The sequence below is a fragment of the Manacus candei genome, unplaced genomic scaffold (assembly GCF_025592945.1).
Source record: "Manacus candei isolate 608988 ecotype Guabito, Panama unplaced genomic scaffold, ASM2559294v1 h1tg000019l, whole genome shotgun sequence".
Lineage (NCBI taxonomy): Eukaryota > Metazoa > Chordata > Aves > Passeriformes > Pipridae > Manacus > Manacus candei.
Genome location: NW_026138067.1, coordinates 7,765,650 through 7,883,186, shown reverse-complemented (window position 1 = coordinate 7,883,186; position 117,537 = coordinate 7,765,650). Strand labels below are relative to the sequence as shown.

Below are 117,537 nucleotides of genomic sequence, written 5' to 3'. Positions count from 1 at the left end.
GGAAATGTGCCAGTACCCAACACTGCAACTCACTCATATTTAATAAAAGCTATGACATGGCCGTGCAGCTGTGCCAGAAATGAAGTCAGGCACCAGAAATTGCTAGGAGTGTATTCTCCAAGGTTGGTATGATATGGGTCAAGATCTCCACTAGTACAAACCATCCACACAAGAACAATAGTTGTAAATGTCCAAAATAAATTGCTCCCAACAATGTCAGTATGATTGTGGCCAGGACCTGGTGCAGGACTGGCCAGGGCTGAGTTCTTATGAAGGTCTGGAAGAAATCTTGGTTTGATGGATCCTCTGGAGATGGAGTAGTATCCTGCTTCTATTGTGAACATCTGAGTCATACCCTGGGCACAAACATGAATGGAAGGGATCCTGGAGGAATCATCTTCATTTAAAGGTAGTTTGCATTTTGCATTTTTCGGGAGCAAATAGTAATGTAAGAATGATATATGACCAGGGAGAGTGAGAAAAATACCAGTGCTATGGAAAAGTCTGCTCTAAGTCTTGCCAACAGAGTTTCATGTTTCTACTCTATTTCTGCTATTACCACTGGTAAGAAAGATGATTTGCTGCTTTCCCTACCCATAAGTTTAGGATTAGCTCTTCAAAACTTCTCCCCTCTTTCCATATTCCTTTTTAATAATGGCTGATTTTATCGTTGTGAGCTCTGGGTTTCCTTTCCTTTGGCAGCAGCTGGATGCCTAGCTGCTGGCTGGGCAAGAGCTCCTGCTCTGTGTCCCCTCCATGGACAATGCCATTTACCTTTCTACAGACCTCTTCCAAGCTGGCAGTGGACTGTTTGGATAAAAAGTAAGCAGAATAGTTTTCTGACAAAACTATGTTATTGTCCTATCAGCCTAGCCTTAGACACTTTCTGTGTACACTGCTTTGTGCTCTGGGTAAATCACATCCAGGAACAGAGAGAATTCAAATTCAAGAATTCAAATGTATGCACAGGCATGGCAGACATTTCTTATTACAAAAAGAAGTACATGGAAAAACTTATCTGGCTGGACTGTTTTTATGTGCTGTTCTCTGCCTTTCTTTTTGATCCCCTTCATGCAGATGATTATAATTGAATCCTCAAACATCTGACAAAAAAAATCCATGATGTTACATGTAAATTAAAACCTGGGATAGCAAGGCACTATTCACACAATCTTTCAGAGAATGGCAGCCTCCTTGGCTGACCCAGCAAGGAGTCAGTTGGCTGCATCAGTGTATCAAATGACATCAGAGAAGCAGATACCAATGCAAAGCATCTTAGTCTGGGTTTCCTTTAGTTTGGATGAGAAGACACCACAGTCTGAAGGCTGCCTGAGGTGTGTCAGAGTGCCTGAGTGAGGCTCAGCAAACTGCTAGTGCTGGTTCACTTTTTTACCTCTCTCTCATCCTTGGCATGTGAAGGGCATTTTTTAAAAGTCATGAAACTTTAGGTAGCTGTAAGCCAGAGACCTCTGCTTCCATCACAAAGACCCAAAAGCTGACCCATGTTTGTTCCACAGAGCTACTCAGGAAACTGCTAGAGGAGTTGGGTTACAGTTGCCTCCGAATGATGTCCTGATCAAAGGTATTCGGGAGGCAGCACAGTGTCCCTGCCACTCTCCAAAGAGCTGCCGTGAGGGAGGTACTGCTTTCACCACTGAAGGGTTTGAGAAATGTGGACACCACATGCCCTTACCTACAGCCATTCTGTCAAAGAACAGATTCAAGTCCACTGTCTTCTTTTAAAAGAAGCCTGGGAAGTACGTCTCTCTTCTGTTCAGTAATTTACAGGCTGAGGCACTCAGCTGGGGGTGAGAGATGGGTATGCAGACCTGTCCTCAGCCTCAGTGTACATTTGCATCCACATGTCCTGCTCCCCAGGTGCTGGTACCCATGTGTTTCTCTAACTGGAAACCAGCAAGAGGTGCATTGCTTCTTTCACTCATAGCAACTTCATGGATATTGTTTGCAGACAGAGTGTGTCATGGGCTGATTCCTCCAAAGGCAAAGTATAGGTCTGGGCTCTCAGCCCACCATTCCAGGGTGATTCTGTAGCTTGACACACATAACATTTTATGCAGTAGCTGACGAACATATACATACATCATTTGAGGGATGCCATGCATAGATCTTTCCTAGACTGTGGGCTCCTTTCTCCTGCTTCTCCCTAGTCTAACAAATCCTGATTTCCTGGGACGGTTTAGATCACCTCCTCCCCATCCTGCCTTCCCCTTCTAATTACTTAGGATACATTCAGAGATGTAGGTTTTTGTATCATGAAGTAAACAAGGGGAAATAGTTGTGTAGTGTGAGAGTACTGTCTCTGGTCACCACAACGTTTTGCAAGGAGACCATTCCTGGAGATTTTCTCAGGATGTGTCTGATAAACCACACTGGCAAGGCTGGGGGCACAGACAGAAAATAGTGATACACATTTCGTGCTTGTTTTGCATTAAAAGTTTGAGAATGCACCTGTCAGAGAGGGTCTCAGCCTCCCATGTTTGCTGCTTTGAGGTACAAACAAAACTGTTCCTCCAGGATCCTTGAAATCAAGCTAAATTGTGCCACAGAGTTCAATGCTTTCAGCTGAGGAGCAAACCAAGAAAGGGTTTTTTTTATTGTTGTTATTTCCCTTTTGGATTTAGGTGCAGCAATTCAGGTGAAGTTTAGTTGCAGACATTCAAATACGTTCTACTATCCTTAAAATTCTTCAGGGATTTAGCTCCTAGTTTCTATCGTGTATATACATAAGGGATAAGATATAAGGTATCTTATGTTTTCCTAATATTTAAAAAAAATCTTAACTTTTGAAGGTGACTCTTTGCTAAGGGGGCAGCAGTAGCACAAGATGAATTCTCTTTTAAAAATCTCTTGCCTGAAACTGTCCCAGCCACATCCCTCTGCAACCCTCATGAAGGGCAGATGAAATGTGGATTTTGATACCGCAACAACTGCTTAGTGTGCAAGATGCTGTTCCCCAGAAGTACTAAACAGTGGGGAGTGGACTTGTGCCCAGCAATATTATTAGTTGTGTTCACCAAGCCAGCTATCAGTCAGAAATATTCAGCTGCCAGCTGTGGGCCAAACCAGCACTGGGGTGAAGGAAGGTTTGGGAGTGTCATGAGGGCATTGCAGATAATCAGTAGCTGTTTTTAGACAGAGCCATGTGATTTGTAATATTCCCTTTGTTAATTGTCATACTGACTAAAAAAAATCCAAGCTTAGTATTTTCCCCAAGGAGAGAAGCTGAAATAATGAAAATCATCACTGAGGTCCAACCAACCCAAAAATATAACTTTAAGTGATGATAAAAACTTCAGTGTTGGGTTCAGGGAAAGGAAAGTGAAATATCTGCATTTGGCATGGCCTCACATATTCTTCTGCTTTAAAGGACTCACTGGAGAGGAAAAAAAGGTCCATAAGAAAGTAGAAATTAAATCTTCTAGATTATCATATGTATTATTCTGCCAGTGCATGACTGAGTCCTTTCATACTTATTTAAGCTCTTCAGTCCCTAAGGAGCATGATTTATGGGCTTTCTGCTGATCATCAGAAGATAGGCATGGTTAAAGACTACAACTACTTACGTACTGTGGTTCATGCTTTTGGCTCCAGCCGTCCACTTCTCAGCCCCTTGGGTACTGTTGAAATGGCAGACATCTCAGTTTCTCTGCCCTATTTTCTAATTTAATTTTACTCTGAAGAATGATGATCTTAAATTTGCACTTTTTTTCCCCTTATGGTTTAGCTGTATTTTACTACAAGGACAGAAATGAGTCAAATTTTTGTTCCAGAAGAAAGTTGTGATACACCTTTCCAAAATTTGCAGTTAAGTAAAAACTGGCATTCAGCTCCCATCATGAATGGCAGGATATAGAGCCCAAACAAAACAATATTCTACTGTGGTTTATGCACTTTTTAAAAATTAAAAGCTCTATTTTGTGGCTGTCAAGTTCTGAAAATACGTCCTCAGTTACAACTGTGCAATTCCTCTGACAAAACTGAATGTAATCTCTTGTTGCCCTTTCACTGAAAACCTTCATTTCTGTGCTTAGATATTTGTCACAAGAAAATGTCAGGGGCTGGAATTCTCAGTGCAGTGAGACCATGCACACCTTTCTTATTACTGTCACTATCTACTGCTTCTTTGGTCTAGGATCACTTACTAATCTAGGCTCTTCTCTGAGCTGGGCTACAGGAGGTGACAGTGTTTCAGAGAGAATGCTCATGAGTTCTCTCTTAGTTTGTTTTCCTGAACTTTGGTTGTTAGATACATAAGACAAGGGGTAATCAATGATGTGACAGTGGAAAAGTATAATATTCTGCAGATTATAAAAGTGTCTTGAACATATGTTTTTATATTAATGGAGACAATTTTACTTCTGAAACTTAGTGTAGATTAACTACACAAATTATCAGGATTTTATCTAAGAAGTCTTAACTGTCCAAAATTCTTTTTAAACTCCCTTCTTTATTATCATTTGGCAGAGATACTTCTTGTATATTCCAACAAATATTGCAATCACTTTATTGCTAAATAGATATGCTGGAGAAAACATACACTTAACATCACAACATTTAACACTTAGCCTTTATTAGCATTAAGTAGTAAAGGTCTCTAAATTGTACTTGGAAGACATCTCCAAAGCCAGTTACTAAATTAGAAAGTTCTTAAGATGATATGTTGAATACAACATATGTCTGTGCCGAACAATGCTTCTGTTACAAGAAAACAGTCTGCAAATTCTGACATTTCAATTAAAAAGTTTCCATCATATCACTTTCCTCTTAGTAAAGGATCACTTTGAGACCCACTTTCAGTGCTTGTGGTGGTAACAGTTCTGTGTTTACAGGTATCCGATCATGTCTTCTCCCCTTTCCTTCTGCAACCAACAGTGCAGAAAAACAAAGTAGATGTTCCAAAGTGATAGGGTTAAATCTCAAGGACGTCATTTTTAAAAAATATCTTAAATATTTTCTCTGTTCAATTTATATGTGATAAAGAAACAGAGAAAGAGCAAAGTAGAAATAAGAGGTAAACATACATTTAAAACAGACTACATCAGCAATATATATTAATATATTTATTTTATAAATATTTAATTCCATATATAAATATGTATCTATAAACAAACATATAAATATACATATTCAAGTATCAAAGAGAGCTTATAAGAAGATGGTATGAACAGAGAAAAGCCTAGGGACAATGGTCACAGCTTGCAATGAGGAAAGTTTTCTTTGGATATATGGAAAAAATTTTCATCCTGAGGGTGGACAAGCACTGGAAGAGGTCCCTCAGACAGCCAGTGAAATCTTCCATCTTGAACATTTTCAAACCTCATCTGGACAATACTCTCAGCAACCTGACCTAACTTTGAAGTTGGCTGTGCTTTGAGCAAGAGGTTAGACAGATGATCTTCCAGGTCCCTTCCGAACTCAGTTATTCTATGATCTTGTGTGGGTGGGTTTGTATATGTACGAGAGATAAAACAGTGATTGCACAAAGCTTAGGGCACATGATCTAAAATCTTTGTAAAAAAACTATGCAAAAACCAGTTCACATTTCATCTTTGCATTCCACAGGTCCTTGTGAAGCCATTTTGCCGAGGCCATAATAGAGCACATTTAAACTCATACATACGTGTTGCAAACCTCTACTCTACAGTTAGAGTGCCATGAAAACTGTTGCAAAACAGAAAGCCTGAACTGGCTTGGCATACATTAATTTTTTAGTAATTTTCTGATCTACATGCTGGCAAATTAAAATCGCCATTCTCCAAAATAAGTGGATTATCTGCAGCTGCCAAGCTGGAATTTGAACTCTCACCTTCAGAATGTGATGTCCACGCATGAGCACACTGGCTCTTGCACACTCCAAGAGAAATATGGTGTCCACAGCTTGCAGGCAGGAGCTTGTTGTCTTGTGCCAGTCCAAACTGGGAAAGGAGAATACACATGATTTAGAGAATACTTTTCTTATTACTTTTAACTGTGTTTCTTTCTTTTTTTTTTTTTTTACCAGAATGAACTGAAAATTAAACTCAAGAGCTACAGAAGTTATTTTAGATGTTACCCCTTCTTTCCGTTTGCTTCTCTGAGCCCTAATGAAAAGATACAGCTTTAATGAATTGATGAATTTGTTCTTCAGGCAAAATGCTCATGGATACTGATGGAAGCGTTGCATGAGCAAAGTCTGCACAAGGAGATAAAAAACTGAGGAGTTTGTGTTTCAGAGAGGGAGAAAAGTCAGAAGGAAGATAATTTTTTTTATCTCCTCAGGGTTTGAAGGGAAGCTACACGAGTGTCTAGAGGTGCACAGGGAAGTCTTCTCACCCTGTTTTGGGAGCTCATGGGTTTTATAGGATTGCCAGATCATGAAGGTTGGTGGGGAGCTTGGGAGGTCCTGAGTACAACCCCTTGCTAAAAGCAAGCAGAATCAGCAGAGGCCAGACCAGGTTGTTCAAGGCCTTGTCAAGAAGGTGGGTTCACAACTTCTCTGGACAAACTTCTTCCAGTGCTCATTCATCCTCAGAGGGAAAAGTATTTTCTACTGTACCCAGTGTGAACCTCTTCTGTTTCAGTACCTGACCACTGTCTCCTGTTCTGCTGTCCAGCACTTCCATAAGGATCCTGGCATTTCCTGCTCAGTAGGGAAGGAACAGTTTACTCTCCTCAAAATCCCCTCTTCCTTAGAATGAACAAGCCCAGCTCCTTTTGCCTTCCCTCACAGGGCTAGTGCTCCAGCCCCCAAATATTGTGGTTCTCCAAGGTCTTGATCTCATTTTGGGAGACCCCAAACTGGGCACAATATTCCATTATTGTTTTTACTATTTTAGATGACATTTGGAAGTACTAATGAATTAAGTATATTCTAAGAATTTAAAGAACGTAGAAACTGACTTAGAAATAAAGAGTTGAAAGCTGGGTTGTATATAAAATAAATTTCTTTCTGAAGTTTAGATGTTTCAGGATCACTCATTTCTTTCACTGAAAATAAAGATATGTCTCTTCTACTACAGTGCAAGGCTGCAAGATTTTCATATTATTGCTGAGACTCTGGTCTGATCATGACTTTAGTGTAGCAATGAGTTAGCCTATAGCCCAGCTATAGGAATATGGAGAAATTTCTTTTAAGATAAAGCTTGGTATTGTTCATTTTGAGGTCTCTCTCTACAATGTGATGAAGTTAGGATACTTATAAGATCACATCCCATGGAGCCCAATAAAGAATGAAAGATTCAATTACGATTACTTTATATTGCAAAAGCAGCAGTGCTTTGGCTTTAATACAGTTGAAATGTAGAAGGTAAGATCTTTTACAGCACAGTGAAACCTCTGTGGAGCAAAACACATAAAACTGAATTTTCTATGAACTGAAATTTAGTTTATAAAATAATGTGATTTCTGAAGTGTGTAATGAACCATCTCAGCGCTGTTCAAATGCATCAATACCACTGCTGAGAGTTTTGAATAATCTGTGTAAAATATACCTGTTCCTAGCTATCCCCATGACTAAAGCTGTTGCCCAGATTCTCATCACCTGGTATTTCAATCGTTGCCACATCTTCTTATTGGGCCTGGACTAAAGCATTCTTTCTATGACTATGTTAATTGAACATACTATTGTTCAGATAATTTTCCCAGTTCCTCACTTTGACAAAGCCCCTCTTAGACTGAGTGCAGTGCTCGTTAGTGCCACAGTACACACAGGTGCCATACGTACCAGTCAGTTGCTCTCTGTAGATTTAAGTTGAACTGTAGACACAAAGGTCTACCACATGCTACAGAACCCATCCCAGTACTTTTCCTTCCTCTGCTTTTTAGTCTCTTGGTACCCCCGACTTTTTTCCCTCTGACTGTAAACATGTTCTGGGCTCTACAGACTCTGATTTGGCTTCTAAGACACTGACATCACTCTTCACAAAATCTTTAATAATTTTTTCTTAATCACATCTCAAAGTTACCTTAATTCTTATTGATTTATTGACCACCATAAATAGCTAGCTGTGTGCTTGAGTTCTTCTTCTCCATTAGCTCTGTGGTTTTTCTTGTTTTCCTCTGCCTTTGTTTGCTGTTAACATTCCTTCAGAAGCTCACCAAAGGGGATACTCTGGTGATCCTCAGCCACCTTCCAGCTCTCTGGCAGGGACTGACTAGTCTCTTCAATATATCTCTTCTTTTCTCCTTCTATCCTCTGTCTTTGTGTAGTCTTCTCTGAAAACACTAATTCAGGTATTATTTCTGTATTGGTAACTAATCACTATCTGAGACTTACCTGCAGATTTGACAACTAAACTATAACTAGTCTATATCTAGAAAGAAGATTCTTTCCATGCAGCCTGCTTCAAAACATGAATTTTCCATCCATCATAGTCTCAAAACTATGATCCAGATTCTTATTGCCAAATATCTTGCTTTTTGCAACATTGTATTCTGTGAATTTAAATCCAGTTTAGCCTGCTATCTATCTCTCATTGTGTTCTTGGCCATTAATTTTGATTGTAATGCTTTTTGCCTTGCATACTTCCACTGATTCCTCCTCAAAATAGGAAGCATAAGCTGTTTGTCTTCTCTTTGAAAGCATTTTTTGCCTATCGTACCTGATTCATTACTAAGAGTTTACCTCCAATCATCATTTGATCCAGGATGCAGGCCTCCATCATTTAAATTCTGGATCGTTCATACAAGTGCTTTCATACTGTCTCCTTAGCAGCCCAGCATGCTTACAAGTAGCTCTCGGTAAATACTTAAGAAAAGAGTAATTACTCATAATCCTTTAAAGTCATCATAGCTGTGTTTCCTACCTGCTCCAGGTCAGCTGCCTGGCTGTTACAGTCCAGTGGTGTCTCACTGCCTGCACGTGTTCCCGTTCACTGTCTCTTGATGTAAATCACATCAAGCAGCTATGTCCTGTACTTACATGGTATGATAGAATGCTAGCCCATGGCAAGTGCTGCCAGGTATTGTGTGGGCTGCTCGTGGGTGGTCTAGCACACTTGGATGTTGAACCTCAACCAGCACTGACTGCAGGCTTCCTCTGCAGAGCTGGCTCCAATCAGGGCTGTGGCCTACCCCACTGCATACAGGAAAAACTCAGTTCTCAGGCTTACTCCTGCTTGCAAAGTCCAGCAATTTCATTGGAGATACTTTCCTGATATTTACTTTCCAGGTCTGGGAGACCTTCAAAGGGGCCCAGGCTGGAGAAGAGTACAGGCTGTGCTTCCTTAAGAAACAGGGAGATGTCTGAGACCTGTTTCCCCTGAAACCCAGTACTACACTTTGAGAGACCTCAGTCATCTTCAGTGTCAGCAGGACACCTTTCAGAAAGTCCATTTATAATTTTATACATTTCAGACACATCTAGAAATGGAGTTGTGTTAGTGGGGTAGTCCTGATATCACTGTTTGCAAAAAGGACTCCCAGCCTCACCTCCAGATAACTGTTGTAGAGTCAAAATCCCATAACTATGAGTTTGTAGACCTGAAACAGTAAGGAGATCAGTTCTTGGAGTCCTCATAAAGGTGCAGTTAACATTATTTTTGATTTCCCCTTCTTGTAGTCTGATCTCTTTCTCCCTTTTATCACAGCTTGGGAGGATCTCTAGAATGTTGGTACACTTCCTGTTTCTGCATCAGAAAATTGTAAGCATGTACTCTAAAGATGCTGCTAGTGCAAAAAAAGTCTCAGCCTCAGCCCTCTGGGCCACACAACCTGCCACATGAACTTAGAGTGGATATGGGGACTACATATCTTGGAGAACTCCAGTTGCTGGTAAACATCCTTCACTGAAATAAATTATGGCCTCTGTTGCAACAAGTTTTATCAGAAAGTTTCACTGTGTAAGTAGATTGGGGAAAATAAAGTCCACAACCCACATATATACATGTCTTACTTTTGGCACTCTTTCCCTTATCATCCACTCCAAATCCACTTGGATACCGCTGACACTGAGCTAGAGTGACCTTAACTGACCCAGTTCTTAGTTCTGTATTAATTAGTTGACAGGTCACATCTCTGTAATTTTTAGATTATGACAACACTGAAAGGTACAGGTGCTCTGCATAGCACAGTGGGATCTCATACACGGTAAACCCATAATGAAAATTATAATAAATAAAGATTTTTCATCAGAAAATACTCTTATATCATAAAATCATAGAATGGTTTGGGTTGGAAGGGACCTTAAACTTCATCTAGTTCCAAACTCCATGCCATGGGCAGGGATACCTCCCACTAGACCAGGTTGCTCAAAATGCCATCCAACCTGGCCTTGAACACTTTCAGGGAAGTGGAAGCTTACCTGGCAGTTTATCTGGGCAATTTGTGCCAGTGACCCACCACCCTCTGAGTAAGCAATTTCTTCTTAATATCTAGTCTAGAAATACTCTCAGTTTGAAGCCATTCCCCCTTGTTCTGTCACTAGAGGCTCTCGTAAAAAGTCTCTCTCCATCTTCCTTACAGGCTCCCTTCAGGTACTGGACGACTGCAGTTGGGTCCCTTCCAAAGCCTTCTCTTCTCCAGGCTGAAAAAACCTAATTCTCTCAGCCTTTCTTCATAGGAGAAGATCTCTTCTTTATCCCTCCAATAATCTTGGTGGCCCTCCTCTGGACTCACTCCAACAAGTCAATGTCCTTCCTATTCTAGGGAACCCAGAGCTGGACACAGCACTCCAGGTGGGGTCTCACCAGAGCAGAGCAGAGGGGCAGAATCAATTCCCTCAGCCTGCTGGCCACGCTGCTTTTGATGCAACCCAGCATACAATTCACTTTCTGGGCTATGAGCGCACATTGCCAGCTCATGTCCAGCCTCCCATCTACCAGCACCCTCAAGTCCTTCTTGTCAGGGCTGCTCTTGTTCTGTTCATCCCCAGCCTGAACTGATACTGGGGGTTGCCCTGACCCAGGTGCAGGACTTTTCACTTGGTGTTGTTGAACCCCATGGGCTCGCTTCTCAAGCTTGTCCAGGCCCCTCTGGATGGCATCCCATCCTTCAGGTGTGTCACCTGCACCACTCAGCTTGGTGTAATCTGCAAATTTTCTGAGGGTGCACTCAATCCCTAATCCAATGTGACTTTAAATAATCTTTACATTTGACACTAATGATTAATCTAGTGTATTACTACTCCTGTAGAGTAGATAAGCATAAAGAAGGGCAGCCCAGGGGCTACAGAAATATTGGAGAGTTTGGGAAACTCAGGATCCAGTTCTGACATTGTCTCATACAACACTTTTGATTTCAGGCAAGTTATTTACTCTCTTTGTAACTCAGTCTTCAGTCTGGAAACTGGTGATATTGATGCTTCTGTGCTCCAGAGGAGTATTATACTGATAAATACAGTCAAAAGTTCTGAGATCTCAGGATGGTATGGGAAGCACCATACAGTCAGACTTCATTTATCTGTGGTTAGATTGTTCAGGCCGTGGATGAAGAGCCAGCTTGAGTCTAATATGATATATTAGCTCAGGCACAGCGCCACATGAATGCAGTTATGCTCTTTCTAGGGCCAGCTCTGCTGTGGAAAGACTACATCTGCTTTTGTGAGAACCTAGCTGGCTCCATCCCGAGGCAGCTCAGGTATTTCACCACCAGAATTATTGGGGGCGGGGGCTGGGGTTGGGGGGAGGGAGGGAGGGAAGAGCAGAAACACCCAGCAGAACCCTAGCCTGAATCCAGCTGGGTTTATGAGACCTGGCTTTGCGCCAGCTGTGCGAGACCCACGCTGTCTCCCAGCTTTTGCACCTGCTCCACAGTGTCCAGGGTCCTGTGGGGCTCATTAGGGCAGGCACAACGGGTTCAGCACCGCAAGCAAGCAGTCACGGTCTGTCGATACCTGCAATGCTGGGGAACAGGCTGTGAGTGAGGAGCAGAGAAATAAAATGGCACTGCGGGGTCAGCGTAGCGGATGCTATGAGGAATTAACAGACCCTCCTGCATCAAAGATAAATTTACCTGGAACCTCTTGTCTTCTCCCTTGTATCAGCCTCCCTTATCTGTACCATTGGGGTTCCCATTTTACTAGCTCTACAATACCTTTGCCAAGCAGAGAGGTGGCTAGAAACCATTACAAATCACTGACTGAAGTCCTCACACTTCTAAGCCATCTTGCCAGGACAATGAAAGTGGTGTTTCCAAAGACACTTTGGAACGTGTGAGATCAGATTTTAGGAAGCCAGAAGGAAAGGCGGGGAAAATAAATGAGTAAAGGTCTTGAAACTGGGGGTGAAAGAAATAATTATCAAACACTGAGGGAAGAAAAGCAAAGAAATGGAAAAGAATGGAAAAGGAAAAAAAAAAAAAAAAGAAAGGAGAGAAGTGAGGAGGAGTAGGTTTCCTAAAACTGTAAGCAAGGCAAAGGAAGGACGAGGAGGCTTTGCGGGGAGAGGGAGAAGCCCGCCGAGGAAGCGCCTTCAGGCAAAAGCACCAGCGGCTCCCGGGCCGGGTTGGCGTTCGGGCCCGGCGGGGGAGGGGGCGCGGGCCGGGGCGGGCGGCGCTTGTGCCGGGCGGCGGGAGGGCCGGGGCGGCGGCACCACCCCCGGACCGCGGCCCCGCGCATCCCCGCGGAGCCCGCACGGCCCCGCCGCATAAAAGGAGCGGGCGGGGGCCCGCCGCCGACACCGCCCGCATGTGCCCGGCAGCCCCCGCCGATCCCGCGCCCCGGCCGGCCCGCGTGGGGCTGCCCCGCCGCGCGGGGCCGCGCTCCGGACCCGGCGGCGGGACGGGGTGGCCGCGGGGCCGCGCCGCGGGAGGTACGGGGGGGTTGGGGGCGGCTTCGCCCCGCTGTGCCCGCGACCTGAGCGCGTGTGGGCGGGGAGCCCCGCGCCGGGATAAATAGCGCTGTCCCCGGGCTGACAGCCCGTCCCGGGGCGCGCGGGTCAGGGGCGGCAGCGCTCGCCCGCCGGTCGGGGACACACTTGGGGCTGTCGGTGACTCCGCTCTGCGGCCCCGCTCCTGCCCCGACCTGGGCTGCGTTTTTTTTCTCTGTTTGTTTGTTTCTGGGGAGAGCCCGAGCAGCCAGGAGAGCCCGGGGCCAAGCCTTTCCCCCCTCTCTTTCCCTGCAGCACAGCGGAGATGCTGGAAGCGGCGGTGAGTTCACAGCGCCCGAGAAGGGCGGCAAGAGGCGTATAAACTCCTGCGGTCCCCTCCGGCAGCCGCTGCCCCACGACCCTCCGCCGGCCCCTCCTCGCCCCGCACGCCGCCGGCCTCGCCGCCCCTCGCCGCCGCCGGAGGAGGCTGCCCACCCCAGCGGCCCAGGATGCAGTTTCGCCTCTTCTCCTTTGCCTTGATCATCCTGAACTGCATGGATTACGGCCACTGCCAGCCCGGCCGCTGGAGACGCAGCAAGAGAGGTGAGTGGCGCCGCCGGCTCGCCCGGGACTTCGGCCGGGGCAGCGGCGGGAGCGCCTGTGGGGAGACGGGCACTGCCGGGGGGCTGCGCTCCCGTCGCTGCTGTCTCTCCCTGCCCGGGAAGGGCCGCTCCCCGGCAGGTGAGAGTCGCCCCGGCCCCGCGGGCCCCAGGCCGGCACGTGGGGCAGCAGCGGGGGCGAGCCGGGGGGCGCGGGGCCGAGCCGGCGTGGCGACCCCTCGGCGGGGCTGCTCGCCGCCCTCCCACTGGGGAGGTCGGGCCGGCAGCGGGAGGAGCGGTGTGAGCTCCGATGGGAAAGCACCGGCCCGAGCGAGGGGCTGCCGGGGATCGGGATGTGGAGCGGTGGGCGCACTCCCCGCGGGGCCGGGGTCTCGCTGGGAGCTCCCGCCGCGGGAGGGGCCGCAGGAGCAGGGAACGTCGCTGATGCCGCCGTCGCTCCTCGTCCAGCAGCTCCCAGCGGCCGGGGGCTCGCTGTTTGCCCGCACAGTTCAGACTCGAGTGTCCATGGGACGGACTTGGAGGCTGCTTTCCGTGGACCATCCTTAGAGCGACCGCGTTTCCGAGGCAGAAAGGCGGCTTGTCCCCTTTTATCCTCCGGTACCGCCGTGCCGCTGGCGCGGGGCTCGGCCGGCCGAGCGAACCGCACCTTCCCCAGCGCCCAGGGGACTTCTGTGCCGCCAACTTTGCTGGAAACGTCCCGATCCCTCTAAGGAAAAGAGATAAACGGTGCGTTGGGCTTGATCTGTTTCCTTAAAGCGCTGGTGTCGAGGTGCCGGAGCTCCGCAGCCGGAGCGGTGCAGTGTGCCAGTACAGCTCCCGTGTGGACGGAGACGTTACTGCAGCGCTTCCCGGCTGGCAGCCTGGCCGTGGCTTCGTTTGGGTTTTCTTCTGGTGGGTCGGTGGGGAGGTTCACCTTATTATAAAATGGTTTTATTATCCACATATTCTGAATTATTTTGCTATTCCTTTTCCTGTTGTTTTCTCAGCGATGCCTCCTCTTCCCATTTCTAAAGTTAGCTGAAAATCAGGTGGCTCAAGCTGCTGAGAAATCCGTATTTCTGAAAGAACTGCACTTTTAGTGGTATTATTTGGAAGGGGAGGAACTTAAGATCTCCAGTGTTAAACTGGTACAAATAATAATAAAACTGTGAGAAGAAAATAGTTTGTACTTTCATGCATATATTACTTTCAGAGTAGGTACAAATAAAATTGTAAAGCAATTTAGTTTTGATGGTTTTTCAACAGATGGTTTCCAGAATTTAATTTCTGTGTGTGTGGCTAAAACGATAGTAGTCTTTTAAAGTGACCAGACTATCTGTGCTAACAAAGGGTATACTGTGTCTTTAATTAAATGTGGAACTACTTAGAGTGCTGGCTAGACAGTGGAGTGTGATAGTGGCATTTCTGCTTTACAACAGAGCTTAAGGACTGCATTGTGGGAGTACTGAAATGAATAGACATCTAACTCGAGTTGTGTGAATTGTCCTTCTACAAAAACTTAAGCTGGTTTTAATTGATCTCATGTTCACTGATTGATCTTAGACCAATTGTTGTGCTTGTTGAACAGTTGGCTTTTCCAAAGGAGATTGATTTAAATTAGTTTTTAGTTTAATTATTGGATAAATACCATCAGTATTGACAGTTGACTTACTGGCACTGTTTTGTGTGATCACCTAAGGGTTTTGTTTTGAGCTTTGAAGAATGCAGTCTTTTTCAGTTAGTAAGTCTAAAAAAGTAAGCATAGCCAGTTCTAAGCACTGAAAACAAAATCTAAGAATGTATTCAAATTATAATAGACATTTGCCATGACACATGCAGTCTGAAGTAATGCTTTCATACAGGACCCAAAATTCCAATAATTTCACAATTTTTCCATATCCCATCTGCAAATAATCAGGCAGTCACTGTGGGGTACTGGCAGTTAAAATTTCTCTGGCATACTCTTTTGTCTGTTACATGATCTCAGATGCTCCATAATATCGTTTTCTTAATGAAATACAATTTTTGGCATAGATTAAGTCTCCTGTGTGGTAGGAATCAATTGCATTCAGTCTGGAATTATAGGCAAATATCATGTGTAGCTGATTTTTTTTTTAAAGCAGCTAAATGTACAATAAACTTTAAGTATATACGCCTGTATTGACATTTGTGTTGATTTGTAGCTGGTGTAGAATACTCTAATAAAGAAGAGTTTAGTAAATTTGAGGGATGTTCCCAGAATTCTTCATTCCCATTCTGCTTGCAACCCTTTCTGAAACCAGGGCTTGCAACATTGCACTAGAAGTGGAATGAAAAATTAAGGTTTACAATGTGGTTCATACTAACTTGTGTTAGTCAATGTCATTTCATTAAAATTTTTTGGATAAATGTGTAATAATTAACAGGTTCTCCTTATTCCACTGCTGCTCTCAGTTACTTTTGCAGCTCATTAGAATTTTGCTTTGCCTAGTTGCTCAGAGCAGAACCTTACATTCCTTAAAACACCCCAGCAAATTCTCCCTCTGGAAGTTTCTGCCCTGAGCAGGTAATTATGGCCTTTTTGCCTTTCTTGAAGAAGATTTTTTAAAACCTGTTTAAGGGTTACCTATCTTAAAGGTCAGTGGTGTAATCTCACAGCTGGCTTAGCCTAATCTTTCCCTTTCTTGTTGAATTGTATAATTTGATTTTTTGTTTCTCTTGGATACCTACTTGCTTGGTCATTACAAGGAAAATTCATCTCTTCAGATTTCTCTTTAGCAGTTGGTATAAGATGGGCAACTTCATGTCTTAGCATTTCACTGAATATCACAGGGTGCATGAAAAACTAGTGTTTTTTCCCTTGTCTGAGACATAATAAAAAGAACTTCTCCAAAGAGAACCACAAGTCAAGATTGGGGTACATAGAAATGAAGACTGCCAGGCTGGCTTCCTGCAGGAAGTGATGGTATTCCGCAAAAGCATTGACAGAAGAAAATATAGGGATTCTTGTAAACAGCCATCAAAAAATAGATGCTAACAAAATTCCCCAAGGAAAAAAAAGTCAGTGTAACAGCAGTGCCTGTATTGATGGGAAGACTCAAGATTAATACAGAGAGGCTCTCTCGAGTTGGTGAGACCAATGTTGGAATAATGAGAGATGTGAATGGGACACATTCATACTGGGAAACTGGAAGTTGCCTGTATCCAAGAACTCAAAGAAAACTTGTGGCTGTCAAATACTTGTCATTCTGTTTAGTTCATATTCATGGGGTGTCATAAGGGCTAAGGTGAATACTCATCTCCTAGATGCTCACGCTGTATTAGAGGTACGTAAAGGTGTAATGTTTGTGGCAATGAGTGACTAGTAGTGATAGTGGTGGTGGCAAAATACCCACAGGTAGAAATAGGAGACCCTGGGGAAGGAAATGTCATGAGTGTTTCTCAGATCTCAATATAGCTTTGCATACAGTGTTTATAGGAGAATATACATATATGGAGGGGCACAGTCACTGGGATCAAAATTATATCAATTAAATCTTTATCATCTTGATGTAAGATGGGAATCTTGACCACAAACCTGTTATTAATGTAGGAAGCTGTTACATGGATTTTCAACTAAAAGAAAAATCTATTTGGATATTGGTGATTGTGATTTAGCTTCCCTAACAGGGTACTTACCTGAGATGGGAATAATCTTGGAGCCTGTCTCAGCTGGACTGTGTGGTCAGGCTTTGGGAAAGATAGATGATTTGAGCATTAGGGAAAAAGAACCTGTGTTGGAAATGCTTGACTGAAATAAACATCACATCTACTTTTACAAGGGCTGTACTTGCTCCTAAAGAGTAATTTATCTCAAAAAAAAAAAAAAAAAAAAAGGAAAAAGTCATACTACAAAGAATATCTTTTAGTTGTCCAACGGTATCCAAATATTTTAGCAATTCAGTCCTCTTCTCTTTGAACTTTAAACATGTCTTACATTTGGAGGACAGTTAACTTTTTGTCTGTGGGTTAAGGCTTAGAATCTTATGTGGAAGATGTACTTTGAAATGTTTTTCCTCAGATGTTACATTAATTGCTTGTAACAGAACTTGTAAAAGAACCGAGACATGTTAGTACTTCAAGGGGTAATTTTCAAGGTTCTTGTGATCAGTAGAAAAGCTTTGCGGGGTAGCTTCTGTTCTTCCCTCAGACTCTAACTTAAGATAGTTAATAATTAAACATTCTTTATACATACTTCATTACTACAGCAGTAAGAATATCCTAATACTGTAATCACTGAAAAGTCAAAACTTTTAAACTTTTGGCTACTTCTACCTTATTTGGTGCGTATGAGGAAGTTTCTTAAACTGCCAGAAGTCAGAATTTCTGTGTGAGTGACTGAATACTGGACTAGCTAATGATGGAGCATTACTGAGGATAAGCAGTGTTCAAGTGAATTGTGAAGATTTGCAGAAGAGATGCTCCAAACACCAAGAGCAGGATTCACCATTGAAACAGACACCTAAATTTGGGTGTTTGATACAACTTCACAAACTAGGTTTGTAGTGCTGCTTATGATATTTAAGCTATGCTTCTGGGCTTGGTATGTATATGATCTTCTTGAGCAACCAGAGGCCAGGCAGGATACCCTGGAGCAAGTCATATGCATCTGACACCTTTAAGTGTCTCAAGGCCCGTTATTTGGAAACTGGAAATGGGGAGCATGTGCTGGCACAGTGTTGTGTGTGTGCTTTCCCTTGCCTGTATCCATCCCTTTAGCTTCCATTATAGGTCACTTGGGGTTAGGATGCTGGCGTAGATGAGTGCCTGGTCACACCTTGAAGTCTATGCTTACATGCTTTTGTGTTAAAACCTGGGGTAAGATTTACCTGTGGTGAGGCACATATATCAAGCACACATATTTGTGTACTTGATAAACTTGACTTAATTTTACATTTTCCCATTTTTGAGGAAGGAGGGGGTGTATATTTTCCAAGGCTTGGCTGAAAATGTCACTAAAGTAGCTCAAAATGCATGACAGATACCAAAAGTGAGTTTCTATACTAACATAGGCACACTACGGTGATAACAGCAATAATGCAGTTTCTCAGTTCAATGTGTTCATTTACAATATCATCATCCTGGCTAGTCTTTGTGAACGAAGATTTGAGAAGGATTCTGTCCACACTTACTACAAACGCACTGATGGCTAAAAAGGCCAATGTGAGATAGACAAGTCTGGTTGCAAAAGGCACAGCAGAATGTTTCCTTAGGCGGTATTGGCAAGACACGGTTCTTTCTGCGTTGTCTTTTCTTCTCAAGAATGAGTCTGTGTTTGTTCTCAAAAGGAGCAGCAGTGTTATGTGTGGTGTGTCTCCATGTCTCCCTATTGGAGGCCAGAGTAGACCAAATTTACAATATACAGGCCAGAATAATTACTATGATAAAGTATGTTAGCATGGTGTTGTTTATGTAATCTGCCTCTAATGAAAAATATGAAATTATTTAAAAACTAGAAAGTGGAAGAGGTGTTTGCTATCAAAATTCAAGGCATAAAGAAATAAACAATGGTCATTCTGTAGGCTGTTTCTTTGTTGGGTTTTTTCTTTCTCTTGCTCTTTCTACCAAGAGTCTGACTATCCCATGAAGGTCTGCATTTCATTTCTGATCATCTAGCTATTTTTAATACCAAAAACTTTAGCTAACTATAGATTAGAGGGACTGTCTAGTCAAACCTGCAGACTACCACAGGCAGAAAACATTTCCCAGTGCACTGTACACCAAACTTGAAAGCTTATAGCTGACCATAACATCCTTTCCAAAAACGTATAATTGATTATAAACTGAGGGATGGGATTTGTGTGACTGCATGTAACTATGTGGAACATGAGTGTCTTCTTTTCTGATTGATGTAGTACTAGTTGGTACAGTTCATTGAGCTGTTGGTACAATTTAACTTAGCCAGCAGTAGGTGCCTGCCTTTGGTCAGATAAAGCATGCCCTAAATTCAATAAATGTAAAAAAGATGACTTGATTACCTCTACGTATAGATAAAGTGTAGTTCAGATGTGTGCATCTTCACTGTTAGCCACTGAACTAAGCTGAAATCAGCCCCAAATGAGAAGGGATCCACCACATTCAATCTCCTCACCTTTATTAAAGTCTGTTGGTGCCGCTCCTGACTTTGACAGGTACAGTCCCTGAAAGTTCTGTTTTCTCCTATATTAGGCATTTATTTAGCTGCAGATATTTTTTAATAAATTAAATTCCTCAGACATGCCCTTTCTGTTCACCTCAAAGTTTTGTTCAGGCACAGTTGGAGAACCTTCTGTATTTTTCTAGGCTACAAGTATTTTCTAATCCTTTTCTTAGTGAAAAGCATGACTTCATATGTTTTGGCTGTTGATAATGCACAAATGTAACAGCTTGATCCTTTCATCATGGGCTGCATTAGACACTGAAATTAGTCTTTGTAGTACTTGTTCAGCAAATGTAATGCTTTGGTAAGCATCACTGTGGTGCTGCAAAGTAATTTTGTGTATGAAGAGTAAATCTGTCACTTTTTGGGAAGCAGTGTTGGGTTTAAGCCTGTTCCCAAGTAATCAGTATAGAGCATGGAACAGGCTTTGTATGACTTTATAATACTTGGAGTCTGACTAATACATCTTAGGATGTGAAGCGTCAATTGGATCTTGCTTGTGAGCACCATAAGGCAGATACAGAGCTATTTCTCCTGTCTACATGTTGGCTTTATCTAGACAGCTCCATACATAAAGGCCACTTACTGTTATGCTTGCTGAACTTTGTGGGAGGTAAAGTCACTTGTAAGCCTGACTTGAAGCTCTGTCACTTTATTGTCTCTACACCCGGCTGTTGAGCTCTCACAGGGTTTACCGTGACATGAACCATCCTGTCCATTTTCACTAATACTTTTTCAAAACTCTGAGGAGAAATGAGTTTGAAAGGGATCAGGGTGGTGGTCTCTCCAGTGTATGCCCCCAAGAGGCAGACAGTGGTGCAGCACAGTGTCAAACACAGAGGCATGAGTGAAAGAATGAGTTTGACAACATTCTAATTAACGTCATCTTTTTAGTGCAGTTTCTGCAGTGGAGATTGGGAGCGGGAAGAAGGAATTACAAGAGATTGGTATTTATACATAATACTACTTAAAAATTCTTAATTGATGTGAAATCCGTGTTCTGAGCATGGAATGGAGATGAAAACTGTAACTCTCATGAAATGATGGAATATCATGATACTTTCCTCTCCAGTTCTTCCTCTGAGACTACAAGGATTTGAGACCTTAATTGTATGTCTTTACTTTGGGATTGCTGTATCTTAGTACCTTGATTTCAAACAGCTACACACATCTCTGACCTTTGTCTGTCAAACTGTGGTCCATGGAGCAGCTGCTAGCACTTTCTGGATATGTACAGATCACATTGCCTCATCCTTGTGTTTGTACCTAAATATTCTTGAATGAAACATTCCGATGAATTTATATAGCTCTGCTTTATTCTTACGCTATTTTGATGCAATTGCTTGTTACTTAAATAAAATTTGTGGCTTGAAATTTCTTTTTAAGTGACATGCAAAAGATCGGCAGCTAAATTTTCTGACATTTCCTCTTGTTTATGGACTTGAATGTGCAAGCTGTGAAATGCATAGATATAGATAAGGATATAGAAAAAGGAGTAAAACTGTAGTGTGGGGAAGAGCTTAATTTTGCAAGGGAAAGGGAAGAAGCAACTAGTATTTTAGATACCTGAATTATGTGATCAGTGGGAGTTTTTAAGATACCATCTGTTAAGATCTGATGAGAAGTGCAAAAAACCTTCATGCTCTTTGTTTCAGTAATTAGTTATGTATTTCTTTTTGAAACACCAGTTTCTGTAGAGCCAGGTACTTGATGCATCTGTAAGACTGCCCTTTCATGAGGGAATGCTGTCTGCTTTCACTCCTTTTGTGTTGTTTCTATGGGATATTTGTATGACTCTAACTAGGGAATTGTAAGCCATTGCAGGTAACACATAAAGTATTTAGAAGAGACATGCAGTTCTGCAACTGTGTTTCAAAAAATACCCCCACTTTCAATGGAATTATGCAATGTTATTTGAAGAGGATAATAGCAAATCTCACGTATGGTTAACAGATCCAAAATAATATGAAAGTACTTCTACTCTGATTTTCTGTTTTTAAAAATAATTTTTGCTCTCAAGGATTTAAATCTAAAAATAATCAAGAGCATATGGTTTAGGGATGGAGTCTCAAATTTACCTTGCAGAACCTTTTGTCTATATTTTTTTTTGAGAATTGTCAAGATTTTCTCCATCTTGATGAAAAACAGACCCAAACATAGATGTAATGAGATGGAGAAAGGGATCTGAAAGATAAGTAATGTTTGTGATGTTGGCTTTTAGGTTGGTGTAGTTTTTTTTAATCATTGCACAGTTGCATGAACACTAATTCCCAAGTAGACCATGTGCAGCAATGAAGACAGTGTTTGTGCCTTTTTATATCTGGGAAGAAACTTTTACACTGCAAAGGACAAGTGTATTTGTGTTAAGAGAATTGCAGTGGTGCGATAAAATATAAACTTCCTGGTCCAGACACATTATTTTCTTTTTTGAGTTGAAATGCTGGCTGAAATACCTCGCACACAAATATATACTCTGCAATAATGTATGGTCTTCTCAGCCGTATGGTTGCCACCTTTGGAATACCAAAAAACCCCAGACTAGCCACATCAGACAAATGGCTGTTGTGCACGCACAGATTAATCCACACATGTATAGCAGTGCTGACAACACCCATCAAGTCCATACTAAAACTTCTTGAGCAAGATGGAAACAACTGAAATAGCAATTATGCTTAGTAGTGTTATGATAGGTGTTACTGATTCGCTCTTACTTCTTTCTGGAATTACTCAAAAACTTTGATAGATAAAATATGGTTTTATTATAAACCTACCAACTTACACAGTGATTCCACTGGCAAGCAAGTGGCTATGACACTTTTGAATGGGAATTGAAGCTTCATCATTTTTTGCTTTATCTACATTGAGATGGTACGTAAGGGTCCCAGCTAAGGTGAGGCCTTGTAGTGCTGGCCCTGCTTGGAGGACAACCTCTGAACTAAGGTCACCAGAGCAGAAATCAGAAATCTGTCCTGGATTTCCTTCCAATAGCAGAAATGTTCTTTGGCCTTTCATGACAGCTAGTTCAGACCTGGTTTACATCTCATTTTACACAGTGCATGCTAATAATGTGATGGTCATGGATTCACTTTTCACTCAGCAAGAGTAACTGTAACTTGATACAATCACTGAGATGCACTCAAGGTGTGTTTGGTTGTGTTCACAGCACAACAACACAGCAGCTACCTGGTTTTAGTTCGCTTAAAGCATTTGCCAATTACTGCAAAATACTTCCAAAGAGCCTGTGATCTGAGATACTTCACTCTTGGAAGAAACATAAACCCAAAGAGCATTTCAATTCGCTTATTTATTTGTCCTCATCAGGTTACATGTTTTACTTCCATCAGCAATATTCTCAGGAGGTGGTCTTACCTGGTTTCCTGTCCTCTCCAAAATGATTGGTCTCCTATCCCCTACTTTGAGTTGTCACTTGTAAGGAAAGCTGATTTACTGAGGGACATCCAAGGGAAGGCACCTTTTGCAGTGGGGTAGTCGTGTGCCTTTGCTGTTGTGATCTGCTCCTGTGGCAATAGCTGATGATAAGACAGTTTTTTAACTTAGGCTCCTTGCCTGTGCCATACAAAATATACCTGGCCTGCATGTATCTGTCTTGATCTTTTTTTTAAGTTGCTCAGCAAATACTGATTTTACATGAGTAAATTGCCTGTTTGGTTCTATCTGACATGGTTCAGTGTTGGGAATTCTCCATCCCTGGTAAGAAGGTACCTTCAGGATGTCAGAGGGATTGCTTCCATTGTTAGTAAAACTAAAGTTTTCCACATGTAAAACTTTTGGTTAATACACGTATAAATCAATGACAATTGTAATAGGAAATAAATCCCTCTTTTATGTAAATGCTAAGCAGCTTTCCAGTGTGAAATGTTAATATTATAGCATGGATGTTAATAATGAAATCATCTAATTGAACTGGTGCTTTTAGACAGGTGCTCTGGCTTCCAACTCTATTTCTTATAGCACTATTGCAGTATGCTAGAATGCAGCATCTTTGCTGATGCTGAGAGGACAGTGGGGTCATGGTTACTCTTTTTAAATATAATGAAACAGCAGAATTACAAGTGCTTATCATAACTCTTTTATTCAGTCTCAGAGTTTCCTGAATTTGATCTGCTGCCCTGGGTCTTCTAAGTTTTTTGGGAATTGAGTTTTAGGAAATGTTTTTATCTGTAATTGTGAAGTAAAATGAGAAGAATACCCATCTTTTTTTTTTTTGTAGTGTTTAAAGTAACTGATTTTTTTTTTTTTGCTATAAAGCTTACTTTGATTCAAGTTTACTCTGTTTTGTTTGTGTTTGGTTTTTTATATAAATTTTTGTAGAAACCGAAAACTATGAACTGCTTCAATGCAATATGTGTGGTGTGAAACTGAGAAGCAAATCTGCAAAACTTATATTTAAGTGAACAGAACCTGTAGGCCACCTACTGCTATGCAGTGTGTATCTCTAGTGCTGTACAGATGTGGAATAGTAAAAATATAGACTTGTCTTAGACTTCTTTTGAAGGATTCGGGTGAGCAAAACTGACACAGGAAGGCAAGAAAGAGGAGGTATAGAATAACCTTGTTATTAATGGTTTCAGGCAGAGTTGGGTATCCAGTCTCCAGTTCTGATTGTCAGACTTGTCTGTGTTCACTGGATTATGTAGCCACTCTGTGGTGAGGGCATGTGCTTGCACAAAAAAAGTATTTCCTCCATTTCAGATTAAAGTTCAGCCTCATCTGTATCTCTTTGAGCAAGAAAGGCAACAATTTCTCATTTATCTGCCTGTATTCATGCTGCACATGCTCCATCTGTCTCTTGCATGGTCTCAGCAACCCAATAGAGAGACTTCTGTGTTGTGTCAAAGGGAGTCTAGTTTTGATCAGCTTTGGGTACAAGAAGAGAAGGATATTGTCTGTTCTTCTGCTAAAAGTGTCTTGTTATTTGCATCTTGTGCCAGCAGTATTCTGGCCAATACCCCCCGTGCCTTTAGGAATGGTTAGGATAAGTGACTGAATCACGTGCAGTCGCAATCACCCTAACTTTGTTGGAGTACTAAAATCAACCCAGAGAAGCTTCCTCGCATTCAGTAGTGACACAGGACTTTCCAGCTCTGTCACTTTCCCTTAATAGGACTCCCATTCTAGCAGAAATCATGAAATAGTATCTGCTTTACCTCTTCCCTTTTCCTTATATTCTTGGGTCCACGCAAAAAATGCTGATGACGCACAGCAGAAATTAAAGGTAAGAGTTGAAATCAAAGGAATGATGAACAGCTAAGTTTGGGTGATCTGAGCCATTTAAAGTTGTCATAAAAATGAGGTTCTATATCATGCTAATTTTGCATCATATGAGTGCCTTGCTTCGCCATTTTTCTTCTCTCAGGTATGTACAAATACCAGAGAGTGCACTGTGAATGTAATGATTAAGATACTAGACCTAACTCTGATCTCACTCATTTTGCTGTAAATCTGGGCGTATTGCCAATCTGTCTCAGCTATAGTGGATACTCCTGAAGTGTTTGCTCTGGGATATTGTTGTCTCGTGCAATATTTCTGTCAGATGCTACAGAAAGACCGAAAGGCATTTCTCTTTTTTAAGAGCTGTAGTTCACTTTGCTAATGCTGTATTTAAGAACTCTTTCATTACTTTTAATTCTTTCATCAGACTCCTGATAAAAATCTTGCTGTTTCCAACTTTTATTTCAGTTATTGTAACATTAGCAGTAGCATCAATATGTAGGGATTTTTTCAGCTTTTGGGAAAGGATTGAAATGGGACTCTATTAAACCTGAATCTGAAGACAGACTTGGTATCATATTGTTTTCTCTTAATAGCTTTCCAAGCAGCCGCTAAGTGAAACTACTGCATATTGAGCCTGATGTAACATGAGGCTCATTGGGTAAAACAACATTAGTCTGTGCTACTTAAATACACTCTGGAAGGCTTAAGGAGGAGAGGAAGGAAAATATTTGAAGAGATCAGCTGGATGTGGTTGAATACATGTAATGTCACCTGAGAAGGATTAGAATTTGCCAAAGCTTGACCTGAACGAAGACCTCCATTTAAGGCTTGTGTTCCTACCAGATCAGCTACAGTCATTTTTCTGTGCACAGTTTTCTACCAGCAGTCGTACAGTGAAAGAGTCTAGTGATTTACTTGGCTTCTGTGTCTCAGCTGTAATAAAGTTAAAAAAAAAAATCCCAGTTTAACATTCCTTCTTATTAGCTGCAGCTGGCTTTTTCTAATTACTAAAGTCAATATTTTTGTCGTTTACATTCTGTTGCTTTTATCCTTTCTGGGCGCTCAGTGTATGCACACTAGCTGATGAACAGCTACACGTGTAGCTCATATCCATAGATGTGGACAGCTTAAAAACACACATGTGCTGACAGTTCAAATTTCAGGAGAAGACCCAGTGGAGTGGTTAGTAGCAATGGTACTTCATCCACCATGGTATTAGTTTTTTGATGATGTGGGGTTAGCAAACCCAGTGGCCTTATTCTTAATAACTTGACTTACCTGTGTCTTTGAAAATCATTTGTTCTTCTGTTTTGCGATAGTGTTTTGGAGTGCTCAGGATGCTTTCCCATGCACCTCTCTGAAGTGATGGATATCTCTTATAGGTGTCAAAACGGAGTCCTGGGGTTACAAAATAAAGTGAAAGAGAATGACAACTGGGGATGTTAGTATCTTTGAAAAAACAAGTCTCAAGTGATTTTCTTTTTTTACTCAATCCTGCTGTGTAATTGAGATAGGGATTGAAGAAAATGAAATGTCTAATTGTGCCAACATCACACAGCTAGATAGATGTTCACCACAGCAGGCCACTATAGCCACTCCTGCTAAATCTGAGGTTTGACCATTGAATGGTAAAGTAGGTAATACTTTATATAATAATAATATAAATTTTCTTATTAACATTATAGGTTTTTTTCAGGGGAACTACTTCATCTCATGCTTCTAGGTTCAGACTTGAGTATTGCAGACTAGGAATACTCTTAACATGGAAATGAAAGAGGTTTCTGATTCCTTTCTGTGAAGTATTATTGGCTGCTGCTGGAGTGAGCAGTGCTTTTGCTCAGTATATCAGTTTCCATGTATCATTGCAAAGTTTCTTTTTCTACAGAAAATGGTAATTGAGTCTAGATTTTTGTGAGGTTCAGCATAGCATGTGCCATTCTGGGCTTGATCTTTCTTACAAATACCTCAAGTCACAGTTAAGTCTGGCAGATATGTAATGAGAAAAAGCACACAATGAAATGCAGTGCTGTGGAGGAATAGCATGTCTCTCCAGAGACTTATATTGAAATGATTTAATGTCAGAACTACTTAGAGTTATCTTTCTCTTGCATTTACATCTCATACCACTAAGTTATGAAGTTGTGACTAAGCTTTAACCATTTTGTTTAGCCACAAACATAGTTGACTTGTGTTTCATCAGTGCTTGTTATCGTGTTTATTTGTTTCTTGATTTTGTCATTCATTCATAATTTGTTACAGAAACACTATCTCCTCTCTCCTTGTAGTAACCATGTAGAGATCCCTGTGATATTCTGATGTGTGGAGTAATTTCTCTTTTGTTTATGCATATTTAGCTAAGAAGAAGTCTGATTAGTTGAATGCTCTTGATAGTATTCAAGTATATCCTAGAGCTTTGCATTTGCTGTTTGATGTTCCATTTTACAGCTTTACTTAAATGCTCTGCAGGGATTGTGGTTTAGTGGTGAGAGCATGAAATTTGAATCCAAGGTGCCTGGTTCTCTTACCAACAGAGCTGGTCAGTATGTTTAAAACCAGATTCTTCTACCCCACCACCCCATAACAGATTTCTGCATGTGTTTCTACAAAGATTTTTTTACTCTCTCTGTTTTTTTAAAATAAATGTTGAGCAGCTTAAGCAGGCACTGCAAGTCTGTCTTTTCTTTCTGTGCCTGAGTTCCTCTGATTTAGAGAGAGGGTAGTGTTTTATCACAGTGCAGTTTAAATTATATCAGATTTGTATAGCTAAGAGGTCCTAGAGTGCTAATCTCTAGGCATGTAAATGGTTATTATGAAGGATAATAAGCAAATAAATAAGTTTCCTACTTCCAAGTTTATTGACTGAGCACACACTAGCATGTAGAGCATGGCATTCGTGGCATGATCTGAGCTTCAGAAAGTGCTGGCTCTGTGATTGAAGCCTTCTGTGTTCTCGTGTCTGTCAGAGATGAGGCAGCAAAACCTATATGACTCTGCATCGCTGCTCAGCAGGGTGCAGAAATTACTGCCTTTTTTTCATTACTAGATATGTGTCTGAAAGTATTTAAATGGAGTTTTATCCTGACATTTTATTAACTTTCAGATACAAAGGGTGGAGGTCTTCATATGCAGGTAGGTATTTGCAGTAGGCTGACTTAATTGTTGTAAGAACAATTTATATACTCATAAAAAAAAACAAATTATGTTTTATTTCATTCCAAAATGAGGTAATTATATTATCAGATTTTGAAAATGAGGAGGCTTGAGACACCTCAGAGCTGTGAAATTAAAATGTTTCAAAGAGGCCCACAGTTAGTTACTAAGCTGAACACATTAAATTTAACTTATCTGAAAATGGAAACATAGCTTCAAAACTTTCAGGCATTCTCAAAATTAAAAAATGTATATTTCTTCTATTAAGAATGTAAAAAAAGTATATAGCATGTTTGTCTTTACCTCCTCAGTGCTTCCACTATCTTTCCTTTAATTCTACAGTCTTGCATTCACATTGCAAACATAATCTATGTAATGTGAGCCAAGTGGCTTTTAGTTTTTTAGAAACATATGACCTGTTTTTAGGACTGTATTTTCATTTCCACAGTATTAACAAAAAAAAAAAATCAATAGTCTCTTGACAAATACTGATTTTAATTTCTGCCTGAAATGTACTGAATGTGAAGCACCCAGAGTGCACAGGTAAATTTAATATATTTTTTATTTTTTTGTCTTCTTTATAAGGGAATTCTCATTTGAATTTAAAAAAGCCCTGTAGTCATTAAGTATCTTTCTTTCAGGATGAGACCCAGCCTGCTCTGACTTAGGTGGACATGAAATAGAGAAGCTAGTACATTTAATTTCATTTTTAATGGTATTCCTGCAAGATGTGGAGATAAAACTCTATGTATCTGGACGGAAAATATGCTCCATCTGTTCTAGTTCAAGATTTCTAAGTCTGGTCCATCATGTTTGTTTGAAGTCTCAGACTGATGTTTAGGGTTGACAACAGGGGAATGACAGATTTGGTGGATGTTTTGAATGTGGCGAGTACATGCAGGATGTAAAGTAGTGATGTTGGATTGAATTAAAGTGATGTCCTGCAGCTAAATGTAGGTTTGTGTAGTGTGGAAACAGTCAGTTTGGGTTGTCTTTTTCATATGGCTTTCTGTAACTCAGATACATTAATATTTTCAGAGCTCTAATTTTTCAATCCAGTGTTTTTCCACTATGTTTGAAGACACCTATTCTGCTCTTCTGTCTTCCCCATTTCTAGTTAAATTGTTTTGCTCCTCCTCCTCTCAGTCATGTGCAGCTGTAACAGTGTATTTAGCATTTATTCTTCCTTCACTGTTTTTCCAAGTGTCTATAGGCTCTTTTGTCTTACCTGAAAATCCAGGATTTTCTCTGAGCTTATTGCTGAAACTTCCATATTTATTTGAAGTACCACCTTCTTGGCCCCCCACCTCCAAAAAAGCTGTCCTTATTGAAAATGGTTTCATTGGTTCATTTTTGTTTTGGAAGATAACTTTGTAGGAAATTTTGAAGTATTTTAAAATTTATTAATTTGAGTTTTTTAAAGAGTTCTATGAATTATGTTTTTTGCAATGATTATGTTCAGCCCACATCCTGTATCCACCTTTCTTTTTCTGGAAAATGGGACTACACATTTTTTAGCAGCACTACAATGGTGAAGACTCTACACATCTTAGAAATAAATTCAGTTGTGTTATCTAGTGTTGTGGTTTTGCTTGCATTCTGCCTTAAGTTTCTTTGTTTGGATGTTTATAACTTGGAAGATCTGTTCCTTAGATTTACATATTTTCTTCTTTTAGTGCCTTTATCCAAGATGTTCTTTGGAAGATTTCTTGCTAAACAGCGACATGGTGATCAAAATCTCATGCCTGGACTTTAGAGCAGCGTGTTTCTATTTGCTTAAACTGCTCTGTAAGTTTCTTGGGGCAAAGATATAGGGAGAATTCTGGTCCTATGAAATGAATGGCTCATCTTCTGCTGACTTGAGTGGAATTAGAGTATCACCATTGGTTTACAAGTGCCAGGTGAAATGCTGTAATGATTGGACATGTTTGAGAAGAATCTTTGCTTATCCAGTGCTTTTCCTGGGTTCTGGTAGGACTGTTTTCCTTTTCTTATTTGCCCAGTAGTTTTCATGTCTTAGGTAGATTATTAAAGAAGCCTAAGGTACCTTAGATGTAGCTGAAGTGAGCTGGAAAATAGGCGGTTTCCAGTACAGAGCCAAGCTTGTTACTAATGCTCAATAAAAATAAGAGAATGGGATTTCCTTCAAGTTTCTGAATTTTATTTACTCAGCTTAGTCTTAGCATGTAAAATCTTATGGGCATGAATGAGATTAAGTAACACATGCTCTAGTTAGCATTGTTTCAGATTTGGCAATAAACAAACTTCGCTCTTTCCAGCCTCTCAGTAGATAAATGCTTCATATTTTATTAGAACAATTTGGCTTCTGACATGAACTGTAAGCCCATTAATCCTGTAATATAGTGATTAAAATTGGAAAAATACAGGATGTAAATATGTTCTTCATTATGCACTTTAATGCCAACCAGATATATAGTGTGCAGTCTAGAACATGATAGTTGGAGTATACTGAGCAACTAGCAAATTGTTGATGAGGCTCATCTGCTATTGGTTTATGTTGGGGTTGAGAGCAAAAAAACCTTAAATTTCAACTGTTTGACATTTTATGTTGATGCCTGTCAAATCTTGCTGGACATAGATTAAATAGGTAGGGCCAATACCTTCATTAACTTAGCTCAGTATTCTTCATTGAATCAAGAAACAAGACTTAAAAAATATGTGAAGATTCCTTCAGTAAGTCATACAGAGGAAAAAGACTCCTCAATTATCAGAGTGGCTACATTTTTACATTGGGAATAATAATAATAAAAAGTAGTTCTAGTCAATGAAGCAGTGACTCCAAGCTCTTCTATTTGACCATATTCTTTTAATTTGGGACTGGTTTTCCTTCTCAAATTTAATCTGAGAGTTGCATAGATCACTTAAGTTGGGAAAGAATAAATTCCTATTGATACCGTAGCATCTGCTACAAGAATCTTGGAAGTGATTATAATGGTCTCAGTTGCCAATAAATTAGTTGCTCAGTATGGAAAGTGGACCTCCAAATACTGGTCTCCAAATTTGAATGTGGTCTGGGAGTAGCCTGTGTATCTCATCTGTGCAGAGCATGCACAGGGAAAGGAAGCTTGAAGGCCTTTTGAATACAGTTTTAATTTTCCCATACAGTATTTTCTTCTTGGATGGTCAACATGCTAGACTTCTGCATGAAATTTGTGAAGGGTAAAATATTGATCAAGGGTCCTTATAATGTCAGAATCTAAAATCATTCACCTTGGAAAAGACCTCTAATATTAGTGAGTCAAGTTGTTAACCCGGCACTTCCATGTCCACCACTAAACCATGTCCTTAAGTGCCACACCCGCATGTCTTTTTAGTACCTACAGGAATGGTGACTCAGAATTTCCCTGGGCAGCCAGTACCAATGCTTCCCTACTCTGGCTACAAGAAATAGGCAAGTTATCATCAATATTAGCCATTCTTCCATTTCTGCACTTGCCTGGATTTCCCTGGGTAAGCCATTGTCCAGCAGCTTCCCAGCCTCCTGACTGCAGCCCATCTGGCATGGCCTCACCACTGACGGCTTGGAACCATGGCCAACATGGAACAATACTCAACCTTTTCACTTGGTGCCAAGGACAGCTTAGACCCCTTTTCAGATCCTCTTTACCAGATTAAATCAAGTCAAGCTCCCAGACGGAGCACAGAGTGGGGGGGCTGGACTCACACCTCACAGCTCCTCTGTAATACTTTCAGGAGACATTCACCTCTCCAGAAATCCCTCTTTATTAAGCTGGACCTGCCACAGGACACAAAATGTTCCTCAGGACCTGCTCACTTTCCACTGGTGCCTTCACCCAGCCCGAGGCGAGGACAGGGCCCTGTCCTGGCCCCACAGGGCCCTGGCCCTACATCACGCGCCAGGATGGGCCCTCCAGCTGCCGGGGGCACAGGAGTGGGACCCGGCAGGATTCAGCTCAGCCATTGCCTCCACAGTGATGCGGCAGAAGCCTTAAGCTCCTTGGCGAGGCCCCGTTTGTGTCCCTCTGCCAGGCGCCCCAGGACCAGACCACCCGCTCACACAACTGCTCACAGCAACCATTTGTGATGTTTCAAAAGTTTTTGAAGTCCATAAATGGAACTGTTGTCCCAAAATGGGTTCTTTCAGCTGGTGTACATCAGACCCACTGTGTGCTGCGGAGTTTTATATTGAGAGTCATCATGTTTTTTTATGAAGTTTCCCTTTCTGCTCCATGGAGTTTGTCGTGAAGATATTAGAAGTGTTGACTTCTAAGCTAGACAAACTTCTAGTACATTTGCATAAGTGAGAGTCCCTTTATGAATGGAGACATTGTTTTGAGATTACCTAATTAATGATTAATTACTGATTTAATAATGCAACAAATTTTGGGTGTTGCATTAGTGTGCTGACATATTATTTCCTTCCTCTTACAAGACAACATAGCAGAAATTTCAGATCTTCACTAAGGGCTTTTGTAAAAATAAGTCAAGTTCCATGGCACTTGCAATTGAGCAGTAAGAGATGCAGTGAAAGAGAACCTGTAGCCTTGCTTTGTCCCTTACTTAAGGCTCAGACCTTTCCTTTATGACTGAGATCACTATGCTTCCACAGCCCAGAGATGCTAATTTGGAAAAAGAGTGAAGGAATCAGTGGAGTTGGTGGAGAAAGCCAAGAAATTGTTTTCTATTGGTGGTTGAGGATAGGTAGAGAAATAGGAAGAAACCCCCACCTTTTTCATGAAAAGCAGACAACTATCATAGAAAGCATTATTTAGTGAAAAGAAAAATTAATTGCCAAACAAGATGTCAGTCTAGCAGCTTACAATCAGCCTTAGAAAACATAGAAAGTTCATTGGTATGGGATTTTGGGGTGCAGTTTTTATTAGATCTGACAAAGTGCGCTGTGATCTCTTTGGAACGAGACTTCATGGAAATATATTTACAGCCTGCACACAGATTCAGAAAACATTCCTGTATTTGAAGTGGTTTAGCAAAATTCATTTATCCATTAAATCGAGAATTGTGTTTAGGCTGCAGGACCTGATGGTCCACATAATGTGCACTGGGCTCCTAGCAGTCATATGTAAACTGTCTAATTGCTCTCAGCTGTGTTATAACAAATAATTGGAAACTGAATATCCACCAGCAGCAGTACCTGTAGCTGTAACAGTAGTAGACATTCCTCTTACAGTTCCTTAAAAATAAGGATGAGATCCCTCAGAAAAAGTTGTTTGGTTTTCTTTATATTCTTCTTCTGCTACTTTTAAAAGCTGCTCTTGCAGCATGACTTGCCTGCCTGTTGTCCATGTTGCATTGTTTTCTTTGAACAAAAGCCAGTCATTTTTTTGGCAAGTATTCTGCCATTTGAACTACTGTCACTGGGGAAAAATATGCTTCTGTGTTGATACAGTGATGATTTTAACAGCTCGCTGATACAGTGGAGGACACTCCAGAAGCATTCCTGGATACAGAGGTCCTTGCTTTGAACTGTGCATTGTGAATCCCAAGATGTTGTATGCTGGGCAACTCTGTCTTGTCCACTGGGTTGACTTTCATATTGGTTAAAAGACCGGTAAATATCTGCAGTGGCATTTGATATTACTTCTTGCTCCCTTTATGTGTGTGGGATGCAAAGGCAATGAAAAGAAGTGCACCCTATGTTCTGTAGTATTGTTTCTGGTTTTGTAACATTACCTGATCTATTGGACTTTTCCAGATATTGAACTGAGGAACCCAAATCTGCTCAAATGTATTACAAGGCCTGTGAGAGTACCCTGGGTAGGGTTATGGCATTAGTTAATAGAGCTGTGCAGTCCTTGCAAAAGCATAAAGGACATATTTATGTGAAAAATTTGGAATAGCTGAAGCAAAGTTGTAATAAGACCTCTTGAAAACCATCATTATGTACACTTCCATTTAACTCAAGTATGAAATGAGAAATCTGGTTTTTTTTCCTTAATGGCTGTGTCTGAGCAGATGTAACTATTTTCATGTTCTGCAGTTAGCCCAATAATTAGCTGATGATTGCTTAGCAAAGAGGCCAACAAATCAAGAATGTAAAGAGTACATTGACTCATCTGAGAATATTTGCTGTGTATTATATGTGATTGTTAATTTTTGGTTATATGATTGCTGTATGAAGTATTCAATGTTTTATAACTAGAGAAAGGAGATAAAGTGTTGAGAGCTAGTTTTCAAAGGAAAGTGTTTTCTTGGGTTCATGTGGAGAGGATTTTTCATATTCAGAATAAGCCAATGAGGCAAAACAGGAGGGGAGAAAGCTGCAATAGTGTCACTGTAAAGTTGCAGGTGTTAGTATCTGCTTGATTAAGCATTTAACTGGGAACCTTACATTACCTAAGTCTAGCCTCAGCTGTGTTTGTAGTATTTAAAAGGTGTTGACATGTATTAATCTTCTGGGATACTTATTTGCTGTTTGTTATTTGGGTAGGATGCATTGCAAGAACATGGTCCCTTGCCTCTTTTATCATAGCCCTTATCTTGAAGTGAGATATAATGCAAGGGATTTTGTAGGTTTCTGATGAACTTCACTGAATTCAGGAACCACATGTAAGATTAAGGCCTAACTAATTTGATCAGAAAGTCCTAAAGAGCATAAATAATGAAAAAAAGGTGGGAAAAGATGACGTTGGTGTAGGAGAGCAGAATGTGGCACCAAGTTGAAGGAATAGCAAAGGGAGTTTTTATTATGGAAGGGAAATCAGCTGAGTTGATTGGTTTCATGTGTAGGATTCTTTTTTAAAATATTTAGTTATAGAATTAAATGGAAATTCCTTACTTGGGAATATTGTGGTAGAGCATGGTTACGCATGTGCGACAGAGGATAACAATGTATACATTAAAAAAAAAAGACAAACTATTCAAAATATCAGGAGATTCACAGGAGAATCTCTCTTCATTGGCTTTAACAGCAGCTAAATTATGTGTCCCTGACTTAATTAGTGTCAAAGTTATTTGAATCTTGTCATATTAATCTTTTATTTGCTACAGTTAACTGAAATACAGTTCTCAACAGTGTTTAAGTTTTAGGTGCTGATGAAAAGGTTTGTGCATCTTATAAATTGCATGCACTGTGTAGAACTCTTGTTAATTGGTGGTGGAAGTTACAATCCATATTTTAAATAAGTAGCATAATACTGCCATTCAGAATTACACCACAAAAAAGAAAGGGGTTTAATGGACTCCATATGTCTGCTTTTAGAAGTGTTTAAGTAAAACTTTGTTATACCACATAATGGTAAACCATCAGTGCTATAATGTCCTTGGGGTCTTTTAAGAAGCTTCTTTATAGACACTTGTCTGACAAAGATTAATTCATTAATGAATTCAAGCTAACGGTAATATAGTTTATATTGTTACAAGGAGCAGACATCAGTGTTGGTTGCATTGTCCCTTTAAATTCCTGAAAACTGAAACACAATATCCTTGCTCTTGAGGAAAAACTAATTTTGAACAAGCAGCAGCTTTTCAAGTACGTCACTTGCATTTCAAAACAATTGTTTCAATGCATACTTTAGTTTATGCTCTTTCAGAATAAAAACTAAAAGAGTAGTTGTATGTAGCAAAACGTGAATATAGAATGCAGTCTTCCTGTGCCAGTGACAATTTTTTATACAGAAATGTTAATAACTAGTTCTTAAAAGTTGCTTCATGTCTAAACATTTCAATGAAACAACTCTATTTATAACTTTTAAGTTATAAATAGCTTAGGTACTAATGGCTAGCTAGCCTAGGGCCACATTATTTAAGTGGTCCGATTGCCTTCATCTCCTTCCCCCCATTGTTCCTCGCTCCTAAAGTAGTGCTTACACTTGGGAGTGTTTCCAAACACAGTGGCTGTACATGTGTGCTGCCTGGCTTAGCCGATGACTTCGTACTGAAACTCAGATCACTGGGTTCTGTATCAAAAGTCCCATGGGGAGCATATTAAAAACTGTAGTAATGCCTCCTTCACTTCCACCCCTGAGGCACAGGCTGGTGAGGAATGTGCATGCCCACATCATGTCAGGATGTGCTGCTTCCCAGTTCTCACCTAGCTGGGTCCTCTGCTCTGTGGATCAAAACTGCCCAGTGGCACCAACACATCTTCAAGAGTGGGGACAGAAACTATTGATGGAACCTGAAGTGTGAATTCGGGACTTTTTTGTAAGTGTACCCTAATGAGACAAGCATATTTTGGTACAAAACAAAGGCCATGGCTCTATTAAAAAGGCATAGACAGAAATGTAATCTAGTTTTAAATTATATGTCTTGAAATGACTTGTGCTTTTCAGGAATGTGCATGTAAATGTGTGTGTTTATAAGTCTGTGAGCACATACAGGGGGATTACTGCATACTGTTAAAGTTCTTACAATGTTCTATCTAGGTGTCAAAATGAAAAATTTTATAGAAAAAAGCATATAAAAATTGTCTTTCCAAGACTTTTTAAAAAAAATAATAAATTTCAACCTTTTTATTACTTTCATACAAAATTTCTTTCATATTAAATCATTACTTCCATGAACTATTTAGCTTTTTTAAAAAAAGTAGACTGACTTTGAAAGGAGCTGTTTTTACTACATGCAGGTGACCCCCTCAAAGTCATATTCAGAGCATTTTGTTCTTCTGTTCAGAGGAACCAACCCATATTCAGATGCATCTCCCACCTTCATGTGTCAAGTGGGTGACGCACTTCATCTCAGGGTTGTTACATGTGTATAAGCACCGTGGGCTGACCTTGGTTGGATGTCAGATGCCTGCCCAACCACTCTCTTGCTCCTCCTCCTCAAAAAAGCAGTATTGGGGAAATAACATGAAAAAGCTCACAGGATGCGATCAAGACAGGGAGATCACTTACCAAACTAAATGTTCTTTGCTATATGGGAGTAACAGCAGTGGGGATCCATTTTTAACTCCTGGAGAGGCAGAAAAGTTGTGTGGACCATCTTTTTGGGTGATACCACAGTGTTGCCTTGTGATAATGAAGTAAAACATATTGGAATTGATGATATTTATATAAAGCAAGGGAGATAAAGCATGAAAAATGAGAAGTTCTTCATGGTCTGTAAAGAATTTCATGCATTTCAGGACTGTTACACAAACTGACTGCAAACTTAGACACTGCTTCATCTATTTTTTCCTTTACGGATTTTTTTTTTTTAAGAACAAAGAAATTCTATTGTTTGCTCTTTTACTTATCATAGGAATCCAGGATCTAGGTATTTGGGATCCCATCCTCTCACATCTTAAGTGCTGGTAATACCACCTCTTGGAGGTTCTGCATTTCACCAGAAAACCAGATTGCTGCTGGAAGGGAATGATACAGCTGTCAGAAGAGGAAAGGAGAGCTCTTATCTCATTGAAGTTTATTTATAAATCATAATTTCTCCTTTCAAAAAGGGCTGATTATTAATTAATTTAGTTACTCGTCAGCTCTTTTCATCAAGAGGTAGTTACTGTAGCAACAAACATACATTGGTTATTTCCGATGTTAGGATTTAATATATGCTTGCAGTTACCTTCTGCACATATGTAATACATTCTAGCTTTTTATAAGGCTGTTGGTTACAAATGGCTTTGAAATAACTACCATGCCTTCCAGCTATAAAATCCCATAATAATTATTTATTATATCACCATCATTTTTATTATGCTAAAAGGGATTCTTCCACACCCCCTCCCAAAGCAGAATAATGTTGTAGAAGGGATTTCTTTTGCCTGCATTAATTCAGGATTGTTCAGCACTGCAATTCAGCTATATCATCTTTGTTTTAGGGGAAACTGAATGAAGTGAGACAGCTGCTTCATGAAACTTCAGTAATTGGATTCATGTTTAAATAACTTGGGCAAAAAAAGCCTTTAGCTTCCTAGCCTAATTCTTTTTATTATCTGCATGTAATCTGAGTAGGTTCTAACTAGAAGTTCTCTAACAATTAGGCTAGCTGGCTTTATAGCTATAATTTAGACATAGTTATACATACCTCTGACAATTCCCACTTCCTGTTACATATTCAGAACATAAAAGACAAGGATGTTGAGATGGTAATTTGTTTCTGAAAATGATTTCTGAATCTTTTAACCCCTCTTCCCCTAAATTTTAAAAGTATTTCTGGAGCTTAGGGCCATTTATTTGTGATTTGTTTTGTTTTGTTCTCTTTTATATTTAAGACTTCAGAAAGAGTCTGATTTTAACTTAATTTTAGTGTGGTATATGCTGTTATAACATCCAACTGCTTAAGCATATTTTAGACTTTAAAATACACTCATTTAAAGTGCTTTGATTCCAGAGCATCTGATTTAGATACTTGTGCATTCACTTCTTAAATAAAGTGAAAGCATATTGTGTCATATAAGATTATTTTTTTCTTCATTATCTGATCCCTACGCATTTGAACTTGGGCTTCTGTGACAAAGACACAGTTGTTTGTCTGCTGATTGAATTTAACAAGAAGCTGGTGTTCTCTAAGTACAAGTGCCTCATTTCCTATAACGTAACAGTGCAGTAATGCTAAAGGCACATACGTACAAAAAAAATTAAACCCCAGAAAAATCCCCTTAAATCTCAAAGCTGGAAATTCAACCACTGGAAGGTAATTGTACTGAAATTTAAGCCAAAAGTAATTTTCTTACATGGTTAAGGAGTTTTAAATGTGATTAATAAACTGCCATAAAAGGGATCTTTAGAGGCAACTTCACGGAGATGATATGAACTCATGTGCATTGAGTGATCATAGTTCCCAGCACAAAGATATTTTCAAACCTCTTGAGACACAATAGGCAAAATAATCCTTATTTTACTGCAGCTTTTCAATTCTTTTTGTTAGATATTTATGTAAATGAGTTATTTTTGGAGCTGCTGCCCAAAGAACAGGTACTACTGGCAAGCATCTCTCCACCTACTCCAGAAGCGTAGCACCCTTGCATTACAGCAAACAAAGTACAACATTGTCATAGATCAATGTTTAGAGAGGACCCATTTCACTTAGTTGTAACCATCTGAAGGTTAGATTCAGTCTGACCTAGCCATCAGTCTGTAAAACAAAATGGGCAGCTCAGCAGGAATGTTCAGCCCACTTATGTTTTAGGTTCTTCTTTAGATGGTGGAACATGATGAGCATCTCCAAGGGTAATTTATCTTATCCCAAAGAGCTAATGTAAGAGTGAATCCATAAGGTTTCAGATGGTGAAGTTAGGTGAGGTGAATTCCATCCCTAGCTCACTAAATATTGTAGCTTGTTACTAGGGCATACTTGCTTATGACTTGAGAGTGATGCAGAATCTCTGTGCTGGAAATTAAATCACATTACAAACTTTATTAAAGCAGAACATTTGTTTTATTGCAGTCGAGCAAAACAACATTTTGAATTGTGAATTTGTGAAAGCAAATACCCTTGTCAAGCCACAGAATTCCCACAGGTGTGCTCTGATCTGGGAAGTTCTGATAGAGTCTGAAGACTGAAATTTCAGTAATTTTTTTTGTTTGTTTTTGGAAGTATTCCATTATGATAACAGAAGGGATTATGGTAGAAAAACGCTTTTGAGATGAAACTTAAACATGTATTTTACATTGTACACCCTGCACAGGTTCTTTGCTGTTCTTCATTCCTACATTTTCTAAACCTTGACTTCACAAAAGCAGAAGGATTTCTGATTGGAAGTAATATATATCCTGCAAACCTTCAAGTGGAAAAAGCTAACAGAGTTTCTGTGGGTGACATACTTTTTCTCATAACTGTCAATACTCATCAAATAAAGAAATCTGTTTGTCTCCAATTCTGTTAAAACAACTTAAAGTTTTAAAATTATTCAGCAGTAGTGTTTGTGGAGCCATGGTACGTTGAATTTCAGGATTGCCTAGAGAGATGTTAGGATGTTCTGCCAAGCTTCTGATCCTGGTATGTTGACTTGCACAGCAATATTAACCTCTCCATAGTATTCTGTATGTGTAAATAGGTTATTGTTTTTCACTAGTTCCTGTCTGGCCCTCCATAGTTACCACCCTGCGCTTTTTGTTTTTGGTAGGTGGGTGGGGCAGTGATTTGGCTCTTAAATGTTTTGCTTTTGGCACTGATGCTTGACTGGCTTCTGTCCTCTGTTTAATTCCTATTTTTTTATTTACATTGTAGTTACTGTTCTTTATCTCTAATACTTATATTGTGGTGATGTTTTTGGTTTAGAGTTTCCACAGTGTGCTATAGTTTGTTCTTTGTACAGTCCCATATGTTCACTTACTGACTTGGATAGCAAAGAGGAAAAAGAAAAAAATAAAAAGGAAAGAGTATATGTATTTTTTTACAGCATTTGTAGTCAACACAAAATACACTATGGAAAACACAGTTGTTTCAACAGATTCTCAAAGCTGAGACCTGGATAAAGTTTATAGTTTCAATAGGGCTCGAGGGAACACATATTTTTCTGCCAACTCTAAAAAGACTTGAAAATGTGTTGAAATCTTAAAGGTATTGTATTTGTTTTGTCTACGTAGGCAAGTGCTTCTGTGTGGCCCCTGTATTTCTTGATGTCCTCTACAGCTGATCTTGTAGGTGGGTTTTATGTCTCTAGTGCTGATCAAAGGGAGTTTGTAAAGTGCTTTTAAAGAAGTGCTTAAGAGTTGGTCTGACTCATGTTTCATGGGTTTGAAGGATTCATTGAAAATATGTTCAGTAAAATAATTTTTATTTCTATCACAAATTTGAACTCAGTTTCTTGAGTGTTAGCCTTTTTTTACTCCCTCCTCACTACAAAAAAATAGACTTTCCCAATGGTATTTATGTCTTAAATAAGTGGAAAACTGGGAATTCTCCTTTTATGCTCTGATTCCTTATAACCGAATGTGTAATTTTTCTCATAGTAAAGTTCCTGGTCACATGCAGGTGAAAATATTTGACTTGTATGCTTCTATACATTAAGGTAAGATTTTTAGAGTGGCATGTCTTGCAACTGCTTACACCTCATTAGATTAATTATTTCTTCTTCTAACACCTATTATTACTGTTAGAAACTTTTACTAACTGTTACTCAGTGCTACTTGGGAAGGGTTAGGGTATTCAACTGTGCCACTTCAGTTGTCAAGGAGGGAACAGGTCCCTGATGTTTAATGTCAAATGAAAGAATCTTTGGGACATGGCTTGATTGATTGACTGATTTATTGTCCTAAGCATATATATTGTCTAACTCCCCCATCACTTTCATTTTGAAAGTTACTTTTCATACCCATATTTCCAAACAAATTCAAATTTGTACAGACATACCTGATTTTAATAATCGAATCAAGGCTGGTTTCAAGACTGTTGCAAGTAAGGAGTAGAACATTGGTGGAATTACATTGGTGGAACTGTTTTCATAAAATTGGTTGGCAAGGTAGATGAAGCTGGTATTGAATTCCTCTCACTACAAGTGGAACTGAGGGCAATTCAGCCTTGTCTCTCCATGATGATGCCTTCTTCAGAAAGTTTCTGTTCCTGGTCTGTGAAAACACTCTGCACAGTAAGTATGTAAAGATGGGAGATCTCACAGGAACGTACTTAAAACTGCACCACATATGTAAGCAGATGTCATTTTGTGGTTTAGAAACATTAACTTCTTTCTTCTTTTCTCCAGCTGTATGCCAGGATCTTACATTTGTGCAATTTCAGTATACAGTCAGAAGTTTATGTATCAGTTTATCAAAAACCAGTCTGTTGCCTCATGCATTTGTGCCTAATGTTGCCAAAGATAAATTTGGATGAGCTTTTTCACTTTTGGATGCGTTTTTATTTGTTTGTTTTGATACATGATGTTTTGAGATTACATGTGTCTGCAATCTCAGACTGCAGCCAGAAGGAGATGAGACTAATCCTTAGTTTAAACAGTTCAAGGACTAACTGATATAGTAACTGCTTTTAGACTCTCCAAGCTGCTTTATAACTAAAATAATATGTTTAACTCTCTCCCTGTTTTAATAAATGCAATTTTAGTTAATCATCAGTCCTACTTGAGAATGAAGTAATCTGGGATATTGCAATAGGAGTCCACGTCACTCTGGGCTGTCTGACTTTTTTTTTCTTTAGTCATACTGAGTCCTGGTCTCCCCTTTGCCTGGAAGAGCACTTCTCTTGTAGCAAATACTAGACCTGTTTAGCTACAGAGATTGAGTGTCTGTGTGTATAGCTTTCCTTTCTAAGCATTGTTTCCTGAAATTTGTATTAATTCCCGCCTCTAAGGTCAGGTACTTTCCCTTACATTCTTTTGTATTGCAGTGTCAAAACATACCTACCAGCAGGTTAAAAAAATGTCAAGTTGTCTGGTTGATCAATCCTCTTCATCAAAAGTGACCCTTTCAGAGGTTTTCAGGATATCTAACTCATTTTTCCTGTTCTAAATCCCACTTCACCATATCCAGTTAATTTCTGTTGGTGGAACAGGTTGTGCAGAAAGGGCATTTGGAGGGATCTCTTGAGCTGCAGAAACCTTTGAGGAAAAGGTGATGAATGGACAGAAAGGTTGCAGCTGCCCAGCAGGACTCCAGTGACACTTTGTGTGCCTGGGAGAGCCTGGCAACTTGCTGCCTTTCCAGCTGAGTGCCACTGTGGGAATTTTCTCCAAAGGGATGAAAATCCTCCAGGATTTCTCTGAGCTGTGCTAAGTGTGATCTATCCATTTGCTACTGCTAAACAAGAGAAAAAGGTTGAGGATTTGCATTTGCAGTTAATAGTGTCAGCCTTTCTGACCTGGTTCCAAAGAACTTTTTTCTTAGTCTTCCATTTTGAGGACTTTACAGGTAAATGGGATATCTGACGGTTCTGTTTTTGTTTAGCCTAAGGTGGTCTGCTCTTGACTACTGGGCATGTGAACTAGGTGTCAGTTTTGGGTTTCTTCTTGGGAGGCAGCTGAAGAAGCTCACTGCAACCTTGAGCTGTGTTGGATGCCAACCTCTTCCACTTCTGTCTCCTTTGCCCCTCTGATAAACAACTTGTAGTTCTGCTGACTCCTCTTTCTTCCACACTTGAAAAAACTATGGTGCTCAGGTTTCTCCAAGGCTGTGATGTTATGGGGTGGCAGATGCTCCCAGCCCAGCTGTGTGAGAGACATCTGGCTGTGCTGTGCTGGCTGGTTTGCCTCCTCCAGAGAAAAGGCACTGGGCCAGATTCAGCTTGTTAACTTCCAGATGGATCTTGCTAGCTAGTCTGTTCCAGCAGCACGCAGAACTGGCAGCTGTGACACCTAGGAGGTGAGCACGGAACTGCAAACTCTTAAAGAACATACGAAATTTGAAGTGCCTCTTAAGGCATTGACTGAACTTCCATAGTATGCAGAATTCATCCAATAATCAGTTGTCAATTCTGCATTTGCAATTGGGATAGGTAGGACCTGAAATCAGCCAACATTATGAAAAAGAGCATTAACAAACTCCTTTGCTGGCTTTACCTTGCTGTTTATTTTATCTTTCCATTTCCATGCGAACTTTGTTCTATGTCCACTCCTCTGTTCACCACCTTCGTCAAGAACCTTTCCTTGGAGCCTGAGGAAGTGGTTTAACATTGGGTACAGACGCACGCACACAGACGCACACAAGCGTAACATCCCACTGATAGAAAAGGAGTGTGACTTCCTGTACACAGCGGGATTGGTGGGGGTGGGAATGGCACAGTTGCTAAAATGCGAGCAGCAGAAAGGCAATCCCCAAAGTATATAGAATTCCTATGATTTAAATAACTAAGTCAGCTGAATGCTGGTAAATCTCCCACTTGTTCAGTGCAGAGTCTAAATATGCAACCTGCAGTTGTTTTTTGGTTGTTTCCAATCCAAGGTTGGACTGCAGAGGCAAGCATAAAGACTGGAGGGGTGGGTAAAAAAAGAAGGTAGTAGGAATGGTTTGAAGTACCTTACTAATCAAACCTAATTACCATTTTACTGTCGAGTAGAAATAAAGGTAGGGAACGTAGCTGCAGCCTACGAAACCTCTTTGTTGAACTGTAACCTGGGCTTCCTTTTTACTGGATCTCTGCTTCTTGTTGTTAATACACATCTCATACAGTAAAGCACTGAAGTAAAAATCTCAAGTGAAATGCATCCTGGCCTGGAGTAAGGTTACCTGTGGGACTTTTTCATCTGATAAATGAGATGGAATAGCAGGAAATGGTGTGAATGGGATAGCCTTCATTTTTGAAACTTTTCTTGTCTATACTTCCCCTCTATGTGTTCACCTCCTGTAAAATTGTTGCACACTAATCTCCCTGCAAACTTGTTGAAATTCCTTCAGAATGCCCCTAATATCCCGAAGTGCCCTAAGATCAGGTAAGCTTATGGTCCTTTGGGGTTAAAAGTTGATGTGACCTGCTTCTCTGCTACAGAACCCATTTGATTGGATACTTGGATATGTAAATACTTGAGCATCTTGCTTCCTAACTGAGATGTTCCTAATTCCCTCTGCACCTAATTAGAGAATGCAGGTCTTTCCACAGAGGTCCATGCCATGCTGGGTGGTTGTACAGGGACTGCAGGAGGACCTGGTAAGAGCATTTTCTGAGGAAGGGAAAGTGTAAGCTGGTGCTGGTACAACAAAAAGGTTTCGGATGGGACAGGCCCTGGAGGTGTTTGTCCCTGCTGCAAACTCTAGTATATCTGTGCAGTCAGTAGGAACAAAGCTATGAGAAAGATCACATTCATTTTTTAATAGAAAGTGAAAGGGAGTTACCAACTTGATTGCAATCAGCTGAATGAACCCAGAAAAACACTTCAACTTTCTCATTACCAACCAAGGCATTTCTTGCTTCTCGACTGGGTATTTATGGGGAAGAAATCCATTCTTGAAAAGATGGGGTATTGAAACTACCATCTCTGTCTGAAACTGCTTCTGAGCCTCTTGGTGGTGTAGATTTCCAAGAGCACAACTTGGACTGAAAGAGTTATGACAAACTTTTCTTTCTCTCCTAATTACCACATTCTTCAAAAAGACTGCCCCAGTAAACACTTATTGTTCTCTCTTCCTTTTCTCTTGTGTTTTTGAATATGACAAACTAAGTTTCACCCTTAGATAACCTCGTGTCCTTACAAAATTTTATTTAGATGTCTAAATTCCTAAAAATAATACATGAATGAAGCATTCCAAGCAGCAAACCACAGCTTCCTGAGGTAGCAGTGGCTGTAATGCAGTTTCTAGTTCAAAGATTTTGTTTTATAAGTGATATAACATTGCAGAGTCTACATCCAGTTTTACAGTATTGCTTCGCTGTGTGCTGTTTGTATTTATTTTTATGATTTTTGGATGCAAAGCACGTGTCATTAGTTGACTAATATAAACAGAAGATTGCTAAGGTACAATTTTTGTGGTATGTGTGCCCACTCTTCTACTGAGCAAGGCTTTTTAACCTCTATATTGTTTCTAGCCTGCAATGATCAAAATACTGCTCAAAAGTTTTAGTCATATATTTTATCACTTACAGGAAGTGCTTTTACTTTTGCAGAATATGTTTAAGACTGAATGTTTGGGTATAGTACTCTGACTTTTGGTACAAATTGTTTTCCTGGTGTCTAAAGCCTTGCTTGCTCAAACTCTCGTAAAAAGGGATCTGACTGGGATTCGGTTGCCAAATGTGTTTAGAAAAGGCATCATAAATGATAAATTATGATTTCGAGTTCATTTGTCTGGGACAAAGCCAAGCACGATATCTGTTATGTTACATTCAGCGACAAAGAGCAGGGGAAGGTAAGGGGGGAGAGTGAAGTGGTAATTTGGCATACCAAAGTACTTTATTTTCTTAACAAAGTTCTCATATTTTAGAACAATTCCATCGTTTGGACAGAAACCATACACTCTCTAATTACTGGCAATAAAACTAAGGATTTAAGAGCTATGAGTGTTACAGTTGGAGGAAACTATAATTAAGGCTCTGTTTCCTCAAGGAAACAGAGTTCAGACAGTTTTTAAAAGGAGATGGCAATTATATTTGAACTTCTGAGTGTTGATAAATGCACATTCTCCAGTCTTCAACTAAGTTAAGCAGTAAAGTATATCTTAAGTAACTTATTAATTTGTGTTTCCCAATGTGTTGTTTCAGCTCTAGAGTGATTTATCTAGTAATAGTTGTAATTTCTTCTGATTGTAAATCAGAATTCTTTAATTCTATATCTTTTGTCTTCTGCTGAGAAAGAGATGGGTAGAATGAAGTAAAATTTAATGAATATGGTTAAGAAGTAAGATGGTTCTAAAATACTGCACTGTGTATGTATGTGCACTCTCTTGTAACCTGTATGCTTCCAGAGAGTCAGGAAGGCTCTGTTACTACTGAATACAATAGCAGGAAGATTGTTAGTCATAAAATAAATGTGGGTGTACTTAAGTATTGTCAGTCAGCAGGTCATTACATGCAACCAAGTCTAGACCATCTTGGGATCGCTGCAGAAACCACTGGTGTATAAATCCCTCGTAGTCTGATGGGCTTCCCTGGGGCAGTATTTTTAAAGAAGGATGCTGTGGAGGCTGAAGCCGAAAGTGGTGATTGGGGCAGCTCCTGAGCTCTGGATTTCTCACTTTACCATGATGTTCTGGTCCTGTCAGGACTTTGACTGCTCCACTGGTTTCCCAGGCAGTGTGGGGAGAGCAGATTGGTGTGTCTTGGTCCTGGTCACTGTAGGCTTCCCCTTAGCCCACTAAATATTATGAAAGGGCGTGAGTACCAGGGAAACCCGTTGATGCCAGTTCCCAAGTGCCTGTGTTTCTGTTCTTGGTGCTATGAAGTACTCTTGTCACGTGGGCGGCACCAGAACTTGGCTTATCTTTGAATTATTTATTCCTACTTTATTCTGCACTGGAATGAAGACTGATTTTGGAACAGGAAGATCTTCTGTAAAGTGGGATAATATTTTCTGTACATCCTCACAAATCAGAAGGACCATTTTTGTATCACAGGATTTTTAAATATTAGGTAGATTCAGATAAAGAGTTATATAGTTAGGGAACAGAATACCTTAGAAAACTATATTTAGAAAGTCATCACAGTAGTGATGTAGAAGCATGTAGAAGCATGACATATAAAATTCCCTCCCTGTTTCCATTTGTTGTTGAATTGGCAGATTAGTTGTTTGAAAAGTCAAGCATTTGTGGTGATTTTATTTGAATTTTAATGGAGCAGAGTTCATGTCTGTAGCATTAAAATTTATTTTGTTAGTGTAACCAGAACATTTTGTGTGAGTTTGTGTAATCTGATAATTTTGCATGTGAGATAGTTTGTGTTTGAGTCAACTTCTTCAGAAGCAAGTCAGAACTGTCTGTAGATAAACTGTTTGCTGCAGTACTGTGAAGAGGACATGTGGTCAACAGGTTAATGTCCTGACAGACACTGGTGTCAAGTGTGTCCCTCGGGGGCCTGCACTGGGAGCAGTACTGTTGATATCGTCATTAATGACACAGTGGGATCAAGCGCATATTTGGAGGAGACACAGCTGAGTGCTGTGGATGACATGCCTAGGGGAAGGAGTGCCATCCAGAGAGACCTGAACAAGCTCGAGAAGTGGGTCCATGGGAATCTCATGAGGTTTAATGAGACCAGGTGCAAGGTGCGGCTCCTGGTTCGGGGCATCCCCTGATACCAATACAGGCTTGGGGATGAACAGATCGAGAGCAGCCCTGCCAAGAAGGGCTTGGGGGTACTGGTGGATGACAGGCTGGACATGACCTGGCAATGTGCACTTGCAGCCCAGAAAGCCAAATATATTCTGGACTGCATCAAAAGCAGCATGGCCAGCAACTTGAGGGAGGGGATTCTGCCCCTCTGCTCTGCTCTGGTGAGACCCCACCGGGAGTGCTGCGTCCAGCTTTCCTAACATAAGAAGGATGTGGACCTGTTAGAGAGAGCCCAGAAGAGGACGATGAAGATGATTAGAAGGATGGAGCACTTCTCCTGGGAAGAAAGGCTGAGAGCTGGTGTTGTTCAGCCTGGAGAAGAGAAGGCTTCAGGGAGACCTTATAGTAGCCTTCCAATGCCTAAAGGGGCTTACGAGAAAGATGGGGACAGATGTTTTATCAAGGCCTGTTATGATAGGACAAGTAATGGTTTTAAACTAAAAGAGCATAAATTCAGAGTAGACATAAGGAAGAAGTTTTTTACAACGAGGGCAGTGTAACACTGGAATGAGCAGCCCAGAGAAGTGGTGGATGCCCCATTGGAACAGGCTTCCTGGAGAAAGTGGTCACAGCACCAAGCCTGCCAGAGTTCAAGGAAGCATTTGGATGGTACTCTCATGATGTGGCTCTTGGGAATGGTCCTGTGCAGGGCTAAGAGTTGGGCTTGTTGGTCCTTGTGGGTCCCTTCCAGCTCAGCACATTCTGTGATTCCTGGAAACATTCAAGGTCAGATTGAACGGGGCTCTGAGCAACCTGCTCTAGCTGAAGATGTCCCTGCTCATTTCGAGGGGTTAGAGCTACATGACCTTTAAAGGTCCCTTCCAGTCCCAGTGGTTCTATGGTTCTGTGAAATTCTTTATGCATCCTTCTGTCTGTTTTTTCCATATATGTTTTTCTACTAATTTTTAAAAGCTAAAGTAAAATGAATGTTTTACAGTACTTGCAACAAAGCAGAGCTAAGCATAGCACAATGTTTTTGTGCAGGTATATGCCACAATTATGTTTTTCTCTCCATCTTTGGAGATGAAGGACACAGCTGTTCAACAAGGACCATAGTAGAGAGTCAGGGAAATCTGTATATTTTTGGCACCTGGGATTCTTTTTTAGTTTTTAATTTTTACCTTTAACCAACCCTGGAAAAGCACACAAAAAGTTAAAACATAGAGTGTTAACCTGTGACCTGGAAAGTAATTTTTATGTTTTAAACCAGGCTCATGTTGTTATGGTTCCTGATAATATTTTTGGAATTAGAAACCTGTCAGTGTTTCCATTTGGAGAGAGGGAGCTATAACCGGCTATAAAAATATGTTCCTAGTCAAGGCATGCCATGTGAGGTTGTTGTGAAAAGCAATTAAGTCTGGCAGCTTTAAAATTAGAGGCACATCAGCAAGATTTGGAAATCTGCTACTTTTCTGTCTGTACTGCATTTCTAGATGTCAGGAAATGTATGACAATAAGTGTGTGGTGACTGTTTGGGATCTGCTTTTATGGGTCGCTGTGCAGAATCAGGTCTGGATGGATGACTTTGGTTTGTTTTTAGTGTTAGGTTTTCTTTCCCTCTGGATGTCATTTCACAAACAATGCTTTTGATAGATATTTTAACACCCTCTATCCATTTCCTAGATCTTTTGTGCAATTGGTCCTTTTCCTTTGGTTCACCACAACTTTAAGTAGCTCCAGCACATTCTTCCAGTTTACGATGTCTCCCTGACTCGCCAGCTGGACTCCACACATAGCCTTGGTGCTCCAGGAAGGAAGACTTGGCATCAAGTGAGTCTGGGGTTAATGAAAGCCTGGAGTGGGAAGTTATAAAAATCAGATGGTTATAAGTAATTGTAAGGGGCTATACACTGAGTTTAATAGCTCCACAGGGAATGGTGATATATATGAGGAGAGTAGAAGAGAGAAAATGGGCATAGGAAGGTACCATTCCCCCTCCCCTTTCATTCTGTCTTTGCAGGATATTTGATACCTTTTTGCCAGAATCCTAGTCTAACCTGACTACACTGCATCATCGAACAATCCTGACAGAAAACTTGTAGAGAGGGGAAGCTGTTTCCAAGATCCAGTCTTCTCCTCTGGCTGCAATAACATATTTGAGTCTGATAATCACACATAATTATTTCTCCTGTATTTTTCATAGTGATTCTAAATCATCTACTTTGTCTTTTATCTTGATCAGATACTTATCTGTTTCATTTTCTGTTCGGGCAGATTAGGACAAGTTTTTTTTTTTAAAGGAAAACAGCCCCAGAGTTAACATCAGCTTGTATTTCAGTGTGCCCCAAATTCAGCGTCAGAATCACAGGGGCCAGTGCTCCTGCTCAGGTGGAAAGAGGCAGTAGCTGGAGTCAGGTCTGCTCGTAAAAGGTTGACTGTAGTCACAAACTTTTAGTCACTGACTGCCTGTGATGATCAGTGTGGAGGCAGGCCTGCTAAGCCAGGAGTTTGCAGCTCCCCATGGAGGCAGCAGCAGTTGCTGTGTGTGCAGAGCCTCGTGCTTCCATAAATCTCCCTTCGTGGAGGAGATGCCAGGTGCTTGATCTTAGCAAGTTGTCCCATGACCATGAATGTAAGGAGACCCTGATGTTACTTGCTAGGTATAAACTAAAATTAGGAGTTGCCTCGTGTTTAGGATTATGCTATATCTTAAGAACTGTAATATAAGCTGCTGAAAATGAATTTTTAGGTTGCAGTTAAGAGTACGATATTGAGGCATGGTGTTTGTATTTAAAATTAAAAAAAAAATAATATAGTCTTGAAAATATAAAAAGTATTTTGCAAGGTAAGGACCTTCTGTGGGACCTGCATACATTCTCTGTCATTCTAGCTTCATAGAAATAAAAGGTGGTTGTCCTATTTGCTTTGCAAAGCCATCATTGTGACAAAAAATGCTTGTATATTTAAAGAATAATGAAGTAAAATTGCACTGGCAACCTAAATTCTGCCTTTATTTTCATCTTTTAATTATGAAGGCCATGTTTTTTTAGTGGTTTAATAGAAACCATAATGAGTACAAAATCTTTAAGGGAAATACAAGCACCTTATATGACATGATTTAATTAGTTGTTTTCTAGGGCTGGTTTTGTCAGGGAGTATGTTTGCACATGCAGATACATACACACACATGCTCATAACTTGAGCAAACTATTCTGCAAGTCCTTGAGACACAAGTGTGGAACACCACCATGTTGGTTTTGCAGTCATGTTTTGGAGAGGAGCTATACTTTGAAGAATATTCCAATTGTAAAATTTGTTCCATTTTTAAAAAATATGCTTCAGGTTAGGATAGGCTGTTTTCTGTATGCTTCACAATGTCAGAAAAATAATGAAAGCAAAGAAACAAAAAACCCAACACCACAGAGATTATGTAATTTGAGGTTTCAGTTGAAGCAGTTAAATCTCAAATATAAATTTAAATATAAGTGCTGTTTTTTTCAGAGGCAAAAGAAAGCGTCATAATTTCCTTAAAAGTGTGCCCCTGGTGGTAGAGATGAAAATGTACTTATGATTCTCAGCTGCAGTTTTATGTTTTACAAATACCTACTAAAATCTTAAAAAACTATAAACTGAAGTAAGTCTGAGCTACAAAGCGAAAGATGCATTTAAATATTTTCTATCTATGAAATAACTGTGAAGCAAATGGTGTATTAGGGGGTAATTTCCCAGGGCATGAGCTTTCATATGCAGTGAAGTAAATTTGTTCTCAGTCATTTTGACTTTTTGTTTTAGAGTCCAGACATATCCACACAAAGGGTTTTTTTTTTACACATAGTTTTGTGAATGAAGAATGTTTATTTATTTATTTATTTAAGGTCCTAATATGGGATTTTGGACCAATGTATATGAGAGTATGTTTAGTACTACTAATTTTTAGGCTGCTCTTGTTAAATGACAGTGTGGCTATGATATTCTTTATTCACATGATGTTATTTGGGCTCTCCACAGGCTTCCCTAACAGTCCAATTCTTAAAGAGCTTTTGCCCATCTTTACAGAAAACTTGTACTCTCTGCTTTCAGTGGGAAGATACTTTTTCTTTCTTCCAGTTAATTATTTTGAATCAAAAAATCTAGTTATGGGAATTATAATTATGCAATTACTTTGCAAGTTGAGTTAAAGACCATAGTTTTACTAAAGTTGCGCTACACAATCCTTCCTTTCTGGAAAACTATCAACAAACATTTATCATTCAGAAAACTGTACCAGGAGAGTCATAACTGGAGTATTCCTGGCTGTTACTGAATTATTGAAATGATTGAAGTCTGTTAATGTGCAACAATGTTGAAAATAAAAACCTGTTTGAATATCAAAGTATCTGTTTAGCTGCCAGTCTTTCAGTGTCTCATTTGAAAATTTTTATTCATTTTTCAATAGCTGTTTTTTTTCAGGGGCTTATGCAATTTTTGTCTCTGGTGGTCTCTAGTATGATGTGTTTTGAGACCTGATGGAAGAACTTTGGAGTAATCATTTCTCTTCTGTGAAATACTCCAGAAATTATTTTTTTTGCATTTTTTAATAGATCGATCTCTTCTTTCTCACTCTTTTTGTGAAGTAACATATAAACACATGTAACTTCCTACTTTAAGCCACTGATGCTCCTTTTACTCCAAGATAGTGAAGTTCTATTATCTCAATTTTAAGAATGAGGAGAGAGTAAGAAAAGCTAAGTTACTTGCCCAAGTCATAAAAACAGCTGTGCCTGAATTATTGCTTGAACCTAGGTGTGCCTTATCCTAAGCTGAGGGCTCCCTTGACTAGTTCGTTCCTCCTCTCAGAGGTACAGCCTTTTTAATAAAAAAAAAAAAAAAAAAGTAAGGCAATTTATTTAGCATATCATAATTTGTTTTATTATGACCAGGAAGGACTGTTATTAAAATATATTGACAAATATTATTACCTTTTACTCAGATGTATGCAGGCTAAAGACTTGAACTGGCACAACGTACTTCAATTCACAGGTTACTAAACTATGTGTCACAAGCTACTGCAGTGACCAAGGAATCGCAGAACACTTCAGGTCCTTGGAAAAATGAGAATTAACTGATTAAAAATTGCCTAGAAAGTCCCAGCTATTAAACTGTGCCACATGCTGCAAGTCTATGCCGGTTTGATGAAAGAAAATTCCTTTCCGGGTGTAATCTGATAACTAACTTGACTTTGAGTATGTTGGAGACATATATAAATTAGACACAAGTTTTGATTTAGCATATTTCCTTCTCATTACTGTCAGTCTCTGATCACTCAGAGGAAGAAAAATAATTTTCCTTCATTCTTGAGAAACTATATGTGCTGGTTGCATGTTAAAGTTGGCAACCTTTTCAGCTTAGTGGCTGGGCCCTGAAGTATGAGACTATATGTAATTTATAACTAACATGTCTCTGCTCTTTTCAAAAGATATCTCTGGGCATAAATGTTCATGGGTTATTGGACAGTCGTGGATATTGTCCTGTGCTGTCCTGAATTTAATCTCATTTGAGCTGAGCTGCATTGCTACCTAGAGGTCTTTTCCTCTGGTGAGCTTTTTTTCTCTTAAGCTGACTCAGTGTGGGAAAGGATACTTCCAGCTGTGAAGGTATCCTTTTAGTTCCCTTATTTGCAATTACAGCACATTTCCAAGGTGCTTTGTTTCCATTTCATTCACTGATACTTCATAGAACTCATAATATGATGAGTTGGAAGGGACCCACAAGGATCATCAAGTTCAACCCCCAGCCCTGCACAGGACCATCCCCAAAAGTCACTCTCTGTGCATGAGGGGATCATCCACATGCCTCTTGAACTCTGTCAGGCTTGGTGCTGGGACCACTTCCCTGGGAGCCTTTCCAGTGCCCAGCCACTCTCTGGGTGAAGAACCTTTGTCTAGTATTCAACCTAAACCTCTCCTGACACAACTTCAGGCCATTCCCTCGGGTCCTGTCACTGGTCACCACAGAGAAGAGATCAGTGCCTGCCTCTCCTCTCCGCTTCACAAGAAAGTTGTACCTGCACTGAGGTCTCCCCTCAGTCTCCTCTTCTCCAGGCTGAAGAGACCTAATGACTTCAGCCACTCCTCATATGGCTTCTTGTCAAGGCCCTTCACCATCTTCATTGCCCTCCTTTGGACACTCTCCAATAGCTTAATATCTTTCTTATATTGCGGTATCTCCTTCCATGGGATCCCCTGTGTAAAGGAATTTATCTGGACATCTGGAAAACTTTCCATATCCCCTTGTGCTTTGTTACCTGTTCCTCCTCCATCAGAAGTGTGTTGCACATCATGTAGCTCAAGCTACCTTCTTTAGGTGAGAAGTGAACGCAAACCCCTCCATTTACATGCTGTTCGACATTTCAGCTGTTTGATATTTATGAAACAAAGCAGTGTGTTCACTGCTTTATAATCTGGAGAAATAAGGCATGCTCTTCATTGCTCCTGATTTAAAAAAACTGTGTAGTCTTTGCCTCTGTTTATTTCTGCTGGAATTTCTATATGGGTTGTCTAGCTTCAGAGTACAGATCTATGACTTTTAAAATATGTTTCATTTCATCTTCCAGGAATTGAAAAGAAAGACTTGAGCTCCTTCTCTAACTACTTTTTTTTTTCTGTTCCTTAGTCTTTTCTACCTTTTTAGGAATTGCTCGGTAAAAGTATGAAAAAGTAAAGTGTAATATCATGCACCATACATAAAGGCTTCTTGTATGTCGTTGTACTTTGTGTCTTAAGCAGTGTTCTGGATCTTCACCTCTTTAGCTGCAGTGCTGCCAATAATGTTTTGTCTTCAGTGGTTTGGGTGGATCTGGATTTGGAACTGTGTTTTTGTTGGAATGCCTCTTTGTTGGATCCCTGCAGTTTTCAGTGCTTGGAAAAGTTATAACTTACAATGGAAGACAAAGTAAACCCACCATCAAAGGGGAAAAATTAAATCTCTGTTTATTCACCTGCATGCTAAAGATGAATCTTATCCACAGCAGCTAGCTGAAATATTCTAGATATTAAAAGACTTGGAAAAAGTTGAATTTTTTTAAATGCCTGGGACTTTGTTCCAATGGGATTTATGTCCCAGATGTTGATTTGCAGCAGCAATATGCTGGATGAAAATTGCTGTTGAGTGTGCTATCAGATAGTGGCACACAGAATATGTACATAGGGAAAAGGCACAGAATGCCATCTGTGTAATTATGGAATAGACTGTGACAGTCTGTGTTTTCTGAATGACTGTATCATGGGAATATGAAGTGGAAAAGTCTGAGACTGGTGTCCAAGTGACTTTTAACAACCTGGGATGTGGAAATACATTGCCCTGTGAACTCCACTGGCCAGGCCTCCCCACCAGCATGGTGTTATGAGGAAAGTAAAGGAGTGTTTGGGGTTTTTTTAAGTTTTGTTTCCCTTTGCAGTTTTCACACCAACACCATGTATAAAGAGTTGGTCCAAGGTACAGTAAGTCTCTGGAAGAAACATGACTATTTTTCTATATTACAAGTGGAACTACTAGCCTCTGTTTGAGTGTCTGCTCATGCTTCCCAATGAAATTTATTTTCAATGGAAGGCAAATAAAATTCCCCCTGCAATAAGCTGGGGAACATGGTCATTTTCTTATACTGTCTTCCCTGTTTATCTCTTCCCACACACAAAGTCTAGAAGGAGCTCCTGTGCCTCATACATAGGTAAGATATAGTGGATATAACTGAAAAAGAGATAATGTCTTAGGTGAGGAATGTGATTTTCAAAAGCCTGTTTGGGAGGGCACGATGATTGGTTTTGAAAACTAACAATTCCTGCTGTAGATGGTTTAAGGTCAGCTCTGTGCAAGCACAGAGCTCTGTGTGCTGAGCAGCCAGGTTTTTCAGTAGACAGAAGCTCTGTGCTTCACTGCAGTGAGAGCCTGGTGAGTTACTGCGTGGTGGCCTGGTGGAAGGGAGCTGTAGTCATCCCTTCACTGAAATCAGCCTGCTGTGCCACTAAGGCAAAAGAGCCCCACCACTGCATGAAGGGCATTTCGGAGAGAGCTGAGCATTGGGGTACATCCTGGGGGTAGAGAAGGCTGAGGGTTGGACCTCTCACCCGTCAGTTGATTTGTGCCATTTTCATCAGATGTAATGAAAACTATGCTGTTGCCAAAGATAATGATTGTCGTGCTTTGCCTCCATGTCTGAATTGCTGGTGTTTGAGGAACAACAACAGCTTCTTTTTAAGGAGTGGCTTTGAGGTATTTCTATGGTTTACTCTCTAGGTCTGTGTAAAGCTGAAAGTGTAATTAATGTAAAAGCTAAATAAAGGCATTTGGAAGACAAGTTATTCTTCAAAAGTACTGCATGTTAAAAGTCCTGTTGAGTTTTATGGTTGGAGTTTCTTGAGGTTACTGTGAAGTTACATGAAGTTACTGACATTTAACCAAATTATCTGGGGCTTACAAAGTATCCTAAACCCCAATGAAAGTTTATTCAAAGGTTATATTATCAATATTTTTACAGACACTGAAAATACCATATAAGATAAAGACTTTTGAGATTTGGAGTAGATGAAAATACCCAGAGCTGTGCAAACAGTACAGCAATGGGCAAGTATTGTCCATGTTTCAGTATCGTTAGACTATAGGGTTTCTAAAAAAAGTGTCAGTCTGTCAACTCATAAGGAGATGAAACAGAGGTCTTCTTGGAGGGACGCTTCTCAGTGTGATGACAGCTGAAGCAGCTGCTTTACAAATCAACTACTTGAGTGGATTAAAGGAAGTGGCTGGTTCATTTGTTAGAATAATGCAATTTCTTACTATATCTGAAATGGATTGTCCTATAAGTTAAAACTCAGGAGTGGGATTGGCACAATACATGTGAATGTGCATCATGTAAGACTTTCAAATACCATATGTGAGTACTTGATGGAAGATGGGGACCTGTGAGTGGTATTTGTGAACCAGTTGGTTGGTAAGGCTTGGTTTTTGTTGTGGCTTTTTTTTTTTACAGGCTCTTTAGTGGGTCTACTTGTATGAGCACAAGAAGAGAGGGCTTTTTTTGGTTTATTTTATTTTACCTTTTTTTGTCTCTGAATGCACTTTGTGGCTTTGATGCTTGAACCTTTTATTGCCAGTGTTTCAAGTGTGTCAGTCGCAGCAGGAAGACCTAGAATAAAACTGGTGAATCTGTGAACAGAAAGTAGCAATAAAAGCTAATATTTTCTAGGACCTTTTAACAGGGGGGTGGAATACTTTCCTCTCTTTCTATTTCTGTACTTGTTTTTTAGGAAGGCAGGTGATGGAGTCGTGTTTGTGACCTGCAGCAGATGTTCCATATTTTTTTTCCACCCTGTAGACAGAATGAACTTCCCATGGATAAAATGTAAATTGCTGACAGCTCTGGATTTCTGGATGGGAAGGGTAACACATGAAACCAATGTATGAGTCATTTTATTGGTAGACTTCTGAACTTGGTAGTCAATATGCAATGCTGATAATGCCTGTAGTCACTAAATATTGCAAAATAGCTTATCACATAGGTGAGTTCTTGAGACTTGCCAGAGTGCTGAAGGAGAATAATATCAATATTATGTATCAATATCATAGTGACTGTCCCTGCCGTGATGGTGGGGAAAACAATACAGAAAATTCTCAAAGTATTCAGCTGGATAGCTGTGTAGCAACAATAAAATGTTTTGATTTGGAAGTGGAATAAAAGGCCACTGTTGTTTGAATATAGATGGAATGAAGACAAGTCTGCCTACACTAGAATAATCAGAAGGACATTGTATCAATAATGAGATAATGAAATGAGCTGATAAATGAGAGTAGTTTAAGCATGAAATTATGATATTGAAAATATAATGAAGACCTCCAAAGGAAGTGAAGAAATTGTTTCATAATAAGCAGAAAAAAATTGCTTACGAGAATAAATTTGGTGAGATTTATACCAAACTCATTGAAGTGAAATGCCACCCTACAGTTAATCTGTCTTCAGAGGAAGAGTGGGAAACATGGTTTTTCTCATTTGTGGACAGCTTCAGAGAAAATGATCCTGAGTGATGAAGGCCCAGTGTCCTGAGAAGGAACACTGGGTGATCTCTGTAACTTCCTACCCAGAGCAATGTGGTATTTGGGAAATGGTATCTTTGTGGTCAAAAAAATTTACATAACACATGAGTGTTTAAGGAGAGTAACATCTAGGAAAAGTAGAGAAGTTACATCACTTCTGTATTTGGCACTGGTACAATTGCTTTTCCAATGCTGAGCTCTTTTTTTGCTCTCCCTAAGCCTGTTGATAAAATGGTAAGGCATTGATCAAAGGACTGGATACTTTGCCCTGCGGTGAGACATTCTGGAATCTTGCTCTGTTTATCTTACCCATGAGAAGGCTAGGACTTGACCTGATCAGAGGGTCTGCATTGGGAAAAAAACATTGAAAAACTGTTAACAAACTGGCAGGCAAAGATATAAAAAGGTCCAGTGGTTACTATTTGAAGTTCAAAATTCCACTGCAGATTTTCAACAGTGTGAGTGATTAGCCCCTATGATATCTTAACAAAGGTTGTGGTGGTTTCCTTACCACTGACAATTTAAAAATTAAGATTGAATGGTTTCTTAAATGATATGTTTCAGTAAAGCACAAGTTCTGTGGCTTCTTTGTACCGGGCATTGGCCTAACTGGTCATAAAAATCCCCTTTGACCTTGAATCTTTTAATTCTCTGAAAGATAATTACTAGAAACAAACTAGCCTTTTTCTTTGTTTTGTTTTGTTATTGAGGTTCTCTGTCTAAAACTTACTTTTGCTTTCACAAAGTTCTAATGAAAAATAGGTATTTTTCTTGGCCAGCTTCTGTTCATAGCCCATCAGATGTTTTTTCACTACAGTGAACTTGGAGTGTTACAGTCTTAATACATTGGTATCCTGTGTAATATTGGTGTAGGAATAAGGCTATATATCTTGTTCCATTCTTTGGTACCCTGAATACATATGCTATGCCAAGCATGAATGTATTTAAGTTGGTTTTATTGCGATATGTATGGGATATCTTTATAGCATTAATTGAATTCAGGATTATGAAATCTACTCTTTCTGTAATAAGTGCAGCTTCTAATGATTTTTTAGTTGCTTCCCTTCTCTGAATCCCATCTGCACATCTCATGTTTACAGTGTTAAGTGTCTTGGAGACATTTCTGCAAGATCTGTACTAAAATCCAATTACCAGCATTTATGTGGCTGCAGTCCCAGTTAGAGCAGGAGTGCTGTTAAGCTGGATGTTGCATCAGCAAGCCCAGTTTCTGACTTCAGAGAGCTCAAAAGACCAAAGTTTGCCAAATAGTGACACAGCGAACAGACAGCAAGTGATATTAGGGACATAATGCGCATGTTAGCCTGGCTCTCTAAAGAAATTTTGTTCAAGGAATGACTTTTCCTCCTGCTTGTTTCTCTGCCCAGCTCTCCTCTTTCTCCAGTTGGTTTTGGATTCATTTGTCCATTTCAGCCTGGTTTTTATGGAAGCATAAAAATACCAGGTTCTTGTGGTGAGCTGAAGCACCAGGTTCAAAAGAGCTTTGTAACACCCAACAAGTGGGTATATAAGAAAGACAAAAATTAGAAGCAGTTGTTGTGGTATGGACTGCAGGATAGTAAGTAAAAATCCAATGCTCCAAGTTCTCTTGCTTACAGAACAACTTGTATTCTTGTGGGGAACAGGCTAGACTCATTTTGCACTGTTGATTCTCTTGTGATTTCAAATAGTCATAACAATTCACTTAAAACTGCTTCAGCAATCTGGCTTAAATACATTTGATCTAGACAAGAGTTAAAGTAATTAGCTGACATTTGATTTTACTTGATATGGATCCAAACCATGAAACTTTGAACACCCTTGGGTTCAGGAGTGTTTCATTCAGTGTTTGGGTACTAGTCTGTGTTCTCAAGTAACCTTTTTAAACTTGGCAAACTTAATACCAGATATAAAGGCACTACATAGGGAATCAAGTCTGTAAATGCTTTTTCTTTAAATATAGAAATGCTCTAGACTATAGTTGTAGAAGCAGAAGGAATAGAAAATGGGTTATCTGTGTTAAGGTGTGTGTTTGTGTTTATGTGCAGTGTTCACACTTGTATATGTACTTATGTGGCTGTACAAAACATTACTTCTGCTGCAAGGACCTTACAGTCGTAATAGACAACCAGGGCAATCATGTGCTTTGAGAGCCAGAGGATGGTGCTAACTTAGAGCATGTGTGCATTTTCAGTTTTATGATGTGATGACAGCAGTGCTCTGACACTGGTTAACATTTGTGGGCCTTGTGGAAGGAACAAGTCTCCATGAGGGACTTGGCTGGAGGAAACCTGCCTGCCTGGTACACAGTGCTGAGGAGGGTGTTCCAGGGAGGGTTGAAATAAGGATGACTAGCGTGATGTTTTACATTGCAAGTGATGCAGTTGGTAACTTGGAATGTGATTGACCACGTTTTGCAAGCTTATTATTTTTTCTTGCACTATAATATAGAAGGAAAACGAAGAAGTTCTAAAGAAATGTAAAAGGAAGTGTAGAGATGTTTCTGTTGAATGCAGAGGCGTTCACTTCCTCCTTCAAAGAGCAATTATGTGTGAACTCAAAAAAGCTGTATGTGATAAGAATACATTCTATTTGCTATGTTAAGAAATGAGATGGGACGAGAAGACTTTGCGGCGGGGAGGATTTTGTAGGATTTAATTATAGCCTGTGTATATAGGGGCAAAAGAGAGACAGTTAAGTGGGTATATTCAAGAAGGCATGCTTATGTGACACCAAAACCAGTGCTACAGTATTTGTTTTGTTGGGCTGTATGTCCATTGTCCAAGTAATTTATTAGTAGAGCATATTGTGATTTTTCCCTGCTTTGGGACAAACTGAAGTAATAAAAAGGTTGTAGAAGTCAGAGCTTCCTGTGAAGCTCTGAAAAGAATATAAGCAACAACAATGTGGAAGAACCCTGATTCAGTGATACGCACTTTACAATAACTGCATACATAATACCCAGAAATTACTCAGTTTGGTGCCTAAGCAGCACAGTGGGAAGTTTTCAGATTCTTTCATAAAGTTTACTCTTTGAATTACAACATACAAATCGTATTATTTTCCCTTACCACTGTATAATTCTTCAGCAATTTTTAAAAAAAATTTATGTGCTAAAGAAAGAAAAATATTAGATGCATTTTTGGGGTTTTATTATCACTTAGTAAATAGGAGACCAACAGGGAAATTCATCACTATGTGACCATTAATTATGTGACAATCTTGAACTCTGGTATCCAAATTCAATGTATGAGTTAAATAATAATTCATGTAAGTAACAATAAATGTGTCATATATACAGTACCTCATATCTGAGGATCTCAGAGCAGTTTACAAGTTTGCATCTCACAGTGTTCCTATAAGAGGGGGAAAAAATGCATAGAAATTAAAAAAATTTTTTAAGAGTGGCTGGGAGATAAAGGACAAAGGTCTGGATATTACAGTTTGGGAAACCTATGTGTAACTTAAAATGTACAATTTACGGAATTACTGTATTACTGAACTCTTTCATATATCTTGAGTTGACCTTAAGCTGTGAAAGATGTGCCATCCATCTCCTGAACAAAAAATAGTACAGGATAATGAAAGTTCATTTTATGCTGCTAGCTACTTTTCTGTGAGAGCCATGGTTGAAGCCAGTCAGCATAATTAAATTTTCCTGCAGAACAAAGACATTTTACCAGAAACAGGAAAAAAAGGTGCTTGAAGAGAATAACATGGGCAGTCATAAAGGAAAGAGACACATTTTGTAGCCAAGAAGTTGGAATTTTCATGAACTCTGTTAGCCTTCAGGACTGCTTCCCAAGTGCACTATTAACCAGAGACCTAAACAGACCAAAGTCTGCCCTCTGGAAGTCCAGGGCAGAGATTTTGTGGACCCCCTTCCTTACTTCACCAGGAACCAAAAACTCTTACCATTTGGTGATCACTATACCCAAGATGTCCTCCTGCCATCACATCACCCACAAGTCTTTCTCCATTCCCAAACAACAGGTCCAGAGGTTACCTTCTCTAGTTTGCTCCCTCACCAGCTGTGTCAGGAAGTCATCTGCCTCACACTCCAGGAATCTCCTAGGCTCTTTCCTCTCTGCTGTGTTGTATTTTGAGCAGACATCTGGTAAGTTGAAATCCCCCATGAGAACAAGGGTGAGGATTGTGAGACTTCTCCCAGCCTCTTACCAAGTATTTCATCTGCCTCTATATCCTCATTGGGTGGTCTGTAGCAGACTCCCACCATGATACCTGCCTTGTTGGCCTTCCCCCTGATTCTTACCCACAAACACTCAATCCTATCCTTCCCATCATCAAGCTCTAGACAACCAAAACACCCCATAACGTACAAGCCTACCCCACCGCCTTCCCTTCCTTGCCTGTCCTTTCTGAGGAGTTTATAGCCATTCCTTGCAACATCCCAGTTGTGTGACTCCTTGCACAATGTTTCTGTGATGGCAACTATGTCATACTTTTCCTGCTGTACAGAGACTTTCTGCTCCTCATGTTACCCATGCTGCGTGCATTGATGCAGATGCACTTCAGCTGTGCTATTGATCCCAGCACCTTATTTGTGGGGGAGAAGCCTTAATTCCTACGTGACTATTCTCAGGTGCTTCCATGGTTTCTAACCCATGAATTACCCTGGCATCTTCGTTGCTAAATGTATTTCCATTTCCTGCTTCCCCTGAGATTGGAGACTAAGGACCTTGCTAGCACTCTGTCCCTCAGACACTGGCATACTGCCCCTGGATTTATCTTTAGTTACCCTTGATTTATCCTTTTCCCCCTTGACAGCTAGTTTAAAGCTCTTTCAGTGAGCACTGGTAACTCCTGTACAAAGATCTTTTTCCCACTTTGAGACAGTTTTACCTATATTCAGCAATTGGCTGGGCCCTAAGTCAAAATCAGATCCTGATTTCAGCTGTTTCAAATTCCAAAAACCACTCTGAGTGGTGAATACATTCAGGCATCTTGCATCTTTGCTTTTGCTTTGTTTCTTTTAATTATTTTTATTATAATACAGGCTTCTCTGAGGAACCTTGAATAAGCTTGCATGTACAAATTTACTGAATGTGAGATGCAAGGAGGCAAAAAGGGAATTCAGAAGTCTACAGGATTGCCCACCATGTGTTAAGCAACAATTGCTTTGGAGTACGTGGTCCCATATTTTTTGATGTGGTTACAGATAGGCAATCCCTGCTGGCAGTGAGATGAGGGATGCATCCAGGCCTAGCTTGCCATCTGCTTGTTTCTTTTCTTGTCTGTCATTAAATATGTGGATTGTGGATGAGAATAGTAACAAGTCAGACTGTAGGAAAAGTTATATCTTGGGTCTTGTGGGCAACAGGAGATGGGAACTGGTTTAGGAGTATAGGGCAGTTGGTCTGGTAGGGTGTCTCATTACAAAAGGGTTAACAGAGTGCTGAAGGGTAAGGATGTGATTCCCATCAAGAGGATCTCGTCAGGTGAGACTGGTGCCAGAGGACTCCAGTACTCAGTGTCCCACTGACTGAGCTATTTCACACCAGGTTGCTTGGCTTCTTGTCCTGCCTGCCACCCACTAGGATTATTTTGTACAAGATCAGAGTTGAATGCTGTCATGCTGAACTTGGAGAGTTGGGGGGGGATGGGAGCAGAGAGGGAATGGGAATGTGGTGTGCAGATGTGTGAAGGTGAGAGTAAAGCTTATCAGCTACTGATTCCACAGGGTGGTGGGCTTTTTTTTTTCCCTGGTTCTGCTGGTGAAGTCATCAGTTGAACAAACTCAGTTATCCAGCCATACAAGGTAAAAGTACGAGATCACTACATTAGGGTGTGAATACTTTTAAATATTTAAAAATATAACAATTAAACATTGCCTTTGCCCTTTTGGCCAACTGCTTTCTGGTGGGCTCTGTTAAAAAACTCTTGAGACCCCAATGACACTTCCCTCTGTTGAATAGTATTTTTCTTTTGTTTCCAGTAAACCGGGTTTGAACTGATACATTTCTGTGAAGTTCTGTGGCCAATTTAATATTTAATACAGACCTGCTTAAGTTATGCTGTTTTCAGGAATGTCTTGAGCCATCCTCCCTCTGCTAACCTGCTGTGCTGATCCAACTCCTGAGAAGGACTTGACAGCCCATGGGGACAGAGGAGTGTTCTGCAATTCTGCAGAAAGGTGGGATAATACAAGCTCATAAGGACAAAGACTGATGCATCTGAAGTTTGTGTTGCATTTATCAGCCAAGTAACTTAAAAGAAAAAAAGAAAATACTCCAACAAAATCAGGGTGTAGACTTGAATGCACAGCAGCTGGTGACCTAAAATGGTAATCTGCACTAAATGGCCTCCTTTAGTAATGTCTGTGAATATGGTTTTCAGCCCATTTTGGATAACCTGTAGAAAAAGGCTCTTAGAAGTTAAAACTGTTACTCTTTTTTTGAAAATTTTTTCTTGATAATCTTATTAGATCAAGAGGAGGCTGCAAGAAGACAGCTGTTGTCCCCCTGAGACCTAGGGGACAGCACACGTTGCTAGTGCTGTACCTGTTCTGCAGAGACTTTTCTACTCCCAGTATTGCTCACTTCACAAGTCAGAAATTATGCTAATAGTGTTGCTGGATTTCCATGGGCATGTGATTTACAGGTGCATATCTTGAGGTGCTGAAGTTGCCAAATAGCCCTCTCGTAATCCAGGAGGAAACAGAGACCTGCTGAGCCACTTGGATCCCCACAAGTTTATGGAACCAGGTGGAATCCACCCAAGGGTGATGAGGGAGCTGGTGGAAGAGCTCACCAAGCTGCTTTCCATCATCTACCAATAGTCCTGGCTCACTGGGGAGGTGCCAGATGATAGGAAGTTGGCGAATGTCACGCCCATCCACAAAAAGGGCCAGAAGGAGGACCCGGGAAACTATAGGCCCGTCAGTCTGACCTCAGTGCCTGGCAAGGTTATGGAGCAGATCATCCTGGGTGCAATCACACAGCACCTACAGGATGGACAAGGCATCAGACCCAACCAGCATGGGTTTAGGAAGGGCAGGTCCTGCCTGACCAACCTGATCTTTTATGATCAGGTGACCCGCCTGGTGGATGAGGGGAAGGCTGTGGATGTGGTCTGCGTGGACTTCAGCAAAGCCTTTGACACCGTCTCCCACAGCATACTCCTGAAAAAGCTGCAGCCCATGGCTTGGACAGGGACACTCTCTGCTGGGTTAGGAACTGGCTGGATGACCGGGCCCAGAGAGTGGTAGTGAATGGTGCTGCATCCAGTCGGCAGCTGGTCACTGATGGTGTCCCCCAGGGATCAGTGTTGGGCCCAGTTCTGTTTAATGTCTTTATTGATGATTTAGATGAGGGGATTGAGTCCACCATCAGAAAATTTGCAGATGACACTAAGTTGGGGAGGAGTGTCGATCAGCTGGAAGGCAGGAGAGCTCTGGAGAGTGACCTGGGCAGGCTGCATAGTTGGGCTGATTCCAGCGGGATGAGGTTCAAGAAGGCCAAGTGCTGGGTCCTGCACTTTGGCCACAACAACCCCATGCAGTGCTACAGGCTGGGGACAGAGTGGCTGGAGAGCAGTCAGGCAGAAAGAGACCCGGGAGTTTGGACTGACAGGAAGCTGAACAGGAGCCAGCAGTGTGCCCAGGTGGCCAAGAAGGCCAATGGCATCCTGGCCTGGATCAGGAACAGTGTGGCCAACAGGTCCAGGGAGGTGATTCTTCCCCTGTACTCAGCGCTGGTGAGGCCACACCTGGAGTACTGTGTCCAGTTCTGGGCCCCTCAGTTCAGGAAGGATATTGAGGTGCTGGAGCAGGTCCAGAGAAGAGCAACAAGGCTGGTGAAGGGACTCAAGCGCAAGTCCTGTGAGGAGAGGCTGAGGGAGCTGGGGTTGTTCAGCCTGGAGAAGAGAAGGCTCAGGGGAGACCTCATCACTCTCTAGAACTCCCTGAAAGGAGGTTGTAGCCAGGAGGTCTCTTCTCCCAGGCAGCTATCAGTAAGACAAGAGGGCATGGTCTTATCTGTGCCAGGGGAAGTTTAGGTTAGATATTAGGAAGAAATTCTTTACAGGAAGGGTAATTGGGCATTGGAATGGGCTGCCCAGGGAAGTGGTGGATTCTCCGTTCCTGAAGGTTTTTAAGATGAGACTGGATGTGGCACTTAGTGCCATGGTCTAGTAACCGCAGCGGTTACTAGTAGTGGATCAAGGGTTGGACTTGATGATCTCAGAGGTCCCTTCCAACCCGGCTGATTCTATGATTCTATGATTCTATTTTGTTGCTGTTGCATGCTTATGCCCCCAGCTTTAAACTGGAATCCAGCACTGCATTTTTACTTAATGTTTACTGGTAAACTTTATAAAGCTTGGTCTCTGCTGGCCTGTACCTGTATTGTGTGTAAATTCATTAAATTGCTCTACATACAATTAAAAGTGTAGAGATTGCATTTCTTTTTATTCAGTGTGAGTACAGATGTATGAACTGAGTGCACTTTCAGAACTGCCCCTTCAGAACTTCTTGTAGTCATGCGGAAGATAAGTAACACTTTAGAGGGAAGAGGACCTCCAGCCAAAATAATTCTCAAATGATCTTAAAGTATAATTTATCTTCTTATTTTGCAGCTAGCTATGGACCAAATCCAATTTGCAAAGGTTGTTTGTCTTGTTCAAAGGATAATGGGTGCATCAGGTGCCAACACAAGTTATTCTTCTTCCTACGAAGAGAAGGAATGAGACAATATGGTGAATGCTTGCATTCCTGCCCATCGGGGTACTATGGACTTCGAACGCCAGATATGAACAGATGTTCAAGTGAGTTATTTTTTTGAACCCTTACATTTGCTTTTGTAGAAAGGCCATAATTTATGCTCAGTTTTTAAGATGACATGTTGTGGAACAGAGTGATATTTTCACAGAGTTCTCAAGATCATCATAAGACTTCTTTGCTAAGGAATGTCCCAGCTCATTCCAAGATTAAACATTCTGCAGATTAAACAGTTGATGCATTGACCTAATTTTTATTGTTGTTTTTTTATTGTTATTATTTTAGTTAGAAGGGAAATTTAGGAAAGAATGCAGATATTCCTAGTTTTAAGAAACAAGGATTAAGAATGATTTTAACAGTGCCTCATGTAGGTACTAGTTATTGCATGCACTAATATATGGGTGGGCTTCTTGTCATACTTTTTGTTCCCATACAAATTTCAGGTGACCAGACGCCTCACACCAGACATGCTTTAATATGTAAGTGTTGCTAATGTAATAAAACAGATGTACTATTAAAAACAAACAAACAACCTCTCACTTTTAGTGAAGCATTTTATTTGGAAATTTACAACCTGCTAATGTGCAACAAGATTCCTTCTTTGCATGTTTGTGCCTAGAAGGCCAACTGTTAAAATCAATGAGTGCTCTGGTATCTCAGATTATTTCACCTCTGTCTGGTAGTTGTGCTGATTCGTATTGATTTTTCCATATGCTCATATGTGGAATATTGGCCATATGGATTATTAATCATTGCTATTACCTCTAATTTGTATTTAGGGGGGGAATGTTTTTGTCATAGTCTAACCAGAATCGGGTTACCAAACCTAAGAACCTGAAGTGAGAAACAACTTTTCTTTGTTTCCTGGAATAATCAAGTGTTTGTTAAATGTGCAGCACTCTCCCCCTCAGTGCTGTGCCATGTCACTGGGATGCACCGTGCTGTGAGAAGCGTGTACTGGCTTTCACATCACACATAGTCTTGAGACCCATGTGAGGTCACTCGGTGGCAGTGTGGGCTGGATGAGGAGCACTTATGACCATGCTTGGATCCAACCCAACCCATCCCACCTCTTCCATTTGCTGCGTGGGCTCCATGGATATAGTATTCTTCCCAACTGCTGTGTAATATTGCAGAGTGCTGCCTAATATGTACCAGGTGGTTAGGTTTTGATGAAAAAATTAAATGAAAGCAGTATATGGTTTATGTCTCCATTCTGTAAAGTAATTTAGAACCTTGGCCTTAATTTTCGTAGCTCATTTGTGAATTCAACAACTTCTTTACTTGAAACCTCTCAAAACTGAGCTATAAAAACTTCCCCATGTAAAAATGGTTTTGAATATATTTATAGGTTTGGGAAATAGATTAATTTGTCTATCTTAGCCTGTACTGTGTTTGTGAGATAGGAAAAGTAGTTTGTACTAGCAGTACTCTTTACTTTCTTGAGAAGGAAAAAATAGAAAAGTTAATTGCAGAAGGTGGAGGGTGAATTCAATATAGCATTTTTTTGTTTTGACCACTTTCAGGAAGTGGTCTTTTTCTCTGAATTACAGGATTGATTTTGAAAAGCATAAATGTGAGTTGTGTCCAACTCATATTGGCGTGTGTTGAGCGCTTGGTATTTGTCTCACCCTCATGCCTTTGACAGTCTCCTTCTGTGAGAATAATGATGCAGTTGCATTTACCGACCAGTCCTGATTCCCCTGTAATGATTTTTGTATCGCATATTTTAATTTTAGCGTAACTGCCAACTGGCGTATTTATAAATCACATATTCATTTTTTTCTTGGTTTGGTGATCCTGCATGGCACATAGGAAGCATTGTGGACATACAGACATTTTGTGGATTGAAGTTGAGTTAAAATAAACGTCCTTAAAGATAGAATAGGTTTTTTCCTACTTGATGTTAGATACTCTTAGGTATGCTTAGTAAAGGCTGCATTGCTCAGACAGTTCTACTTCAGCTAAAAATAATAAAAACTTTGACTATGCTAAAATCCTTCTGGGAGTTATAGGGCTTGAATTACATTAGTTGAAATGATTTCTACCCTATTAATGTCTTTATAGGCACAAAAGCTGTTTTAACATTTTATTACTGGAACACTTGCCCATTTTTGTTAGAGAAGCTATACAACATATTTTTATGGAAAATGTTGACATGATTTTAAAAGCCAAACATAGTGCCAAATGTAACACAATAAATACCACAGCCAAGTACAACAGGTCTAAAATTATGGAAATTTTGGATTTCAAGACAAATTTTCTTTTCTACATGTAAGAAATATGTGTGTCTTGAATTTGCTAAGTGGTTCTAGACTGTTTTTCTAGTAACAGTGAATCATGAAATTTGAAACTACTTGTCTCTAGAAATCAGTGTAGAGTCTCCTACTGGACATGATTTCCTTGAACACTGCAGTATGAGCATGCAGTGTTTTTGGACATGAGGTGGAAAAGTGTTGAGTTTCTGCTGTAGAGGAATGCCCAAGGGAAGAGCTTCACTTTGTTAATTTTCCAAGAAATTTTTAATAATTAATGACTTTGAACTAAACTACTCAAGAGATAATCTCATGAGAAAAAAATGAAACTGAATTAAAGAGTAAGATGAAATCTGTCACCTCGGTGGTTGAACTGATTAATGGATCAAGTCTATCTTGAACCTTTCAGCGTAGTCTGTGGTTACAGTAACCTTTATAATTTTAGGGGGAGGAATCACTCAAGAGTATAGAAATTACAGCTCCCTTCAGCTTTGGTTGGCTACTTCATTTGCTTAGGTTCACCCTCTTTGTCCTAGGAGGGTCTGACATGGCTAAAATTATAATTTCCTCTTCCATTTGTCTTCATTAAAAACAAGATAAAAAGCAGCTTTTAAACAAATTGAGCATTTATTAAGCACATATAGTTAATTCAATGCATTAAGAAAGGTAATGAATATTTTAACGTTGTTACAAAATAGCAAGACATCATTAATATATCCTTGTTTGACTATACTTATGTAGTATGGCAGAGCATATGACCTTTTGAGACTGTTGTAGTCAGTGCAATTTTAGCAGTCAGGGGATCAATTACCACAAAATTCTGGAGAGGATTTGCACAGGAGGTGGTGTAGCTGATAGATTGATGTGGAGGGCCAATGGACACGTCAGGATGGCAGTGTGAAGTTAGATGTGTAGCACCAGTGCTGTTGTAGCGAGCAGCTGAGGGATGGGAGCAGGAGTTGGAAGAGTGAGTGTCATGGTCATGGGAACAGACTGGGGATAGATGAAGTTACAGAAGAGACAGAGAGATCTGAGGCAAGAAGAGCAGGGTGCTGTGAGCCAGAGCTCAGGGTGAAAGATCAAAGTATTAGGTTCAGCAGTGTAATGCATCATCATCATCTGCTACTTTGACTTCTTAAACACAAGGGAATGCCTCAAGCAAGGGCCCAATTCTGGTACAAGGACTGCCAAACCCCTCAATTTAGGAATGCCATGTTTCCTTCGTAGCTTTAATCTGCAGCTTCTCTATGCAAAATATGATCATTTTCTCTCAGTATTGCAGGCAGTGAGTACAGTTCAGGACAGCGCTCTCATATGCTTGTGGTTGCTGGTTTCCACTCCTGTAGATCCCCTCAAGTGTTCTCGCTTTGCTTTCCCATATGTAACTGGTCTTCACTGGAACCTGGATTTCATGCAAAGCAGAACTTGCTGTGAATCATTGTTGTTATTAAGATTACTAGGAATTGACCAGCTCTCTTTTCCACTATACATACTACAAAATATCTGTTATGAAGGGAGTTATGAACGTAAAGTAAATCCCATTTACTTTGTTTAGAAAGGGACAGTGTGACAGTGGAAATGCTACAGAATATGGATATTTAAAAAATGCAAAATGAGACTCCTAAAATTTTCAAGATTATGCATATCAGTAAAAATACTTTACAAATGAGCAACTACTTTTTATATTTTAAATACATATATTTTGACCTTAAAATTCATCATATTGCACTTAGTATGAGAAACTAATCTGGTAAAGTTCTTCTTAAGGTATGTTAAAATATGAAGTACATGCATCTCAATAGGGAGCATTTTATTCTTTATTTTAAGTTTCAAAGGCATTATATTTCCCTACAATTCAGCTTATTCTGCATCACCTTATAAGCTGGTGATAAATTTAGAATGGAAGGAGGTGTGACACAATACTAGCTCATGGAGTTATGATTCTTCCTTGAGCATATTCTGTAACTGGTCTCAAGCATGGAGGCACTTTTACATACTGTAAGCTAAACTCATGTTTTACTGAAGTGTTAGTCACCTTTTTACTGTCCTGTCAAACTAAATGAAGAGATTGCACACTATCAGTAGGCTTTCCACTGGAGAAGTTATGCATCTTGTCCCATAAATCAACATTTCAGAGCCCTGTTGAAGGGTTAAGTTTTTGATTCACTTTATTTTGTCTCAACACTGAAGATAATTGAGCAAAGCAGATCTGTCTAATTTCAGCCCAGCTTAGCTTCACTAGGCAAAGTAGTGACTTCTCTTCCATCCTTTCCCCTGGGAGGTAAAGTCATGGAGCTGTGAATTTACAGCCTCTCCTGTGACAGCCTGTGATTGGAAATAGACTTCTAGTAAGTTAGCTTTTCTAACTCTTGGAGTACTGCGCTTCTTCAGTTCTCACTTGTCAATTTTAAAAATCTGTATTTAGCATGTAAGATTATATTTCTTTATTGTTTTTAATATTAATTTTACCCATTCAAGTCATTACGATGGGCTCCGGTCTGTCTGATGGAATAAGAAATTTATTAGTTTAAAACTTCTCTTGCATTTAGAAGCAATTAGGACCTCTGTCATGGACTTCAGTGAGGTCATAATGGTTCTTTTAGCTTTTACATACAACTCTTGTGAGAAGTATGGTATAACATTTTAAGTGTCATCTGTTTAGAAATGTGCTATTCAGACACAACAGCAGATTTCTCTGGACCTTCCTGAGTGCTTTTAAAAGTCCAGTTATGTGAGGATGATACCAGAGGAAGGTGTGGAGTCTTCATACGGGGGTGGCCTCTGTTTCGTACCTTTCAAGTGGAAAGATGGATCTCTGGAAAGATGAATCTCTGGAAAGAAAATTTGAGAGTTTGCTAGATAGGTTGCAGTATGAGTGTTACGATGTCTCAGAGGTCCTGGGTGTGAGCAGAAGGTAGGAGAGCCAGTGGGCTATGTGGAGACATGATGCTGAGCAGGAACAGTAGGGATTTGAGGTCTGGTAGGAAGCAGATCCTTGTTGCCCTGCAGGTATGCCTGCCAAAAGTATGCAATTCCTCTGGGTGATTCTTCTGTAGGTCTGAATTTATCAACTCTTTCTCCACTCCACACCAATCTTGTCTTCCTCTCTCCCCCCTAGCTTCCATTTCCAGACCTCCTCCTTCCTGTTTCTAAAATCTCTCAGGCTGTTGGTCTTGTCTATTTGCAAACCTCTAGTGGGAACTATTTTCTGTTTATTTTTAAAGAAAAAAAATAGGCATTTTTAAAGCATACTCTTGGTTATGCATTATCTGTTTTTTCCTCTAAAGAGTTTCTTGGGTCTAAAATCTTAGCTATGTTTATCTCAATTTTTTGGTCTCGTTTCCTCTAGGATTTTTTGGGTGTTGTAAACTTCTAGGCAATCTTTTAAGTGGAATAAAAAGAATACACAAACCACATCACCTAACTGCTGGTATTATACAGAAAATGAAACCACTGGACTCATGAGAAAAGCAATTGGGTCTGTGGCTAGTAAATTGAAGTAATAAAATTGATTTTGATAAGAATCTGCTCCAGATGAAAAAAAACCTCTGTCTTATTCCAGTTCATTATAATTATATCAATAAGCTAACTATTTAATTTGGAGGGAATTTAAAAGGATTTAGATAGGGATTTTTAAAAGTAGAAAAGATTTTGCTTTTCATCTCCAGAGGTAGGCGTAAGATGCCGAGATCAGAAAGTTTAAAGGGTTGAAAACGGTAGCATTCAGAGTGAAGCAGTTCAGGTCACTAAAAGGTATTTCCTTGGGTTTTATTATTTACTGTAAAGTATAAAATAATTTTTCAAAATGCTGGTTTCTTAATTATTGCATGTTATGTCAAACAGTTCTCCTGCAGATTTCATAGTAGATTATTCATTGTTATCCATTTTATTACTTAAATAATAGAATGCAAAGAATTTTAGTAATCTGCAATATACTTCCATTAAGACCTATATTTAAGGAAGTTTACATAGATAATGATGTTGATTAACAAAAAGAAATACAAAATTCAACACAGTTATATTTATTTCCAAACAAAGGTATCTTAATATCCTAAGTGGAGTATCAGCTTATTTAGGTGTCCAACTAAAAATGTGTACACTTTCTGTATCTCTTCACATTGGTATAATTTACTTTAAGAAACAAAAGAATCTAAAGAATTCATTTATTCTAATTTACTAACCTCAGTCACCATTAAAATAATTCACTAATAACACTTCTATTAAAAAAAAAAAATCCCCAGAGCATTTAGGCCATGTAAGGAAATGAATATAGGCACCAAAAATAATATACTCTATACGTTTTCTCTGTATTTCTTAACTACTGTTGTGACAGTTTGTGATTGAAAATAGATAGTTCTAGATAGTTAGCTTTTCTAACTTCTGGATTATTGCTTTTCTTTAGCTTTTTAGGTTATTTAACATTTATAAAAAATGCATACAAGGCTTAAGTGCAGGAGCATCTTCTGACATTTCAAACTGCGCATATGGAGGATGTCAGAAAGGATCAAACTCCTAGTTGCTCTTCAGCAACAGTATGGTGTATTACTGAGTTAAATGATCATTATGATTAGCACCCAGTAATCCCAAGTATTGTGATGAATATCACTCTGGTGAAATAATGTTGTAATTTCAGAATTCTTACAGTATTGCTACTATTCTTTCAGCATTTCTCTCTAAATTTCCCCCAAATCCTAAATTTCATGTTTGGAGTACTTTATCTTCATAGGAAAAAATTGAAAATAAACTGCCTAATCTCCACCCAACCTTCACCCAACCTTCACTCCAGCCAACCTTCACCTACAAATGTTTCTAAAATATAGTTATTATGGTAAGGACTCTACTGTGACAAAAAAAGAAAATTGGCATAGGAGGTAAAGCAAAAAATATAAATAGGATGGGAATTTTGAAGTATGATCAAGAAACTGAAAGAAGATTGATTCATTCTTTTAATGTTGAAATATGAGATATTCACGTATGTGCTTAGTGTTAAATAGTGATATTTCGTGGAGAGTATCCCCAGCGTAAGGTGAGGAGGCTTTCACCTGCTAAGTGTGTCTGTATCATATCAAAAGGCATCTTGTATTGAAAGTTTTTCCTTTAGTCCCTCTTCCACGCACACAAAAAGGCTTTTAACATGTTGCTCCCCGACACGCTTTGAAAGCAATAGTTAAGACATTACTTAAAGAATATTGTGTCACTTGGATGTGAGGGAGGGTCACAAGATCTTTTCTTTTGTTGTTCTATTCTACACCTCATCCTTGGACTACATGATCTATAAAAACCTTGATGTCTTTTCAAAATGCTTCATGTGGTGCGCAAGAGGCAAATGTTTTTTCTGAATATTTAAGCAAACAGGATGTTTGACTTAAGTGTTGCATTTGATAAAATATTTGCAATACACCTTGGGTGTAACAAAGCAAGTTAGCAATTAGCTCTTGTGGTACATCTCCAGAGCAGCTCATCTAACTGGTTTTGCCTTGCAGTGCATTAATCTGGGGAAGTGATTTTGCAGGGTCATTGTGTGGGCATTGACTTCCTGTTCTTTGGGGACTGGTTCAACCCTTGTGAAAAAGAAATTATTATTTTCAGCAATTTCCTATGAACTGAAGTGTGGACAAGAAGCCAAACTTGTGTTACTTTTAGAACACAAGTTCTAAAAGCCCCTTTGAGACATGTGGTCCAACAGAGTTGGTAGCATGCAGGTAGCATGTGTGGTCGTGTCTAAATAACACCAGCAGAGCTTACCTTTGGCAGTGCAAGGCTTCAAAGTGATGCTAACATTCCTTTTAACCAAACAAATGTGTACCAGAGTGTATTTGAAATACACTTTTTTTCTTTTCATTCAGTCTGCCTAATTTATTGGCCAGTGCCACAAGAAATCCTATTTTAAAAGTCTCATATTTACTCAGTTGCTAAAAGAGAATAATTTTACGTACTCACTCACACACACACTGTTTAACTGTTGTGGGATGTCCTGTTTTGGCCTGCTGAAAGTTCAAGAACAAATATTAAAATCTATTTTATAAAGATTGGCTAATTTGAAGTGTTGATGGGGGATATTTACCAATAGCTATTTTAGAAGTTTTTATGGTTTGTGCTTTTTTTTTCTTTCTAAAAGAATGAAGAATAAATGGATGACATAAATGAGCAAAATTATTAGGATATTGTTGCATGACATGAATAAAAAATGCTTCTTGCTGCAACTTCAGATAGCTGAAGACAGGATACAGTTAATGTAGTTTATGTAAATTAGGTGTGCTAGCTGAAGGATTAGATCTCCTTAAATTAATAGTAAAGTGATCATTACTGTTCCAAATATAAGGGGTTATGCTTTTCAATCTTTGGTACATTTTTCCCTGGTATTTTTTTGTAGGTGTGTGTAGTATATGTATGAACATTAATAACTGGTCCATTTTCAAGTTGCCATGTTTTAGTATAAAATATGATGTTTCTGAACAGTTCTGAGTTTAACCTATTGTGGGTCATATTTCTTTTAAATTTTCAGAGAAGTATGTTTCATGAAGGCAATAATTGTTTGGTTTGGTTTGTTGTTTGTCATTTGTTTTTGTTTGTTTGTTTGTTTGGGGTTTTTTTGGGGTTTTTTTGCTATTGGTTACAGCTTTATGTCTTTTAGTTATTTAAGAATGGTTGCTTTTTTGTGGATTAATAATAAAGGAGAGTTAAATCTAGAAATATTGAGACTTTTTGCATGGTAGCACATGCGTGTCTACGCATGTGTGTAGACATGAATATCAGATATACTACGTTAAAGCATCTACTCAGCTATTTATAGGGTCAGCTCCTGGAAGAAAATGTATCCTGCTTTCTATGATAAATTATAAACTGAAGACAATACACATAATACGTGCATGCTTCCCAAAATTATTTGTTACATCTCAGTTTCATCATGATTACTTAAACACAAAAATAATTTACATTTTTCCTCCAAAAAGATGTAGTTAACTCAAATATAAGTAAACTAGGGGTTGTATCTACAGTTTTGATTACAAAAAAGATATAATTCAAAGGATGTAAGGGAAAATGTGGTCGACAGTTACAGTTGCCTTTAGTTTCTTCTATAGAGCAGATAGATTTCAGGATGACAGTATTCCTCATTATAGCACTTCTGGCTTTGCTATTTTATTGCTTTATAAGTCCCTTCATTTTTAGTGTTACCCTAACTTTGCTGTCTTATTGTTCATTATGATCCTTCTGATTCAGGATGCAGAATAGAAAACTGCGACTCCTGCTTTAGCAGAGACTTTTGTACCAAATGCAAAACTGGCTTTTACTCGCACAGAGGCCGCTGCTTTCGAGGATGCCCTCCTGGATTTGCAGCCTTGGAAGAGCTTATGGAGTGTGTGGGTGAGTCTTCCAGCACAGCAGTGCTGCTGATGTAGCTCTTTTGATGGCTGGCCAGGTTCAAATATGGCACTGTTTTTAAGGTGGTGCTTAGTATTTCATATCAGGAAATACTGACTGATGAATTGTGCTTTGATTTCTTTTCTACTACTATTACTAAATTTTCCATACTTTAAAATGCTGCATTATTGGGAATGCCACTCTGTTGTGCATCAGAAAGTTCTGTCCTTTTAATTGTAGAATCACCTAGTATGAGAATTTGTAACTCAGAATTCATAAGATTTCAGGAATTCTGTCAGGACAGAGTCTTTCAAGAGTATTGCTTGCATTTCATTATGGAGAGGGCCTGGAAATGTGAACTTTTGAGCTTTTCAAATACATGTGAAAGCCAACTAGGAATTATTTACTAGATAGAGAAAAAATAAGTAAATCTCTTTATTTCAGGAATGTTTTTGAATATTTAGGACTGATGCGACATCTATACATAGAATTTGATAGTTTGATTTTTTTTGCTTAGGTTGATGCTAGCAAAAAGATCCTTCCAGGTTCTGTAAAAGATTTTAATTTTGTTTCTAATTCTTGCCTGTTAGCAGTAAAAGTTTCAAGTATTGCTTCCTAACAGTATACGATGTAATTAAAAAACAAAAAGAAAAAAGGAAAAACCCAAACAAACCAGAAGAATTACTTTTTTCTTTTGCTTTGTCAGAAGGCTGTGAAGTGGGTCAGTGGAGCGAGTGGGGAACTTGCAGCAGAAATAACAAAACATGTGGATTTAAGTGGGGCTTGGAAACGAGAACAAGACAAATTGTGAAGAAGCCAGCGAAAGACACAATACCGTGCCCAACCATTGCGGAGTCCAGACGGTGTAAAATGGCCATGAGGCATTGTCCAGGAGGTAAGCGTAGTCCACAAACATCTTTGTGAGCTTTCCTTAAATTAAATCCTATTTCTAACTTGAAAAAAGAGCTATTTCATCCCAGCTAAACAGGAAATTGTCTCTGTTCTGCCAGCCAAGGCTGAAAGGCAGCAATACTACTTCAGTCCTAGTCTGTATAGCAAGACTTCAGGAAAACGCTCAGTGTGGGAGTGACCAGTCCCTCAGGAGACTGTGAAACTGTGCTTCTCCTGGTGTGGTACCAAGACTTTTTCAAAGAGGTGCCTCATGGAAGAACCATAACAGGTGGCAATTTGAGCTTCAGCATGAAAACCATACTGATAGTGGAATAACTGTTCTGCACATGGCAGGAAAGATGAGGATTGTAAACCTCTCTGCAAGTGGCACACCCACTGCTGGTGTGATGAGTAAATTAAAAGAAGTTAGTTGCACATGGCATTCTTAGCTGCAACTATTAGCTGGAATATGTTATTTATTTTGAATATTGTAGGTCGGGGCCAAACTATGGTAGATGTGATACAAGCAGAACTGTGATAGATACCAAGATTTTCAGCATGAGACCAGTTTATGGCAATTATCACAAGTAAATAAAAGACATACTCAAATTTCTTTATCATGGTGTTCTAAGACTTAAGTGGTGATGCTGATTTGAAAAAGGAAATTGAGTTTCAAATTTGTGTTCAGTATTTTAGACCCCAAAGTGAAGACACGTCATTGGTAGGGGGTTTTTGTTATCTTTTTATTTGAAGTGTTTTCAGCTGTGCATCCCGAACACTTAGACAGGTTTCAAAATTTGTAGGAGAGGTGGGTGATCAACAGGTGATAAGGATGCCATTCCTTTTGGAATCATAGGCTTAAAGAAAGATGCAGGCTTGAATGGACTCCAAGAGGTCTCTAGTCCAATCTCCTGCTGCTAGCTGGGTCAACTGTGAGATCAGACAAATAAAAAAGGAATAAAGGGTTGAAGATCTTGAGAAAAGCCATGACCTGATGAATAAAATAAACCAGAAACGGTCTTAGAAAAGGTACATAAATAAGTTTGCTTTGTGTTTTGGGATTGTTTAAGATGTCTGTCTTGGCTTGAACATTCTGTCCACCAGTACGTGTGTATATTATACATAAAGTTTTAGCTTACAGATTAAATCTGTGCAAGCTTCATTTTTGTCTCTAGGACCCTGACTCAATGTGGAAGAGAATATGAAGCTGATTCTCTATTATGCAGGTTAACAGTCTATTATGCACTCTGCCTCCCAGTCCTGGCAAGCAGAAATGTGGGTTTAGTCTTGATAATTTAGTTAGCACACAAATTATTCAAATTGTTTTAAATAATTTGAGAAGTGTGCTTAAGTGAACCCTAGTATTTGTGGATACTGTAGCATGCTCATATAACTGTGTAAATTTGGAGCTGTTGAATGTTCATACCTTTTTGTGGCAAATTCTCTTAGACTATTTCAAATTCTCTTGTCCAGCAATTCAGGTCACTGCTTGAAGATTTACATCTCAAATTTATCTTTTAAAAGGCGCAGTGGCTTTCCTAAGAGTTAGGATATTTATTGCCTATCTGTATTAAGATCTTTGATCAAATCTCTGCATTTTTTTTTCACTGTGTATCAGGAAAGTTGTTGCTGCAAATACAAATTCAGTGTGAAAGGCTCTTTCGTGGGCTCTAGTAAATCCTAAAGAGTACAGTCCTCTCCTCCCATGGTGTGGAATCCCCTGCATGTGTTTTCAGAGATAAAAGTAAATATGTACAAAACTGCAGGTTTAAACTCTCCACACTGAATGCTGATGCTTAACCACTTCTGTGCCATCATAGAAAACACTGCCCAGGTGTAAACTCCTTTCTCTCTCCTAAGAAACTCCTGGGAGTGAGTGTATTAGTGGTGTTTTAAGTGCCTAGGGTATGTCTTCCCCAGACCTCATTATCTCTGCAGGTGAGGAAGCGACAGAGATTGCCCTCTGTAAAATTCCTTTGTAGTATGTTTTAATTACTGTATATACAAGGCTGGTCTGAGATCCCATTCCTTTATCACATTTTAGTTAGCAGGTTGCCCCATTAGATACTCAAAATGTTTTGTTGCTTATTTGATCACTGTGACATGGTGGGAGGCAGAGACACTGGTTACATAGAAGCTCAAATGAAGCAGGTCCTGACTGCTAAGGAAGAGATTCTGTGTCTTTAAAAAAGATATGGTATTTTCCTAATGTTAGGAATTTTGTAATTGAACTTTTAAACTGAGGAAATAGGAGAAAAAAATGTAAGGATAGCACTGCTGGGAGATTGAAGAACCATGATCCCTGTAAATGTCAGTTGAGAGGCTCTTGATAAATCCTTTCATCCTAATGTTCTCAGTACAGAAACTCACACAAATGCGGAGAATAAGTATTGGATTATAGAGCTAAGATGGTTGTAGATTGTGATGGATTAAACTGAGCACAGGAAGTAAGGATATTTTTGGTAGAATAGGGTCAAATAAAGTGCTTTTGTTACATGCTTTGTACTTTTGTACATTTTACAGTTACTATTTTTGGTCCACACTAAAGGAAAACTTCCAAAACAGATTTTTACATGTTTGCAGTAGGAGGTGAATTAAATTCTGTGTTCCTACTAAGTACTTCAGTTGTTACCCATCTGGCCGTATGGCTGTGGTACAACTCTAGTCGATGATGAATTCTTTATCCCTTTCCTGTAATTCCCAGTATATCCAGAGATACCTGCTGGAATGCAAGTGAAAGATGATTTCACTTCTTTCCTACTGAAACCAGCAGCAAAACAGCGTGACTGATTTCACATTTGTTAGTGATATTTTCTTATTGTCAGTAGTAATTGATTTAACTGTTATTACGATATGGAAATGTCACATTTGTGTGTCTGTTAATGTTATGTACGTTACCTTGTGGTTTGAGTGTAACGTGACTCATACAATGAGAGGTTAGATTTAGAGAAAGGAGATTTGGATCATTCAGACCACCTCCTACCCATACCGGTCCTTCCTGGCAAGGAGTTTTCTTCTCTTTAGCTCAAAAAGAGAGAAAACCAGAATTTTTTAAAAAGAGTGATTGTGTTAAGCGATGTGGAAGTCAGCAGGCAGAAATGTTCAATAGACTGATTAATATTGCTGTCTTGATTTTTTCCGATATATTTACTATAAATATTTTATTTTTATCTCCTATTTTTATGTTCCTCATGTTCAGCTCAGTAATTGCTCCTCTTTTGTTTGTACATTTGGAGAACCTGTAGTTTGCTCTCATTTTTCTAATTAAGTATTACACAAGCAAGCAAAGCAGCTCTCTATTTCTTTTAGTCTTCCATCAGACTGCACTTCTTCAAGCTGTCTGCTACATGAATGTTACTCTATGCCAAACTCTATTACTTTTGCAAACACACAGTGCTGGCTCATGTCCAGCCTCTCATCCACCAGCACCGCCAAATCCTTCTAGCTCACCAAAGCCCTCTGTTCCCCAGGCTCAACAAACCCAGTTCCTTCAGTCTCTCCTCACAGAGCAAGCGCTCCAGCTCCCACCCATGTTGGTGATGCTATGCCAAACTCTATCATTTACTTTCTTGAACTGTGGGACTAAAAGCTGCATATGGTATTCTAGATCTAGTTTGATGGAGGTTAAATAAAGGGAGATGATCACTTTCCTTAATCTGCTGTCAGGCTGTGTTGTCAGGTCGGCAGATTGAAGGAAGTGATCACCGCTGACAGGGCACAAAACTGACTCACATTTAGCTCAAGTTTCATCAGGACCCCTCAGGTTCCTTCCCAGCAGAGCTGCTCCCCAGCCAGTCAGTATCCAGCCCATATTTTTTCAGGGAGTACTTCCTTCCCAGGAGCAGGACTTGGGTCTTTGTTGCATTTCCTGAGGTTCCATTCAGCTAAATGAATCTTTTTTTCATAAGAGTGAAATGAAAAAATAAAAAAGGTCAAAATAAATGTAGCACCAGAACTCAATGAATAATCTTTGTCGTCAGGCATTTGATCACATTCTTTTGAGCTTTTTGATACATCTGGACTGTAGTACCCAGTGCTGAAAAGTTTGTAAGCCAGGACTCTTTTCAGACCTTCATTGATACATTGTACTTGTAGTCTGTCTCAACCCACCATACCTAGGAGCACTGTCTGCCTTTTGAGAGTCAAGGCTAGGGCTTTCCCTAGGTGGGGCTTTCCTTAGGTGGGTCGCAGTAAACATAACCCCTTTTTTGTCTGTCTCCTCTTGGTCATGTTATGTTGCGATAAGAACAGATAGCCTAAGTGGCAGAGGTTGGTCCAGGAACAGCAAGAATTGTTGCCTCCTCCTTGAGGACAGTCAGGTAGATTGGACCAGTAGACTGTGTAGGCACCACCCTTGGAAGTTTCCAAGACTTGACTCAACAAACCCTGGACAAACTGTTCTGAATGGTCTTGATCCTATCGAGAACAGGTGTTTGGACTGAGGACCTGAATGATTCTGTGTCTGAATGGCAGAATGTGCTGTGGGTTTAGGCTGAAAGAAGTGTTCATGCCGTTTTGGCTTTGCAAAATTTCTGATATCTTCTGCTCCTAATTAGAGAGACGCTGGAATGACTGGTTGTAGGGAATAAGAACAAAAGTCTTTACTGTGGTTGTTATAGCACTGAGATCTCTTTATTTGGCCTGTTTTATTTTTGTTGAAATTATATGCAGAGTATGTGTAATGTTTTGAATATAAAGCTAACTGTTTTTTCATGCATTTCTGAAATTAGCCCTAATCAGGATGAAAGCTTAGTTTGAAGTGCTGATTTCTTAATTTATGTGTTATTATTTGACCTATTCACTTAATTGTCTTTGGCTGAATGCTGCACACTTCTAAATTCAAAATCATACATGGGATCTAAAAGATCTATAGCACAATGTGCCTCTATTTTGAGTTAATGCACTATGGCAGCCTAAGAAAACACTGAAAGACCAGCAGAAGAACTGTAGAGATGCAGCTATAGAACTGTATTTTAGAGTTGCTATGACTTCTTAAGCCTTAAAGAAAAGTCCAGTCTAATTTGTTGACATTTTTAATAAACTGAGGATTTCATTCTGTTGTTAGTTAAGTCATGACATAAATGTATGTCTCAAGTTAGAGATAAATGAAAATGATCCTACTTAGAAAAGATTATAAGTTGATGCATGATCTGAAGAGGGATGGTAGCAAACACAAAGCATTGTGGCTTTGGGGAAGATGCCAAGATTTACATACAGAACTTACTGCTTTAGTTAGTATTTCATGAATCTTGAAGACATTGGAATATTATTTACCACTGTATTACTAAAATTTAGGGTGTACAAGACTTACCAGTATTTTATATAAGACTGTAGTACATAGACTTTACAACAATATACTGTCATTGCCTACTGGAGCTCTCTGTTAAGTTTGCAGTAGCTTTTTTTGTGCTCACCAGACAGGTAGAAACTGCATTAAGTGTAGCTCCACTGAGTACTGGCTTTGCCAGAATACTGTGATCACCAAGCTGGCTTGCCTCCTTGGTGCACTTTGTGCATGCCAACTACACTCTGACCAAGAAGGCTTGGCCTTAGCTTGCCTGAAAATATAACCCATAATTTTCAGTTACAAAGCATGAATCAAAGCTTTTGAAGGAAAGAAGGAAAACCCACTTCAGCATCAGTTTACAAGAAGTAATTCCACCGAAAACACTAGGTGCACAGTGCAGGTTGGAAAAGCAATAGTAGTGAAAAAATATTTTTGTGAGTATTTTAGTTGATGGCCATTCTGCACATTTCGTGAAGGAGCTAATAAGTGGGAGCAAGAAAGGACAAGATAATAGTCCAATGTAGTTTGGAGGCTTTCCAGGAAACAAGAACTGTTTTATAGTGTGGCTTAACCCTCAGAGCCTGGCATGCTTGTTAGTACATTTGTTCAGGAAACAGGCTTTTGTCAGCTGCAGATTCTGCTTGTCTGGATTGTCAACATCTGCTTCGTACAGAGAATGTTGTGCTGTGAGTACAGAGAATATTGTGCTGTGAGTATTAAAATGTGGGTCTTTTTCTATTCTTTAGCTGATCACATTCAGAAGGGACTGCAGCATTTGAAAACTAATTGTAAAGGAAATTTAGAGCCTGAAGAAAATGAAACACATAATACTACTCATTTCAGTGAAAGAGCCTGCAAATAGACTACATATTTTAATTAAGGCACATAAGCAAGAGCTACACTTATATCATCAATAGTCAGTAAGTTTGTACCAGCTTCTAAAAAGACTGCAAATGTTCCCGACTCTGTTTGGTAATAATAAAAACAGTGAAAATCTAATCATAAGTAGTTTCAGGTTGAAAAGGACCACAGAAGGTCATCTAGTTCAGCCTCCTGCTCAAAAATCCTGAGAAAATCAGGATTAGCTTTTACTCTGACAATTTTCAGACATTAAATATTTTCCCTTTCCTTTCATAGTTCTATTCCTCTTCATATGCTTATTTCTGAGACAATGATTTTCAAATTATAGGAAAAAATGATGTTGTTTTCATTTGTTTCAAAGTGGAAAATATAGAAATGCACAGGAAATTTGTAGTTATGTTTTCATGACATTTGCATTCATTGACAGTTAGATGTGCATACATGCATGTACCTGTATTGGAGCACTTCTATACCTGATGCCTCTTAGATTTGCAAATAGAAGTGTACCTCTCACCTGTTAGCATACTACAAAATAACTCAAATCAAGAAACTCTGATTTTTCTTTTCTGCATTAAAATATATTTTCTATAATCTTTTTCTTAGAAACAAAGAACCTAGACTAATATTTCCTTTGCATAATTCTTTTCTTTTTTTGAGCTAAGAGAGCAAATAACTCTCTTACATGTGCATTTGATTAATATTCATTAAAATGGGATCAAGTGTAAACTTAGTGTGATTTTGAAAAACAGCTGTTATTTTTCTATTATGTTTTTGGGAGCAATCCATTCCGTAGTTATTTTCCAAAGGGAAAATGCAATCCAATTAGACTCATATTTGAAAAATAGTTAGAAGTAGTTTTTGTAAGCCATGTAAGCTTGAACATTGGTTCGAGGAGCAGTTATGTTTAATTCTGAAACCAACTGCTATCAATCAAGGACCAACATGCAGATATTGGACATGCAGATGTGTCTCCTCTTTGATGTTACTAGATTACATTACCTTACATTGCTTGATGATCGAGGTGGCTCTTAAAGCTCTGTCAGCAAGACATGGCTGTTGACTCATCCTCCTCCTTTTTCTATGTGTTTGAAATCAGGTCAGTTAAAATAAGTGGCTAAGCAGTCAAATGCTCTGAAAAAATATCAATGCTAACTGAAAATAACCCTTCTGAGATTTTGGTAATTTAGGTAACCCAGCGTTTGGGTTTGTATTTTCCTTGAAAATGGTACGGTTGATTTTGCGTGGGAATTGAGGCAGCTTTTTATTGAGTCCCAGTGCTCCTACAAAACTTTTTTGCTGTTTTTGTCTGGATAAATATAACTATGTGTTACAACTAAAATTATTAATATTTGTGGGTTTGTGTGAATACGGTGAAATAATACATTACTTATATTTAAACCTGTAACTTAACTTGGATAAATATAAATAGCCTAAATTTCCTTGGAGTGCTCTTGTAATAAAGTGTGGTTTTGGTTTGCTTTTTTAACTAATGGCTCACATTTTTAAAGCTTTTATGACACTTCATTCCCTTTGACTGAAGCAGAATTTAAAAATGCATAAACTAGAAATAAAATCTGTCTAAAGTGACCTTTAGAGGGTACCTTTCATGGCATTAGCAAAACGCTTTTGTGGAAAAGCATCGTTATCATCTGATTACTGTTTCAGTTTTCCTTCTTTAGTACTGCTGCCCAAAGCATATCTTGTAATGGACTGTGTATACGTGAGTGCATGGTTTTACCTCTATGTACCCTATCAGGACAATTCAGCCTCTGGAAATTTATGTATTGTTTTATCGTATTGACAGGATACATTTTAAACTTATTTTCAAAGGTTTATGAGGGAATTACTGGCAGTGCAGAAGAGCCAACTCAAGTGCATGTTTTCCTTCCTTCTGAATATAAATTGTTCTTCAATCCTCCTTTTTAATTAAAGTTATAGGAACCGTTTTCTTGGGAAGTCTTTTCCACAGCTTTTCAAATCATTAAAAGGTTGTATGCACAATTTATTTATTGCCATTATTATATCTTAGACCAGATAAGTACTTTCAACATGTGTGTTTCCTTAAGTACACCATATTTCAGAAGTAGCATGAGTATTGTGTGATGCAGTGTCTCCTATGGGAGTTATCTGTTTTTAATGAATAACTGAGTGTACCAGAGTGTAAATCCTCGTAAATGATCAGACTATGAGTTAGAACAGTCCCATGGCAGTTATACAATTCAGGGCTGTTTAAAAATACTGAAGGAGAGCCAGCTGCTAATCCACATGGAAATACAAATACTGAAAAGAGCTGTAGCTGATCCAAGTGCACAGATTGAATTTGTCCATAAAAGGTACTTGACAAATTTTATTGTACGTGCCCTTATGAAGTAAGTCCTGTTGGTTCTTTGTCTTTTGCTCCTTCTGAAACTACAATCCACTTGTAGGAGGAAAAGCCATATACATGCTCACTTCTGATTCTTGACAAAACAGCTATTTTTGTACACTATAGTGTCAAGACTTTCAGTCACAGCAGAGAAAACAGCAAACACTCACCTGCCTAAGATTATATTTCTTCCCTTAGGATCAGTCAGTAAGGCACAGTTCTGTGCATATCCTCTCCCAAACCACAAGCCTGAGTATGGCAAGTCCGGAGAGCCATCTCCTTCAGATGTGACATGACTAGAGAGCAATCAGCCTCCCTAATTTTTTTAAGGATTCAGTAGGGCCTTCCTTGCGCAGAAGTCTCTTCTTAAGTAATAAACCTATTAGGCTCTGCAGAAATTATTTGTTTTTGCAACATTGATACAAGGGCCACAGCTGACTGTTCCAGGATCTTCCCTGGCACAGGGATGAGACTAGCAGGTCTGTATTTCCGAAGATTCTCCTTTCTACACTTTTTCAGTATGGATACAATATTTCCGTTTTCCCAGTCACCTGGTACTTCATCTGACTGTCATGGTTGCTTAAGATCATGGAGAGGGACTTGGCAACTACATCAACCAGTTCCCTCAGGGCTCTGAGGTGCATCTCATCAGGTCCCATAGGCTTATGTATATTCAGGTTCCTCAGGTGGTCACAAACCTGATCTTCTCTTGTGGTGGGATGGACTTTGCTCGCCCAAATTGAGTCCATTCACTCAAGCTGTGTGAGAAGAGAGGTTACCAGTGAAGACTGAGGCAAAAAAGTTGTTGAATACTTAGTCTTCTCCTCATCTGTTGTTACCAATTTTGTCAGTTTTGCTCATCAGGGAAATACACTTTCTTTGACCTTCATTTTCTGCCTGACATACCTGTAGAATCTGTTCTTGTTACTTTTTGCATCCTTTGCCAAGTTCAGCTCCAGCTGCACCTCGGCCTTCGTGACCCCATCTCTGCATAACCAAGCAGAGTCCCTATATTCTTCCCAGGATACTTGGCCCTGCTGCCATTGCCTGTGTGTTCCCTTCTTGCCCTTTAGTTTGACCAGCGGGTCTTGAGTCAGCCATGCCGGTCCTTACCTTCCTTTCTTGATTTCTTACACCTGCTCCTCTGCTCTATGGAAGGCATCCCTGAAGTTCTACCAGCTCTGTTGTACTCTCTTGTCCCTGAGGGCAGTTTTCCAGGGTGTCCTATTGACTAGTTTCTTGACCAGCTGGAATTTTGCTTTCCTGAAACTCAGGGTCCCAACTTTACTCTTTGCCGGACTGATATCCCTCAGGACTATGAACTCCATCAGTGCATGATCACTGCAGCCCAGGCTGACTCCAGTCCTGGTGTCACTGATTAGCTCACTTGCTTTGGTGTAAGTAACCACGGTCACACTCCTTGTACAGTACCAATGTAAATTAAGTTATCTCAGTATACTTCACCCTTCCACTTGCAGTAGGCTAACAGTGTAGATGCAGCTGATTAGAGCTGCTTGGCTGTTGAGGTAAGAACTCATTACACTGCTGTGACTTGTTTGTGATGGCCTGTCTGTACCCTTAATAATAGCTTTCTTATTCTAGAGAATAATTTCGAATGCTCTGTGGCAATCTAAGGTCGCCTAAGACAGGAGCCTCATGGATTCAGGCTGAATTCAGCAGAAGTTGTTTACTCCTATCCTACAACCAGAGGGGGCAAATGAAGAGGGTAAAGAATACAGGAAAGAGGAGGAGAGAGGAAAGAATCTGAGAAAGAGTTATGGCTTCTTCCTGTTCTTTGGCTCTTTAGACAGGAAAAAATCACATAGGGACATGTGGATTCTAATTAATAGCTTTGTTAGCCAACAGTAGAAGGTAAAGTCTATCCACATGTGCTGGTTCACTGACATTCCAATACATTTTAAAACCAGACGCACAAGGTGCAATTCTACAGTGATGTGTAGTTCAGAGCTCCCAAGCTGGTGCTGCATAAGGTAGCTCAAGAAACAGGAAGTTTAAAAATGAGCATAGTGCTGTGCAGGAGTTAATGACCTCTGCTGAGAGACAGCATTTATTGGATCTGGCATGGTGCTGTGCAGATATAATGTTTTCAGATCATGAGGTACTATGTTTAGAATGAAGAACTATGATTTGCTATATGGATGCATAGCTCAAGAGTGCTAACTTGAGGGACTCATTCCTTTGTAGGATTTATTCCTGTCTAATTATTACAGAAGGGCTCACAGTAACTCTGTAATTGGACATTGCTCAATTTATAAATGCAGCAGCTTCCAGTACTCTGCTGAAAGCCAGATTTAATTTAATTACCTTGAACCAGACGGCTACAGGAGTGAAGGGGGAGTGCCAAGAGAGAATATGTGAAGGAACAATCTCCCCAGCTGCTCTCACTTGATTGTGTGGTCGCCAGTGTCAGAGCTAGGCTAGAGTCAACTGCACTGATTTTTTAGGTTGTGCTGTGAAAGTCCTTCATAGAGAGCTTCTAGATACGTCTGCATCTTTCCCTCCCATGAGCAGTGCAGAAGAAGGGGAATAGTAGAAAAGAGCTGCTGCTTTTAAAAATTCATTTATTGTTGCTCGGTTTGGCCTTTTTTTTATTTTCTATCTTTTTAGAGCTTTCTGAGATAACTCGAGATCATTTTATTTCTGATTGGAAAGTTTGGACATCACTGATTCCTGTAGTACAATTTGCTTTGCACCTCAGAGGTGAATGCGAAGAACTTCCTTTTGAACATTTTGAATTCCAGGTTCATTCTGAAGAACTACTAAACTTATTGCAGATAATGTTTGGTAAAGGAGTGGGAATGTGAGCAAAGGAAAAGAGTAATAGAAAGCAGGAACTGCTCATGATGAACAGGACATCCCCATTATGCATTGGTTTTACATGGTATTGTACCCATTAAAATGGATAGATATAAATAATTTTATGGGCACAGTCTTAAGAGTGAATTAGCCTAAAATGATTAGTAACATGTAAACAGCAATGCAATATCATGGGGGTATCTCAGTACTGTACCTCTGTCAGTATAACATTTGACACCAAATGATCAAGCATGGAAGCAGTATTAATCATGATGGACAAAATACTGCACCATATGTTTGGTTTCTGAAGGGACTCTTTTATGCCTTTATGCAGAAAGTCCTCTCTCTTAAACACATTTATTTTATGTATATAAACTAACATAGTCCAGATTTTTAAACTAGCACTTCAGATTTTGAAGGGGCCCCAAAAGTATAATCTAAAGTGTTCTCCAATGAATTACTATTTTACATCATCTTTGCCATTTAATGTGAGAGTTTATCAGTTTGTGTGTCTTTATACAATGTGAATCAAGTAGAAGGCTATTGGAGTTCAAATGAGGGTTAAGTTTATACAGCCTTACACAGCACCTTCAAGTTTGACACTTTAACCTTATGTTGTACACATCTATTTACTGTATAGAAATATTGCACAGTAGCAAATGTTTAGATCATCTTTTAAGACTGGTCTTGTAGAACTTGATTAGCTTGGCTGTTCATATATTTGTCCATTTTAAGCCTTTTAACTCAAATTATAATTTATTGGTTTCCTATGAGCATTCCTTGGCATTCTTAGCTGATCATATACATAAGTGTGATGATTTCTGCAAAGCTGGTACCAGGTGAGAGGTGTCTCGTTGCAAAGAGCAGCAGCAGAAGGACACCAAAGCAGGTACTTTACAGCATGTCAGAGTTATTAAAAACTTCAAGAAGTTCAAACAAGGGGCATGACTTGCAGCTCAAAGATAGGTGCTTGTAATGCCATGTAAGGAGCACAGGTGTTTCCAATGGAAATAATATCCCATGTTAGCACCACAGCATGTTAGAGTGAACTCCTGACAAAAATGATGACCAGCTGTTAAATTATTCTTCTTCTCCATCAGATACAAATGCAGACATCTTGAATGAGCTGCTGACTGTACTTATACAAAAAGTTAAGCACAGTAGAAAGTACTGTAAAAACTGTCAAAATTTTTTTCTTAATTCATTGTTTTTAATATGGCATAAAGAGACCTTAGCTGTTGACTAGAGGCAAGTGCCAAGTAGTTTTGATCTGATCTAGCATAGCTACCCTGAAGCTAGGTTGCAGCTATCTTTAATACAAAGCTGCTACATTTATCTGCTACTTGACATGACAAATGCCTAAAGGGTTTCTAAAAAAAAGATAGTTATAAACTACCAAAAAGATGATTAAATTCTGGCTTTTTATTTTTGCTCTGAATTTATGGACCAGATGATTTTGTTACCTCCTCATTTACCATCTGTTCCTTATAACATCTAAACTAAAAGAAACAACTTCTGTGAGGCCTTGCAAAACAAAAACACTATTTGGTCAAATATAGAGGATAGTTTTAAGCATTGCAAAAGGTTGTGCAGGAGAGATGCACTAAAAATCATTTTGCAACTCTGCCATATAGCACTAGGAGTGATATATGAGTAGGGCTATTTGAGTGTATTTACAACAGGAAACAAGAGATTGTATTTGATAACTGATGGGTGAAGAAATTTCTGGACCATAAAAACTCCACAGCTAAAAAAATACCTGAGCAAGACCTGTGTCAGGCTTCAAATCACTGCTCTGATTAGGCAACTGGAATAGCTGGTGGAAGGTTTCTGGCTAAGAGAATATACTGTGGCAGAATAAAGAGAGATGAGTCTTGAAGCAAAAGGATTTTGGTTTCAAGATCATTACAGACTGTGTCAGTGTGATAATACAAAATACTGACATTCTGATGTAATGATCAGAATCAGTTTTTCATAGTTATTGTGGGTGATTCTATATATCTCCTGTGCAGGATATATGAATAAATGCTATCAGCTGTAGTTTGCAGCACTCGGCACATGATTATTCTCCCACCAGACTTTCTTAATTGTCTCTGCAACCCAATGCCAGCTTGAGCGTAGGCTGCAATAATACCTCTTTTGAGAGCAGGGGAAGCCAGTGGATCATGAGCCCTACACATATAAATGGAAAAATCCTGGGAGATAAGGTTCGTTTTTTTCCTTGCAGCTGTGGCAAGAAAAAAAGAGAAGAGGATTTGTCATTTCTCCAGAACTCAGAAATAGAGATGACCCAAAAAACAGCAAAGTGTTTTGTGAGAAAGTTTATAACATGCTGAGTACTCCTTTCAACTGGGCTTTTAAATTAAATAAGTAACTGTTCTTAAAATTTCAAGCTTGAAAAAAGGAGTTGATTCATACATCTTTTCCAGAATCATGTTTTTTTTGGGTGGAGTATGTTGTCAAATAATAATATATTACTTTTTTCTTAGTTTTCTTCTAAACATCTGAATTATTTTTTTCAGGGAGATAAAAGAAATCCCATTTCTTTAGAAAGGAACATTCTCTCCCTTTTATTACAGTGTCCTGGGTTTAGACTATCTCGAACTGTGACTCAAGCTTATAAAGCATTCACCTCCAAGTTTTTTGGGGGAGATAGTTATCTGGAATAGGTTGGTGGTGTTTTACAGATCAGTTCCTATTAGTCTCTCATAGCATTGATGAGTGTGAACTTTCTGACAGTTATTGCCAAAAGTCAGAGGTTTCATCAAAGCCAGCAAAGTTTCATTGCTTGGTTGGTTTAAACAAGAAGCAAATCTTTCTGTTTTGTAATCATTAGTTCCATGAAGTAATGGGATCTCAGAACTTGAAGTGAATGTAAAATAGGAGCCAGCATATAACTCACTTCATTGTGCAATTTTAGGACCACTCTAATTCAGTGAAGGTTGTCCTAGAAGAAATTATTCAAAAAAAAAAAAGAGAGGAATACTTTCCACAACCAATTGTAGGTATAAAACAGGGGTTTAAATAGTGTTGCTGGAGTTGGAGTTATAACTGCCTGCATCAGTGTGTGCACTTTGCAAAGCTGGGAGCAACATATTTCAAAACAACCACTTAAAATGATTATTCTTTTTTAGACAGTTGTCCAAGTCAGCATCTCTGTATCATCTTTCAGGGCTATTAAAGAAGGGTGTGGATCAATTGATAGGGGTGTATTTTATTTTTCTCTGTGAACCAAAATTTCATCTAGTTGTACGATTAACTGTGTAAACTCTCTAGAACTGGTAGAGACTTCATGTCAGCTCACTAGCAATTAAATTGATTTATTTACCTTTTGTACTTACACTAATTTTTCTAATGGTCTTTTTCTAAGACAAAAACAAGAGTACAGGGGAAAACTTTCTTAGTGAGAACAATGTGATGGGCAAACTTTTGTCTTCTCCCTCAATCAAAAATGACTGATTTTGTAAAGACACTTTTTCAGGGAGTGAAATACTGATACTGTCAGTGTGGCCATGCTTCAACTGCCAAAGAAAAAGTACAAATGCCCTGAAATCTGTAAGAGTATTCATTCGCTGTGGACACTTTAAGAAAGCTCAGATAGTTCCTTCAACAGAACTCTTTGAACTGTGAAAGTTACCATGTATCACTTGCAGGAATTGTTATAAAAAGGCTTTACCTTATCACTTCCTAAAACAATTAAGAGGATAAAGTAGTAATGAAGACATTAATGGTAGTTCCCTGTATTGCGTTCTGGTGCAATTTTTGTCACCAGTTTCGTAATTTCTTAAGCTCAGCTGCTGGAACCACCGCATAATAACACTCTTAATGTTTTAGCTGTTTTCCTAGTCTTTGTAGCTGTAGGCATTAGTTGGAAAACATGGTCACTTTGAATGTTTCAACACCATAGATTGAATGAAAAGCACTGGAATTTAATTATTGCATTAAAATCTAGTGGTTTTAAATTTTACTTGCAGCTGGCTCATGATTTTTGTCTCAACGTGGTTGTCAAACCTTTAGCTGACATGCGACTCCGAAGAGAACATATTTAAAGGTTCTGGTTTAGAGTTTTCAGTGTTTGCTAAAACACTCTGCCTCATTTGACATATAATTTGCGAAGAAGGAAATGTCTTGTAGGACTACAGATTTGGTTTTCGTGGTATTTATGTAAAACTTAGTCAGCAGCAAAAAAAATCGAGTGTTAATAGTGAAGACACACTTCAATGCAATGACCTAGCATACAGATTTGAGAATATTAGAAATTCATATTCTCTATTAGGTTCTGAAAAATGAGCTAATGCAATGCATTGTGACCAAGCAAAATAATAGCTGGTAATTTACTTCCTTGGTTTCTGTCAGCAGTTTTGTTTTTCTTGAATAGGTATAATTGTGTGTCCAAAAAGAGATTGCACTAAACCCGGTTTTGATATAGTCAGACTTTCCAAATCCTGTATTAAGGACAGCAATTTCCTGCTACAGATAAAAATACTTCAGTTTTCAGTTATATTTGCATTCGATTGGTAAAAAGTAGCTTTCTTTTAAAACTGTGTTACTTGTGGTCTTCAAAGCTGAGTTGATTGAAGCTATCCTATTACATTAGCGTTCGTGCTAATATGGTGCTCAGCTGAGCCAAAGTTAAAAGTAAAAAAGCTCATTTAAAGGGCCACTGAAGGCTGGTGATGTCCCCATGATACCACAGCTATGAGATTTTGAAAGCAAGGACTTTCTGATTGTTTAACAGCCCTGAGCTGTCGCAAGGCGGAAGTGTGGGAGGTTTCAAGTCTAACCCATTCTACAGAAAATGAAGTGATATTAGTTACTGCCATTAGCCATATGACTCAGTAGTAACTCAGAGAAACATTATTTACGCTTGGCAGAAGTTAATGCTAAACAAGCTCCATAGTCTCATTTTTGCTAGCAAACATATTTTCCCATTAAAAAGGAGCTAAAATGTACTTATGGTGATCTTACACTTTTGAAGATAAGTGCAAGAGATACTTTGTCTAGTTTGGAAGTTTTGGTGTGTTTTTCTGCCAAATTTATAAAAATAATGATAATAATAATCAGGTCTAGATCTTCCTTGCTTGAGGCTTCATACAGTGTTTATTACAGTCTAGCTTTATTTTGATGGAAAAATACCAGGAAATTGAGTATCTAATTGTGTATATAATGTTAAAATTTAGAAACGTTTTTGTCTGAGTTGCTGTGGTTCAACAGCCAGTGTTTGTTATTCTGCTTTGATTTTTATATCTCTCAACACATTTGGAAACAGATTTTGTGTGTGCTTAATTTTTTCTGATTAAGTCTGATATCTCTTATGTTTTTTGTTTATACCTAAAGCTTACTGTGGTATCCCCGAAAGTGTTGAAGAGATTGGGGGAATAGTTGTCTGTTTGTATATGATATAAACACTAACATATACGCATACATGCATAGAACGACATGTTTGTATGCTTCCAAGCTTGCTGGTATTTCCTAAATCCATAAGATACTTGCAGCTAGAATAATTTTTATCTTTCGCTATTGGTGCTTCTCTTAATACACAGCTGCTGTTGTTCAGGCTTTCAAAAAATTGTTCCATAACATTTTTGTTATTATCATGCCCTGCGGAGTGCTGAGCACTTTTGAACATTGGCTACTGAAGAGTATTCTTTCAGAAGGATGAGTGTGTTCTAAGAGAATCCTCCAGCTTTTTTCCAAATGCCTTACTGACTTCTGACTTTAAAACTGACTGTTTTAAATCTCTCAGAGGTTTGTCAAATGTCTGTTATAGTCTTTTCTGCCCAAGGTAATGGTATTGTAGAATGTGCCTGAGAATTTTGAAGTATTGTATTTCTCCACACTAAAATTCAAGATTGTAAAATGCTAGATTACAAATAGTCCCATTAAATCAAATTCTCTTGTTTTTCTCAGAAGCAGTGTCCTAATTTATGGAATACTTCTGACTATGTTGCAGTTACACATATCAGCCCAAACAGGACAAATAATCTAGAGGTCATCTACTGAACACTCAATAAGGAGCCCTCCCTGAGTTTGGTTTAGAAATGGAGTTTGAAACAGTTTGGCAATAAAAATGTTTTTGTAGTATTCTTGGAATTGCCTGGTATCAGTGAAAATATACTCAATTTATTTTCAAGTATTTAAGACCTTAATTTTACAAGAGCAAAACCAAGGGATGGAATAGTTAAAGGAGGAGTGAGGGATAGAGATTTTTTTTATTGTAGTACCTGTGAATTACATATTAGTTTTGAATAATGATAGCACAGTATGTCTCTGAATACAGCCTGGCCACACCCTTAGTATCCTAACCATGACCTTAAGAATATTTAGCTTTTTATATCATTGCAAAAACTCTTCACCATGATTTAATTTATCTTACCATTAAAAAGGGATGTAAAATCTCTCCTTAAAATCATGCCATAAGAACAAACTTTCTTTCAGACTTTGAGAGCTTCCAGTACTGGCTAAAAGTAGAAATTGCAGAAGCATATGAAAATATTCAGATCGTGGTTAACGGATTGTGTTTTGTTTTGTATGATTATATTGTTATTGTACTCTGTATAATTGTGATACTTGATATACAGCTATTTTTCTAAATGTCGAGATGTGGCTACTAAATAACCCTAAAACTCCATTTCTTGGTTACTACAATAAATGATTTTCAATGGAATAATGCAGTTTGGAGAGGAAACATAGCTGTTGCTCACAGTGTGCATTTTTGTTGGGACATTTCTCCTTCTGGGGTGTTTTTTTTTTCTTTTACTTAGCTCTCTAACATAGCCGCAAAAAATTTGATATGTTTTCTTAAGTCGCTTGAGGAAAAAAAAATAAGAATCAATAGTATTTCATAATATTCTGTTCAAATCTTATGCATAATTTGTCAGTCCTGTATTGAGACAAGATCTGATATTCTTGTTTTATGGAGCAGCTCTTCACTCAGGATGCTTGTACAAAGACAGATCCACTCTTATACAGGTGCTTGCATAGTGCATATTGAAAATCACAACTCCAGGTATACATCAAACTGTGGTAGCTTCACCAAAAACTCAATTTTTGAAGTTGCTGGGCTTAGCAGACATGCATAATGCTACATGTTTTCTACCCTTCATAAAATAATTAAAATATTTCGTTTTAAAAGCATTATGTTAAATAATTGATTACTTCATTTGGTGGATCATTACAAAAAGCATCACTTAACATAAATTTGCCAAAATGTCAGTGTGTCATTCCTTCTGCCTTTGGTTATGCCGGAAGACTACCAGACTTGTAACACTTCTCAAAACTATTTCTGGACATCTCTAGTTCCCCTTCCTTCTGTTTTTCACGCAGTTCTCCCTGTTCAGCTGTATTCCTCCCCACTTCCCTGGTTTCCTTCTGCTCCCTATGCTTGTATTTTATTTTTCTTTAATAAACAGGTTTCCACTCTGTATGTCTCTTCTATTTACTCATTAATGCTTCAATTCACTATTCCAATTTTGAAAGCTGTCTTTTAATCTGTGTAAAATAAATTAATTATTATAATTTATCTAGACTGATATGAGAGAGCTGTAATGGTTCAGCCTGGAGAGGAGAAGGCTCAGGGGTATCTTTTTAATATGTGTAAATACCTGAAGGGAGAGTGGAAAGAGGATAGAACCAGGCTCTTTTCAGTGGTGCCCAGTGACAGGATGGCAATGGGCACAAATTAAAACACGGGAGATTCCCTCTAAACATCAGAAAACACTTTCTGGCTGTGAGAGTGACCAAGCACTGGCACAGGTTTGCTCAAAGAGGCTGTGGAGTCTCCTGCTTTGGAGATTTTAAAAAGCCACCTGGACACAGTCAGAGGCAAATGGCTCTGCGTGGTCCTGCTTGAGCAGGAGGGTTTAGACCAGATGATCTCCAGAGAGAGATTCATAACCTCTCTTTTTAAGCTCAAAGGCCCTTCCAACTTTGACCATTCTCTAATATGTATAGTTTGATTTCAAAATACAATTTGAAGTGGTAGTAAATATCATGAATTGCTATATTATCTGTCATAAAGAGCAAGAATGTTGCCAGAGATAAAAAGTTTATGCGTTTTTTATTAATTATATGCTTCTTGATTATAAATAGAAAGAGAAGTAATGCAACATGTGCTTTGGTGCTCTGTAATTTAGAGCACCTGACCTTTTAGTACAGATGTGGACATTTATTTACCAGGGAAGGGCAATTTTTATGACTAGATGACTGAAGAGAAGCTGTACATCTCACTAGAATATTGAGGACGATTGTAGAGAAAAATCTGAAACCTATGGAGCTCTATGGAAAAAAAAAATTAGTGAGAACTTACCTAAGATATAGTAATGCCAGCAAAATACCTGCAGTTTATTTGATATAGTAATATAGTTCTTTGCTATACTGTGTATGCTCTTACAACTGAGACAATAGCACCATTTTTGTCTTTTTTTACTATCCTAAAATACTTTCTCTGTTTTACAGTCACTCTGTCAATGTCTGTCTCTCTGCTACAATAATAATTAAAATCAATATAATAAGTGACTACAACCTAAAAAGATTCCATCTCCCTTGAAATAGAGAAGCCTGAAATCCCTTAGCCACTTGGACTTTGATTTCTTAGTCATCCTGCATCTTGATCTTGTCAAAATAACATTTACAACTGCAGCTTGCAGTTTTGATGGTTGAGACAAAGGGCACTGTGCTTAAAATTCTCTTTTATAATGCTTATTAAACCCACCAACTTCTTCTGTGTATAGTTTCTTATGCAAAAAGCACATGATTTGGCTGCATTGTATTCCACTCCACATCTGCAACAAACTCTTACCATTTGCATTAGCACAATAGTTGGCTGAATAAACTTGCCTCAACACAGAATATTAACAGATGCCTTTCTCTTTTCTGACCCTGTTTAATCACAGTGAAAATAATTTTCTGTTTCCTTTCCCAAAGATGATAGATGTCTTACTTCAGTGTGTTGTCTGATGTAATCAGCTTATAAGAGAGGGACTCTTAACCAGTGATTTTATCAGAAATTAACATCTCCACATGCTTTCATGTTTTGTAACTACTATCCTGGCCTAATCTTTCCAAATGATGATACTTGTAAGCCATACACAAAAATATACAATCATTTTCTATAGTCGTAAACCTTGGATAACCAAAATGCAGGCACTGTGTGCCTGGTTTGTAAGGAATTTAAATTAGAGGTGGAGTGATGCACATATTTTTGGATGATATACTGTGGAGATACAAGTTTTTCAGTGGAAGCATCTTGGTGGCTACATGATGCTGTAGGCATTGCAAAAGAAGTGGATTCATGTCTTATCGTGTCAGGAATGGACCTGATGTTCAGGACATAAGATGATATATACCCTGATTTTAGCATGAAAGCACTGTACCTCCACTCTTTTCTTTTACTCTCTATTATTCTCATCTCATACAGCAGTTTATATTTTCTGGTCTCTCATGTCTCAGGCAGTACATGTGAGACTCGCAGGTTCAATGCATGTGTTGTGCTTTTTCCCTTGATGAGCCTAAACTTCAGGCATTTTCAGTGTCATACAAAGTCTGCTGTCCCTTGTGTGCAAAAGAAGTTGGTCCTGATTTATTATCAGTTGAAAAATTAGGAGCCAAAATGTCATAATTGCATGGTCCTAACTAGATTTGCAGCATGAAGTGGCAAAGAAGTTACTGAGTGGCAGAAGGTCAGGCTGAGGCTTTCACTTAAAAGGATTCTACCAGGACATGCAAAAACCTGTTTCCAACTCCTTCTACAGTAAGTGCCTCCATATGGCAATGGACATGCCAGGCATCATGTGTGGTGGAGGAGTTTCTTGTGAAAGGGAGGATATATTTTTGTCCTACTTTTATACTGTTACTGACATGTTAGTTTTGGGCTACTGTTACAGTCGTGGTTTCGGTGGATCCTTGGTTGACCTAGAGCAGCCACTTTCATGTTTTTGTATTCTGATGCCACCAGCTGACTATTGCAGCCCTTAACATTATGCACATAGGCTTTTAAGGATTTGTGAAATTTGAGGATCAGTGCATTGTTCAAGACTTATGGCCAGCATGGAACGAACAAAATTCTACTAGCGATAGTAACTTATATCTGATCTGTTGTTTGAAAGCTCAGTTATGTTCCCAAGCAGTAATTCTTGCATGTAAGAAGAGAATAAATCAGTTCTTCAAAGATGACCAAAATTTCATTGCCAGATGAAATTTCAGAACAGAATCATTTATCAAAACAGTGTTTTTGAGAAATGATGAGATCAGGCCAGTTACGTTCTTCATTATGTAAATTATGGATTGACATTAATCCCATCTATTATAATTTTAAAAAAAGAAAAAAACCTCAAGCTTCCCACTTGGTAACATACTGTATTGTTCAGTGTTAGTTTTAGCTTCTGTTCTTGGCCTATTCATAGATCTGCAGTCCATTACAGTGGCGCCTGTTAGAGCAAATACTGTGAAAGTTTTGCCAGTTTTTCTATGATAAACCATGTTTTCCAGGAATTCATACTTAATCATAAAAAATCCCTCTCATTTGAGACTTGGCGTGGAAAGCCTAGATTCAGAAAGATTTCACTTGTATGTTTATCCAGATATGAAAAAAATAAATGAGTCATCTAATATAGATATTTCAAAATAATGTATTGTTTAAAGATCAGAGAATTGTATTTGTTGGAAACAAATAATATTATGATCACTTAATCTTAATAGACACGTTTCCTGACAGTGAATAATTGCAATGTTGCTCTTACCTTACAGATCACTCTTAAATGTTTCTGTGTGTTTTGTCTGTTGGGTAGGTCTATAGTTTAAAATGGTCAAATTGTTTTCCATATTCTAGAAATATTCAAATGTCTGAGGTATTTTACTTTGAAAATCTGTGTATCAATGAAAATTTAACTGTATAAACAACTCTGTAACTGATGGTATGATGTTGATATTACACCCTAATGTGCATTTTAAAACTTATTTTTTCTTGATGGCGTGCTTATATTACTGGTGGGAGGATTTTTCTGTTTAGTTAATTACATGTAAATAAAATTAATGCATGTTGCAGACATTCATCATGGAAATAGGAGTCGATTGGCTTTGTTACTCTTAACTAGTTCTGCTAGAGACAAGCTGTAACACTGGCACTTTCTAACCAATAATCCATATACCTATACAGGTTTAAATTGCCTGCAATAGGCAAACCAGGGAGAAATGCTTCTTCTGTAGTACAAACCTTTCTTTTCAACTGTGTATTAGTGCTTTATGTTTCCTGTTGAAATCAGGTTTGAGGAAAGAACTATTATCTAAAATTTACACAGAAATGAACAACAGAAATCACATGTTCAAAGCCTGTGTATGTGGAAATAAGTTTAAAGAAGAACAACTAGATAGTGTTGGGGAGTGAGTAATTATTCAGCTACACAGAAGGAAACTGGAAGATATTATACGTAACTGGAAGGAAAATAAATTCAGACAGGATTTTGAAAGGATTCTCCTGAAGTCAGTAAATGAGAAGAAAATACTTCCAGTCTGAGTTAGAGAGAAGGAAACTGGCTATAATAGTGGTTTAATTGTCTCAGTAGAGAAAATAAACAGTTGAAAGGATACTTGTAACTAATTTGGTAAGTATGTCACACGCTAAATGATCCAGTTGTCACCCATTATTAATCTTATAGAAGAGTTTAAGTCAACATATGGAATAGATTGTGATTGAAGGTGCTGGCCAAGAAATGAGTATTTGCTAACATGATGAAATAATTAGCATTCAGTAGAGATCGACTCTACCTCAATGTGAGAAGCTGATAATCACTTAACTGAACTTGGTCCGAATAATTAGTTCCTTCCAGTGCTCAAAATGGTATCAGCCAGTCCAAGTAGATAGTCAAAGTCATACATTTGTGTTAATTTTCTTCCAAGTAGCTGGTATAGTGCTGTGTTTCAGATTTAGGATGCAAATAATGTTGATAACACACTGATGTGTTGGTTGTTGCTAAGCGGTGCTTACACTGTGGCAAGGACTTCTCAGCTTTTCATGCTGCTCTGCCAGCAAGGAGTCTGGGGAGCACAAGAAGCCAAGAAGGGGCACAGCTGGGACTGCTGGCCCCACCTGAACAAGGGGGTATTGCAGACAGTATGGCATCATGCTGAACAACAAAACTGGGAGGAATTGGCCGGGGACTGGCAGCTGCTTCTCAAGGACTGGTTGGACAATTGCATTGTGCATCACTTGTTTAATATATTCTTTTTTTTTATTATTGCTATTGTCATATTAAAATTTATCACAACCCATGAATTTTACCTTTTTTCCAATTCTCTCCCCCATCCCATCGAAGAGGAGTAAGTGAGTGGCTGTGCAGTGTTTAGCTGCCTGTTAAGTTAAACCACAACTTGCATGTCTGTTTTTAGGTCCATGTATTCCAGTCCAGGGGTTTATCACACATGTGTCTAAATCAGAACTGCAAAAACTGTTCAGCTTGAAAAGCAGCTGTAAATTTGAAGTTAGTGAAGTCTAAAGGGTTTAAGTAAATATTTCATCATCTCTTGATTTGCAAAGAATGTACAAACAGGAGGGTACCATTCTTGTGGGAGACACGTTAATTGGCACAAGAAACATGACAGAAAACTTGCTAGTGTTTTAGGGCAATGTTCAAACCTGTTCTCTGACTGTTTATTTTCATTGAAACATAAAATGGTTTGGATTGAGAGGGACCTTAATGATCATCTAGTTCCAACCCCTCTGTTGTGGGCAGGGATGCCACCCACTAGAGCAGGTTGCTCATTTTATTCCTAAGATGTAGCCCTTGCAGCTGGCCACCAGTTTAGCAAGGGTTGTGGTTTGTGCTGCTAGTGTACTCCAGAGTGGGCTCTCTATGACTGACAGCCTCAATATTTACTGGCAGAAGTACCTCTGAGGCACAAGGAATTATTATCGTCTGGCATTTCTAAGCAAAAAAAAAAAAAGGTCTTGAACAATTTCAGTCTTTTGGCTAATACTGTCACAAAGTAATGAAGGCAAGATCTCACATACATTAGAAGCTCACCCGAAGTAGCCATAAGAATGTGATGATGAGGAGCAGGAATAGCACATGTATTTATATTTTTCATATGGTTAATTAAACCCATAGAATCATTCTGTACATACTAAGGTTTTATTGGTATTAGAATAAAGAATTTCTTTTTTTTTTTTTAAATGAAACTGATAATTACTTCTCTCTGTGCTTCTAATCAATGGTCTTTGATGTACATCTGTTTTTTAAGTACATCTGTACTGTAACTTCCAGTCAGGAAAAGCCTTTTATGGCAAGTAGCCTTTAAGCTACATACTGTGGTTATGTCACATACTCTTTTCCCTTTTCTTCTTAAGAAAGTATCCACACATTTTTCTTCAACTTTCAGTTGAATTTTCAGTGGATATATACTTTAAAACATTTCTTGCAGGAAAAACTTTAGTTTTTGATTTAATTTTGACAGGTTGGTTGGTGGAGGTTATAGTGCTGTCTTTATTGCAGATGTATTCAGAATAAGAAGAGAACCTACTTTGTCCACTCTACATGTATTATTAGACACCATGTTATATTGCCTCTCATATCATGTGATCCAAGTGTGTGTCCAACTGCTGTGTATATGAAAGGGAAGACAGCCTGCTGTGATGCTGAGAGCATTTACAGTGCTGGGCTGCCATAACAGAGATGCTTCAGATCATTCATTGATTCCCCTACCAAATCGATCTCTCTTACCTCTGGGAGGGGGAAGAAAAGCATTTTTTGTTGTTGTGTTCTTCAGGTCAGTGCTAAATACAAGAAATACATGGTTTAAAATAAAATGTGTTTAAACACTGATGCACTCAGGCCTGAAATGCATAGTTACTATTTAGCGTATTTAACCATCTGAAATAGCTTATGTGGATAAATTTATTGTCACAGGCTTATTTCAGTTTAGTGAGATAATTTTCAGATAAGCCTTTGTTGAGTTCTGCATGGCTGTTGTATGTGAAGCCAGCACTGCCCAGCTGTAGGTGCTCCTGCAGCTGTGCTGGAGGAAGGAACATGTGTGTGCTCATCATCCAGCCTGCACAGCTGGCCGGGTGGCCTCCAGCAGCACGGGAGGCAGCTGAACCTTCCTGCAGGCACGACACTGTGCTTCCTTGGATTGACAATTGTTAGTACAGCCTCTTCTGCCTGCAAAGCTGAGACTGGTAGTTGCTGGGTGGTGGGCACTGAGGAACAACTTGGGCAAAAATGTCCCCAGCAGCTCCAGCTGGATTCAGAAAAATGGCATTTGCTATAGTTGTGGTAATACTGGTTTCATTCTGAAAATTCACTGTAGTTAGGTTTCTAATGGCTCTTCCTAGACATACGTGTCTATTGTGAAGGTAAATAACAGGTCTGGGCTCTATGGCACCCCCTGAGAGATCCCATTTTGCTTATTGCAGCTTCTGATATAAAAGTTGTTAGAGGCACATGGTTAAGTCCAGCACTTGTTGTTTTGTGGGGTTTTTTTGTTTGTTTGTTTTTGTCATGTCATGCATATAAGTTTAACCTAACAGAATTACTTTCAAAGTAAAATTTCTTTGTGTGAGACTAAGACTGTACATTCATACATGGAAAGCTTTTGCGAAGCCCATTCCTTTGGGATTAATATTTGCAGCTGTAGAAGTGAAGCTAACAGAAGCATCACAGACATCATGCCCAGGTCTGCCTATCACATTTAAATGTGTTCAGACTTGGGACTTCTATAGACCTGTAGAGTTTTGTTTGTCTTTACCACAAAATAAAATTAAAACATGTTCTGAGTGGACGTCTAGGAAAAAGTGGTGATGACCTTAAGATATTTCTGTAAGCATTGCTGTTTGTTTCAGTCAATTATATAAACATCTTTTAGAAGAAGAAATTATCTGAGAATAATGGTAAACAATACTGTAGCGTAGACCCAAAGAAAAGTCCGTGTTGCTTTGTAAAGCAAACACAATGGATTTTCATCAAGTTAAATGTAAAATTATTCTGGAAGATCAAAGAGTTATAGAACTAGGACTGTATACCTGCAGCATGAGGAATGGCATCTAAAAAGCAGTGTTTCTGAAAGAAATCACGTGAGTCCACTACAATATATAGAGAAAAATTTCAAATGCAATTCTTTTCTGTATAACTTTGATAATAATGAAAAAGCACAACAAATCAATTTCAAAACTCTGACATCCAGGCTGAGACCCACATTTTCTAGAAGATACTGGAAAACTGAACAGATAGTTCAGTTGGAAACTGTGCAGGTACAAGTCAAAAAAATTTTGTACGAGGACTACAAAATAAGCATTAAAGTGTACAAAGTCTGCTATATGTTTAACTTCTCAGAAAGATGGTGAACAAATATTTATCTACAGGACAGGAAAAGTCTGATGTAGGATAGAAAGGAATAATGAGAAATAATAGCTGCATAATAAAATTTAAATTGGGAATTGGACAGAAATTTCTGGTGGTGGAATGATTAACTCTTGGAACAATTACCAAAGGAATTGGTGGACCCTCCATCTCCTCTTGTCTTCAGATTTAGATTGAACACATTTCTCCAACAAATCAGTAGCCTCAATAATGTATGACACTAATACTTGATTTCTCATGTTTATGTAAGAGATCTCACTAAGACAAGTAAGATAGAGGTTCTCTTGACTCCCATTCTCATTTGCAATCACTGCATCCTCTTAAATTTTAAGCAATAAAGCAAGTTTTCAATTGTATTAAGACAAAGTGTAGGCATTCTAAAAGAGATATACATTATTTAATTTTCCTAGCTAGGTATTTATTATTTAATTTATGGACTTTGAAAAGTTATGCAGGTATGAGTTTCTAGGTCCTCATAGGCAGTCTTGGGAAAATACTTCTTGGTTAACCAGCAAGAAAGCTGCTGTAATACATTTAGGGATAAACCCATATTACTTGGAACATCTTTTAAATCGTGACTGGCCACAGATCAAAGACAGTGACTGTCTCTACAGTAGTTCACTAAACTTGCTGGAGTGTTACCTGGCACTGCATTGAGTGGCACAGGTTGGTCCATATCCATATTACTTGGCTCAGGGCTCCCAAGCCAGGGACATGCCTGTGGGAGCAGCTCTGGCCTGTACTGCCTCTGGGAAGGACAGGGACTGCCCCAGGTCAAAACATGACAGGCAATTGAGATACAGTGTCTGGAGGTGTTCTCTAACACTATTTAATTTGGGTAATGCAGGTGTAGCATTACTCTGGAGAAGTCTGTGGCCATAGTGTGTGGAATGTATAGGTAAAGGGAAGTCCTAAAAGCTTATTTTAGATCATTGGTCTGATCAGGTGTCTGAGGAGTAGGGATAAGTGTACACTGTCTACACCAATGTAGTACAGATAAACAGAGACTAACCTGACCAAATTTAGATAGGCAGTGTGAATATGCTCTTTTTCAGGGCCCTGTCAAGTCTAAACCAAATGAGTATCAGTGAGCAGTGCAGGTGCAGCAGTTAGTCTGGTACACTATAGGAGCAGAATGAGGTAATAATTTTACATAATATTAGAAATAATACATTCTTATTAATTTTCAATTGTTATTCTGTAGGAGTCTTCCTGCTGGATCATACTTTAGTTTGTTGTCAGGTGTTTAATTTAGCCTATTTTCTTTCTGAACTTAAATAGGATTTACTGTGCAATACTTGAACTCAAGCAGAAGTGATAATAAAAATGTTTTTTGAGCTGTTTCATTAAAAAAAAAGGGAAAAGAAAATAAAAGAAAAAGATCCTGGAACAAATTTATTCCTCAGTTCTTGACTAGAATCCCTAAAGGCAATTAAAAAAGGACTAACCCTTCACAACTAAATAGTATTGCACAAAAGCAAAAACAACTCTAAAAAAAATTAACTTCTCAGATTCATCTCTCTCTGTAAGAAATCCTTAATTGAACAAAATGCAATTTCCAGAATGAAATTAAACCCTGGGGGTGCCATAAATAAGTGTTGCTTCAGTAGAATTCATTTTTTTTCTCAATATGATGAGATAAAAATAAAATTAATTGAATTGACTAGGAAAAAGGAAGAAAAATAATCTGTTTTAAAATACTGGGTAGAAGGAGTTTTAAGTCAGATTAGTGTCCAGTCAAACCTAGAGAATTTCAAGCCAATTAGTTCTTAGCTATAACTGTTATCTGTAGAGTTAAAATATATTTACATATGTGTGTGTACTCTTGAGAGTGTAGAAATATTCTTTTATTACTTTGACATTTGCTTTATATTGCTCTGTGAAAGGAAGGAAAATAAAAAAAAACCCAAACCTTTTATTGGAAACATTTTGCTTGGCTTTGCTTGGGAAGTATCTGATCTGACATGACGTTGGCTAAGATAAGGGTAGTGAATACCCTGCATGCAACTGATATTCATGTAGTTTGGATTCTGAGCTAAATTTACATTAGACAAACATTTTGACTGCAGCGGAGACTTATCTGTTTTCACACAACTGTGACTGAAATGACAAAGGGACCCAAAATTTAAGCATCTATACTATTCAGTATTCAGGTCTCCTATGAGAGTTTCCATCTCCCCTTAAGTTTGCTAGTTTTCCTCTTCCCCTTGTGTGCTTTCTCTTGCTTTCTTCTCTGAGCACGTGTGTGTGAATTTTTATGACTTCACTTTCTATATTCGTTAGTGAATATGTGTACTTCTACAAACAAAAAATAATACTCTTTGAAATTATGGAAGTTAATACCTCACTGCCATCTACTGTCTACACTGGAAAACTGCACTGTGGAAATGCACTGCATTTCAGTTATGTAAGGTGACACTTCTCCCAGTGAATTTGCCCTAAAGTCGAGGAAAAATGCACTGAACTGTCAGTAGGCTGTGACATGTTAATTCCATTCTTTGTGTAGGAATCAGTATTTCTTAAACAGATGAGAATGTCTCATGACACTCAATATTGTCCAGAAGGAAAGAACATCAGATTTTGGTATTGCTTAGTTAGTTTGTATTCAGGCCAGATAAAAAACCAGATGTGTACTTTGGGAGAAAAAGAATAACTCACTTTGCTTATTCTTGTCCTAAATAGTAATACCTTTAATTTCTTCATGCATGTGTCAAAACAAAAAAAGCTAGCAAGATTAAGATACAGGAACTTGAGATATTTTGATGTTTCTTTTATTGAAAGAATTGGTCTTTAGATCTTTTAAATTAGCTTTCATCTCAGTAGCTGATGGCTGGTGTAGGAAAATGCCAAGTGTATGTAATATTAAATGTTGGCTGTGATTTTCCCGAAGTTGTGAAATTATTAAGTTGAAAATCAACTATCAGGATTCTGAATGTCAGGAACTGAATAAAGCATCACTCAGGTTAGCTTTGCACTTCGAGTGCTTTTGTAATGGTTTGTGTAGAAAAACAAGGTTTACTCGACAGAAATTTCTCTGATTTAATCAGGCAAGTTGATATCAAATAGACAAGAATGTACACAAAACATCAAACTGTGTGTTTGCATAAGAGAATTCTTTTTCTTAGATTATTATTAGTTTCAGTAGGCTGGGAATACACATTTATAGCATTAGCTATCAGTATTGCACCAAAAAGTTTAAAAGGAGACCAGACAGTTTACAAACTCAAGCACTTCAGAGTTGAAGAAATGTCTTCATTTGTTTCTTATCTGTATCTGTTGTGGTGAAGTCTGTAATTATGGTATGGGTTTTTTTTCCTATTTTTATTCAGTAATTGTTCTAAGACCTTATTTTCTCAACATTACTTAACTCTTACAAATGAAGAGAGAATAATGAAATAATTCATGACTTTCTGTGGTGTCCATTGTTACCAGGTTTCATGCTTCGCAAATGTTAATTAATCTACCTTTACAAATTCTGGTCTTTGTGAATTTGAAATGGTGTTGTGGGCAGCTGATGTACTCTGTGTGATCATACCATCCCTTCTGGTGTCTTCAGAGGCAAATATGTGTTTGCAGGATTTTTTCAAATGACATCAGAAGTTCACCCAGGAAGATGAGAAACTGCTTTCTGTCCCATCTCCTTGACCTTCTTACTTCTTTTCCAGTGTCCCCAACCAAGACCAACTGTCTTTCACTCCCTATCTGAAAAGGTGTTTTACTTTGGTTGATTTCCTCTAAATCACATTCCTCCACACTGAGCACAGCCAATTTCAGCCTAAATGTTATGGTATTAAAAAAACCCACAACTGCAAACTAGGTTATGAAAACTGTCATGAATTTGGTAGCAGATGACACTGGTAGAGATACCCGTGATGTGCATTTTGCAAAGTTATTAAAGCTCTTCGTGTCCTCTTCCTGTAGGCCACTTGTCAGTGTTGGTTTGTAAATCATGCTTTAGGAAAAGGATGCCTTTGTAAAAGTGAGGATTTTTTTTTCCATTGACTGTGTGTTTATAGGATTTCTTAACAATTTATGCATTTCTCTGGCAGTTTCAGTGTCCAGAATTTTTAACTGACTGAAAACCCTGGGAAATAAATTACCTCTAGGGAATAATTTCTGGACTGAATTCTTTGTTTGCTTGGTTGCTGGATTTTCTCAGTCAGTGTTTATGTGTAGTTTGCTGTGTGGTGCAAATGGGAAATAAATGGCAAGGCATCTGTGGGTCTGTGCCTGACAGACATCCTGCTAGAGAGGGCTCCTCCAGAAGCTTACATGAGGAGTGGCTGAGGGAGCTGGGATTGTGTAGGCTGGAGAAAAGGAGGCTCTGGGGCGACCTTATTAGTCTCCCCAGAGAGAGACTAATTAACTACAACTACTTAAAAGGAGTTTATAGCAGGGTGGGGGTCAACCTTTTCTCACAGACGACTAGTGACAGGATGACAGGATGTAGCCTCAAGCTGTGCCAGGAGAGGTTCAGGTTGGACATCAGAAAGAATTTCTTTAACAAAAGGGTTGTTAAGCATTGGAACAGGCTGCCCAGGGAAGTGGTAGAGTCACCATCCCTGGAAGTGTTCAAAAAATGACTGGATGTGGCACTTGGTGCCATGGTCTAGTTGACAAGGTGGTGATTGGTCAAAGGTTGGACTCAATCTTAGAGGTCTTTTCCAACCTAAGTGATTCTGTGATTCTGTGATTCTCTGACGTGGTTTAGTGGTAAACATGGTGGTGGTGCTAGGTTGATGGTTGGACTTGATGATCTTAGAGGTATTTTATTTTCTAACTTTAATAATTCTGTGATCTGCCATCTTTCTCTTGAGTTATCTCTTTAACTGGTTAATCATTGAGTATTTCTATCATCTTTCCACTGCTGTCATTAGTTCCCTGATGTTGCCATTCTTCAGTGATATGACTTAATAATAATTTTTCTAGCTTCCCATATGGATGAAATGCTGCCATACATGAGGTCTGTGGTAGAGCAACAGCTGTAGGAGCATGATGTACAGGTGTTTAACTCCTAAAACAATTCATGAAAGGGAAGAAAAGATTAAAAAGTGTATTTAGCAGGGTCTGATGTTGTCCCAAGACTCCATTGTGCCTTAGCTTCTACCAGTGAAAGCTCTGCATCTGAAGATCCAGAGAAGGGAAACAGGCAGACACCTCTAAATCCCATTGTTCAGTAATCATCAATAGAAGAGAAAAATGTTTTAAATAAAGAAGGGAGTATTAAACATTCTGATAGCTCCAATATAGTGATTTGTATGTGAGACTGCTGAAAATGTTGGGGGGTATTACACTGTGAAATAAAACTGCAGATAGTTGTTTTGCTTTGGGTTTTTTCCCCCTTTTCACTGAATGTTTTAAATTTGCTGCCCCCGTGTGGCTGTATACTGTGTTTTCTCTGCTGAAACGCACAGTGAGTTTGTTAGAAGCACCGTTCGTACGGCGGTGCTTATACAGCAAGTCAAGGACAATTCAGATACTGAACTGAAACTGGCTGGCTGAGTCAAGGATCTCAAACAATGTGACTGGGAGTCCCTGTGAATACATTTGCTTCATTTTAATTCTGGAGAATTAGGAGTGCCCTGGATGTTAGGAATCTGCTGCCCAAACCCTGTCCAGAGAAAGCTGCCTTTGCAGCTGTCAGATGATAAGTCTCCTTCTGAACCAGGTAGTGTGTATCCCAAATTGACCAGGTGGATCCTGAAGGAGTATGCAGTATTTCTAAGCGAGATAAATATAGGCATATAGTAACCGAAACAGTGCTCAGATATTCTGGCCTTTGTATGAATTATTTGTATTTGCTCTCCTTACTCCTAACATCAGTCATTAAACAAATAAAAACTGCAGTCATAAAATTAAAATTGAAGATGAGGCCTTATCTGGAGACCTGTCCCTTGGAAAGGAGAAACAAGGTGCATGGCTCTCTGCCAGATGAAAAGCAGGCAAGCATCATTCCACTAGGAAGGATGAAATGTCACTTAGGGTGGTGCTGGCTTTAGATCCCAGGCAGCTGCACTGGACTGTTTGCTCTCTTGGGTACTGCTGCTGATCAGGAGGGGTTTATAGGCTGGCTGAATCAGACTTTATATCTCAGATATTCGTAGAACCATAGAATGGTTTGGGTTGGAAGGGACCTTAAAGAGCATCTAGTTCCACCCCCTCCACCAAGGGCAGGGCCACCTTCCACTAGACTGGGTTGCTCAAAGCCCCATCCAGCCTGACCTGGAACACTTCCAGGGATGGGGCATCCACAGCTTCTCTGGGCAACCTGCTCCAGTGCTTTCCCACCCTCACAGTAAAGAATCTCTCCCTAGTATCTAATCTAAACCGACACTCTTTCAGTTTAAAGTCATTTCCTCTTGCCCCATCACCATAGACCCTTGTAAAAAATTCCTCTCCAGCTCTCTTGTATTGTTACTTCCTGTTCTGTACAATAACATTATAGCCTGTTGTTGGTAGTGATAAAACCCCTCCAAAGAGGCAGTCCTTTTACTCTCCCTCCTCATTTGCTTCAGTCAGGAACTACCTTCTGTGTGCAACAGCAGGTTCTGGACTAATCTACTGCTGCTAAAAAAATCCACTCCTTTTCAGCTGCCCAACAAAACCAAGCATGGCAGAGCCCTGCTGCTTCCTATGGAGAGAAGGACTTGGGGTCAGGGCTCTTGCTTTAAGGAGCAGTGAGTATGGCAAGGTGTGGGGAAGGTTGTGCAAAGCTCAGATGAGGTTGTCCAACACCTAACTCATGACACCGAGCTGCCACCTGGCCCGGGGGATTGTCTCCACCATCAGCTGTCCTCTCCCCACTACCCTCCAGTCAGGGAACTGGGAGAGTTTGAGTCCTGGATCCTCTAAGAGGATCTACATTACGTATCATAAGCATCGTGTCCCTCTAAAGAGATATGTAGTAAGATATGAAAAGATACTGCTGTTCACTGTGCTTCTGCTGATAAAATAACCACTGTAATTGAAATGTGCATTTAATAAAAATTCTCATGCTTGGGGACTTCAGCAGCATACTTTGAACTCTCTAGTCTTTGTAGTCACTTTTTTCTTGCTAATGTCTTATCTCCGTTGCATTCTACTAACAGTATGGGAACTGATGGTTAGCAAGAAATACCTTTTATATTCTATTTTCTGGTTTAAATGACATTTGGAATTTGGGACTCAGCATCACCAAGTCGTCTGGATTTTATCCTGTGTGGTTTAATATTGCCCTGAAAATATTGAAACTTATTCTGTACAACAGGGCACTTTGAGATACAATGAGCGAACAAAGCACTCCTCATAGGAGAACAAATTATCAGCTATCAGTGGCTCAGGGATGCTGCCTCTACTTAGGTTGCTACTCCATGGCATGTGTAAAAGAAGGTAATTTGCCTTTGGTGTGCCTTGGGACAAAAGCAGATACAGGGACGATTGCTGCAGAGCAACAGAAACATTGTAATGTGCTTGTTGCACAATGACATGTCAAATCACTGAAATCTAGTCCAGTTCATTTCTATTTTAAGGATATCATATGGGGAGTGGGCTGGCAATTTGACTTGATGTTTGTGTTGCAGGATCTACTTTCTAAGGCTTAGACAGAGATTACCAGCTGTGTTGTGAGTCATTTTATCCTTGTATCTCAAAGTGTTTTAGAGGAAAAATAATAGGGTCTTTCACTGCCTTAAACTTACAGTAAGCAATTAATCTCTAGAGAATGTCATAGAGAAACTAGATGAGACACTGACTTAAGTTTATATTTCTTTTACTAATCGGTCTGTATAATGGAAAACCTCAGAAAGTAAGATCACTGAGCAAACTGGGTAGCAAAACTCCAATAAAGCTCTGATTGATTCTTCTGGTCTTGTGAGAATTGATTGACCAGCAGAATTGGACACTCTTTTCCATTTCCCCTCATCTTCTGCTTCCTTAATAAGTATTTTGAACATGTGGGTTAAAAAATTTAGAATATTGAAAGTGCAAGTTAGTGTTGAACTATACATTCATCCAAGGTTTGATGCCTTACAATGTACCAGCTAGTGGAATTCTGTTAAAAGTATAAATATATATATATATGTGAAAACTTCTATAGTTCGAATTGTCTTATTGTAATGCCGCTTTGTGTCAAGTGTTTCTTGCCTCTGACCTCATTAGGTGTGCCTCGTCATTAGATAGAGTGTTACTAAAGAGTTTTAACTTAAAAGCTGCTTTGATTAATGCTTGGTCGGACTAAGGATTTATTGTGTAGGATTAACTAGATTTAAAAATGGCAAAATGCCATAGTAACCTTAATGCCAGACTTTAATGAGAAGCAGAAGTAAACTCCAAGGACCTTTATGATTTTTAATATGGACTAAACTCCTATGCTTATTACCTTAATGTCCTGTCCTATTTTATATACAAGTGTTCCAGTAATTCCTATAGAATAGTAGCCTAGTCAGTGTATTATGTATATATACATATATAGCTGAAGTATATAAGCCTATATTTTCAATGAATCATAAATTTTGATGATTTTAGAATGAGATTTATTCAGTGTTATTATGAAATAGAGAAAAACTCTTGTAACTGGTTTGAGTCTTTTAAATTAAGAAATAATATGAAAATAAGACAAAGCTGGATTGGCAAACGTTTGTTCCGTTTAGCAGTGTACTGACAATATAGATGAAAAATGTATTTTCATATTTTTATGTAACCTGCTAATTGAATTTCCTTTTACTGTCTTGTTAAATTCATTTGGTGCTCCTGAAAGTTTACAAAGTTGTCACTTCTAGAGTTTAATAACCTTATTTTTTTACCATTGATCACATATTTTAGTATATGATACTGCCAAGAAAACCCAGACCATTCTCACACCTGACAGCATTTGGCCGTCTCCTTAAATCCTACTAGACTTGATAGGATTTAAGCATATACTTAAAAGGTAATGCATTGCCCAATGAGGGCCTTTGTATCTGACATTTTTTCAGTCCATGATATCTTTGCTGAGATAACCAAAGGGCACTGATTTATTATTAGAGCTGAAGAGGAAAAGCTTTCCCATTCAAGAAGCTTGAGAATTTTTTTCCTGAATTGATCCTGATTTCCTGAATTTGGTTATTTTTCAGTGACTTTCCAATAGTAAGAAGTATGAAGTGTAATTTTTGTTTCTGCACAGTAATATACTGTGAGAATTAGACACAGTGTACTAATAAGCAGTAACAACAGTTCTTCACAGAGGTGGTAATGTTTCTGCCAAAGCATGTCGGATGGCATCCAACCAAATACTTGGGCTGTAATGCCTAATTTCTCATTGAAATCACAGATATATTGGACATGACTTAAATAGGATTACTCACTCAAGCAAATTTACGCAAGGGTCTAAGGCATATATCCAGTTTCCAGTGAGTTAGGAGTCTACATACTCATTTGGCTCTGAGCCTTAGGCACTTGCATAACGTCGCTTGTGCGACCTGCCCTGCCAAAAACGAAACCTGCATCAACATGGTTACTCATACCAGCAAAATTGTGCCTGTGGACAAGTGATGACAGTCAGGGATCCTTTTTTATCACACTGAAAACTTGTGTTTTCACTGAGATTGAAGCTCATTAACTAGCATTACCTTTGCAATCCCTATTGATAATTTCTGTACAAATGAGTTGCTTTTGTTGTTGGGTTTTTTTTCTAATTTCTGTATTCCTTACTCGACTCATTGTTATGATTTGCTTTTTTTTTTTTCAGGGAGAAGGCCAGCAAAAACAAAGGACAAAAAAAAGAAGAAAAAGAACTTGATGGAAAGGGCTCAGAAGCAACACAGCATCTTTTTAGCGACAGATAAAACAAGCCAGTAAAGACTTGATTTTCTTTAATATATTTTTTTTTTGCAAAGTGCACAAAAGCTGCTATATGCTCCTGCCCATGGATGCACTACAGTTCAGCTGCTTCGACAGTATTGGTGGCAAATAACTTGTGAAAATAAAGCCCACAAGCTTGTTTGTTTTATTTATATATTTTTTTATTTTATTTTTTTCCTTTCATTTTTGACCTGAAGACTTCAAGGTCAGGAGCACACTGAGTTGAATCAGTGGAAGTGGTCCTGAAGTGCATCAGAGATATAACGTTCTGAGTGCTTGGTCAACATGTTGACCAGGAAAGAAATCTACGTAGCACCATTAGGCGGACTTGTGCATATTTAAATAAATAAAAAAAGGAAGTCTTGGAGGTGTAGGTACTGTTGCATTTATGGCCTTTGTTTCCTATATTTGTACATTTCAAGAGTAAATGAATATGACTTACCTACTTAGTGTTAATGTACATTGTTCTCAGCACCTGCTACATCAAAACAGTTGTATAATAAAACTGCTTTAAGACAACATGCCACAGGATTCACTGCTTAGACTTACAGAAGCACAGCAAGACTCTATGTGTACATACTACTCTGTCTACATATAAATGAACATATTTACTGTACATCTATGCATCTTTCTGTATAATACTTTATACATGTTTAAAAGTATGTCCTGTTGGTTCTAGTAGTATACTTTAATCCAGTAAATGTTTACTTTTTACTATGTTTTAAGTATCTTCTCATATTCCTCAAGAGTTACAAACTGGATTTTTTTTCTCATTTGCAAAGGACACTCATTTACAAAACTACCTTACACTGACCCTCACCATGGAGTGTCAGCTCTGAAGTATACTTGCCAGACTAGTCCACAAATCTTTCATGCTATTCTGTACTCCTATCTCAGCCCTCATGTATTTTGTCTCAGAAGAAGAAGTGTAATGTTTTTAAGATGAGGCACAATGACGATAGATATTTTGAGTGTCAGGACAGAAATTATATGTAAAGTTCTTGGTATCTAAGATTATATGTGCAGTTTGTTGTTTTTTTTCAAATATAATACAGTGTTTTATTTCAGTTAGTCCTGATGCAGTCAAATACAGAAAATAAATACCTGAATAGGGGAGAAACAAAAGAAAAAGTTACTTGAGGTCAAATTTAATCTGCAGCTGGTGTTTGCTTTGGGTTTTTGGGGGGGATGGAGAGTGGAGAAAGTTTTCTGTGCAGGATGTTAAAATGACTCAGGATGTGTAATTTGGTAATCTAGCATTATTGGACTATCATTCAAGGAGATTTTTGGATACCTGCTGGGAAAAGCTCACACTAAAATGGCTGTCGTTTAAGATGTCTGAGAATAATTAGAGAAATTATTTCAGTTCTAGGACTAAAACTTGTATATGACCTACACAAAAAATGAAAAAGCAAAACAGACCCCAGACCTTCACAAATCTCATTTTGACATATACTTTAGAAAAATCCCACAAATACCAGTTTTTGTTTTATGGGCTATATACTTTTCAAATAAACTAAGGAAATAAAGCATCTGTAAGCACAAATGTATCAGTATTTAGCTATGACAAGTGTTGCTACCGAAATGTGCAGTAGTTAGACATATGAATGTTCCATAAACTGCTTGTGGACTTCCACTTAACTGTGAGATTTTCACTATATGTTCATATTTACCTAGAACACAATAATGTTATGGACAGTAAGATTGTTCTGATCCTGGGCTGCTATTTTGGACATAAAATGTTCACTTCAAAAAAAAAAAAAATTAAAAGACAATAGGAACTGTAGCTGCCTGTTTGCTTATTGGTTATCAAATTTGGCTCTAAGTGCAGTGAATGCCCTCATACAAGCCTTTCAATAGATGTTACAAATATTGTATTAGGCATGTCATGGAAAGAATGCTACAAAATACAATAAAATGATGTCACAAGCTTCTGAGTAAAATATTTATGGTCCTTTTTAATTCAAATAGTGTATTCCTTTGGAATTGTATACACATAGAAGAATTGGAGAAAGTGTGTGGATGCAGATTTTCTCCAACTGGGGTAAAAAAAATATGAGGGTTTTCCAAACAACTATTTTGTTGGTACTTAGGTTTGAAAAAACACCTAGTGTTAGATGTACGTTGATTTCTGCTGTCCCAGTCACCTTCACATTCAGAGTTTCCTTGAGAGTGTAGACACAAGAAAGTCATCCCTAAGTAGCAGATGCCCTTGTGTCTAGTTCCTTTGTTGTCCTAGACATCCTGCCTTTGCATGGTGGACCCTATCGATGTATTCGTAGCACTGGGGTTTTTGTAGGATCATACTTCTGAGGTTAGAACGGACTGTCCCTTGGACATTAGGAGAAGGGTTTTCACTGAAGAGGGTGTTTGGTCACAGGCTCCTCAGGGAAGTGGTCATGGCATGAAGCCTGTCAGAGTTCAAGCAGTTTCTGAACAATGCTCTTAGTAATGTGGTTTAGTTTTAGGTAGTCCTGTGAGGAGCAGGGAGTTGGACTCAATGATCCTTATGTGTCTTTTCCATCTTGAGGTACTCTGTGGTTCAATGAATCTATGACCTTGAGAGATCATCTAGTCCATATCTCTGCTTGAAACAGTGCTAACCTTGAAGTTATCTTCAAACAGATACTGTTTCTTGATAAAGAAGATCAGGTTTAAAGCTGGATAACATTAAAACAGCCTGTGCCCACTCTGCCTCTTATTTTCTTTAAATTTTATCAGAAGCAGGCTTGTAAAGATCTTAGTTCTTTTCTGGTAAGTGACTGTGTAGGCACAGATGTCACCTTTTTCCCCTTTCAGAGCTGTTACTGCTTTATGAATCTGTTTCTCTCAAACAGCAGAGGGATTCACAGCAGTGGAACTTCTGCATTCACAAGGCTTTTATGCCCCTAGTCTAATGCTTAGCTATTGGAAGTCTATTTAAAACTACAAAAGATTCAAATCAGTAGGATAAAGGACTTATATATGCTGTAGTCATTGGTTTTAAAAAGGTGTTGCATTGCTATGATGAGCAGAAAGTGCTTTTTCAAAAGCATATATTATTTTACACCTTATTCACCTGTCTCAGAAGAGACAATTTCATACTGCACTGTGTATTTAGGATCTCTCTACTCTCAGTTTGACTTATATCTGCCTCTTTAAATTAAAAAGCAAACAAAAAAAGAAGAAAAGAAAACCAACCCCAGGTGCAGATTTAGTGCAATTATTTTGTGGCTGACTGGTCTTTATTGCACTTCAGCTGTTCTTGCCAGTGAGAAATTTTTGTTATATGTTTATTTTCTTATTCCTGGGGGGCGGGGGGGGGAAATGTTGCATTCCACATCACGGTAATGCAAACCTTCCATATTACAAATGTCAGTATAAGGAAATTGTTCTCTTACACCTATATGCTTAATATGAAAGAAGAGTGAATACTTGTAGAATTTACATGATATGTCTCCATTTATCAGTATGAGTTTTTGTTAGAGAAAAAAAAATATTTTCATCTGAGTCAGCTAAAACCAAACCAAAAATCAATTAGATGCCATGCTAACTTTTCAATATTTTTAAGAAAATAAAAATATTTGTAAAATCTTGATTGAAAGCTTATAAAATGAGAAGATAGATCTTTCCCAGGCAGATTAAGATCAAATTCAGTGATTCAACTTTGTTATAGTGATGAAATAGAATATAGAATAAAAATAACTGGATATTACTGGCACAAGTACCATATTTTTTAAGTGAGTAGTGCTACTGAAGGCTGATGCTACCACTTACCAGAAGGTATGAGTTTTTTTAATTCAAACTGCACATCTCTCTCTCTTCACCAACAAAATGTATTTGTCTTTTGACACCAGTTCACTTTCACTTCCAGTGGTGTAAGCCAGCAGGAATTCCAGTAAGCTCTAGACTGATGTTATTTTGGACTGAAACCAAGAAGAACAAAATGTACCCTTCTGAAAGTGTAACACACAAACCACTGTCGACTTTTTGTTTAGTTCTTTACTGAAAGCTCTGTGCTGAAACTGGCATCATTTCTTTAATGAGAAGGCTCTTTCCAGGTCTGAGGAAAGGACATTCTCTTTAGGAAGTAGTATAGCAGCGTGATCTGCAGGAAAGGCAGGAGAAAGGCAGCCCACTGTTTGAAGTGCAGTTCCTCTGAGGAGTGAGAAACACTGTAAGAAAAGTATGACTAGAGAGAGCATCTGAAGTGAAACCAACTTGTAGCCCATTGCCTAACTCTTCTGGACTTCAACTGATTTTTTTTAATGCAAATTAGTTCTGTTTATGTCTAATCCACATATGTCTTCAACCCCAGTGAAGCTGTATACTTACTGAACTGGCCAGT

The 117,537-nt window shown here is 38.9% G+C and overlaps 1 protein-coding gene across 4 annotated transcripts; it reads left to right on the top strand.

Moving 5' to 3' along the window:
- Positions 1–12,637: 12,637 nt before the first annotated feature.
- On the top strand, positions 12,638–115,141 carry RSPO2 (R-spondin 2). Of its 4 annotated transcripts, none has more exons than XM_051785188.1 (6): positions 12,638–12,746; positions 13,059–13,346; positions 66,062–66,250; positions 75,680–75,823; positions 76,530–76,715; positions 113,098–115,141. In XM_051785188.1, exons 2-6 carry the CDS (start codon positions 13,253–13,255, stop codon positions 113,205–113,207), a joined length of 723 nt encoding a protein of 240 aa, XP_051641148.1. In that variant the 5' UTR covers positions 12,638–12,746; positions 13,059–13,252; the 3' UTR covers positions 113,208–115,141. The 4 variants fall into 4 exon arrangements, with proteins under 4 accessions (XP_051641148.1, XP_051641147.1, XP_051641150.1 ...); XM_051785187.1 differs by having other exon boundaries at positions 76,527–76,715; XM_051785190.1 differs by lacking the exons at positions 12,638–12,746; positions 13,059–13,346 and adding an exon at positions 13,434–13,484 and having other exon boundaries at positions 76,527–76,715.
- The last annotated feature ends 2,396 nt before the right edge of the window (positions 115,142–117,537 follow it).

Coding starts and splice junctions, on each gene's coding strand:
- RSPO2 (XM_051785187.1), top strand. CDS start 13,253: ATGCAGTTTCGCCTCTTCTCCTTTGCCTTGATCATCCTGAACTGCATG. Junction 66,251..75,679: donor AGATATGAACAGATGTTCAA/GTGAGTTATTTT, acceptor CTTCTGATTCAG/GATGCAGAATAGAAAACTGC. Junction 76,716..113,097: donor CATGAGGCATTGTCCAGGAG/GTAAGCGTAGTC, acceptor TTTTTTTTTCAG/GGAGAAGGCCAGCAAAAACA.